The sequence below is a fragment of the Sceloporus occidentalis genome, unplaced genomic scaffold (assembly GCF_023333645.1).
Source record: "Sceloporus occidentalis isolate IW3139 unplaced genomic scaffold, rSceOcc1.0.p SCAF_66, whole genome shotgun sequence".
Classification (NCBI taxonomy): Eukaryota; Metazoa; Chordata; class Lepidosauria; order Squamata; family Phrynosomatidae; genus Sceloporus; species Sceloporus occidentalis.
Genome location: NW_028317046.1, coordinates 4337736 through 4481914, shown reverse-complemented (window position 1 = coordinate 4481914; position 144179 = coordinate 4337736). Strand labels below are relative to the sequence as shown.

Here is a 144179-nt window from a genome sequence, read left to right as displayed (position 1 = left end):
ATATAGATTCACATTGCACTTGCATGCCCTCACCTGTAACTCACAGCATTTAATGTAGCATGCAAGGGGATGTAACTTGAAATTCTTTGCGAAAAGACCCCAAAGAGTGGCGATGACATTTTGCGTCCTCTATTGGCTGCTTTGTAACACAGTTGGCCAATGACAGTGCAGCAACACAACCTCCACCCACTAATATCAGTAACCTGGGTCAAGCTTAGGGCTAAGACTGGCATTAAGAGATTGGCATTAAGAGACTAAGGACTGATGGACTCCTAGAAGTGCTGGCTTTAGACCTAAATTATCCAGAAATCCCTCATCAATGCAGAATGTTAATATTTTATGAAGGAGAATCCATGCGCTAATGTTTGGTGTGTAAAAGCAAGTTTGTAACATAATATTGTAATTTGCTTTCACGTGTGTTGGTTGCACATGGAGCCTCGCCGCCTGCGTCCTTTGCATATAAAAGGAGGCCGCTTCATGCATAGCTAATACTACGAAACTTCACTGCCTGCAGACAAAGCTCACTTTCTAACCTTGATTCAATCAGAAAGAGGTTATCAGAGAACACGAGGGAAAGGCCCCTGGGACTGATTGTTCGAAATTGTTCTACAGACAAAAAGCCGCACACTCAGAAAGTGCCGCAGTTTGAAATGAATATTTTCCACTAAATAAATTATCAGCTCGCGCATGCTAAACAGAGATTTGGAGTTTAAGAATAATATCAGGACTATATGGCCAGGGAGGTGTGCTTTTTTATTTAGTGGTGGGGATAGAGGTGTGGCTAGGGGCAGGGGTTTACGAAAACGCATTTTATTTACCCCGTTTAATTTATAAAGCCGTTCCCTGCTGTTTCTATACACATTATCGGGGCTTTTAGGGCTGTAGAACCCTGCGATCCCCTCATACCCGGCAAACACTTAAGCTTCCTCCCAGTTTAGGCTCAAAAAAGGCTGAATACCATAAATGCTCTCTTAATGGGTGCGTATTATATATTTTTGTAAAATAATGTGGCCTGTGAATACATTTTTCCAGCAATTTTAGTTGTGAATGTAACCTTTTGTAGAAAGTTTTGATAATAGTCGAGGTTTCACTCATCCTGAGCATTTCAAAGGAATCTATAAATGCGTCTCTTAAAAGTGAATATTATATTCTGTATATTTTCCCGCTGATGCTTGTTGTCCTGAACGCGCTCTCTTTGTCCTCCGCTATGCAAGGAATCTTTTCTCATCACATTGTTGCTGAAAGGTATATTCGTCTTTCATCTCCGAAGAAGAAGAGGTTAGATTTCATGAGATGTATCCTGTAATGTTTATTGAGTCCTTCACCTATATCCAGCTCTTTATTTTCTAAGGAAAAAGGGTGTAAGATAAGAACCTTATTGCAAGCACCTAATACATTGTTTCACGCGAAGGAGGGTCTGTAGAACTATTGTAAATTCCATAATGATATTTAATAACAATACTAATAATACAAATTATATTTAATAATAATAATGCAGCTAGTAATATTTAATAATACTAATACAACCAATATTTAATAATAATAATAAACAATAATATTTAAAAAAAAAAAATAATAATAATAATAATTTCAATATAATACTGTGACTATTGTAATACTATAGTATGAATTGTATAAAACCTTTCTGTAAAGTAAAATTTCCTTACATCACATGTACGGCTCCATTATAGATTATGGGGGTAGGATGTGTATAGCCAGGTGGGACGTGGTTGGGAAAGAGATATGGTCCTTATCACTTAATCCAAGCAAGAAGATGTCATTGGGCAAAGTATATTATGACTGCATTTTTTTTTTAAAAAGCTGAAATTTATAAATGGCGTCTGTGTTAAAATATAAAGAAAGTGAGATGTTTGCAAAGCAATAGAATTGTGAGGCGAATGCGCTTCCCGCAGCTGATTTCAAGCAATCCTCTTCAGGCCGTGGCTTAGATTCCACTAAAATAAGGCTGCGTAATGTTTGATGTGTTCTCTACGCAGATATCGCATTAAATGCGGCTTCTCTCATATGACTGAGAGAGATAATTGAGAGATGAGGATCTCGCCGGCTCCGAAACATTTCCTGAAAATATTATATTTGCAGAAATCATTAGGGCTCCGGCTTCTCTCCTGCTGCCGCTGTCATTACTGTGGCTCATAAATAAGGATGATGGGATTTAAAGTCCGAAGTACCAGTGAATGAAGCCATTTGGGTTCTGACACTAAAGTTACTGAGGGGAACAATGTTACTACCTTCATTTCTACATGCCCCAGAGACACTTCCCCACCCATGGCCATATTTCACCCCAACCCGCGTTCCAATATAAAGCGCATGGGGGAGCTACGGCTCTACTGCCGGCTATTAGCGGAACCGAGTGGGGCATTTAGAAGAAGAGTAATGGATTTTATTTACCCCTTTTGCCCATTTCCATAAAAATGATCGGGGCTTTTAGGGCTGTAGAACCCTGCGATACCCTCATACCCAGCAAACATTCTGACCTCCTAGAAAAGAGGGGCATCAGGGGAGGAGAGAGGGGGGCATCAGGGGAGGGGAAAAAAAGGGACACAGGGATTGTTTCACTCAAGGAGGGACATATGGCAAGTATTATAATATCAGACTATGAAAGTGACCATAGATGTTAAAGGTCTGGCTGGGGGATACTCGGTAACGCTGTATGTACTTGGCCGGCCAGCAGATCTGTTTTCTTATGTTTGAATTTGTACGTAACATTTTATATCATTTCTGATTACAAGGAGACGCTGCAGGGTAAGTCTATCGATCTACAAATAAAATACACAGCATTTATAAGATTTTTCCTTAGATCTAGTAAGAAAAAAAAAATTGCTATTTTGATATTTAACCCTTTGCAGTCCACGGGCATCTTTTGGTGTATCAGGTGTTATCGTGCGCATCCAAGCGTGAAACGAAAAATTGGGATTTAATCCAGTTTTGTTTCTTATGACCCGTAAAATTGGTGTTATATGTGTCCTTTTAAAAGAGGAACTCAGCCATGATCACAGCTTTTGGAATCACTAACATCATTTATCAGAAGCACCTAAAAGCCTCAGAATGGCGCGTTCCTGTGGCTTTTGATATTTGGCTTAAATCAGATTTTATCTTGGTTAACAGAGATCTCAAACATGCAAATAAGTGGCATATTTAGTGTAACAATTCGCTTCCTGTCCTGAAGTCACCACTTCCCTTACAAAGGCTGCCTGAACCAACCAATCACAATCAGCAACTTAACGACAGTAGGGAGATAACTGAATGGGGAGGAATAATCATTCAGATGCTGAGAACAGGAAGATGGCTGCTCCTATGCATTTGGCTTCTTATACACATATATACATTGCATATTTAAATCCACAGATACCATTGTATGGGCTAATTTAGTTTATAAAACTGTATAGGGGTTAAGGAAAGTGATACATTTGATACATTGTAAGCTTGTGAGAAATGCCTACTTTGTATCTTTTCATCTGAGTCTGTTCGTTTAACCCTAGTTCTGTCAGACCTTTTGAATGTAGGGACTATAAGAAGCGCTGTGGGAATTGTTAGTGCTATATAAAAGGTCACAATAATAATAATAATAATAATAATAATAATATTACTGATGTTATCTATATGGAAATGATTGGCATTATATAAATAATAATGATAATAATAATAATCACATTAAGAACCCTGATGTTGTGTTGCTGCGAAGTTCCAGACCCTGGAGATGTCCGGAGATTAATATACCGATGGAGTCTTTGCAGCAAAAGAAAAAAACAAATCGATGCCCACATCAAACTGAAGCTCTCACCCACCCACCCGTCCCGGTCCGGCCGCCCAGCCTTCATCCACCGACAAAGATCAGCAGCTTTAGTTTTCAAAAAGTGAGCACTTGAAAAGCAAAGCTGCAGTTTGATCGCTGACTCCCCGGCCTTCTGAAGGACAGCCAAGTGTTTGAGAGTTTACTTAGCCTAATCCGCCCATCTGTTAACACCTTCGCTGACATTAGAAGCCTCAGCCTTGTGAAATCCTTCATTCTGGATGTGTGCCGGCCGCGCGCCCCTTTCTCTGTGTTTTCCACGCCGCGCAGTAACACCTGGATGATGGAAATGCCGCCCTGCCGGGGCTTTCATACTAACGGTACTGCAAACATGCGCAGCTCATACACGGAGGCTTTATACGCGTCCCATATTATGTGACACAGAACCATGGCATTTCATGGCGGATGAGAGATGGCGATCCCATCTTCCAGCTGCTGTAGGACCCCAAGCCCAACTTGGTCCTTGGCCTTGTCTTATATTCCGGATAGCCCCATACCTGCCCCTTCCAGGCTTCAAATACCTAATTGAATCAGCCATCTCATCCAATACTGTGACGCGCTTGTTGTTTTGTCCCAATGTTGTTACTCGATAAACTCCTGTTTCCTCAATCCCTTTTTCATACAGATCGGGATACGTCCATCCCAGCAGCTTGTAGTCATTTAGTTTTATGATCAATGTAAGGACATCCTCTGGAATGGGCTCCCAGCAGAAGTGGTAGAGGGTAAAACAGTAAGGGTATTAAACATGCATGGGATAGACATACGGCTCCTGAATCTAAGACGAGGCCAACGACTGATTAAGGTTTGAGTCTTTACAGCAGGAGAAACGGGCGACTAGACGGGGGCCGCCGGGGGCCGATCTGCTGGCAGGTTCCACGTGACAGCCCGGAATATCACACTTCTTGATTTCACGTTATTATGTTTCATTATTATTTCTTTTTGCAAGACTTTTATAACCGAGAGGCCTTTTTCATGTCCACGCAAATAAATGGACTACGTACCAATTTATTTTAGCTAAAAATACTAAATGGTCTTGCATAATAAGACCCTCATGTCTCAGACATTCTAGAATTTCCCCCAAATAAACCCTCAGCTCTCGAAATGTTATGATGTTGATCCAGATCCTCGTCTGACATTCTCTAAACCTTTTAATCTGTGAATCTCTGGAGTTTCTACATCAAGCGAGGAAAGTTACGTCCAAACAATGTGTCATTTATTGGAATGGTACGAACAGCGGGATTTTGTAGAAGCGGGAGTTCTTTGTGTCATCGACGTCCACGTCTGGCATATCTCTGTGTCTCCCTTCCAAAACAAAGCATGGATTATCCTAATAAAAATGACCTTTTTCAAATCAACAGTTGATTCCAACGATCAATGGGAAGTGCCTGTGCGCATGTTTCCATACTTCTTATACGATCTGAAGAAGTAAACTGCATCTACTGTGAAGTCAGAAATAAGTGCTTTTGGAATACTGAAGGACAATCAGCTTTTTGTATTTTAAGCAGATTTCATGATTGACAAAACGGCAAAATCTAAGAGGAGTCTCAGAGATATAAAGAGAATGGAGAGAAATAACAAATAATACAATCCTGATACATGTTTTAAAATGTAAATGAGTGAGTAAACCTTGTTAATTCCTATTATATTTTAAAGAGCAAAGACAAGTGTTGAATGCCTTACACGTTTGCCCCTCTCAGGCTTCCTGATTATCAGGGACATGACTTTCCCTCTTTGTATCCCAGCTAATATTACAGAAAGAGTAACAAACCAATAAATGGTTAACAGGTTATAAGGACGGGATTAGTTATACTGGGCGGAGAGTATATAATATATAATATGAGGAATATATAGGGATATAACGGGTTATAAGGACGGGGTTAGTTATACGGCCAGAGAGTATATAATATATAATATGAGGAATATACAGGATATAACGGGTTATAAGGACGGGATTAGTTATACGGGGGGAGAGTATATAATATATAATATGAGGAATATACAGGATATAACGGGTTATAAGGACGGGATTAGTTATACGGGTTAGAGCATATATAATAATATATAATATGAGGAATATACAGGGATATAACAGTTTATAAGGACGAGATTCAAGATACGAAGAGTGAGTGGAAAACTCTATTGGCAATCAGCATTCGCCCGCCGAAAATTAGGAGTTGGAAAAATATCAATATTTAAAAACATTTAAATAATGTAATGTTAAAATCGTCACCCATGTTTCCTCTCTAAATTATCTACTAATCGTTGGTTAGGAACCTCCTTTTAATGACTTTATGTCTTTTTCCCCACTTCGCTGGTATTCTGTAACACGGAACCTCCAGCTGATCTCACCTTCAGGTTTTAAAGTCTAGAACCCGGTAATCATGCGTTTTCCAGCACATTAGCCGCTGAATCTCTCAGTAAAGGTCACCCGTTCCTTCTAGTACTTCAGTCATAGCCAAGAAAAAAAAAATGCCGGGATAATTTAGTGGGTGAAATTATAGAAATATATTCCACACGGAAGAAAAAAAAGCCTGTTAACCCCTGGATTTCCAGATGGATGAGTTACACGCTGCTTGTTGCCAGAAAGGGTTAAAATACAAATTGTTACATTGTAGCCATGTAAGGGTTTAGATATGAGGCTTGTGTCAAAAAATCAATGCTTGAGGTTTTGGCTTCCGGGCGCCCTCAATTAATTCCGCTTCAATTTTTTTTTATTCTTTTATATTTTTTTATTTATTTTTGGTGAAGCTTAATAAAGACTCCTGTGCCTTATTTTTAAATGTAGGTTTAGCAGCTTCATGAGAGAATATAAAATAATACTAATAACAATAACTGAACTTTTTCAGAGCGGTAATGGAATACAGTTCAGAGATAAGTTACATAGCATTCACCGGCGGATCGGCCCCCATTCGGCCCCCATCTAGTCGCCCGTTTCTCCTGCTGTAAAGACTCAAACCTTAATCAGTCGTTGGTCTCGTCTTAGATTCAGGAGCTGTATGTCTATCCCATGCGTGTTTAACGTCCCTCACTGTATTACCTTCTACCACTTCTGCTGGTAGGCTGTTCCACTTATCTACCACCCTCTATGCTTAAATACTTAATTTGCTGTGCTTATTTAAGTGCTGGTCTGGGAAGTATCTTGCAATGGTCACGGCTGGATATTTACGGATATTGTAGGTCAGACCCTCCTTGAAAATGCTAATTTTTTAGGCAACTTTTTTTGTCATGACCTTAGGATGTTGAAGATCGGTTTGATGCCGGATATCACCGTTAGACGGGGTTAGGCTGATTGGCCCCAATAATAATAATAATAATAATAACAATAATGTATGTCGTGGTGTGTTGGCGTAACGCTAAGATGCTCGGCATTATTGTGCATTGCTGATCTGCCAGTTCTTTACCAAGGCCTGGCCGTGGCTCCCTCTCCGTGCCGCGATTTAGACAGAGCCGCCAATGCTGTTCTCAAAGGTCAATTAGATTCACCTAAAACTTCTCACTCCTGGCTCATTATCCTTTTACAAACTACATTAGAAGTGGCTCATAGCTCCGGCGTGCGAGCAGCGCTAATACACACACTTCAGAGCGGCCGGCGTTTATGTGGGCAGGAAACGTTTGAGTGAAACAGTAATTGGTGGGAGCTCAGAATTGACCCTTTCTGTTCCGTTAGAGAAATCGGAAACATCTACGATGAAGAGCTACAGAATCCATAGGTGATATGGATAGGGCTGCGTGGGGTCATTACACATACATTGTTGAGCTCAAGAAGACAAAATGATCTAAATGCCCAGAACCATCTTCCTGCCGAGAAAACGTCTGCGGGAACAGCAGCGGGTGTTAAAAATAAGCATTTTCTGTGTGCTCACGGGTTATGGCACCCTGGAATTACATTCATTCCAAATAGTCTTAATAAAAAGGAGGTAGTGATGTCATCTGTAACGTCCCACCATTAAATATCCCTCTCCACCCATCCATCTATCCATCCGTACATCCACAAAAATTCAAGTAACAGTTTGGGGTATGATCACAGGGCATCTAAAAATATCTCCGCTTTGCTGCGGGGTAGTTATGCTTCAGTATCTCCTGCTACCTAATATTTTCAATTGTGTCTGAACCTAAAATATGAATAAACCTATATTACGAAACTAAAATAACATTCAATGGAAGCGTTGAGTATTATTCCAGGAATACCCAACATTGGTTACGTTTGGGATCCAAAGCAGTTGAGATCTACCTTTCTCTTTCCATACCTAATCTCAAGCGCAGACATTACTAATCTCGACTGTCCACCCCCACTTAGTATCGCTGTGGTTAAAAAAGTCTTATTCTACCTTCGAGCCAAAAAGTCAGAGATGCCATCAAGCAAGACCTTAGTGTTGTGCTTCGAGGTGGCTGAGGCAGACTGTTGGCTGTCAGACCCAAAATGTGGATCCTTACGTTTAGAAATGTGATTTAGAATTTGATTTTTTGCCGTACGCGACACATGTGTACATTTAAAGGTTTAGAATGTAAACCATTAGCTTTATGATAGGCTTCCTTTAAATTGCGATATTGGTTAACATACAGGAACACGCCGTAGGGTTGAGGCTCGCACTGTGAATATGATGAAAAGTGTTAAGGAAGACATTCTAATGATGCTTAAAGGAAAATAAAATTGATCTGTAGACGGATATAAGTGGACGAACGTCATCGGATAAACTTATATTATGAAAAGAGGCTTCAAAAAACCAAACAGAACAATATATTTTATCTCCCCGGCTCCATTCATCAGGATTCTAGTTTAACTTCAAACAGTCATGCAGAAGATCCGGACGGTAAAGAGGTTTGACCGCATTTACACAAAGAGCTTTAGAATTCAAGACGACTCTAGAACAGCGGGAGTCGCTGACCACGTTCTCTACCTCAACACCTCTTGAAAGGGAAGATTAACATAAGTTCCTACAGGCCCTCACAAGACATCTTCATAATAGTGAAGCAGCACGTTCCCGCCTCGTCTTCTTCATGTCTTCCGTTACGGAATGATAAGGGATTTTATCTGATAACGGCCCGCGTGGGGCCCTCATAGGCACACAGTCCTGTTTACTAAGCAGTGTTAAGCTGCTGGACCCTTTTGCTTCGTTCTCTTTAAGTGTTTCTCATACACTAATTATTCATACTTTCTTTGGGTTTGTATTATAACGTTTGTAAATCTGCATTCATCACACAGAAGCTCGTGGTCCGTCTTACAAGAGGAAGTTTTGAAGTGTTTGGGGGGCCGAGAGGTAGAACTCTTGGGTTCCTTGATCTCATACAACATATTTTTTTGCTTGCATCAATGATAAATTTTCGCTTCAAGGTAACTGTTTCTCGATAATTGATCTCTTGGTTACCGACTAATTTACAGACGGACCTTGTGACTTCTCAGTAGACCATCCGCAGCTACCTGTCCTCATCGTCCTTACTTCCACCAAACAGACAGGACTCGTTCCCAATAACCGTACCAATTTAGTTAAGGCAAATGCTTCCAACGAGATGGAGACTTGGGCAGGCGATAGATTTTCTTTTTAACCCTTTAATAACCCAAGGGTTTCATATTAAATTGCATCGAAGTGAGTTGAGCGTTCCTCTGGCCTTTAATGTAGTTTAATGTTTGTTACATTTTTAAGTAACATTTTATTAGTTTGTATTTTTATGTCCTGCAATATCAGTGTTGTAAACAGCGAATGACAACACATTAAATAAACACTAATAAGGCCGGTGTGGGAAGAGAGCCGGGTCTGTCCTTGACCTTGCCTTTCTGCCGGAGAGTACGCCGCGTTTCGGAGAGAGGCGCTACCTGACGTGTGAAGATAAACAGTCAGTGTATTACTGCGGCCGCCGTGATTTAATTAAGTGTAAGTGTAATTAAAGAGGCATCTGTATATCTCGTGTAGGCAGGTTATGAGTTTGTTTTGTGTTTTGTTTTCTATAATTGAACATTCTTAGGGTCATTATCCACTAGTGACGGTCTACCGCCGAGCAGCGAGAATTAAAGAGACAGAAACATCGTGTTGCTCAGTTATTGTTAAAAAAAATTACAAATAAACAATTATTAATAACTTACAATTACTATCGTTCTAAATAGGAGTCGTTTTAAAGGGGAAATCCTGCCAGATTTTTTTTTTATTACTATTATCAGGTAAGAAATATTTTGCGGTTTTCTTTTTTATCTCAGTTGTAGTTTTTGCCCCATAATATAAATGTTTTCACGCAGCTGCATATCAGCCATTTGTATGATTCTCGCTCTGTTATCTGATCCCCGATCTACTACACCCCCCCGACTCCTTATCATACTGCCTGTGGCAAACAATTGAATGACTCGGTCTTAATCACCCAGCCAGATCCTCTGACTCCGCTGGGGGTTATTACTGTATGCAGCGCTGGGGGGGTTATATTACCGTATACAGCGCTGGGGTTATATTACTGTATACAGCGCTGGGGTGGTTATATTACGGTATACAGCGCTGGGTTTTTTTTACTGTATACAGCGCTGGGGGGTTATATTACTATATACAGCGCTGGGGGTTATATTACTGTATACAGCGCTGGGGTGGTTATATTACTGTATACAGTGCTGGGGGTTATATTACTGTATACAGCGCTGGGGGGTTATATTACTATATACAGCGCTGGGGGTTATATTACTGTATACAGCGTTGGGGGTTATATTACTGTATACAGCGCTGGGGGTTATTACTGTATACAGCGCTGGGGGTTATTACTGTATACAGCGCTGGGGGGTTATATTACTGTATACAGCGCTGGGGGTTATATTACTGTATACAGCGCTGGGGGGTTATTATTACTGTATACAGCGCTGGGGGTTATTACTGTATACAGCGCTGGGGGTTATATTACTGTATACAGCGCTGGGGGGTTATTACTGTATACAGTGCTGGGGGTTATATTACTGTATACAGCACTGGGGGTTATTACTGTATACAGTGCTGGGGGTTATTACTGTATACAGCGCTGGGGGTTATTACTGTATACAGCACTGGGGGTTATATTACTGTATGCAGCGCTGGGGGGTTATTACTGTATACAGTGCTGGGGGGTTATATTACTGTATACAGCACTGGGGGTTATTACTGTATACAGCGGTGGGGGTTATATTACTGTATACAGTGCTGGGGGGTTATATTACTATATACAGCGCTGGGGTTATTACTGTATACAGTTATATGAACAGATCTATGGGTTCTATGTATCCGCGTTCAGTAATATTGTAGCCGTGGAATATTTTGTATTTGTTTGCTTCCTGGTCGTGTTATTGGGTCAGCCCAGCTCACGTATTCAGCCGATGCTGTCGTCCCCGTCACCTTCTGTATCTCGTTACGGTCGTTGGTGCTTTTCTTACAGATCCCTTTAGACATTGAAGGAAAAAAAAAAAAGGAAAGCGTAGAAGCCTCTCTGGGTAATAAATGATTTAGGGCCACGGCTCTTAATGTACAGGGGCTGGTATAACAGACAAACAAAGGCGGAAAATCTGTGTCTTATTTCTTGCTGAGCTCTGGGACTCCTGAACCCTGGGGAGAGACATTGTAAACTAAGAACAAAATGTTCCATTTGTCTAAACATCTCTCCGGTGGAAACATGCGCAGAGAGGTGGATCTGCTTTCCGGTGCTGACACAGGGTTTTCTGCAAAAGGCAAACATTGCCATTGGGTGCTTAACCCTGTCAGGCCCTGGGGTCTGGGATACATGAATTAAAGGACCCAGTGTGACATGGGGTGATTAAAACATGAGTTTGGTAGTCATACATAAACTATGTATATAATTGGAACAACCTCCCAGCAGAGGTGGTAGAGGCTAATGCAGTAACGGGGAAATAAACATGTATATGAGGCTGGTGCATAGCTTTCATCCACTGGATTCTTCAGTAAAAACCTACACAAGTGTTATTTAAATGACTGTATTGATGTGACTCAGACCGGCGCAGGTCTCCTTGGGGCTCTCAAATGTCTATGGGCCCTTATACATAAATACCTGCTTACTGCCGCATGCCCTGTGTGTGGTGGTAAGTCCCGCCGTGGGCTTGGCCTGACAGCAGACGTATATAATATTATGACATATATAATACTGCAGAGATGCGGCTCTGAGGATACGGAGGGCAGTTGGTATGTAGGCCACCCCCCAATCTGATTGTGTAGTAATGGGAATAGAGGATTAGCTTGTCCGGGTTCTAGAGCAGACCGGGTATCCCTTGTTTTGCATCTTTTCAGTCTAGCACTTGGGGGACTGGTGGGTTCTAGGACCTAGCGATTCACACCCTTGAACCAGATAAGAAGCCGAGGACTATAAGATAATTCTTCATGAAATAAAGGAAAGCAACCATTTTCAATTACAGGTTTGTTTTTAGCTACTCCGGGATATGTTCCATATTAATTCAGTTTTATTATGGACACAAAAGGAGCAATAAAACTCAAACAGCGCTCGCAGTCAGCGCGTAAGAGGAATTTATACCACGCTATAAAATCAGAAGCTCCTTATAGGTTTTTCTTTTTAAATGATTCACTGATGTCCCCCCGGTTAAGGTGGATGTCAGTGGGTGTCACTTGAGGCTTGTCACCAGCAGGTGGCAGCGCGCAGACACACGGCTCAGCATCTTGCATTACGGGATGTTGCAGGCGCATTTGCTGCGTCACCTGCATGGGTCTATCTACATGATCTCGGCTGCTGGGAGGTCACAGGTTAATAAGCAGAAATAAAGAAAAAAATCAGCACTGAGATTCCTTGGCGGGTTTAACGTTTAGGGGAACAGACCAACGAGCACCTGAAAGCTATACCGACGTCTCTGGGACATGTTATTGTTGGGCGATCGATCAATATTTCATTTACCGATAGGTCATTCAGTGATGGTTTATAATAAAACTCATGCAGTTTTTAGGCCTCTGATGACAGACAGAGCTGTAATAAATAATAATAATAATAATAATAATAATAATAATATGAAAATGTGTATCTTAAAAATTGGTAACTGTTTTGGGGACAATAAGAGCAAACATTTTAATTCTTTGATGCTTGTCACGCAATGGGTTAAAATAATTACTGGTTCGTGTTAACTGTGAAAAGTCTGGAAAAAGATTGCAGAATCTCCGGAAACTGTTTATAAATCTCCATAAAATAAAAATTTCAGAAAGAAATAATACAGAAAAAAATATTTTTCCTATTGCACGTCTCACTATTACACTGATGCCCCTTTAATAGATCTCTGTCGCCCATAATGTACATTAAGCTATTCGTTCCCTCGTTTGGGAATAATTCCGGTGGTTGATTATCTGTTGAATACGAGCGGTTTCCAGGTGTCAGCAGCTTTACACAGGAACACGGGGCGTCTGAGGTTCTGATTAACGTAATAAGCGCCAGTTTTGGGTTCTTGAGCTGAGAATATTCTGATTAGGGCTCAAAACAACCGAGTCAATTATTTAAATAGGAATACTAGAGGAAACATGGAGCGCATGTATTTTTTAAACATGTGCATTTTAAATGATGCTGCTACGCGGAATGAGAGACCGCCTGCTACCTGCTCACATCTTTCATTGTGTTTTTGGTATTTTTTTTATATATATATTGTTTTGGAAGCAAACTGAAGGCTGCATTATGTTCACAGTCCACGGGCTATCAGATGGAAATATTTACAAAGAGATGTATTTTAGAAAGTGCTGAAGGGCAGAGAGGCTGGAAGGGGAATCGTGTTGGTAGTTTGGCTCTGGTGCGGGGGGGATACAAATTAACTGATCGAGACTTCGCTGCCTGGTTAGTCTTTGAAATCCTTGAAAGTCTAGGAAAGCAACCTGTCCTTTTTATGCTCTAAATGCCATTAACGTCATTTATCATATTCAATGGCGTTATACAAGTCCCCACCATCCAATGTCTTTTACTGGCTGTTACCCCTAACAAATATCACCAGTGACAGGGTAAATAATAAAAATATATTATATTAATATTAATATATGTTTATGTTTTATTTACATCACAAACAAAACAATTTTATTTTATTAAAGATACATTTCTTTTGCATTCTTTGAGATACAAAGTAGACTTCCTGATCCCTCGCCTGTAACATGTGGGAAATAATGTATAAAAAGTATCCCTATAATATATATATATATATATAAATCTGCATTCAAAGGACCATTAAGACATGGGGCGTCAGGATATGATGTCATATCCTTTCACTCTGTACTGATGATGGCGGTTGGGGGGGGCAGGGGGTGCTGCCCTGGGTCAGGCCAAAGGTACCCTGACCATGGGGGAACTCGGCTCCTTGTAATTCCTCAAGTAAAACAACCCACTTTTGGTGTTTTAAACGTAAAATAAATTAATATAAACCAGGTTTACAGCCAATAAGTGCAGAGGATTTACTGCGGCTCTAACATGTTGACCTAGTAGGCGTTTTGCTGTCGGAGCAGCTGGAGAGCCGCGCGTTTCTTCCTGCGCTTGGTGCTATTTCTGTCCTTGATTTATCCTTTGCGTGTTTACATTTGAAGCGCGGTGTCTGTACATGCGATGCATTAAGGAGTTTCAGGGGGAGCAGACTGGGTGCCGAGCTGCGAAGAGGTTAGCGCGGCCTTCCAGGATTCAGCCCAAGAGAAGAAAGATTTACGGGGGCTTGTAAAACAGAACAGGTTACTGCTTCAGCAATTTCTGTGCGCGTTTTATGAGCAGACCCATAAAGAAAGTTTGTGCACTGCAGGTTTTATCATCTCAACAGCTGGAGCTGATACATTAACATCTCCTGTCTGACCCCAAAAAAAGATTGCAAGGGGCCGAGAGGCCACCCGGTAAAAAATGTTTCTTCTACAAGAGATTAATGCAAAAAGTCTGGCACCCTACTACGGACGTTACGCGGTCCGGTGGTTTTTTGGACAATAACCAGTTTCTGCTTTCTGGATAAAACTGCATATTACAGAGGCTCAGAAGACTACAAATCTAATCAAGCTCGGCTACTTACAGACTAAGCATGACCAAACACTACAGTTGGCGTTCAATGGCCAATCAAATGACTGGGAATTATAAAATGTAAAGTTTTGTATAATGTCTAGATTCAGGGTTTTTTTTACTTTTCTTTTAAAATTCAGATATTAAAACTGACCCTTCTAGCTCCACCGCACAGTTAATGGAGGATAAGATACGGGGAGACAAGGTGTTAGGATATGGTAAGAAAGTTACTACGTGAATGACAGTCAGGAGTGGATCCAACCGCTTGTAGAGATGGTTGCCCTATGGGACCATGGACAAAAATCTTGGGCAGAATTGGGAGAAATATTCATTGTACTTTAATGCAGTGCTTGGACTTTTGGCAAAACTTGAACAATCAAGATGGAAAATATTCATGACCACAGAGACTGTGCTGGAGATGCCACCAAAACCCAAACACTTTAATGAATTTACTATGCGAGTAAGAGAGTCTGCGCTGGAAGATCTGACATTGTCCAGTCATGGGCATCACCCTCAACGCAACGTGTTATATGGTTTTTTTTAAAGTTTCTCTTTAAAGTAAGGAATCACGAATACTGAACATCTCTCCCAAATTTCACATTGAATTTTATGCAAGTTCTGTTTCTAACCCAAAATATATAGTCCCGATTTGGGTTGTTCTCATCCATGAGTTCGCTGAATGATTGTAACATTGTATCCCCAAACTTACCATATTTTAGTATCCCGGGGAGATAGGGGGATTCTGACTTTCAATAATATGGTCTGATCTCATTATAGCATACATTTGTGATTGTTTTAGTTACATAATCCGTGACAAAATTACTTGATAATGAACTTTTTTTTTTGTTTTGACAGAGCCGTCGCGCTGATTCTTTCATAGAGGTAATAGTTTGATACATTTGTGCCGACGCTAATTGCGTGGTGATAGCTCAGGGTTTGTCACAATGGCGTTTTTTGTACATCTCCCCTTCGGATAATTCCTGCCACTGCGCGTAATGGAATGAATTGTGTCAGAAATGATTTTATTTATTATTTTTTTAATAGATACTGGGAAGGAGCAATAATTAACAAATAATTTATGTGTACAGTTTAATGAACCGGAGTGGGGGGGGGATAGTAATTTTCTACAAGAAGCAAATACGGGAAATGTTTACGTTCTATATTAATTAATCTTTCTAAGGAAGCTACCTAAATTAATTTGTCAATAACATAAATAATCCATTTATGTGAATCATGTCCTATCTGAAATATGCTACATTCCCCACTGTGATAACAGAAAACCAGATGCAGAATCTCTATTAATTGGTAAATGTTATTGATTGTCGCCTCTCTCTCGTCAGTCATATTTAGAATATAATTCTGGAGCAAATTTCTATATTTGTAGTGATTAGTGGAACCATAGAAGAGGTCTCCATGGTCAGGGACATCAGCGCGGCCATCAGCTGGATATAGGTGGCCACATGCAATGTTTTTATGCTTCCGCAATATTTGGCCGGGTGTATCCAGTTGGTGGTCCCATGCTGTAGCCATTGGATGTATGTGGAGCGATGTCCACCAGAAGCCCACTAGGCATTTGCCCAATGTACCAGATAGTTAGTCTGGGCCTTTCTATGGTAATTACTGGAGCTTTTCTTCTGAATTCAGCTATTTGCCTAAAAAATATGGCTCCTTGTCTCTAACACCCAACTGGTGCTAAGAGATATGATGTAATGGTGGCTTTAGCCATAGCCTTCTGTGTTCCCAAAACCCCAAATGTCTATAGTGGGGAAAGAAAAGCACGTTGTCTTTTCTAGTTGCTTTGCAGTTCATTCGGTTCTTAAATGATATTCTAATTGCATAACTTGTTCTTGAGAAAGTTTACTGTTCTCAAGCAGGGGAAAAAGTTGTTGTGTGGGATTCTACCGGCCAGTTCTGCAATTCTGGTAATAGAAATAATATGGAAAATATTTCTGCCGACAGAAAACCCATCTGCAGCTCCAGACCAAGCATGACGCGTCCTCTAGAATTTATCGAATTTATTAATCAGATAGAAACCATAATATTTGCAAACATTAGTAAATACTTCAACTCAGAACAATTCTGATGAGCTTGTGGATTCCATTGGGAGTCGTTATATATCCGGTTTAACGCCCTCTGGCCATTTGTTTCCAGAACTAAGTCCCTTCCTATCATTAAGTATCTCCGTTGCTCAATACCAAAAACAAGAGTGTTTACTCTATAGATTAATTGTCAAAAGACACCCAGACTCTTCGTGATCGCATAACGAAAGGGGTATTATCCAGATTGGTTATAGATTTCATTCTATTTGCTAGATAAGCAGAATATGGCGTTGCTGATACCACAGGAACAGTTTGGCCAGATATGTGAGCAAACTATAAGCACACAGAGGGTTAATTCTGCTTTGGCTAGACGCATAGGCCGTGGCATTTATTAGAGGGGTCACTCCAGGCTGAGCCATTAAAGAGAACCCGAGTATGATTCTTCTCTTATTTCCATGTAATATTACAAATTGAACGTTTTAAGCTGTAAACTGGTTCATTTAGCCTTTAAAATGCCTCTCTGTCTCAGGAAAGGTTGAATGATTTAACACGAAAATCTGCTGGGAACATTTACTGCTTCAATGTCATGAAAAACCCAAGTTTAGGCAGAGTTCTCTCCAACACAAAGAGACATAAAATGCAGATGCTCTGCGGATCAGAACCAACCGGAACGTTCAGTCTCATCTTATATTCTGCAAAACCTAATGCCCCTCCTAGAGCGCTTTCATTTATCCCTACCACCTCTGCCAGAAAGCTTTTCAATGCAGATCTTCCACCTATAGCAGAGTTAACCGCAAGACACAGAGTCGCCCTCCCATTTACTGTGAATTAGGTGTAAGGGTCCCTAATGGGTTCTTATGCTCCTAATTATTATTATTATTATTACTTTAATATTTATTAACATTTAGTATCTCGGTCTTGCTATTGCCTGTCCCCTTTTTTTACCATTAGCTTTATTTTAAGTCACTGACATGATCTTTCCCTGGTCTGTTTCCTCTTGGTATCAGTTAAGTGTCATTCGCAGTCTATTCTGCCTTTGGGTTTTTGTGCCCTAAATGCATAATTTTTCACTACTTGGCAACATATTTTATGTTCCCCACTCTTGACAGTTCATCAAGTTGCTTAAGTTATTACCCATTAGGTTTACTCCCTCCGGGATGGCAGGTCTGCCGAGAATCCTTGTATCTTCTGCAGAAAGGCAAAGATCGACTTGTTTTTTTTTTAATATATTGTGGAAATGACCCAAATAAAACATTGCAAATAAATAGATAAAATATATTTCCTGGTGCTTATCCATTAGGTTCTATAGTAGATTTTTTTTTAAAACTACTCTGAAAAATATCCACATATTTGACGTGATTTACCTTTTGTAAATTCAGTTTGTTTTTGGTCCTGTAAGTGAAATATCCGTTCATTACCTTATGCAGATGTCAGACTTACAAGCTCGCAATTACCTGAAAGCTTGCTACTGTAGAACTATAGCTAGCAAATGGTGGGGTGGTTCCTGCCGTGTACGAGGGAATAGTTTGTAAAGTTAGTAACACAGAGACATTTTTACCACCATCCCAACATCCATCACCCTGGCAGAGGCCAAACCTGGACCTCACAAGTTAAGGAATCAGGAGGGTGAGGCTAGCAAGCTTAAAATTCACTGTAATTAGTAAATAGCTAATAGTAACTAATCATTTTATTACAACTGCATTATATACCGGTGTGTGTGTGTGTGTATGTATATATATATATATATATATATATATATATATATATATATATATATATATATATATGTCCTAATTTGCATATTGATTTCCCATAATCCCTCAGCCTTTTGCTGTAAACTTGGTTGGGTAACCTAGCTGGGGTTTCCATTCAGTGTTACTTGGCATATTGAATAAGGACCAGTTCTTTATCTCCTACAGAAGCCTCCTAACTCCCCTTATGGCATGTTAATAAATCTACATGTGATGGAGCTGTCATCTGACAAAGATACATGTTCCCTTCATTTCCCCACTTTTTTATGATTTCAGAGCATCTGTTGCTCTGGATGCTCAAATTGAGATTTTTATCCTTAAATATCATTTGAAATGGACAAAGAGGGGGGGGGTTGCGAGGAAGATAAACCCCGTACACCCCCCCAACACTCCCACCCCCTTCTCGTCTGTATCTCTTCTTGTCTCGGTTTTCTTTTCATAATTCACTCGACTCTCTGCTTCTTTTCGACCCGTCTCTTTACTGTGCTTTCTATTCATATCTAGTTTACATGGTGAAATTAGAATAATAACACAAACGCAGGCAATAAACAGCCAGACATTGGGCTCCGAGCGTAAGACAAGATAAGAGCGGCTGCAAAAAAAGACAATTTTGACAGTTTTTATAGACCTTTCCTGTTACTTCCAGCACTACAATTTTCCTTGACATTTCTGCTTGGCATTTAAAAAATATATCTGTATTTATATATATATATATATATATATATATCTTTTTTTTCTTTTCCCTCTCAACCTCTGTGAAGTTTATTTTTTCAAGTTGTTTCAACTTGTTTGGATATCTATCAAATGTCCCTGTTTAGCTTGGCCAGTCCCTCTCTCAAATTCATGTGCCCCCCCAATACCTCCCTTTTTTCTAGGAGGTCAGAATGTTTGCTGGGTATGAGGGTATCACAGGGTTTGAAGCAAATATAAAGTTAAGTATATTTATCGTCAGTGCTCTAACAGCCTTTTTTTATTACGTTTCAAGCATAATTTCTTTACATTTCTGACTTAATTTATAAGTCTGTGTTTTTCCAAAATCAATAGTCAATTATAGATTACAGAAGCAACCTCAAATCTACATTTAGACCGATTACGGTTCGTGTAAACATTTGGCGGCAGGAAAAGTATTATGTCTGACTTACCAATCGCATTAAATCTTTAGAGCAGAAAAACTCCAAATGGGACAGGAAACCTCATAAGCCAAAACACATAAAAACCTGGGACCCGCCGGCAGATCGGCCCCCGTCTAGACACCCATTTCTCCTGCTGTAAAGACTCAAACCTTAATCAGTCGTTGGTCTCGTCTTAGATTCAGGAGCCGTATGTCTATCCCATGCGTGTTTAAATGTGCGCAGGGGGAGGCATTTGGCTGACATCCCAGAGAGGGTTACTTTGTAGCAACGTGAAACAGGAGAGGAAACGTAAATATTTTTGTTATTTGAAAGCAGATTTTTAGCTGTTTTCTCTTTTTTTTAACACACAGCTTACTGCTCAATATGTAACACTATTAAGATTTTAAAGCCGTTCCATAGATTATTTATGTGTTGTTGCTGCTCTCAGTGTAGGTTGACTTATTATTAGTACAAAAGCTTTACCAAAAAAACTAAAATGACAATGTTCTCCTCAATATCTTCAATTACAGTATGTCTTAAATTACTATGTATATTACTTTGGCTCAGGCATATGGCTCCTGAATCTAAGGCGAGACCAGCGACTGATTAAGGTTTGAGTCTCTACAGCAGGAGAAATGGGAGACTAGATGGGGGCCGAATGGGGCCGATCTGCCGGCAGGTTCTGTTTGTATCCCTGTCTGCAAGAAATGATGCATCAACATGAATGGTTTCAGGGGTTCATACGCCAGCTCTGAGAATGCAGCCACAGGGCATGTTACATGTTCAGAAATTGACCGCATTGGACCATCCCTGAACTGAATGAGTGCAGCCGATGAAATGCATCCCCTCCTCTGGGGAGCCATGCAAAAACCCCGGAATGAAATATACAATCTTTGTCTCCTTTTAAATCTTCCCCGAGCTCCATTTTTCTTCCTTTTAGCCCTTCCAGAATAAATGGAATGTGTAATCAGAGACTGTAAAGTTCTGATTTATAACCCACTCTAGAAGATATTTAATAACTCACATATACTTTATTGCACTTTTCTTTAGTGCTGCGTTGTGGGATCTCAATTCCAGGGCTTTTCTTCTCTGCATTAAACTGCCCCTGAAGTGCTCGGAGGGGTCATTCTGCGAGGACTCGATTCCTCTGGGTTTGTGCTGATTGCAGGACGATGTCAGTCTGGATCCACATTACATGGAAGGATTTCTGTTCTTCACCTTTATTTGCTATATTAGTGAAATCCATAACTGCCGCCTTGTACATTTATTTCATATAGTTCTACACATAGAAAATAAAGCCTATGCATGAAATGTTGACATCATCTTATTCACAATTTTATATAGTTTGGAGGATCATAGCAGCGGAATGGGTTTCATTGACTACACAAAACCCTAAAGTCTACCACTGAGTATCAGGACTGCTTCTGCCCCATAGGAGGACACGGGGTCTGGCTTGTTTCGCCATCTAAACCAAGAGAGAATTTCTTTCCATTCTGGGATTCACCCTCCCCTCCATTGTTATTTGTACAGTTAACATAATGAGCGTGAAAAAAAGGACAAATCAAGTCTGCAATTTTCTGCATTTTGCAAAAATTTTTACTTTTGTGTTAATCCAGACGAAGGCGACGCAGTTACTAAAGTTTTAGGAATGAGTAATAGACACGCAGCATGTAGGATCTATAAAGAACAAAGCAAAGGGTAGAGAAACCACAGAGAACCTGTATAAATAATCCCTGTATAAATAATTAAGGTCCGGGTGCCAATTTAATCTGGATTACCGGACATGATCCCTCTTCTGGCTGCGACCGCGAGGCCGGAACGACTCTGATGAGATGACAGCTTCTTGGCAGCATCTGACTATGGCTCTGTGACGTCGGAGAGACAGACACACAACTCTCGAGACACCGAAAATAGTTATTAGAACCCTCTCTCCATCAGTAATCCGTTCTAAAAATGTTCTCACGCGTTTCCTCTCGGCTGCACCTTTAAATATGCAGAGAAAATACCCCCCTGTTGGGCATAAAAAGCCCAGGAGAATTTCCCACTAATGGTGGCAGCGCGAGGATCCTCGTGACTTCTCCTGGATGGAAAAATCTTTACGTTCCTTTCAAGACCAAAAAGAACAAACTAAGGCTTGAAGCTTGGAAGCATCCGGAAGATCCAGGCAGATCAGAGGGTCTGTCGATGGGTCCCTCATATTCTGCGTTTCCATGGATTCCAGTAACGGCTCCGGAAGGAGAATTTAAGTTCTTTCTTCCAGTATAAAGATAAATGTAACATAAATCAGGTGTAATCCGTGATAATTTGGGATGGGGTATGGAGAGCGTCCAGGCGCATTAGTGAGAGGCGCGGATTTAGTGGATAGGAAGTATTAGACTGTTTTAAAACTCTCGGTTTGATTTAGAGCTCGACTTCCGCCTCATCCAAAACCCCCTCCGCACGCTATTCACCGAGCCTCTTTCTTTGGGAATACTTAAAAAAACATAGAACTTCGAGAAACTTCTTGTGCCGCGGTACATCAGAGCAGGTCCAGCTCATTGCACCGCGCATGCACAATCCAGACTCACCGATGACTAATTGAAACAATATTGCTTATTTAATAAATATTATCACTTATACAATTTATAATGAAATTATAATAAAGGTAGCTTTAAATATGAAACAAAACTAAGACTGTCTTTAAGAATAAAACTCAATTATCTCCCAATATCCAAATCTCAGTCCAGACAAAGGAAGCAGAATTCCTGATATATTTCTGAATACACGATAGCGAGCCCCTGTTATTGTCTCAATACTCCTTACTGTAGCGGAAATTGTCTGGTTGTTATACATTTCAAGTACAGGAGGGGAACGTTACAACAAGAGGCCGGCATATATAACACTAGAGGGTCAGAGGCTGAGATGGAATGGACGGAAGTTTTACTTTACCGAGGAGGTGGGGGATAAATGGAACAGCCTCCCAACAGAAGTGGTAGAGGGTAATACAGTGAGGGTATTAAACATGCATGGGATAGACATACGGCTCCTGAATCTAAGACGAGACCAACGACTGATTAAGGTTTGAGTCTTTACAGCAGGAAAAATTGGGCCGATCTGCTGTCGGGTTCTAGGTTGATTTTAGGATGATGTGCATGTGGAACCTTCTGATACGGAGAGATATTAACTGTTACATCTCCAGCCTGTGATTCATTACCCTGCAGCGACTGCCAGGTATTTAAAGGCACCTCCGCTGCACGGTGTGTTTATTAATTATTTAATTATAATTATTAACGGACCGGCTCGTGGCTGAAACAGAAGGAGGAAGAAATGCAGAAGAATAACCCGTTTACCGCAATCGGCAAAGAATACTTGGCTGTCAGAGGAGCTAACGCACCACCGCTGGCGCAGGAACGATCTCCAAATCACTACCGACTGGAGCATTGTTATTCCGAAGCAGATTAGCTCCCAGTGGGAATTTCCGCGCATGTAGTAATTGTTGCTTTGTTGATGGAGTGAAGCGTCCCATTCAATGGTCTTTTTTATCTTCTGACACTCCGTGAAGTCGCCTAATGCTTTGCGGTTATTGTGATATTAAGATACGGGAGGCAGCCATGTATAAAAGCATCACGACACTAGAATGCATGTCGGAGCAGGTCTGGAAGCCTGTTTATTCACACATTACAATGCGATCACGTAACGTAGAGGAAACATAGACTCTGCCGGCAGATCGGCCCAATACTGCCCCCGTCTAGTCGCCCGTTTCTCCTGCTCAAAACCTTAATCAGTCGTTGGTCTCGTCTTAGATTCAGGAGCCGTATGTCTATCCCATGCATGTTTAATCCCCTCACTGTATTACCCTCTACCACTTCTGCTGGAAGGCTGTTGCATTCATCTACCACCATCTCAGTTAAGTTAGCAAGTATAGGGCCATACCATCACTGTGTGCTTCTGAAATACTGAGATACCGTGAGGGAATCGATGTCTGCGGCCTATGGCTGAATATAAAACAAGAGACCCAGGAACACAGCGCGGGGAGAAATGTAACACATGTTGCTAAGCAACAGCCCAAAATCCAAAGAATTTGGATCAGAAAATCTTCGTCCCATTCGAAGATTACGGCTGCTTCTAAATTCAAACCATGAATCTTCTGGAAGTTTTTTAGTGTAACTTCCGGTTTTAAAGCTGGCGCTTATCTGCTGTTTGCTGGCCAGTCGGGAATATTATGTCGTACGATATTCAGAACATTCTGGCGTTAATATTATTTAAAGCCGTGAGCACTCAGTTCCTGCGCCAATAAATAAAAGACTTTAAACTGCAGATAACATTTTTATAAAGAAGAAGAAAATCTAAATTATTGTTTACATAGAGATGAGTTATTTCTAAACTTAACGATCTTCTGGAAGAATTATAAGAACACGCGGGTCACAAGGGGAGAGGAGACGCCAACATTTTACCCTTTCAATGCTGGTGTCTGAGTGACTTTACGGAGCGCGATGAACATATTTTGGCGTGTTGGGATGCCGTGACCGCATTTTGTGGCTTTTTTGGCAATAAGCCGCTTCTGTACGGGATGCCGAGCGCCGTTTATGACGTCCCTATACACAGAAACACATTGCAAGAGACATCGGCGCTGCCAGGAGGCGAGTACTTGTGTTTAACCTGAAGTAAAAGTTCTATAAGTTTAATTATTAATCAGGGCGGCCGACGGGGATTAAGCTCAGGGTGGCAAGTCCAGGGGCAGCAGTGAAAATATTTGGACATGATTTGCCCTCTCATGCCTGGATCCTTTATGGATAGTTGGTCCTGGAAGGTGCAATCATCTTTCTTTAATAATGAACTGATTCCAAAATCTAAACCCTGAGCTTCCGATAGAATCTTGTAAAAGTGAATAAGATCACATGGAGCGGCCGCTTTATAGAATGTTCTTTTTTTTGTAAATCCCGGATGATCCCAAACACGTGTTTGTTTTACGGTTTTGTATTTACCGTTTCGCGTTTTAATAATTCCTTTATTGAGCGAAGGGTTGTGTCAGCCGCAGTGTGTGGATCTTCCTCTCGGGAACTAAATGTATCACAGTAATTAAAACTGTCTGCCTCACCTGGAAACATGACTGATCTCAGTAACGATGCGAGTTACACGATCCCCGGGGGGCGGTTTGGCCGAAATGCTGTCATTTTATGCCCATACCAGCCAACTCTATGAATAACTTAATAAGTGGCGCCACGTGGATAGGAGCGGCACAAATAATATACACATAGCAGGGACAGCAAGGAGTTAAACCAAGCAGAACTTTGTGTTTGCTCATTTTGAATAATAATCTTAAATATGTTTTATGGAGAGGGTGGTAGATGAGTGGAACAGCCTCCCAGCAGAAGTGGTAGAGGGTAATACAGTGAGGGTATTAAACATGCATGGGATAGACATACGGCTCCTGAATCTAAGACGAGACCAGAGACTGATTAAGGTTTGCAGCAGGAGAAGTGGGCGACTAGACGGGGGCCGAATGGGGCCGATCTGCCGGCAGGGTCTATGTTTCTATGAATAAGAGGGACATCAGGGGAGGAAAAAGGGTTGGCGGATATTTATTTCTGCTTCTGCGCAAATTATTATGACTTTTAGGGCTATAGGAGGGGGGAAAAGGTCGCTTTCAGGATGCCCGCAGGGAGCAAATCTGCTCAGAATTCCCCGACACGATCAGCACCTAAACCGTTGTATTTCCGAGAGCAGCTGGTCTCTGTAAACTGTTTTCAACGCTCGCCTGATAAATTAGACATTTATTACACGTGAAATAATTGTTCGCTGGTTAATTTACTCCCAATGAAAAAGGAACGGAAACGGCTGGCGTTAGAGCTGCTGTCCCAGGAGTGAGAGGGTTAAAAGCGCCAGAGCCACATTTCATTAAGCTTTAAAAAGACAGTTATGGCCCGACGAAGGCATTAGTGAACATTAACAAGGAGTATTAATGGGCGGATAAGCACTGTTGCAGTGTATACAGTGAACTGCAGCCCTGTTTATCCACCATTAATAAGCTTTCAATAATCCGCCACTATTTATGTTCCATAAATAAGCTCTTATATTTTTTTTTCTCCGCTAATTTATTTCCCGTGCTGTCAGTTTGGCAAAGCCAGGGTTTCCGTCTCTTTAAAGTGATAGAAGCGGTAATTATGCACAAAGCGCTTACTGGAGATCTGGGGAGAGGATTTAACCGGAGGTCCGTGAGATGGGTGCCGGGGGGGGGGGGCAATTTTAATAAGGTACCATCACCATTTTGTTGGGGTCACTTTGTCCAACGCCGTGTGTTTGATGCAGCGAAACGGCCTGAATCTGACCACTAAAATATAGAATGAAATCACTAGTACAGTCTAGTGATGTCTGAGAGGCAATATCTGAATCAGCACCTACCAGCACCTTCAAACATCTTTTTGAAGGCCCCTCCATGCATCTATCACTCTTTCACTCTCCTGCTAAATGGGATACACTCAGCAGCCTAAAGAGCCTTTTAGAACGACGAATATTAACTGAATCGTATAGAAAGCAAGGAGACAAATCCCTGCCCCAGACCCCAGAATATGACCCCAGAACTATCATTTCAAGAAGCAAAATGCTGATTGTAGAAGAGGTTCTGCAGCAGCCCGGGCATTCCTTTCACAATGTGTCTTGGTTACTATATTTACTATAATATGTGGGGACTGACTAGCAATGTGCGCAATGTCATTAATGTGATTGTAAATAAAATAATAACAATAACAACAACAATGGTAATAATAATAACAATAATAACATTAATAATAATAGTAACATCAACTATGATAATTACCATAACAACACGACTACTCCTACCTCTAATAATAATAATAATAATAATAATAATAATACAGGCTTTATAATATGTTTAGCCCTTTGAGGTGTTGATGTGTGTTGTTGATCTCTCTGGGCCTTGTTATTCCCCAGTGCTTTTGTATGCAGATTGCAGGGTTCTCTGTGTAGGTTACATTCCCAAACACTACTCCATGAATCTATAGGAGACACAATCTGGGGGTGACAACTCTGCCCCTGGGTATTAACCCTTTGGGAGGTTGGAAGTGTTAATCTATACTTTTGCTAATATATTTGGTACAAAATATCATCCCTGCAATCTGATAGGAGTTGCCCCTAAACCAAAGGGTTAAATCAGTGAGTGACAATGTGCTAGGGCTAATGCATTAACCCATTAATAACAGTAGGGACTAGGACTCGCCTCTGTCACATGTGACACACATTAATACCCCTGTGTGACACTGAAATGTAACTGTTGCACCTTAACCATTTTAATGCCAGGGTCGCACACTCCTTCACAATATGTTGACTTCCCCTCTGGCAGTTAAAGGGTTACCTTACTGTTCCTAGAGGTGACGGGGTGTTAGGGGCAGGTGAGCACCATGGACAGATCATAACAGCCCAAAGAGCCCACTGGCCCTAGAGGCTTCACTGCATGGTACCCTCCACCAGGTCCTAGGGGTAAGAATGGGGCGAGAGCAGGACGCAGAGAAGGGAGGGAAGGAGAGGTAAGATAGAGAGAAAATAGAGAAAGATTGAGAGAAGGAGTGGAGAGAGGGAAGCAGAGAGGGGCAGAGACAAAGTGGGAGTGAAGAGAGAGGGAGGGAGAGAGAGGAGTGAAGAGGAAAAAAACCGAGAGAGAGAAGGGAGTGAGGACAGAAGAGAGAAAGCGAGTGAGGGAGGGGGTGCAGAGAGTGAGAGGAGGGTCCGGGGGAGGAGAGGCAGAGAGAGCTCGGGCAGACGGGCAGCGGGTCCCGGGCAGCTCCGGTTCTGTGGGGATCTCCCGGGGGGCATGTAGCAGAGAGCCCCGGGGTAGTGTGTGAGTGTGTCGGGGGCAGGATGGGGGTCGCCCCCTGGCGGTGGCTACTCGCCCTGGGTCTCAGGCTGCTCTTCCTTGTGCCCGCAGGAGTGCCGGTGCGCAGCGGGGATGCCGGCTTCTCCAAAGCCATGGACAACGTCACGGTTCGGCAGGGGGACAGCGCCATCCTCAGGTAAGAGGGGCTGGGGGCGGGTTCTGGGCATTCCGGGGGTAACTCGCAGCACCGGGGTATCTATGTCATTATATAAGCCTGTGTAAAGGAATGTGTACTCCGAGGGGTACTTTATGTGGGGTATTTGCAGGCTTTCTGCTGGGGGTGGTTTTGGGGGGTTCTGTATTTGTGGGTGGGCAGCAGTTTGTGTTTGGGGAATGTATTATTGGGGGTGTATCCTGGGTCTTCATGCTGTCTTTATCACCAAATGCACATCTTTCTGTTTCGCTTTTTTGTAGATTTATAGATTTTTAAAGCATATTGTATTAACATACGTGTGTCTGAGTGCGGGGCGTGCAATTCCTATATGATTATTGCACATCATGCCCTAATTTTTGACTAAACAACTGCCTTTACTCTGTGGATACCTGAGGATATGCTACATGTTACCGAGCAAGCCACTGGCACCCGAAAGGTTAACACATGTCAACCCCTCGCCAAACACCCATGTTCTAAGGGTGATCCGCTGCACGTGTGTTTTAAGCCGCAGGATCCATCACAATATTTAGACTGTGATTACTGCGGCCTCATCCTTAGCCAGGGCATGAGAGTCAGGATTACCCTATTACACACATTAATTACCCCTACAGCTGAATGAGATCACCTTCTTTCAACTGGATCAATAGCTGAGCTAATCAATGAACGCCATAGAGCCGGCCCCCCCGGGTGGCTGCGAGTGACACAACAGGACTGGTATTGGGGATAAAATAGAACTAACGTCTAAACTCGCCACATTGTATCACTCATTGTGCGCTCGCTGTTCCGTTAACACATGGATGTTATAACGGATGATTCCAAGACTTCAGCATCTTCATTAAGTTTTTGGATTTTGTCTAGTTGTCAAACGCAGTATGATGTACCCTGAATGTATGATCCTTACGTGTCTACACCCATACCTGGGCTCTGTGCACGCGCGTATCCACGCCCATTCACACACCCATTCACAAACACACACACACTCACACACACACGCACTCACACACACTCACAGATGCCGGTTATTTTCAGCCTGAAGTTCACACTTACCGTGACTATAAATACTCTCTGCCGTAGTTCCTGCTCTGCATGCTATGAAGCCGCTGCAAACGTGTAAATCCAGCTGTGGCTTCCATATCTCAGCGATCAGACAGAGCCAGCTCCAGAAACATTACTTATATATTATATCGGCAGCCGGCGCTCTGTTTCTCGTGTTGGATGTAGGATCTTTGTTGCTGTAGAAATTATTTCGACCTCTTCTAACTACCCAAGCTGCAAAGGGGAGAACAGAGGCATGCGATACACGAGCCACCATTCTGCATACATGTAGTGAGGGAGCGTGAGATTCACAATCACAGATACACAGAGCAATACGGGGGGTGCCACACGGGGGTCCGGCTTTACCTGGGCTGCTTTGCTGTTAAGTGGATGTTTCAGGCTCCCTAAGGCTTGCTTTTTAGTAAAAACAAGACATTCTAAAAAGGTAAAAAATGCTAATAGAGTCAGCAGCTTTCAAAGGGTTAAAATGCATATGTATAGAGCAAGTATTTCATATGCAGAACACATTAGATGCTCAAGGTGTGAGCTGGGATTTCGGGGGTTAATAAAGTGGGGTATTGTTTTAAGGGCATCTACGAGCAGCTCCTTCGGATGTCTTACGTGATTGACCCGCGTGCATGCGCTGCAGCGGCCCATAGATCTGTATAATATTCCACGCATTCCCCCTGTTTATGTTGCGTGTTGCAAGCTGGGCATAAACAGATACAAATAACGAGTTTGATTGCCCTAAATCGCAGTAATCTCGCCCAAATTAACAATCTGGAAAGCGAACCCGTCGAGCATAGTCTGCTGTAGAGGCAAACGCGCTCCTTTCTTCCCATGCTGATACTCGAAACCTTTAAGTTCTCGGTCCGCTCAATCTCTTCTCCGAACCCCACAGAAAGAAATGAAAACATTTGTCATCCACGTCGCAGAATGACCTGAAGACTCGGAGACAGTAAATGACGGCGGTTTAGGAGATGTCGTAAACCCGCCATGGAAATGAACGGGTCATTGAAAGGGAAATTTGGATATTCATAAAATTCAAGCTGTTAGTGACCTTTGAGAAGCGAGATTTGTGCATCAATGATCTGAAAGCACAGATCCTCCCACCGCCACCTGTCTGTCTTTAAACAGAGCGCCCGGCCTTTTGCCTTAAAATGCTATTAATGGTATTTTTTTTTATTTAAAAAGGAATCCGAATTAAGGAATATATGCATATCTTTGAGAGCCTTAAATATCCCAGGAAATCATACCTCCCAAATGTCCCTGTTTAGGCGGGCTAGTCTCTCTTTGTGACCCAACTACCCGTGCCCCTCTTTCTTCCCTAGATGTCCCTGTTTTCTAGGTGCTCAAAATACTTGTAGGTATGAGTGGGCCCAGCAAACATTCTATTGGAGGATGGGTCCCAGAGACGGGCTGGCCAAACAAAATAGGGGCAATTGGGAGGTATGAGTCGGGGTAACTTACCCCACAGCCACTCTGTTAAAGGCCCTTCTTACCTACATACCCAGTCCAGTCCCGGGTTCCGCCAAATCCGCTCCTTGAGCCGGAGAAAGAGAAGGTTCTAGGCAGGGGGTTCTCCTTTGGCACAAATCCGCCTGATATATGGGATTCATCCACTCCCCATACCCAGTAAATCCTTTTAGATTCTAGACCTCCACACTACCTATCTCATAATGTTGCTGTGACCCTTTTATACGGGTAATTATACAGCGCGAGCGTGGATTATAGGCTGTGATGGAAGACAGATGATAAATTGACTTGGTCTCACCTTTAACACTAGAAGCTTCTCAAAATGCATGGAGCGGGGTGGTGAGAATGCATGTCCGGGATTTAAAGGAAGGTCTTGTCTGTTGGAAATTAGCCATGGATGTGATATCTCTGAGACTAAAATGAACCCATAAAATTTACGCGGATTCAGGCTCTCTAGACAAGGACTCAGAAGGGAAGTCTGGATCATTATTGCTAGAGCATTGGGGATCAGGTGAAGGCTATAATCATGGCATACGGTTTATGGTCAGGGGATTGTGTGGCTAGCAGGGGGTAGAGTCACTGCTGGGGCTGTTCTTATACACATTATCAGGGCCTAAGAGCAGTAGAACCCTGCGATACCCTTATACCCAGCAAACATTCTGAGCTCCTAGAAAAGAGGGGCATCAGGGGAGGAGAGAGGGAAGAAAAGGTGGCACAGAGATTTGGGGACCAAAGAAGGAGTAGATAAACTAAACAAGGATGCTTGGAAAGATTGATAAAGTAATGCTGCTTTTTGTTATATATTGTATTATATATTAATTGTGGGTTTAATCTTTTGAGAAAGATTCCGTTTATGGCTAATATATTAAACCGAGAGATTAAACAGGTAGCCTTTACCTGTATAACCTGAATGAATGAGCTGCACCGTGTACAGGTAATTTGCAGCCAGCCCAGACCCTCATAGATATATTTTATGGCCACTTGTTATGTTGATGTCCCCCCATAACTCCAGCTCTCCCTTAACCCTTTGTGTGCCAGGTGGCAGAGCCTCGTTGTAAACCTGTGTAGGTCCCGGTGGGGGGATTCTGGGCCGGGTGCAGCGAGCTGTGAAGCTAATTCCCCGGCGCAGTTCAGCCGGGTGACGCAGAAGCCGGCTGGTGAATCGGGTCCCTCGGCGCCAAGACTAACGATTGTGTTTCTGTCCTCTCAGCAGGTCCCCTGCCTGTCCCCACCGACGCTCCACGTTCTCACACCTCCAGCTTCGGCCATTCTTAGGCTTTCTATGCACCTGTCTGTCTCCCCGCAGCACCTTTTGTGTCTCAGTCTGCCTCTTCTCTCTCCTGTCCCCGCCGTTATTGTGATCCTGGGATCTCTCTGTCTCCCCGTCTGTCTGTGTCTGTCTTGTCTGGTCGCTTTGTCTTGGTCCCCCTGTGTCCTCTCTACCTCTTTGCTGTCTTTCTCATTGACAGTTTGCTGCAGTCTTTGTGTCCCTCCGTGGCGCTTCCACGCGAATCCTTCCCTTTGCTTATTTTACAGACCTTGTTTCAGTCGCATGCTGCTGGTCACTTCAATCACCCCAGACTAGTAACCTTACCATGTACCCACCACTTTATAATTCACCTTGCTGACAATTCATTCTAAAAGCCTTCTACTGGGGTAACTGAGCTGAGACTCTCCCCGTTACAGACACCTTTGGCTAAGATGATGAGATTTGCAATTCAACAACACTAGACTTTTATGCCATATTATCTGTACATTTACCAGACTTTGACCACCAAATAAACTGGTGCAGAAATTTATTCATTACATTTGTATTGTGCACCTAAACTTTAATGGAACAAATGTCTGTGCATATTTATTGAGAGACGGACAGATAAATGGAACAGCCTCCCAGCAGAAGTGGTAGAGGGTAATACAGTGAGGGGATTAAACATGCATGGGATAGACATACGGCTCCTGAGTCTAAGACGAGAACAACGACCGACTAAGGTTTGAGTCTTTACAGCAGGAGAAACGGGCGACTAGACAGGGGCCGGATGGGGCCGATCTGCCGGCAGAGTCTGTGTTTCTATGTAAGGATTTGGTCCGGGATGAAATTGTTCCGCGTTTTATCCTCTCAGTTAAAAAAAGGCAATAATAGGAATTCTGTTACAAATCACCTCCATCATTCTTGCTGTTGACGTTTGAATTGTTAGGACTTATGTTTCGTTTTTCTCTACAATTTCTCTCCCCGATGCGCATTTTCTTTGGATTTGGTCTCTAAAACCTTTTTTTTTTCTGTTTTAAACAGATATAAGTCACATAGTTTAGACTTTTACAAAACCCATTTCTGTCAGTGATTTAAAATATCAGGAAAGAAATCAATCTATTGCTGACAAGCGTTCATGCAACTTTGGGAAAAAAATTTAAAAATATATTATTTTTGCAATTGAATTCTAAAATAAAGTCCCCAACGATTTGTTGCCGTGACATGGAGGAGATTGACGCGGTAATTCAGAATGATAGGACCCGGGGCTGCACGGACCATCGACTCAATCACAGTCTGACATATTAATGCCAAGCAGATTAGTATGGCGGAGCCGTCACTATATAGGCGCCCGATACCTTATAGCATTAAATCTGCCTCTTTCCGTGAAGGCGCAACGTTACCCCAGTTTGAAGTCATAGAGGCTCAGATATCAAGTTTTTAATTAAAAACCCAAAACATTTCATATATAACTTTCTTTAACTGGTTCTATGTATCAAGGAAACATAGAAACCTAGAACCTGTCAGCAGATCGGCCCTATTTGGCCCCCGTCTAGTCGCCCGTTTCTCCTGCTGTAAAGACTCAAACCTTAATCAGTCGTTGGTCTCGTCTTAGATTCAGGAGCCGTATGTCTGTCCCATGCATGTTTAATACCCTCACTGTATCACCCTCTACCACCTCTGTTGGGAAGCCGTTCTGTCAGTAAAGTAAAACTTATTTACATTACATCTAATGGAATGGATTCCACTACAGAGAATTGTGCATGTTATGTTTCTACCATTATACCAGTTTAAGATATTGTAAATAAAATATGTTAAAATAATAGAGCTATCAACCAGACTTTTTATGTTTTAAGGGGCATTAGAGAAGCAAGTACCCTTCTTTACTGGTTATAAAAAAAATCAGCAAAGTCATTTTAATAATAATAATAATAAATAAATATATATATATATACAGCATATGTAAGATAGTAACGATTGTTGTATCACAATAGATAAAATCAGACCTTAGCAACCTCTAATATATTTCTGATTCCTAAATAATAAGTCAATTATCCAGAATTATAACAGAAGTGGTAGAGGGTAATACAGTGAGGGTATTAAACATGCATGGGATAGATATACGGCTCCTGAATCTAAGACGAGACCAACTACTGATTAGGGGGAAACGGGCGACTAGACGGGGGCCAAATCGGAATTAACAGAGGTTTCTTAGGTCTGATTCTCTCTGTTGTCATCCAGATACAATCCTCCTGCCGTTATTTGATTGCCCCGCATCCTCAGTCTGGTCCCAGGAGGATAACCTGTAAGCGTTCAGCACCGAGCAGATGGAATAAGACAAATATAGTTTGGGGACATCGGCTTTTGCCAGCAATAACCAATGATTTGTATTAAGTGCATGTGAAATTTCTGCTGCCGACAATCCTCGCTGCACAATCATTTTCCGGCCTAAAGATTGATTGTTCATCATGCGAAGGAGACAGGGGATCGGAGGATAGGAAACGGAGATAATTGCACAAAGGCAGAAAGAAAGGAGACATGCATGGAGATTAAGCACACGGTCAGATGGATGAGTTTCTTAGTATATAAATAATACAAGCGTACACTTCATTATTGGAAGGAAGTTTTACTTTACTGAGAGGATGGTGGATAAGTAAAATAGCCTCCCAGCAGAAGTGGTAGAGGGTAATACAGTGAGGGTATTAAACATGCATGGGATAGACGGCTCCTGAATCTAAGAAGAGACCGACGACTGATTAAGGTTTATTAAGGTCTTTACAGCAAAAGAAACAAGGCGACTAGATGGGGGCCGAATGGGGCCAACCTGCCAGCGGATTCTATGCGGACACTCACATACCTAAATGCAGTTAAATTTCCAGGAACAGGGTTTTAATAATAAAGGACAAAGAATTAAAAGTCAAATTAATGTCATATTTAAAATCCTGAATACATTCCCACACCTGACGTTGATATTAATTGGGGATTGGTTTTCAGCACCGCGGACAGCAGCCCTTCTTCTAAAACCAGAGTCTAAAATATTAATAGATTTTTTGGTCTTTCTTAAATCTGTAGTTTATTTTTTATTATTTTTTATGCTCGTTCCCTGACATCCCCGGGAATTTAACTCTTTTACATTCTATAACGCACTAGGCTAACCAAATTGTCTGAAGTTTTGAATTCTCAGGATACTTCCATCAACGATTAATCTGTTCCCCTCGGCTTCTCCTTGCCCCACGGAGACCTCCCATTTTCATCTTGATGCCCCCTTATCCTGCTCAGGATGTAAAAATATAATTATATAATAACTGATAATAATGGGAAAAATGCTAGAAATGCACAAATACTCAGCTTTATTGCCAATGTCATGGAGACGAAAGCAAAGCTGTCCCTTTAAATCCAGACAATAGTTTTTTAATATAAAAGGGTTTCCTTGTTAAATGTCAGGTGACTTTTAAATGACTTTGCTTCTAGCTCCCTGTATCTTTCAGCGTGATTAATTAGCAGATATCTAACGGGCCTTATATGTTTATTATTGAATAAGAACCGATGTTGCTTCCCTCGCTGTATGTTGTCCAAACTGTGATAATGGCCCGTGTTGAGGCTCCGAGCTATTCCTGGATGATCTTCAGATTTGCAACCACTGCCTAATTAACTCATTTAATGTTAATGGGGGGCTTATTCTGAATCCCTGGCACTCAGGTGGTTAAGACGTAGGTTTCGGGCCCAGAATGAAAGCTTTCCATTGATTTATGAGCAACTTTCTGCAAGCTGGTTACATGGAAATGATATCCTACCTCCTGGGGTTGAGCAGATACTGGCCATATTCATGGCAGACCATGCCAGGGCCCCCTGTGATCAGCTGGTGGCATGAGGTGCCGGCAGTGTGCCCGACGTGGCTCATCTCCTCCAAATTCTTCCAACCCATGGATTTGGAGAGGAAGCGATGGGTCAGCAGATGGTCGAGGCTGGCGCTGTCTTGACCCAGACGTGGCTCTGACATTTGGTTGCGGTTAAATAATGTAGGTGAAGAAGGCTAGGAATGTGTCATGCGCAGACTTCTAACACGTCCAACGCATTCACTACCTTTGTTTTATTTTACAGTAAATGCGCCCGATGAACGTTTCTGTTTTCTTCCATGGTTACTTTCTTACTGGTAACATAGTGATTAAGACTGAATGCAACACAGAAGCCCCACACATTCCACCTCACTGTGATCCATGTTTGGATTATGCAGCTGACTGAGGGGACTCTTTCCTAAATTTGAACCAAAGTTTGGTTAATAAACCTTGATGTATTCATTTAATCTTTTTCACATCCAACCAATTATGCAGAAACATAGAATCTGCCGGCAGATCGGCCCCATTTGGCCCCCGTCTAGTCGCCCGTTTCTCCTGCTCAAACCTTAATCAGTCGTTGGTCTCGTCTTAGATTAAGGAGCCATAAGCCTATCCCTTGCATGTTTAAATCCCCTCACTATTAGCCTCTACCACTTCCGCTGGGAGGCTCTTCCATTATCCACCACCCTCTCTGTTAAGTAAAACTTCCTTACATTACATGCAAGCCCCTGACTCCAGTCAACATACACATGCGCAGCTACAGGCCCAGATAACATACATGTGCTCAAGCATGGACAGACAGCCAAAACCCCCCCGGTAGCTGAGCTCAACCAGTTAGTATATGTACATGCGCAAGCACAGAAGAATATCTCATGTGTCATGTTATATACACCGAGGAGTGTTACCCAATTTCCTTTATGGGCAATTAATTTGAAGAGTTAATACTCTACGCCGAGACTCTCTCAGGGAGGTTTTGCTGGTTTGAGGGATAGAATTGTCGCCCGCTGTGTAATTCATTAGGGGGAGTGAGACTGACGCCCTCCATACAACGTTACCCTCTCCCTGCTATCGATATCTATTAGAGAATAATATCCATCCGCGGCATCTGTGTATTTGTTTGAATTACCGGGAGGATATTATTATATTAGCCGATTACATTGCGGGGATGTCGGCCGCGTGAAGATTGGTTGAGTGCTCTTGTCCTGACCTTTCATTTAACTCCCCGCCACAGAAGACACTTAAACAGATATGATCATGGAAAGCGATAACACAGAAATGTTAGGTAAAGGGTAATACTTTGCCTAGATCGATGCCATTGGCGGTAGGCAGCTGGTTTCAAGATCAGCTGTTTTAATAAGAAGCTTTACTACCGTTTAACCCAATGCACTCAGGATCCTGGCTTTTGTGAGATGATCGTGTGTCCTATAGGCAGCTTCTGGTTCCCATGTCTCTTATCCGCAGCTCTGTATACCATGTGGACAGTCCCTGCCGTCTATCCAGGCTTGAGAGCCGGTCCTCAGCCATACCAGCTGGGGAAATGTAGCCAAGAAGGAACCATTAACAGGATCCATTGAGACTTCACCACACGCACCCTGCAATAAGACCAAGTTGGAGAGCTGGATCCCACAATCTTCATTGGTACCTATTGGGTTCCTTTGATGAGAAGCAACCCCAGAGACACTTCTCAGCCTTCATGGGTTTCATCAGTAGGGTGCAGTTGGTATCCCTCTGGGTGCAAGTGAGCAAGGAGGTCCACGTAAACCCCAAGAGATCCCTGAAGGGAGAAATCACTTACACAAAAAGTTTGAGAACAACTGAGAACAAACCCTGCCCTCCGGTGTGTCCCCATTCAGGAGCACCTCAAGTTTTAGCTCACATTTCAGAGGAAAAATATCAGTCAACATATCAGTCTGATCCTGTCCTCAGGGGCAGCCCAGAAGCAAAGGTCCAAACAACTTTCACCCTTCAGGGATCTCTTGGGTTCACCCCTAGTTTAAAAGTGAGTCCAGACTTGGACCTCCTTGCTCACTTGCACCTAGAGGTATACTGACTACACCCTACTGATGAAACCCATGAAGGCTGAAAAGTATCTCTGGGGTTGTTTCTCATCCTGAAACATACTTATCATTTACCAAAAGGTGCTAATAGGTACCAGTGGAGACTGCTGGACCTGGCTTTATGACAGGCTGTCTGCGGTGAAGAAGAAATGTTGGATCCTGTTAAGCCTCCCATGGTGAGTGAAGTCATATAACTACATTTTCCCAGCTGGGACCACCGCACGCAGCTCCCAAACCTCCATAGATGACAGGGACTGCTGAGCCCCCTATCCTGCTTTGTGTAATAATAAGAAATGTCAAAAATGTCCATCTAAGTATTTGAAAGCTCGGTAGAAATTCATTGCTTCTGAAATGTGTGTCTGGAGTTCTTAGTTCTCTGTTATTCGGAGTAAATTCCCCTCATGCTTTGGTTCTAGACTGTCTTTTTAGAAGGATCAGACCGATATGTCAATGGAGATTTTTCTTCTGTAATGACGCAGGCGAGACCGAGATCGTCTCAAGCTGGGAGGCTATTTAGCAGCTTCTGGTTCTCAGTCAAGTTGTTTTCAAACCTTTTTTATGTATAACTGTGTTTTTGGTCCACATTTATTTTATAAGTTGGTAATATTTCTCTTTAGCCAATGGTTTTGCTCACATGACTTTGTAGACCTCCACTGTCCCTTCTGCAAATGAGCATCTGAGGTTGAAAGCTTATGAGACTTTTCACACTCTGTGAATATGGTGGAACCATAAGGGCTTCGGTCCATTAATGTACAGCCACATGTAAAAGCACGTCACATGCCCAGCTCCCGATCCCAGCGCGGCTGACCAGTGCAGTGGATACAATGTAACTCCGCACTTTTATCCGACAGGCTTCTGAGATGTACCAAGTTAGGGCCGGGGGCTTTCACTATTACAGTTCATGTGGAGTTTGGGGGCCACAGCCTGAATGCACAGTCCTCTCATGCTTAATTGGGCCCCTGACACAGACCCTAAGCAACACTCCAGGCCACCTTTATGTCTGTTTAGGTAACAAAACCTAAATATTATAATGTCCTTTGTGCAATTTGTAAATCGGGCCGAGACGTGAAACTATTTGCATGTATTTGAAAATCGAAGCATTAATTGTAATGTAACGATTTAGCTGAAAACTCTTTTTACTTTAAATCCTGGCATACATCATCAACCAAACATCTCCACGTGGCTTATCTCCTGGCTTCAAGTACGGCAAACATCCGGAGAATTGCCCTGCGTTTGGTGGGGGTGACGAGTTCCCAGAATCGTTTCATTACACTATGTATTTTTTTTTTTATGCCCATTTTACATCCCATTAAATCTTGGCAGTGGGACCCGAGCTGTTACATTGTTCACCCAGAGCCAAATATTCCCAGCGTTCAGCCATTCCCCTCGGAACCGTAAACATGTTCTTTTTAGCTTGGCTCCCGCGTCAGCCAGGAACGCAAAAGACACCTCCTCGCGGGCCAGAAACAGGACGAGAAGGACTGAGCTGCGCTTTTTACATATTCAAGAGATGTCTAATAGAGGACAGCTCACAATAATGTTCTTCCGGGCTGCTGCCAACAAAGTCGTAGTAATAAACGGAGGGCGGACAAAGGAATCAGCATTACAGATGAGTAGCGAGAAGCATGATGATGATTAGATAATTCACCTTATGGACCGCAAGCCCCCTAAGGAAGGATTTTTGTGCAATGGTCACCTGGTGGCTGCAAAGCTTCGTGGCATTAAAAGCTTTGGGTCCGCTCAGGTTCTGTGTAGAATCTGACATTTTGTTGGCTTTTAAAGTGTTAATGGCAAAAAAATCTGTAAGTTTGTATATTCACCCAAATCACTTTAATTACCCGACTGTTACACCGCTCGGTGATCTGATTATCTCCCAACCGCCTGTTGATGGGTTCCCCCCAAAGGCATTTCCTTCTGATAACTCCAGCAACTGCTAGGCGAGATACGTGCGTAAATATTACCGAGACGGGTGAACGGGAGAAAAAGCTTATAAAATCGGAAATCAAAATCAAAACAAAACCCCGAACGGAATTTTATTGAAACAGCTAAAGAATTGGATAGAAAATAAAATTCCCGGCTGGAGATTTCCCACCGGCGGATCCGACACTCTTCAGTGTCTGGCGTATAACGTGACATCGGGTGACATTATCTGAGGACAAGTCCCCTATCGCTAAAATGATTTTACATAGCGTTGGCCGGTAAATTCCAAGTCTGCCCTCGGTAGGCAGCTGCTGAAAATAATAAACAAAATGCAATTAAAAGGGCTTTTGTCTCTGACAAAAATGCAGGTTTTTATCGTGCTGTTTTTGAAATTTCTTTTTGAAGGTCCCTTTTCATGGATCAGATGTTGATGGCTGACCTTGTGACTGCTTTACCCTATTTGACTGGCTGTTTTTGAATTGCTCTGTATTTTTGGATGCTTTCCTGATATTCTTATCGAGTTTATACATCATTTTGGAGGCCGCCACAGGTGTCACCTTGACGGTTTCTGGCGTAGGTCGTACATGTTACGGAGAAAACATGGGCCAGCTCTAATGTGTTGACCTAGGGCTTTGGGAGTTAACCGTGGGGTGTAAAATACCTGCCATGAGGAAGATATTACATGACATTACAGTATGATGTCATAATATGTGTGTCTGCATCACAGCCCACCCCAAAGCACTAAATACTATTTACATCATAATTTTTTTGTATATAGATTTGTTTACTTTATTAGCATAAAAATTGTTAATATTTCCCAGGACCCCGCACTGCCTGACGGCCGGTACCCTTAGATTTACAAAACCCAGATCATTTAAGCTCAGTATTTACTCTTTTCTCTCCTCTTTATACTGTTGGCAATATAATTATGAGCACTTCTGTGGCATTGTTTCCTTTGCTGATCCTTTGGCAAAATAATAAAACCAGTAGAGAAACCGAGTTGGCAGTTTGGTTTGAAACATCAGCATTTTTACTATAAAGCTAAGGCTTTCCTATTAGTGAATTGAGGGATTTCCTATCCAGAAGCATGTTGGAGTAATTTGCTCGCTATTTGATTTACCCCCCCCCCGTTAAATTAACCAAATCCAGTCCAGCGTGCGGTGACATTAGGACATGTAGTGGCTGCACGTGCGTCGCCGCCGGTCGGGATAATTTTACACCTTCCAATCACAGCTCATCCAATCAACATTTATTGATACAATGCGTAAAATGTCTAAATCAATGTATTTATGGCTATATTTCCAAAACTGGATCCAATCCCTGTTTAAAAAATAAAAATATTGGGCAAATACTGTGCTATGTCTTTTTTTCCAGCTCCTTGAGTCTCTTATATATCAATAGGTAAGCAAGGGGTTAATAATTAATGGAAATCTGGCACGTTCATGCTTCAGTGGAATACGTCTCGCAGTCCCAGAGTGCTTTAAACATTTTCAACGCTTTGAGATGATAATGATAATTTAATGCTGTATTTCCCATATGATATATATTAGGAATTCATTAAATAGTTTCTTTCCCAGTGTAACATTATTTGGGGAAAAGTGCAGAGTCTGTAATCTGTGTCATCTGCATTTTGTGCACGCGTGCGGTCCGTGTAGAAATCCGCTCGCTGGCTGTAGATTTAATGTCTTTACTTAATATCCCCCTATTTACACTTATTGGCAGGATAGTGAGTTTGGGGGGGGCATCTGTAACCCATGAATGTACCGGAATGATGTCTGCGATTTGTATAATGTACAGAACTCAAAAGTCCCAAATCTGCTATTAGTATACCTGCCAAGTGTCCCAATTTAGGAGGCCCAGCCTCTGTTTGGAACCAAATCCCTATCGCAGTGTATCACAGGGGTCTACAGCCCCAAAAGCCCAAATAATGTGTATAGAAACAGCGGGAAACGGCTTTATAAACTAAACGGGGCAAATAAACTCCTTCTTCTTAATTCATCGGTTACATGAAGACTTATCAATAGGTTCCATTTTTCTCCAAGACAAGCTTCGTTCTTTGGCTCTATGAAATTGGGAGGAATAGGTTTAGTCCTGAGGGGCTCATGTTTACTGCAGGGCAGGAATAGGGGGCAGAGGGATTCGGGGTCCAAAGATGGACTTTGGGGAAGGTCAGCATAGACGCTCCTTATACATCATTCAGAAAATGTTACTATTATTTATAATTACGGTTTCCCGTACAGGAAGAGGCAGCAAGGCTCCTGGCCCGCAATGAATTTCCTTGGCGAGACATTTTGCGAAAGTCAATATTATATGACTTTATCAGTTTGTTATCCGCTCTGATTGCTGGAGGAATGAATGTGGACAGCAGTGACCCCCCAGAGGGAAAAAAATAACAGCCATCGCTCGCATCTTCATCAAATACCAAACCGTTGGAGATAACCATCAAGAAAAAGGTTGTCCGATTTATTATGTTGCACGAGGTTTCATTTCTGTATATTTTGGTGCTGAAAGACTCTGAAGATCGCATGTGATAATGTGTTTCAGTGCATGCGCTGCCGGGGGCTCCCAAATCTGCTGTTGGGGTTCAGATTGTGTGTGCAGCCGTGTTAAATGAAAGCAAAAGCACGAAGATCCTGTTTGAAGTTATTTGTGTAGCTATGTGGCATCCATAACTCATTAGGAATATACTGGAAGAGGCTTTGAATGGGTTATGGTGGCAATTCCAAGGGCAGCGCTTGCTAAATAACTCTTTTGTTCGGATTGTTTTAAAGAAGTGACATCATAGTGAGTGTCGGCGCTTTTCAGGTACAGCGGACTTTGAGGTCACAGAATCTGGTAATCTCGTAATGTTGCTACAGTCCAGGAGCGCTGCTTGTGGATGAATGTGTTGGTTAATGAATGAAGAAAATAGTTACCTAGAAAATGAAAAACCTACAAAAATGATTCAGATATGAAATGGAATAGATGAAATAATTGGTTTTAATTGGTCTTGATGGGGTCTGTATAAAGTTGGGGGCCGTGCTCATTACTTTCCCCAGATATATCCTCCTTGTTATAAACTGGTTAATCTTCTGGCCGTGTAAGAATGTGGAACATGACATTAGTCCTGAGCGCGAGATCTTGATTATAGGCTCGTGGTAAAGGAAAAATAAAAATAAAAATCAATAGCTAACAATTTAGAACACGGTATAAATCAGTTTATAATCAGCAAATGGCCACCCCTCCCCCTCCCTTTGGTTGCAATGAAAGCGTTTGATTTTATTTTTTTATGATAACAGGATGCGTCTGGTAATTGCAGAAATTCATAATCGTAACTTTATAGCTGACCATGCATGTGGGGAGTCATAAGCCTGTCCGGTCCCTTTTAAACAATGTGACCTTTCTTTTTTTTCCCTTCATTTCTCTCTCCACCATCTGATATTTATCATGGAGAGAGGAGCTGAGCGATGGCGCCTTGGACAGCCGGTAACGATGCTGGGTTTAGCGCATTTACCTTTTATTCAGAAATTATGTGACCCTTCAAAGAGCCTGCAATATCATCTATAAGTTTAGTGAATGAGCAGGGTTAGTGATGAGGGTTATTTCAGACCAGGTTATAGACCACGCCTCCCAGAATTTTAAATGGCCAAATAAGGACACTTTTATATTAAGGGGTGTGGTCAGAAGCATGGCCCAGTGGCGGGGCTTTCCTCAGACTGTGAATTTGTGCCCTATTGCGGGGTATTTGTGTAACCGAGTGGGGCATTTTAGAAGGAGAATAATGGGTTTTATTAACCCTATTTAATTTATAAAGCCATTTCCTGCTGGTCCTTTTTAAGAGGGACACTTGGCAGGTAAACCGTGAATGCCCGCAGGTGCTCCCAGTAGGTGGACGGGTAGTTTCTGTCTTTGAAGCAGGCGTTTAGCACGCGGCTGATGAAGGCTACACTTCACTAGAACGTTGACAGGTCGCCCGCTGTCATCAATAGGCAGATAGTTTGAAGAGCTCCTGGGCTCTGGGCGTATTATAGGTCACCGTCTGCGTTTTTAAGATGCCCGTTCCAAGAGTCCAGTTGAGTGCTGGGGTGGGATACTAGTATTTGGAAAATGCATAAAGGCTATCCACAGTACTTTGCTAGATAAATGACACTTCAAGTTAATAGCACTGCTGTCTTAAACGGCTCCACGCTAGGAGCGCCTTCAGTCTCTCGCCTCCGCGTTCCGAAAGGTTATACCAGTCCATTATTTCAGGTAGAAATACCGCAAATATGCCCGGCCAGTCCATCAAATGGCACTATTTCGTAGAGGCAGTCTGTTAACCCTTTCCGTCACCGAGGCATTTTAAACTGGTAATGGTGAACAAATTCTGAGGTTTTTGGGTCTCTGTAGAGTTTGTATCAGCGTTACTCAAGGGTGAACACCTGCAACCTTCCAGCGAAGTCATTTCTGCATTCGCCTATGTCAAAATATTAAAAGAACAAAATATACCGGCCATCAGCAGTTTTTTATTTACTGTGATGCGTTGGATACGATGTAATAAAATATTTGCAAGCACCCACCAATCATAGAACTATTACCTAAAAACCTCCTTTTAGTTGAATCAGCCACTTTGTAGCGTATCGACTTACTCTCCGAACGGAGGGTTGTGGTATCCATTAGTTAAAAGATGTCTTTGAGAAGAGGCTCATTTATCTGTAATGTAATATAACTGTCAGCACGTGAAGGCTACGATACAATATCAGCGTTACCTGGCATCCTATTACCGCGGGCCCTCCAGAAACAGACAGGAAGGACTCAGAAGGGGAGAGTCTCTGGGAGTCTCAATTTAATGATTGCAAAATATATAAAAAAAAATTATGTATAAAAAGTGATTTTGGTGCAAAGTTTGAAAAAGTGGTCATATCACCATAGCAACCAATGGAATGGTCTTGGAACTACTTAACGCTTCGATAAAGCACCACCGTGAGACACCACCGTGAGATTATGTGGACGTCCTCAAATGTAACATGTCACTCCGAAATGGAGTAAATAATTATAGTAATATTTATTATTATTATTATTATTATTCAAAATACAATTTAAATACCTCAAAATAATAATAATAATCATTTATTTTTTTTTGTATTTTTTTTAGCTATTTTAGTTGTATTTTGTTAACATTTGACCAATAACTAGAGGCATATGAAATTTTTATTAGATGACATTCCAATTATTATGCCACACAGTTTATTCTTTCACTGCAACTCCTAATTGTAGTTGCCATAGTTACATCATTCTTACCATTATATGTAAGTCTTACAGGAATTCTCTTAGTTTTAAATATTGACACATTTTGGACACGTTTATATATATATATATTCTTGTTACAAATAACCCCAACGCTTCAGTTAGGCTGAGCATACCTTAGAAGGGAATTTTTATTCTTGTTTTAATAGGCTGTGGTGATTGACAGATCCAGTAACTCCTGTAGTGCATCTCTGCATAGGGTGCTCTCTCTCTAGTAATTCTGCCTCAATGCGGCTTTTTATGACTTTTATTCTCATCTGAAACCAGAAACCGGCCACAACCGGGACTTTAATTCATTTTTTCCAGAGATTGTCCAGATATGCAGTTTTTTTGTGATTAGATTGTGGTGTTTATTTGAGGCCGACCCGCAAAGCGTGACACCCGGATGATCAATTAGATTGCATGACCGTAAAAGAGATAATATTACTTATGTTCTGTAAAATATAACCGCAAGGTTTTCACCAAAAAGCATTTTTTTTTTATCAGTGGTTGCTAAGTTAGCATTGTCGGCTCGGGAAGCCAGCTTTCTTTTAACCCTTTATTGGACTGGCCTATTCTGCAGTTCCAGCTGTCATGGGAAGGTGGCGGGGGCAGAATGCGGAGGAGAGGCAGGGGTGGCTTCAGCCTACGCCTGATTGCTCCTGTGATAGGTACAAGAGCCTCGGAGAGAGAGGGTTTGATTTAAAGAGCCTTAGCTGTCTTTGTTTGTTTTGCATCCTTTAGCAGAAGACTTGTAAAATTTTTATGAAGTATTAATGGATCAGTGATTTCCTCAAGTGCCTTTTACAAGAGAAGCCGCAGCCTGTGCTTTCAACCGTAGAGACGTGAGGGACGACACAGCTTTGGTCACCATTCAGACAGGGCGTCCCGACCTGTAAAGTGAGGGTAATATGGAATATTAAAAGTCATTTCCAGTACATTTCATTCCAGTGGAACGGGTTTGAATAAAATCAGCTTCAGTGGTAACCCATTGAGACAAACATTTACCTATCCTGGACAGAAGACAAGGACAAATGGGCAGATTAGGTGGGACGGATGGCTCTTATCTCTCAGCAAATTCTAATTTTCTATATATATATATATATATATATATATATATATTCATGATTTGGGACAGAACGAAGTTGGGGGCTACCAGTGGTCGCCAGTGGCTTCTTCCTTGGTTCGTTACATAATGGTTACATGACAGAGCCCTGTGTGGGATAGGTGATGCTTTCCTCATTTAGGATTGGATTGGGAGACATGGAATCCATATTTAATAGACATGACGCAAAGACTGGCTACGGTTTCAAAAGGCTAGAAAAGCCTGATATATGCGGTGTTCCAGAACCAGAGCCATAAAAGAAATCCCTCCTCGGATCCATTTGCCGCTCCTGGTCTTCAGCGTCTACCCGTCAGTAGATTAATTCCGCCCCAGAAAGTGGTGTTTTAAACCTTGGCAGATCCATCCTTATCTTATTTCTGGAAATGTATAATCTAATCACTTAGAAGTAGTAAAACGTTCTATGGCAACAGCCTATCCGTGCCTGCTCTGATGTCATGTGGCAATAAGGCATCCCCCTGAAAACCAAATAACAATGTTAAAGAATCACCTCTGGGAAGGGTGGAGATATTCTGCCGTGATACAAGTAACATTTCTAATAATTCATTTATAAAAGCTGAAGAGGTTGAATAATACATTTAAAGAATTATTTCATGAAAACAGGGAGAAAATAATTCTGTCGACAAACATGTCTTTGTAACAAGATATATTTCTCCCGATAATCCTGATATCCCGCAAATGGAAAGGAACCAGATCCGATGGAGTACGATGCAAAACCTTTACGTTAGTCGTTCTTCTTTCCACGCAAAGCGAGTTTAACCCCCTGCACAACAACGCGCATGAACACAATGACAAACACAACACAAAGTAACGCACAAAGATCAGAATTCTTTCTTTCTTTAAAAACTATGTAACAATTTCTTTCACCGGCTGCAGAATAATCCCAGAATCCCTGTCTGTACAATAACGTGGATTTAAGGTGTTCCTATTCATCGGTTCCCTTCCAGTTGTTTGCGTTTGGCTGAAATATGTCTCTAATTTCCGTATAAAACACCCCGTAAAGGTCGCCGTATTTCTCGAACAACCCCACTTCCTATTAATTTCCCATCTAACAGAAGCGGGGTGACTTTATCTCGTATAATGAGGAGGCGAGATGGAGAAGGAGAATGTGCGATTACAAAGCGCGGGATACGGGATTAAAGCCTGGAAAGGATTGATATTCTCTCCGCGCAGGGAATAGACCGGGGGGGGGGGGAGGAAGCCGGATTGTGACAGTTAGTGAAGTGCTTCTCGCCGAATATAATTGCACTTTGATCAGGTTGTTATTGGTTGTTAGCTCAATATCAAATAATCAGTTAGCGAGTACTTATTAGGGTTTATTAGGAGATAAGCCTGGTTGCGGTGCAATCAGAATCATGCGCGGTGAAGGGCTGCCGGTACAGGAATAATATCTTAATTGTGTCAGAAGTATTTTTTTTTTTCTTTTTAGCTGCTTAATTAATATCAACAGAGCCCTGAGCTCAGGCAGCCGGAGACAATGCCTTCCCTCCCAGATCTTCCGACATGTCGACTGCTTCCTAATGGATGGGAGACCCCAGAGAGCTTTCTGATTAAATGCCAATTAGTTGGTGCAACGTTCGCATTGGAATCATTCTGCTTGCCCCCTTTCTGCTTGCCTGGGGCTGGCTGATGGGTAACCTGTTAATGGCTGGAAACATTTTGTGACGCGCTTGCTTAAGGTGGTTTAGCCGGGGAACTTGGTGGATGAGCGGAGGAAAAAGTCTGCATGTGGCATGGAGGGGCCGGGGGGAGCCCATAAGATCTGCAGCCATTCTTTAGTTACAACCCCTATGGTCCTCAGACAAAGAAACATAGAATTTTGCCTATTCACCCCCCGTCTAGTCGCCCGTTTCTCCTGCTGTAAAGACTCGAACCTTAATCAGCCGTTGGTCTCGTCTTAGATTCAGGAGCCGTATGCCTATCCCACGCATGTTTAAATCCCCTCACTGTATTACTCTTTACCACTTCTGCTGGGAGGCTATTCCACTTATCTACAACCCTGTCAGTAAAGTAAAATTAAGTCTCAGCGCTTTGGTAAGTACTTTAATTGCCACTGAGCATCTGATCTGGTGTGAGTGGGGAGTATAAGGGCTAGCATAGGTACAGATCAAGCACTAGACCAGATGAAGACCTTGCAGCCTGACCGGAGGTGTTAATGTGAGGACATTAAGGGGTAGAGGCACCGGGAAGGGGAGGCAGTGCATCCTATAACTGCCAGACCCTATGGCATAGTAATTATTCAATACACACATGCGCTGCGGTGCCCTTCCTAGCCATGAAGGGGTTAAATGGGAGCAGCGCTGTGAAAATTGCAGTTTTCCCCGGCGGAGGTGTAGTAATTGCTGAGATAAGAGAAGATACAGTACTTTGGTTTTCACGGCTCCGTTGCTTCCCAGCACGCAAAAAGGACACGAAAAGATACATTTTACTCAAACGCAGTAGAAACCGAGAGCAATTTTTTTTCCATTCATTACCAGCGGAGACAGTTCTGCCAGCTGCTTCCCGGCCCGTCAAATTCTGCAAAGGGAGGAAAACTGGCGGAGGGGATGAGGAGGGGCGCGAGACCGCAAGGCCGGGAGGGCTGTCGGGGCTACGGCAGAGACAAAGACGGGGTCAGGGCCAGAACGGCCGAAGTTCCGGAAAGCTCAGACTTTTACCGGATCTTAAAAAAGGGAATTGGAGCCCACTGCCCCCCGGTCATAAATATACTTTCTACTGAAGGGTGTAGATCAGGGCTGTCCAGGGAGGACATCATGTTCACCAGATTGAGTGGAGGTACGAACTTAGAATTTGCCAGCAGATTGGCCCCATTTGGCCCTCGTCTAGTCGCCCGTTCCTGCTGTAAAGACTCAAACCTTAAACAGTCGTTGGTCTCGTTTTAGATTCAGGAGCCATATGCCCAGCAGCGGGTGCACCGAGTGCATGCCACCCAGACCCCGGGCAACAGGGGCACTCGGCAAAACCAACCACGTGATTTATGTGTGTATGTGGAGGAGAGGTGAAAGCAGGAGAGGAGAGACTGAGAGAGATGAAGAGGAGAGGAGGGCGAGTGTGCGTATGTGTACGGATAAGAATGTACAGTATGTATAGGTGTAAGATGTTAGAGTGTGCTAGCGCATGATATGCGTGTATTGTGTGTGTGTATGGTGGTGTGTTAGTGGATGGTGTGACACGTGTGTGTCAGCGTATGGTGTCACTGTATTAGTGCTGCATATAAGACCTGATGGGTGCTTTACAGAACCCAAGGATTATAGTAAGTAGAAGCAAAGAAAAGGGCATGCAAAATAAATGTTAATTTCTGCCTCTTTTACACAATTACTTCCATTTAAACATTATATAAGTCACCGTAAATCAATGAGTAGCCTCAGTAACTCCGATCTCCCCTTAATGATGTCATTTATTTTTTTGCTGATTTTTTATTTTTATTTCCGCTGCTTTCTCTTTTCCTTTTTATTGTCCGCAGAATATGGCTCATAATTCTGATCTGGTTTAATAAAAAATAAAAAAACTGAAAAAACAAGAAATATATATAAGAATTCTTATTAAAGAAATTAATTGTATTATTTCAGAGTAAGATATGGAGATTGAAGTAAAAAAAAAAAGTGCTGTTTCCAGTGTTTTTCATTTAATAAGACAACCTGGGGAATCTTAAGTGTTAACCTTTTAATAACCCATCATAAGGATGTTGGCTAATGATGGAAACCAAATGGCTCCAAGAGTCTACCAATTCATTCGAAGGCCCTTGAGATTGGGCTAGAAATCCAGGAGACCTGGGGTCAAACACCAAAGAAAGCGTTTTATTGAAAAAGGGATTGAAGAGCTGGAGGAAATCATTTTAAATAATGAAAATGGAGCGTGACTGTAAACGTTTATTGAGTTTGTAGCCTTGGCTCCCAGACTGCCCCGGTTAGGAGGAGTCCGCCTGCCTTCTGCCCCCCGTAACCTCGCTGGTCGCTGTAACATGTAACGTGTGTAACGGGTGAGCGCTTTGTCGTGACGCTGACATATTCCCGGGGCAGTAATGAATTTTCCTGCCTTTTTAACGACTTGCCTTGTAAATATTGTTGCTAAACACTTATTGAACCCGGCTGCATTCACGAGGTTGCAATTAGTATAAATAATGTTTACAGTTGTCTGGGCGAGTGGATGAAAATGCCTCGATAATGACATCATGTGTCACCGAGTCCTATCGCCAGCGTCTGTAATACACAATCCAACACACAGAACTGACACGAGGCCATGCGCCGCTGCAGAGGGATTTAATGTGCAGCAAATTAATCTATCCTGCCCAGCTGCTAGCAGTAAAGGGTTAATGGCATGAATACAGAAATTAAGGATCCCCCCAATGTGTGAAGGTGAAAAAGAAACTATATGATAAATACATGCCTGCCAAGTGTCGTAGTTTGGCCAGTCCCTCTTTGTTGCCCAAACCCTTCTGATCCTTTTTCCTCCCCAGATGCCCCTCTTTCCTCTCCAGATGCCCCTCTTTCCTAGGAGGTCAGAATGTTTGCTGGGTATGAGGGTATTGCAGGGTTCTACTGCCCTAAAAGCCCCGATAATGTGTATAGAAACAGCAGGAAACTGTGAACTACCCTAACACCCCTTACATAGCTGGGGTAATTGTTTGGCTGCTGGGTTTCAGCACCGGGAACTTTCCCCTGCAGACGGAGAATCTATTAATGGTAAATACAGAGCATCGCCTCGTTTATATATGAAATATGCCCGTGGAGCTTATAGGAGGGAGAGTAAAGATTTGGCCGCAGCACAGGGGTTACCGAGGCCCATTTCTACGGGTAATGGGGTGAATCAAATTAGAAATCTGCCTTGTTTTTATTGTCTGGCAAAAGCCGTCCGTATTCCTTCCATAACCATTTTCCGCTCCCTCGCTCTGCTGGGAAAGCCGCTTCTTGGATCTCCCGGAGGGAGTGCGCAGGCAGGAGGAGCGGGAGACGCCGCGGACGGGGTTACGAGTTATTAAAAGCTTTAAATTCTGATATAATTATTCTGACTTGGAATGACCAACCGCTGACTGCGCCGCTCAACCGGATGCCGATGTCGTTAATTATGGTTCAGCAGGTGCAGAGCCTTAGATCTAATGGCCGCTGGGCCACAAATAGCCACAAAGCCGAGAGCCCACCTGGCAAGGGAAGCGTTAAATTGTACCGTTTCATGCAGTTAAAACGAACCTTTGGCACATTAACTGTAACAAGAGTAAAATATCACATAATGACTTCCGAATATTTGAATAGCGATTTTCTAGTTAACGGAAACTGGATGAGAAAACCGCAATTGAAATAAATTTGAATAAAAAAAATTGCAGCGAGTCGAGTAAAACAGCAGGTGGGGGACTCTAGTGACGCGATCAGGAAAGGCATCCACGGCACACATTTAATATTACAGACCCTGCGATGCCCACCAGACTGAAGGTAGGGGTAAGCAATTAGAAGGGGTAGGGTTAATACCCCAGTAGTATGGATGAATGATTTACCCCCACGCTGGGTGGTACTGTGCCACCCGGCAGCATGCGGTGTCTAGGTCACCAATAACCCTTCCCTTACTGCTTAATACACCATTGATAACAATGTATCCAGTTTTTCGGTAACCTCCGAGTGGCCCCTCCCAGGGTTAAAGGGCCCGGACCGGTATTGGTACGGATAGAAGTGTACGGGGTCGGCTCTTCCTTCCAATGCTGGTTGGGATGCGCCCCTGGGCTGAGCAATTATTGCAGGCAGCTCTCGGAGGATGCAAAGCTTTAAAGGGTCGTAAAGCCCGGCCACGAGTCATAAAGCTCTCCGCAGGCTAACGCCCTGCAGTCTATTTTAGCTGCCCAGGAGCTTGCATTTTGCGGGTTTTTATGTGACCTCGTAAAAACGCCGCCAGCGCCGCACGCCGATTGGCTCTGTGGGACGGCTGCAGTTAGAGTTACAGCCTCTGACAAATTGTTCCGTCCTGAAGTCGATAGTAATTCGACAAGCGCCTGCTTCCTCGGCGCTCCCCCTCCCTTCCCCGGCCTCTTCTGCATCCTCTCCTTCACTTATCTCTTTTTATGTGCCCCCTTTTCTCTCTCTCCTCTCCGTGTCCTTTGCTAGAGTTTTCCTCCATACTGTCTCTCTCTTTGTCTTCTGCCGTCCGCATCGTTCCCCTTCTCGTGCCGCCTCCGTAGCTCTGCACTCTCGCTTTGTTCTCGGTTTCCCTCTCCCGTCACTGGCGGATTTCAGCATGCGTTCCATCACCCCGCTTTTATTTATAGTCGTCTTCATTTGCGTCCCTTAAGACATTTTTCCTCTTTCCTCCCCCCGTCTCTGCGCGCACCTGCTTCAAACACAAGGGGACGGACAACGTTTCAGAGCAGTAAAGTCACGCCGTGGTCTTCTCGCCTCTTGATGACCAATAAACTCATAAAACGTAAACCATCGGGCTAAAAACATGGACATATGAGATAACATCATTCATTATTGGGGCAAAAAAAGGCCATTTTAGGGCAAGTAAGTCTCATAAGCTTGACAGTGAGGTGTAAGGAACCCCAACCCGACATGTTCCGTGACATCTAACGTATCGACGGCTGAATCCCAATGACTGGAAGCCAACATCCTCCGGGCTTTGTGGGCATTTTTAATAACGTGGCTGATGTTTCCTGGCGGCTTTTATTCTCCTGCCGGAGAGGGATTGTTTATTTGTAAGAATTTAAGGTATGATATAAGCTCCCGGCGTCTGGCGGTTGGGACGGAGGAACTTCCTCCAGGGAGGCCGGAGGTTTTACTTTCCTGCCGCCGGTGGCCTCTCATCCTGCAGCGGCGAACGCGAGACCGAAGTGCGTAAAACGACCGGGAAAAGAGCTTTTCTCTCCTTTTATCTTTTGTGGATTTTTAACCAACAAAAAGTTAGCCGACCCACAAACTTTTTTCTTTTTTTTGGCATTTTTTGATACATTTTTAGTGTTTTTATTTCTCCGATGCTCGGAATTTCGTGTCTACCTCCTCGATCCTCAAGGTTCTGTAAATAATAAGTCTTCTGGATTTAATTTATAGAAAATAAATCTGCATTGTGATGACGCTGGGCCACCCGGGGCAAACAGAGACCAGTGTTATATGACGGGGTTGGTTAGGGGGCATTTCAGAAACACATTGTTATTCCTCCCCAACCATTCCTTTATGCCCTGTTTTCTTTATCTAACTTTTATGGCTGAAACTATAATAATAATTAAAAGAAATTCCACCCTCTCGTTCTTATTTTGGGTAAGATTCTCACCCCCGTTAGCGCAATCATTTCATATTCTGAGAAATGGCATATAAACTTTCATTATTTATAGAGAAGTGTAAATTCCTGTTAATTTGGCGCCCTTTTTTCCTGTTTTTTTCAACTAATTCGCACATTCGATATAGAATTTCTTCCTCAGAGGGAAATTTGCAATTGTAACTATCGTCATACATTATGGGAAAAATATTTTAAAATCATCTTTTTTTTTTTTTTTGGCAAGATCGCTAAAAACAGGTATTTGTCCTAAGAATTTTTTTTTGTGCTCTCCTCCGTATTTTGTAAAAGGAAAAAGGAGAGTGACAAGCCGGATATCACAAATACCGCGCGTCCTTTAGACACGGGAAGCGCCACGCGGATGACAGACAGGTCGGGAGATTGTAATTTAAATGAACATTACCTCTCGCCTTGTGTGAGGAGGAAAAACTGCAACGGCATCAGCTTCAAAAGTAACACTAAATCACACGAGACTTTACAACTCTTATCTGTTGTTATAATCCTCTTATGTGAAAGATGATTGAGAGAGATGTCTGATTTTTCCACTTTATTTCAAAAATAATAAAGTGTAGAGCTCTTTCTTTATTTTTTCCGCACGCGTGTGAGAGATGCCGTGTAATGGAGAATGTATTGGACCGCAGCGGAGGATATGACGAGAAAACAAAACAATTTCCAGCAGAAGAAAACTCCCTTAACCCCCAAGAGTGTTTTTTGTTGTTTATTCTTTGGGGTGGGGGGGTAGATTTAATTTGTATTGTGCTTGGCTGGTAGATACATTGGGAGATATTTGCGCGGGGGGAACATTATATTGGTTACTGCCCCCCCCTGCAACGACCAGTCCCATGCGGGGAGTCACAACACCGGAGGTGGCTCTTCATGTCACATAGGCTCCACCTCTAATCCCACCCCTGGCTGCCTCTAGCCACACCCCCAAACAAAAAAGGTGTCCCATTTTGTTCAACTAATGTATATGAGGTATGCTATATATATAATTTAGAATTTTTTTTTCCCCAAAATGGTCCAGGCTTCCTGAAGAAGGACACTCGGCAGGTATGGACGCTGACATTAAAGCTAAAGCTGTTTTTACGTTTTTTTATTTTTTTATTTCTGAATTATAGCTCCCATAAGTGTCCTCTGACCGTAAAACGCCATCGCTGTCATCGCGTGCATAAATCGAGCTGTAGTTGAAGAAAAAAGATTTGATTTTTGTTATATTTATCGGCTCCTCTCCTATTGGCCAAAAACAACTCGGTTAACTTTTTTGGGGACTGAAATGATGGATTGACATATTCTTCACACAAAATTGATTTTAACATGTACGTCCATCATTCTGTCAAAAGCTTGTAAAATGAATTCTTCTGTTCTATTTTTACAATATTTCCACGCGCGTCATTAAATTAGCGCCGGGAAAAGAGTCTGCGGACCAAATAACAGCATTTTTGCTTAAAATAATTTTTTTAATTTCATTTTCTTATCATAATTTCACTATTTGTTAATGTTTTACCTTTAGTCAGACAAATTTAATAGGGGGACTTTACCATTTTTTTGTTAACAAGATAAATTCCGTGGTTTTCATCAGGTAGAGGATCAATGCAATCCCGATTATCTCTGCTAACCGACTCAGGGCAAGTTGCCATAAAACAAGAGAAAAGCTGAATCGGCGCCATCTTCACCGACCAACTCGCACATAATAAACATGACGCTCTCGCGTTCCTCAGCGTGTAATTCACTCTCATCTATTTGTTCTCCTTACAAAATCATAAAATGAGTATTTATTCCTACCCTCCCGGCCATTACCTTTAGAAGAAGAATCAGCAGCCATTGTTTTTTTTCCAAAGCTTAAATCTCCAGACGTCGGTTTGAAAAGAAAGAAACAATAATGATCATTGTTGGAACATAAAGAGACTCACGATTGCATAAAACTGTCTTTTTCCTTTACCTCTAGAGCGGCTTTGTCTGCGTTTCCTAATGTTCATGGCAGGTTCCGGATGGTTTGAGGCTGGACATCATTACAATAAATACCTATGGGGTTCTTTGTTCAGGCGTTGGGGAGGGGCGCATCTTACCTTCGGGTTATAAGTTGGTCAACGACCAACAATTCACTGGATTGGCACATCTAACACATTTATGTTTATTTTATTGCATTGGACTTGGAAGTGATGTTTTCAGGTTTGTTCTCCAGGGATGCCTTTGATATAGCTTGGTTTATAACCGGCGCAGGAATCAGAGGGAGGGGTTTGGATCTTAGGGTACGACCCATTCGGCCCCCGTCTAATCGACTGTATTTCCTGCTGAAAAGATTTAAACCTAAATCAGTCGTTGCTCTCGTCTTAGATTCAGGAGCCGTATGTCTATCCCATGCATGTTTAATCCCCTCACTGTATTACCCTCTACCACTTCTGCTGGGAGGCTGTTCCAATCGTGTACCATCCTCTCTGAAAAGGGAACATATTGTTTTCTTGCTGGACTTCATATGGATCCTTACTGATAAAGGGCTCTTCATACCTCCATTGGACCATTCCCCAGCAGTAGAATCCCACCATAAGTAATACGTTGCATTCCATACACGTGCTCCCATTATGGGTCCTAGTTTCTATGTTCTCATGTAATGAGTGTCCCTGTTTAGTTTAAGTCCAAATGTGTTACCCAAATGCCTTTTGGCCCTTTTTCCTCCCCTTATGCCCCATCTCTCCTTCCCTGATGCCCCTCTTTTGTAGGAGGCCAGAATGTTTGCTGGGTATGAGGGTATCGCAGGGTTCTACAGCCCTAAAAACCCCAATAATGTGTATAGAACCAGCTTTATAAATTAACTGGGGTAAACTCCTTATTCTTAAATGCCTCGCTCAGTTACACAAACTCCTCCCCCAGCCACGCCTATAACCACACCCCCTAAAACAAACATGTCCCACTTTGGGCATTTTTGGAGGGACTAATAGCTTCTTAGATGTCCTTCTCAGTTTCTTACGCCCCAAACCAACCCCTCACCCTGAAAATAACCTCTAAAGAGTCCCCGATCCTCCTAATTCACACTTTTCATATATCTGCATTAAACGTCAGACCTAGTGAAGTAATTTACTCTTCCTCAGCGGGGTTTTGTTTGTATACGCGGCAGAGACGATCCATCTCAATATACAACCCCCGCAGACATATTTATACGCATATCAGTTGACATTTTCATTGTGATTTTATTTTGTGTTCCGTTGTTTGCCTCTAAATTTGCAAACCGATTTTAATTTTGAATTATTACTTTTGTTTCTTAGTAAGAGAGGAAATGTTATGGGCTGAACTAGGAACGTTTTTCTTCTATTTTTCTTTTTCATTCTATTGTACAACTTAAATGTGAAATGATGCTAAGAGGCAACATTAAAATATATATTTTCAATAAACATTTCCTTTATTATAGCCGGTGTTTGCGCAAGTTCATTTTTCATATATATTCTTTTCTTCCAATGTTAAAAAAAACCCCACAAATTCATTAAACAACCCTAATCTCTTTGTATGCGGCAAGAAGGGATGTTTGTCAAGGAGACATAATTTGCTTCTTGAAGACGTGCAAGGATTTTTTTAAGCCCCTTGCATCTGCTCTCTTAGAGAGAGATAGAGCCCTTAATGGCGAACAGATTAAAGCGTAAGTTTATGTGCTAGACCAGGACCATCGTTGGAAGAAGTCCCTATCAGTGTTATTAGTTATTACCGGAAAGCAGGCCCCGACTGGCCATCTGACACACCGAGCAAATGCCTGACGGGCCGCTGCCGACATCTCTCCATACTCGCCATCGCTCCGTGCAGCACCGGCTGGATATGCCCTTCCCCAAGCTGTGTGAATATAAAGACTTATGCTTATATCCAGCTGTCGGCCACACTTACATCACGGGCGGACGCTGGACTTCTTCCCACAGCTCCACTTCTTCTCTTGACTCTTTTTGTTGTTGTTCTTCTTTCTTCATCGGCTTCTCCCCATGTCTTCTTTCATCATTCACTTCTCCATGGACACGGCCTCCAGGCGCACTCTCTCCCCCGATTGGAGGTAGAGGCTGTCCCCATGGCTCCGCCCATTTGCAGAAGCGCGCCGAAAGACAGGAATAATGCAGATACACTTCTCTTTCTCCAAGAATCTGTTTTCATTTAGCACAATAATGAAAAAAGTATTTACTAAGGTATAAACCAGGCACTTGGGGTATTTAAACCAATGGAGCAAAGCAGACAATCTGTAGATTTATATCTGATGCCCAAAGCTAATTTCAACAGATAAAAGTAACCCTTTCCTCTTCATTTCTCTCTGCTTTCCTCTGACCATCTGCCAAATCTGACTTTGATAGAACCAAGATAAAGACCTTTGTATTGTAAGTGGACTCTGTGATTCAGTTTGACATCCGCAGCCCTGATAATTAAACACCAAACACTCGTTTTCTTTGTATTAATATATTTATATCATTATTTCTAATGGCACAAGGAAACCTTGTGGTTGTATTTAAACTTGATATTTTTAATTTCTGCCATCTGGGACAAAATATTATTACACAAATTGCTTCTGGCATCTAATATGTGTATACTATGTATCATCTTCATTAAAACAGCTTCAGAGATTTCCAAGGCTGTATCCGGATGTCAGATTAATGCATTTAGAAGCCATGAATTCCAAGCAAAGCATTTTTAATTCTGCACAAATATGATTAAAAAAAACAGCTATTTGACATTTTTTATTGGTTAAAACTAAAATCAAGATGTAAACCTTGCATGTTTTTTTTCCTCCTAGATTTACATGTTTTAATATAATTTGCTTATTCCAGTAACCTTTAGGAGGTATGGAACAAAATGTCAATCATTAGAAACTCCATACTGCGTACCATATGTTCAAAATATCGATCCAACCAGCCAACCAATTTAAAAGCATGTTTTTTTTTAATGACAGATTTTTTTCCCCCTTATTTAACATAAATGCGATTTCAGGATATCATCATAATATCCAAATTGAGTTAATAATGGGGAATGTCTCTATAATGATGCTTTGGAGCAGAATTCTTTTTAGGAGGAGGACTTTTTATGTTTTTTAAATGTAGTTTTTCATGTGTTTTTACGTTTACTTGCCTGAGCGAGCGAGTGTTTAAAACAGACCATCTTATCTGTAGAGATTCACTTATTTTCTTATTAAATTGTGTTTTTGTCCTGTGAGTCCTTTTCTCTCATGCCTTAGATAGTGTTGCTTTGTGCCTTGGTTTGGTAGAAGGGTTGAACTTGATGGAGTTAGGTCTTTTTTCACTACTATGTAACTATATTGACAGCTGTCTGCGCTGGGTGCATTTTTCGGCAGCAGTAAAGTGCCGCTGTTTAATGCTAGAAAAGTGGGTACCAGGTCACATTTAAATAATGTCTCTAAAATTGGTTCACACTCAGATTATTAAGCAAAACCATGTATTTAGAGTAACCTTCGGATTAACCCCTGAGGACCTCAGGGCAGGATTAACACCGTGTCATATTTGTCTAACATAAATCGGAATAAAGTGATAATTTCTCTTTAAGCAGTTTCTGTAGTGCGGGATGATGATGAAGGCAATCACATTAAACTCACTTCACTTTTGATTAAGTCTCAAATTTAATATCACTGTATATCAAATCTGATCCATGGCTAAAAGCCGGATTTTCCTTTTGCTCCAATGAACAGCTCAGGAAAGAGATCCATTGAACAGAGGTCGTCTTTGAAAGCTAATACTGAGTGTCTAGTGAATGTATTTATTTAGTAGATGGGGTTCTTATTTTACTCATTTATAGGGTGAGCTGCCCTGTCTCCATTTTTTTCTTTAGCCCCTTTGTGACAATGAAGCATTCAGCAACGCCAACAAAAAATATTCCAGGGCGCCATGTGATCGCTCTCTGGAGCCATAGTGAAAGGCAGCATGCCTCTAGCAAGATGGTGGTCCCCTTCTGCTGGCCGAAAACAATCAAAGTAAAATGTTTCCAAGAGGGTCTATCAGACCATCCTGAGACCTCTGAGCTCCCCCTGCAGGCTGATCATAGGTACTGCGATCAGAATGCAGGGCAATAAAGCCCTGCTTGCTGATCACTCTTTGATCAGTAAAATATAAAAATCAGATATATAATAAAAAAATATTAAACATTGATAAGTGGAACAGTGATAAGTGGAGCAGCCTCCCAGCAGAAGTGGTAGAGGGTAATACAGTGAGGGAATTTAAACATGTATGGGATAGACATACGGCTCCTGAATCTAAGACGAGACCAACGACTGATTAAGGTTTGAGTCTTTACAGCAGGAGAAACGGGCAGACTAGACGGGGGCCGGATGGGGGCCGATCTGCCGACAGGCTCTATGATTCCCTCCCTGAGTCATATGCATTGTGATGGATTCTGTTCCTCAAGTAATATTCCTTCTTTAATTTTAGCTGCTGGAAAAATAAAAGTGATAAAGTCTATCAGTCGCAGCTGAGCAGGGAATACACAAACACAATTTGTACTTGAGCAGCTGTGAAATTAACCAGAGAAGACACAGCTGGGGCTGGAGGGGGAACGTGTTAAAGGCTAGCAACGAAGCAAGGGGCTTTCACAATATTATAAGATAAATATGTCTGCTCCCTCACCTTCTCATTTTTGCATTAACTTCACATTTCATGGTGAGTGCCATCTTGTTGGCCAAGCTCCGTCGTCCTCGCCGCATGTCATTGATGGTCTGCAGTACCGACAGGAGATTCTGCCGGGACACAATCCAATCCTGTAGAGATGGGCGCTTATTTTTAGATGTAATGAGAAGTGGCAAATCCTGAAGGGCTGAATTATTTTGACCATGAAAACACTAGAAGGGTTTGGAAAAACGTGAACACAAAGATTAAAGAGGCAGTAAAGGTTTTAGGAACGTAATCACTGAACCGCTAAATATGAGGTAGAATAACTGTCTAGAATGTATTTTTAAAGTTGCAATTTTATATCTATTCTTGCTGACCGGATCAACAGTAGCTGAACTTGATGGATTTGTGTTTTAATTCTTAATTAACATTAACATTTTTAACATCTTAACATTTTAAAAATAATTTACTTGCGTTTTTTGGATAGAGAGGAGGAACTTGATGGACACAGGTGTTTTTTCCAACCAAAGTTACTATTGTTACTATGTTACTATGATGGCCAAGTGTTGCGGTCCTGTTAAGTTTAATGGAGTTCCAGGTCAACTTGTGTTCTTTCCAACCTCAACTGGCTACTTGATTTGAAAGAGCTTTCTGTGAATACACAGGTCGATGCGCTTCTCATGAGAACCTGCCCCTGGTTTAGAGTCAAATTGAGACAACTTGAACTGTGGTTAGGTTAAATTATTACAATCAGATTGAGCCGGCTGTGGTTGTGTTGAACGTTTATTGTCAATCAAGCCAACTCAAAACGTGATTGAGTCGAACGTTATGCTCACTTTAGTGAATAGACCAGTCACTTACTGTCAGCTAACTCAGTTGAGTTCACCTGAGAAACCCAACTGTCCAAATAATTCAAACCTTTATCAACAGACCCTAGAATGTAATGATATAAATAAATATTGTGTTTCATCATATTTTAATATTTGCCTCTGCTCTGTGTGTCGTTTTAATGTGAATTTGGCTGATAAGACAAGTTTAACTAAGTAACGGAAACGTCTCCTTTGATTTTGCAGCATTTTCCATTTTTTTATAGACGATATTAATAGGAAGCAATGCCAAATCCATGTAATTGCCTTGTTCTAAATATAAACTTTATTAGTTCTGAGCATCTCAATCACAATTTACTTTCCTTCAAACATATAACATTTTTTATACATTGCAGGGTTGGAGGGCCAGGCTTTGCTAAGGGAAGTACTTACTACCACTGAGATACATTACAGAATCAATGTCCCCCCCAAGGGAATTTAATGTAAAATGTTCTTTTTCCAGTCAAAGTGAGGGCTGCAATTATACAGTAATGGTGAATAATTTCTTTAATTATATTTTTTTATATTCGCGCACAGAGCTGCACGTCTGGCTCATTCAAAAATAGCCTCGTTCTTCCAATTTAAAATTGAAATAGCTGTAGAGGTTGTGAGCGAATGCAAGGACACAATATCTTCCCGTATAACACGCTGACGGTTGCCAATGGATGTGCACAATAGCCCCTCGACAGCCACACTTGAAACATTGTTACTAATGGATGAGACTTTGGTTTTGTAGCATTTTGAAAGCGGGGTCTCTTGTGGCTTTTGCAGCTCCGTATAACTCACCTCCCAACGCGTCGCAAGGACAAAGAGGGACCATTTTTTATGGACTGGAGTAAGTCAAGTTACTCTGCCACCTATTTGTGTAACAGAGTGGGGCATTTAGAAGAAGAAGAAAAATGGGGTTTATTTCCCCGTTTAATTTATAAAGCCGTTTCCTGCTGTTTCTATACACATTATCGGGGCTTTTAGGGCTGTAGAACCCTGCGATCCCCTCATACCCAGCAAACATTCTGACCTCCTAGAAAAGAGGGGCATCAGGGGAAGAGAGAGGGGCATCAGGGGAGGAAAGGAGGGCAGAAGTGTTTAAGTCCCACAAAAGGACTTGAAAACTGTGGTTCCATTAGGACATCATTTAGATATAATGGGTATATTTTACCGAGCAGACTGAGCTCACAACGTCCCTGGCTCTGGTATATTTTGCAGGTCTGCTGGGTAAACAAGGCAAGCATTTTGTGTATATTTAATTTAGCCCTTTATATAATATATTACTTGTGTATATATATATATATCGGGCATTCACAGCTGGCTGTTATATGATGTGCATAAAAGCAAGACCAGAATGACTCCATATCTGAAACCATTATTCTGCCTTCTCAATCCACGGCGGATGACTTAATGTTAGATGAACTCTCCGTCCTAGTGGAACGCTAAAATTCTTACCACTCAACAAGCTTTTAACAAAAGGGTTTCAATGAAACAAATAACTCGCCAAAGAATTTTCAAACCGCATACGAAGGCATCAGCCCAAGCGTGCAGATGACTTATTCATAAGGTTTTTGAAGAAAGCAACCTGTCAAGGAAAGCCTCTCGGGAAAGTTGGACATAAAACGTATAGGAAAAACTCTGGAAGCCGACCCCAGGTAAATAAATACACATTATTCTCCTTCCCGATGTCTCGTCCAGCTATATAAATAGCTAATAGATTACATAGTATTGCTAAAACCCCATCCCCTAGCCATGCCTCGAATCATATCCCCTAAAACAAAGGTGCCGCCATTCAGTCATTGGCCAGTTGGCAGGTATGATTTCATTTGTGTGCACCAGGAGTTCCGGGGCTCAGTTCATCCATACTGGGGTACAACATTTTTCTATGATAACCTGGCATCTTCCACAAACGAGGACCCCGCACTTGACGAGTCGTCAGCTACCCCTAGGGCCACATTAATGGCGCAGAATACGGAGCAATTGCTCCAGGGCCCTGAGGATTTAACTGGTCGGTACCTCTCACCTGTCCCACAAAGTAATGACCCCTGACATGTGGCAATCGTCACTCAATGAGTTAGCTGCAAGTCACGAGGAACATACAAGAGGGAAGAGGAGGATGCTGTAAGTAGTGTGTTTATGTGTATATGGATATGTGTGTGTATATGGATATGTGTGTGTATGTGTGTGTATATGTATGTGTGTGTGTATGTATGTGCGTGTGTGTGTCTATGTGTGTTTATGTGTGGGGAGCAGAATATAAGTTAGAAAGAGAATTCAAAATGTAAAAGGCAGGAAAGCGAGATAAAAGAAAAGCAAGTGAAGTGCAAGAAAAGAAACAACCAAAAAAAAGAATAGAACAGAAAGAGAAAAAAAAGACCACAAGAGGCAGAAAGAAGAGAAAGAAAGGGAAAAAGTTCTCGCTAAAGGCAGGAAATCCAGAGAAGGGGCCCTTTCTTTGTAATTACTCCAGGGCCCGAAGCACTTTAATCCAGACCCTGCCTGCCCGCTCCCCTCGGCCCTTCTCATCTTTTATCCTCTTCCTCTCATCCCATCATTCTCCCAAACCGCTTGTTTTTTCCCTCATTCTCCGTTTATTTTTCTCTTGCTGTCATTTTGATGAACTAATCCACTTGTTTTATCACAATATGAAAGAACAGCTAAATTGGTTCAGCGATTATAATAAAGTTAGAACAGAAACCCAAGTCTGAAACACTCAGGGGTAATCTGAGAAATGACTTACTTAATGAAAAGTTAGGCTGCATTGAACAGTCTAAATTAATTGTAACATTACACGTTGACAAATTACAAGGCGCTTGCGTGTTTATGAAATCATTTTGCACACGAGTTTTAGTGGCTAATGGGGGAATAATCCTAAGGGTTATATCTGTTTCAAAGTTTTGTGTATTTGTGGGAATGTGGTGACTCTAGAAGACAAATATCAGATTAAATCCAGTTCATCAGGAAAGGGGTTACATTACCCCCAATTGTGCAAGACCTATGGCTTTAAAGGGATTTAAATCCCCTGAAGAAGGTTACGCCCCCTGCCACCTACTCTCTGTCCATTCCCCTACTCTCCACCCACTTCCAACCCCTATAAGGCTAGTCCAGTCCCCTATTTATTGGGGTGCCCAACACCCTCATTTTAGCCACACCCACAGGAGAGGCGGAGCTTCAGACAGCCAACCCTGTGATGTTTTCAGATCTTTAGTTGTCAATGTGTTTATAGTTTGTTTGCATAGTTCCCTGTCTATGACATCATGAGACATCATATACAAATGAAGATTAATTTATTTGCATACGGGACTAGCGATGATGTCACAGGAAACAGACCTTTTTTAATCTCGGTATACAAGGTGCTATATGTTTGTTGACCGATCCGCTGCAGCAGTGGGCAAGAGGACGTTTATGTGTCTCCCAGATATATAAAAATGAAGAATATTTTATAGGTTTAAGGTTTGAGATCCAACTGCCAAGTTTACGTTTAACGGGATAATAAGAGGCACCTTTTCAGGGATAGGGGCGTTAAACATTCAAGTGTTTTCTGACTACGAGCGGCTCGGTTAAAGGGACCATTTGTAAGAGACGGCAAAGTCCTTCCTCGGTCTGCGTTCGTTTGGGTGAATTTGGGAGTCTAAGTGTGGGTTATGGGCCATTTGCATCCGTCTGCGGTACTTTGTTTCATGGAAGTGGACAGTCTGCCGGCATTTTTCTCCCAGCGAAAGCCTATTAAAGCCTGTAATGGTTTCTCTGTCTCTGTGAGAACAGTATATGGGGTGATTAGAGGAGGATATTGTGGTCATTATTTGGAGTTTTGTACTGCAGGGGTTGATGTGCGTTAGACGACAGATTGTGCGATTAGAATACAAACCGCCCCCCATCCAGATTAGTGAATACAGTGAAGATACAGTTCTTGAAAGCACAATTCTGCTAAATATTTAGATATTTTTTCTGATACCTCCCAATTTTCCCTCTTTAGTAGAGATAGTCCTGCATTCATATTTGCCAACAAGCCTGACTTTACTAAGCCGGTCCAGATTCTATCCAGGGCTGCTAACTGCGTGGAGGTTCAGGACTGATCCCTTATGAAAAAATTACTGCAGTTTTTTGGACATGAAAAAACTGCAATACTGCACTTTTACTGCATTTGTACTTCACTGTACTGCAGTTTTACTGCACATTTACTGCACTTTTTTTTTAATATTGCAAACCTACAGTTGTACTTCAAAGTACCGCAGCTTTATTGCATTTGTGCTTCCGTACAAAAATAACTGCAGTAAAACTGCAGTACAGTGAAGCACAAATGCAGTAAAACTGCAGTAAATGTGCAGTATTACAGTTTTTTCATGTCCAAAAAACTGCAGTATTACTTCAGAAAAGGCCCCAAATCTCTCTATACCTACACTTGACCTTCTCATCCTAACTGCTTAATGCACACCCCTTTAAACAAGTTCATTGTCATCACTGGTGCAGGAATCAGGGTTATGGAGGATGGTAAGGTGTGTGTTCAGATTGAAAATGGGTGGAAATATTCTGAATAAAATGTAAAATATATCACTTTAAGAGTCTCCAATAAAGCTGACGCACCACAATTCACCTTCCTCAAGAGCGACGTTCTCGCTCTCGGATAATTCCTTCTCCCTGAGGTCATATAGTACATTGCTTTTCACCGCGCCTTAATAGGCAACTTTATTTTGCAATGTGTTACAGCACTGCGTAAAATAGTTTATTTTGCACAGCAATGTGTCTTAATGCCTAAAATACTTCATTTTACATCGCAATGTGCCAGCGCACCAGATAAAGCCGCTCACTTTACATCGTAATGTTTATTAACGCTGAGAGAATTCGAGCGAGATGTCGTCATTAAGCTAACGTTCGTGCGCCGATCAGTTAAGTATTGTACTTGATTAGGTGATTCGATTCTGGAAGACCACGTGGCAAATGAACCCACCGCTATTTCCACAAATCGGGCTAAACAGAAAAATAAATAGTCTCTTTATGTGCTGTTTCTCCAAATGGTTCACTTTAGGATTCACTGCACCCTAATTCCGGATAAAGTGATGTACATTACAATGCAATATGTTCTAACAGTCGCGAAATTCTCTTTATACTGCCGCGTACATTATGGAGAGATGATAACACCGCAAACAGTTTGCACCCCAGACTTCTCCGAGCTCTTTGCGCCGATCCTTTCTGCCGCCGTATTTAAAAAGAAATTCTACATGTCTGGTTTAGGTAAATAGCGTTGCTGCTTCACCTGCGGACCTCGTATAAAAATAGCATTCAAATAATTGAGATCACGGACTGATTTTCGGTTTGCTGGGGGAAGAAGATGCAGCGCACACTCCTCGCTTCCTGTTGTTTCTTTCAGCAGCTTCCTCCTTAGAATGCTCAAAAGCCAATGCAGAGGCCATTAATATCTGCCGCCTGTCTCGTTTTAGAAGGGTCAGTACCTTTTTCAGACGACCTCAATGCCTCTCGCCCCCCACCGATGTCCTTCTCTTGATGAGTTGGAGTGGGCAAGGCTACAAAGAAAGCCCCTCTAGCCCTCCGGTAGCGGGGTCGCATCAGATTACATCAGCCTGCGCTCACAGAAATGAAGGAACCTGGTATGATGTCATTTTCCGCGCAGCCTCTTGGATGAACAGTCAGGAATTGCGATTCATGGCACGATGGGTGGCTGGACCTCTCGTGGTGACCCTTGTTGCTGTTCTAGAAGAGTACCGAGTATCACTGCATAGAATGTAACACAATGACAGAATAAAAAGTACCCGGGAACCAGCGGGAGGAGAAAAGGTGCCTCCAGCACTGAAACAGAGAGCGTTATCAGCCTGCGTCGCCCGCAGCATCTGCCGTTTCCCCGATAACAGGAGGGCGGCTTTTCCTAAAACCGGGCGCTTTATGGCCTGAGATTCTCTTGATACGGCTGTTGTCTATGGAGGTTAGTAAGTTATTATACGCCGACTAAATCCCGTGTCTTGTGCACTTACCTGCACACCGTTTGAAATCTCAGTCTAAGAAGGAAAAGATATTTAACTCCCGGGAACGCTTCCCTTGGGACCGCTGCGTTTGACTGTACTAATCACACCGAACCCCGTCTCGCGCTGAAGGACCCTGTGATGTGTGACTGACAGCTGTCGGGTTTGATGTGTGATTATGTTACTGATGGAGTGAATAATTCAGCAGGGGGATTCACTCCTGTGAGCAGAGAGAAACAAAACGGCACTAAATCCCCTTTAGAGCGATACAACGCAGCCACCCAAGAAGCTCTCTGCGTATCCTGCAGCTCCGTCTGTAAATAAACTCATGCAGCTCGACTTTCTGCTACACGTTCCAACAAAAACAGCTCCGTGTGATGACACGAGGCAAGCCGGCTTTCCAAAGAAAAGTCATTATCAATTATGTGATAAATCAATGATTTATGTGGCTGTTTGGGGGCTGCAGGAACGTGGTCCCTCCATGCGCTGTTCTGAGAGTAAGCTCTGTGGTCCAAATCCCTTTTCCTGTCTCAATCTTCCTTTTCACAAATCTCTTTCAAGTTGAAATTTGTATTTAAAAGAATATTCACGTGTAAAGTGGACATGACAGATCTAGACATACATGCACGGAGAGGCCGGTCTGTTCACTAAATTTGCCACCGGAGTTGACTTTACCGAACGTCCGAGCTGCTTCCATGAAGGGCACTCCGGGAGCCGTGTAACTCCGATAATATTGCGCAACAATAAAGGCATTTATGTTTGGCAGAAGCTGCAGTTCCCGACCCCCTCCGCCGTCCCTTTTTCATGCCATGGATCGGCTGCTTTAAATCAATTGGAATCTTTTTCTGTGTCTGTCAGGGAAAAGCCCTCCACGGGTTCCATGCCATTCTTTGGGGTATTAAACGGGTTGTGTTTATACAACAAGAGAAAAGCGATAGATTCAGTTATTCGAGTATAAACACAGTGACATCACCATCTCTTTTCTCCCTGGACCTGCTTAGTCTTTAAAGCCTGGCCGGCTTCTTTATACGGTTGAAATTCTTTTTCCGCCCCGTCTATGCTCTCCATCCGCAGAGTGAGCCATTAACCAGTCCTCGCTTTTTTCCTCTAATGGCAGCTACTTCGAGTTCATATCCACTCAAACAGAACAATTTAAGCAACATATAAAGCAGGTGAAAATTGTCAGCAGGAGGAAGTGAATTGCTCCATAGCGTTATCATAACTTTTGTTTATCCTCAGTACCTTTGGCCATATAGCCGAGGCGGACAGAGTGCCGACATCAGTCGCACCTCGCAGACATATTCAGAGTACTTCTATTAAAGTCATTTTACATCCAAAAACTTCTGGCTTCAGGGCTTGAGAAAAAGAACCAAGGTCGGAGAAAAGTCAAGCATCTCGGCACTGGATGGAGGCTTCTGGTACTCGAACGCTTAAAGTCATTCATTCCTTTTGGTCCGATACAAGCTTCTTCTTAGAAAGTGTGCTTTACGTAAGAATCCAGTTCAACCAAAATGTGTCGGGTTTTATTTCTACCTCCTCCACTATCAGTAAACGGGTTCCTTATTGTATGAAGAGGTCTAGATATTCGGGTGAAGCTGTAATCACTATTATGACTTTAATAACTGGTAATTTTATATTAAACATATTAACTACAAAATCACAACATTCGAATTGAGAGGGTGGTAGGTAAGTGGAACAGCCTCCCAGCAGAGGTGGTAGGGGCTAATACAGTGAGTCTAATACTCCTGAATCTAAGACGAGACCAACGACTGATTAAGGTTTGAGTCTTGATGCCCACGGGGGGGGCCAGCATGGGCTATAGTGGGCCCTGACTGTTGTGCGGAGGAGGGGTAGGTTTTTTAGCGGGAATTTCGGGGGTGGAGTTGGGGGAAGATTATATAAGTGGCTGCTTTCCCGGCTTAGGAACCATTCTTGTGGTTAGCTTACCTGCCTCCCTTTTTGTTTTGTTTGAAGGTTTGTGTCGTTTGTCACAGTCTGTGGGGCGGCAGCTTGCCAGGTATCCAGGGGGTTAATGTGGTGGTAAGTGAATGGTTGGTAACATCTGGTGGGAGGTTCTTGGCTGTCAGTGCTGGGAACCTCAGGTCAGGGTGGGGGCATCCGGGTCCCTTCCTTAAGTGGCATTTGGTTCTGGTACCTGGATTACTCGGCAGGCTTGGTGTGTTTATTGTGTTTATTGTATATATTTACATGTTGGTGTTTGAGTCGTTGTCGTTGTTAACGCACCGATGTTTATTGTTTCAGGTTTTGGCGCGACTATGACTCTAATAAATAAAATTGTCTGTGGCCTTTTTCTTATCCATATTTATGGTGTGCGGGGTGATTATTGGGGGGTTTTTTAATGGGGAGTTAAGCCTAGCCCGGAGAATCGAAGCTACAACAGTCATTACAGCAGGAGAAATATGCGACGGGGCCGAATGGGGCCAATCTGATGACAGATTCTATGCTTAAAATGTTTTTGTATCATTTAGTGGAACCTCATGGACGGGATAAAAGGGGAACAGAATTATTATTATTATTATTACTATTATTATTACTATTATTACTATTATTACTATTATTATTATGCCTTAGCTTATCTCCATCCTTGAGTCACTTTGGATATCTGGGAAGAACCTCCAGCTCCTTGAAGTAATTCCACAGCGGAAGCAGCAGTCAGAATGTAGAACTCCAGTATTTATATACAATAATTATTCCGAGTCTTAATTTAACGAATGGATTTAATGCAAGTGTTTTTTTCAGAAAATAAATCCATTTTAATTTTACTAAAGCACAGAAGAAGGAGGCTTTCATACAAGCGTTTGGAGCGTCTCCTGCAACGAGGGATGCGCTGGCCCCGTATAATGTATAGTTAAATTATTGAGAGATATCTCCGTACATCCAATACTCAATCTACAAATTCACAGTTTAATGAATAATGGGGTACATTTATTTCTCCAGTTTTTTGTCTTTGGGGTGCTGTCCCCCTACTTTATCACCCTCCGTACGCCCTGCCTCTGCATTGCTGGATTATTCTGTAAAATACATGATTCGTGGCTCGTTATTCAGCCGGAACGTTCGAAGCCTGAGCGTGCTACGGACGGGCCAAGACGTCGCTGGGAGCGCTAAGTGAAATCTCCTCCGATCCTCCGCTGTTGTCTGTTGAGCCGAGAACCGCATCCTCCTCGCTATTAATCAGAAGGTTAGGGAGGCTTTTCTCTGCTCTCTCTCTATATTAGTCCTTTAATATCAGACAAACAGGTCATGTTACCGGTCAGCCAGGACCTGGGAAATAAGAAATTTATTAAAAGGAGGTGTTGATGTCAGCTGTTAGCACAGGAAAGGTTACGGGGGCAATAAGTCGGGCTTAATAAAGAGGTTGCTCCTTCTCTGAGCCAGAGGCGGCTGGAGGAACGAGCTTCGGCATTGAAAGGGTTCCACGCATCTGCATTCCTTCTCTCTCTGTCTCCTGCTCCTTTCTTTTCTTCCTGTTTCCATGGAGACGGCAGATAGGAGGAAAAAAGTATAAATAGAAGGGAAAAAAATATATAAAATCGAGCTTGTGGCAGATTCTTCGCATAGAGCTTCAGCCGTATAGGGCCAGGAAAATGGAGGCAAAAGCGCCCCCCAAAATGAACACATAAAAAGGGGGTTCTAAACATACCCTGCGCAGAAAAACATTTGTACCTAGCTGTCTTGTGAGACATCAGTATGTTTGGCCCGAGACATGCTGGCTTCTGACTACCTCTATTCTAGTCTATCTCTAGTCCACTGGGGTAGCTGGTAGGGGGTATTTCTAATGGGGGTAACCAGCACAGGGCAGAGAGCGGCATCTGCAATCGGTGGGGTATAAAGCAGCTCCATCCATATTCTCAGATAGATAAGGATGTGGGGGACGATGTTTTTGGTTACTCCACCGGGCTTGCGTATCTTCAAACAGGATCCCCCATTTCTGTGTGATTTAAATGCCTCAGAATTGTGTTTTTCTTTATTTTTGAGACTCGGCTGGAATTTGGTGTAAAAGGAACGTTGTTTGGGATTACATCGGAAGTCAACAGGTAGACCTGAGAATCTGGGTGGTGGGTACAGTATTAGGTGCAAAGTGTGGGTGGGGCATAGGAAGTGGGAGTGGCATGCTCACTATTGGTGCAGTGTTCTGGAAGAGGGGGAGCATTTTCAAAAATATGTGGCCATAAATGGTAGTGGGAGGAACTAGTGAGAACCACTCCCCTTCAAACAAACAGTTTCTGTGTGATATTAACTGCAAAGTGTGAAAAAAGCACCAAATCTCCTGATTCCCGTGTCTGATACTCGCAGCGCGTCATTGTGTGCAGACCCTCCCAGGATATGATGTCATATCACAACAATTTGTTTCCATACATCAGATCCCCAACTAACTGCACGTTTATTCCTCCCCATAAGTTGTCTCTGCCCTCTTCTTTTGTTAAGCTGCTGAAATATCTTGATTGTGAAAAGCGCCCCCTCTTTTACTATGCGCTGTACACGTTCTCACCCCGCGCAGCTTCATCGGGGAATATTCCCCGTGGGGGGGGGGTTATATTGTTCCAATTAAGTTATAAAAAGGAATTTGGAGCCCAAATAGGTAAATTTACATGAATTAACAATTAGAGACATTTCTTCCCAATCTGCCTCTCGCACGCTAAAGGGGACACCCGGGGGCCGACGGGGGGACGTGACGTTAGAGGGTCACATAAAGATTAATAAATAGAGAAAAGACTGCCACTTCTTTCTCTGCAGCAGCATCTCTGCGGCCTTTCTTTTCATCCGTAATTATACCTCCTTGTTCCGGAACCTTCTTCTTCTTCATGGCCTCTCCTCCTCCTTCAGCCTTTTCTCCCCTTTCTTTCGCACCTCGACCCGTCAGACTTTTCACATCTCTCTTATTTTGTCTTTTTAGTCTTTTTCTCTACATTTAAATTTTTCCTTTTTTTTAAACTTTTACTCAGCGCCATAATTTTTTTTACATTTAGAATTTAATTTGCGCTGGCACCGGGTTATCCATTTAACAAGCTGTATATATGAAATTATATATGTATATCTACTCTGTTCAGAAGAGCTGACAATCTATTTTTCGCTGTGGATATTAACCTTCTCTGTGCCGGACGGTTGAGGAATTTTGGGGAAAGCCTGGTCCCAATGGGTAAGAATAAATAAATAATAGATGAATGAATAAATAAATATTGACGTTATTGATGATAAAGTGAAATCTGCTGAGCTCTCGGTTTCCGGGAGATGATGTAACGCGATCTGACACCGATGCTGCAGGGAGACTAGTGAACCGCAAGCACCGGCCCGACAGAATATGATGTCATAGCCTGATGTTCACCGATAAAAGATGGTGGCCGCAGAGGTGGGTCCTGGGGGCTGCCTGGTTTGCCCTGGGTCAGGCCTACCCAACACTAAATAAAAGTTTGTCGCTGACGCCGGGGTTACTTTTGGGGACAGTTTTCTGATGCACGTTAAAGTGATTTTCCCCACCTGTAGAAAGCGGAAATCACTTACAAGTTCATGCTTTTCCCCTCCGCCATCTGATGTCACAGGCGAACGTGGAGTCAGAATTGAGTTTGCAGCAATATGGCAGAATAATTAGAGATCCGTCTCGGTTAAAAGACGCGGCTGTTGGGTTCCAGGACGGCACAAAGTATCAGCGCAATCTGCTTGATTCCTCCGTGAAGCGCAGATCGTCCGGACGCAATTAGTGCGCCGGCCGACGAAGCATAAAATACTGGCCTGTCTTCACCGAGCTGCTCAAAACACAAACTTGGTCCTAGAAATTGCCTTTTAACCCTTTAATACACAGAGTGTAGGCATTCTTGCATCAACTCCATGCATGCTGCGGTTATCCATGCCAACGAGCATCGACATTGCAGCCGACAACCAGAGGGGGCGTAATCCCTTACGGGGGCATATAGATAAAGCCCTGACTCTTAACGCTCTTTAATTATATTCTACCTTGTAGTGTCTCTTTCTTAACCCCTTGTTTGCCATAGGGATCCCCAAAGCGTAATTCTGCCAGCAGCTCCGCAGCGAACGGTTAACAGGAGCTGTAATAACCGGGGTTAGCGGCTCTGCTGTCGTGTGTCAGAAGGCAGCCCTGTCCAATGAATAGCGCTATTGAATTCAATCTGTTCAGTTTGACTGGCGATGAACGTCTGAATTCAGCGGTCGTGTGTGTGATTGTGAATACGGCTGCGTCAATAACCCGCGCGCCATCACTCAGTCTCTCTCGCTCTCCGCTGCTGCCAGGGCTCCTGCTCATTCCTCCACAATCATATTTCTCGTTATCTGACGCCGTTGTCAGGTCATGCAAGCGATGGGGGTCGCCAAAATATTTGCATCAACTCCTAGCCATTCGCTGTTACAGGAAAGTGAGCGTTTGTCCTCGTTGTAACACGCGATGAGATACATTGTATATGGAAGCCGTGTTGGCAGAACATTCTCTCGCTCCTCTTCCACTCATCACTCATAGTACTCATAGCGGTCTGTTCTTCAACACAACGTTACATGCATTAACCATCGTCAGGATCCTTTTCTGCTCCTACTACCTCTGTGGATGCGTGGCATCTACCCCAATTTATATAAAATAATGATTTGGTAAACTACCCCTGTATTTTCTGTACGTTACGGAATACACGGTCAGATCAGGAGAAACTCTCTGGGATTGCCTCGTCGGAAGGCACGGTGAGATTTAAAATGTTCAACTCACCCGCAAACTCTCAGTTTAGTGAATAAGCCCCCAAATCATATACAAGCAGACGGCGTCTTAACCTGGTCTCCTGGAGGTGAAGGGGTTAACTCCGTGTTCCACCGGAGCCAGACGATTTCTTAAAATATTCCGTGAAGGTGGGAGCCGCTATTGGTATGCATTAGGCGCGTTTCAATGGAAATTAACATATAATTGCTTCAAATGAAGTAAGTGAGAGGGAGGTAATCTGTTCTTAAATTGGATTCACAGAGTTTTTGCGGACACCATAATGCAGCTGGGACATGACAAAAATATCTGAACCCCTTCACTGCCGGACTCTTCATAATAACGCCTTCTCAGGAGCTCGCCATTGACCGTAATGACGCTATTTGGACCGACGCTGTATAATCTGCATTCTGTGCGTTTCAGAGATTTTGTTCCTGAATTGTGTATTTCAAACAGAGATTGGCTTTTGCATAACTCCTAGCACCCTCAGGCAGCCTGGTTATTGGATGAACCAAGCTCAGGCGCTAGCCAAATGTTTCTTTTTCTATTAGCCGGCATATGGCGTGAATATGGAATTTAAATGTATTTACTTTTTATGGTCATTTCATTACTACCCCAAATTCTTTCTTTCATGAAAGCTTGGCCCATGGACAATCTTCTGGATCTCATTTGGATCTCCCATGTTTAATGCATGAACCCCAGTACAGGATCGGATACATCTCATCACGTTAGCACCCTGCTTGAGTCTGTGACTGTTTTAGTGAATACCGTGTGTGTGTTGTGGCTTTGCACTTGCTCCTGTAGTTTTAGATTTATCTCGAGCGGATGCTGAGATGCTGGTAGCCATCGGACAATCTGTCAAACTCATTCCAGAACCTGCATGGACGCCGCTTGCTGTCACTCGCTTGGGGAGGGTTGCATCAACTCATCCACGGCTCGAGACGGCTCTCTGGATCCACCGATCTCCGGCTCCTCTCCGGTGCGTTGGAAGAGAGATCACATGCATTGCGGTTGTAGTCTGAGGGTCCTGTGATGCTTTGCTGGTGCTATGTGCTATGGCAGCAGGAGTTCCAGAGCCTGCGCGTCTCTCTGTCTGTGTCCCCGCTTTACTGTTTGTCCGCACAATAAATCCCGTCGCATTCTATGAAAGCGTCTTCTTCATCTTACTTGACCCCCCATTTCCTTTCAATTTCCCCCGCTGAGTCCTTCCTTTCTTAGTTACAGGCTCCATCTCTCGCACACCAGTTATTTCCCAGTTAGATCTCTTTTACGTTTATGGTGGCGGCATCGGGATACATCGCACCCTCCTTTACAGTTCCTTTAGAAATTCTTTTTCCGCTGCCATTTCTGTTATTTCTAATAATAACAAAAAGATTTGGAGCGGCAAAAAAAAAATTCCAACTCGCTGACTGTTAATATTTGGAGAGGGGTACAAACACTCGCCCTAGTAATTTAGTGGGAGGTCACAGCCTCCAAATTGTGCCCTTTGCCTCTCTCCATGTGCCGTGTCTGTGAAAACATCACAGATGCAGACGTCTTTGATAAGCCATTGTTTCAGGGCTTAATACTTATGCAAATGAGAGAGAGACAGAGAAAGCTGGCGGAGAACCCGGCGAGAGGGACTCCATATTCCCTTCGCTTATTTTTTTTGTGACAAATACAAGCAGAGGCTGTTTTGTTTACCGACGTCTTTCCAGAAGGGGAGATTATCTGCAGCTTTCAGTCGGGGTCTCAGGGGGTGCAGAAAGGAGGTGATACCGGTATTTAGGATCTGGAAGGCTTTAGCAGAGAAATCGAAAAGCAGTTCTTTGGTAATCTTAATATTAAACAAGTGTAGAGGCCAAGCGCGAAAGTTCTCGAAGCACGAGTGAAGACCATTGTTTGCCTCAAAGAAGGGATGAGTCTGCCCTGCTGGGTGCGGGAGAATTGGATCATCGGCTTGTTACTTTGTGAACTAAAAAGACTCGACACAGAAAGAGAAAACTCTAACCTGGTTTAGATTGATTGGACTGGTTGGGCACCGTGAGATTCATCTTCATCTACTAATTTCTGTGAACATCCAATATCTGGATGAATAATCAGCAATGAGTTTGTGATTTGATTGTTAAATAGAGGACCCATTTATTGGGTTGTCTGGTGGATTTCTGGCGTTAGGGAGTATAGTTACCTCCCATCTATGTGACAAGTAACGTAGATCCGGGAATTGTCATTTTTGCCACCTTCTGAATCATCCTACGGTAGATTTATCTTCATAGTTGTATATCCACCCAAGGCGAAAGTATTTGTATCATTCAGAGGTAGTCGATCTGTATTTACTGGGAATATCTGAACGCAGGGAGGCGATGGGGGGATGAGTAGGGAGCAGCGCAGAACTCCTTGCAGGAGAATGAACCCCACTGAGAATGGATGTATTGGATGAAATATGGGTGATAGAGCGAGAATGAGTGAGAAGATGGAATGTAGTAGGAATAAAAGGACAAGATGTAAAAGAAGGATAGTTCTGAAGATTTAGAATGAGGAGGTCACGCTGCATCCCATATGTGTAGTGAAGCAGTCGCTCTCTATTTGTGATACATGGATCCGGCGCAGGAGAACCATCCGTTCCAATGGAGCAAAGCGTGCCCAGTTTATCTTTGCTTTGACCAAAATGAATTGGCAATGTCTGTGTTAGACATACCTACAGCGTGACTTCTCCAGCCTTAACAATACAGCGGCCCAAAACGATGCATACAAAGTAGAGAAACATCTAGCGAATTGTGCCACCTGTTGCGCGAGAGGTTTAAGAGCCTTCGATCCCGACCAGGTTGCAAACTAAAAGTCCCCTCAATTATTTAAGAATTTGCCTACATTGCATTCAAAAAACGCTTACTGTGGAGAATTTCCCAGCAGAAGCCAAATGGAATATGAATTTTATTTAGTAGTGTTTGGGTAGGAGATAAGGGTCTGTTTAATGTACTAAGAGGCTAGAGCTTTTTCTCCACCTGGAAATTAGATGCGCACGTACTTGTTGAAGCTTAGAGATTTAACCCGCTCAGAGTAAAAGAAGCTGAGGCTTGGACCAAAATTCTTTAAGCACTCTTTGTAACTTTTTGGTAAATGAGATTTAATCACAAACAGCTTAGATTCCGCTTTCTCCCGCGATGTCTCGGCTCCCCCGTTCTAATCCCTTTAGTTGTCGCTCGTGTCGAACAGACTGGAGATGAGAGAACCTCATGTATTTACCTGACTCGGTCTCTAAGAGTCTCCTCTATTTTAAATCCCTTACTTTGGAGCATCTTTGTTCCCAGATGAGTTACTGTTTAGCAATAAATGACCCAAAGATTGTAAAGACAATGAGATGCTCGTTTCTTCCGGTTTTCTATTTGCTGTTTAAGGTGCTTTCTCTACAGGGACCCCGACTCCTCCAGTTTATCAAAAGTTTGCAACATTGTAATTTATCCAGAAAAACCACAAACGGCAAAATCAGCATCCGAATGTTCCATTTTATTTAAATGTAAAGCCTTATTTGTATTGCTGTAGGTGCCCCTGAACCCCCCAGCCCAGGGGGGCTTCTTAATTCTACCTCCCCAATTTCAAGTCATTTTCATATTCAGCTATCCTTAAATCTATCTCTAAGGAACCATCACCATGTCTGGTTCAGGTCAGTGCTAACAGAAGTTTGGTCTTTATCTTCAACCTGGTGGGCTCACTTTCTTAAAAGTAGTATCACCAATTCATGCCCTTCACTAGACGATCTTCTATGAAGGAACTCTTCCGGTTCTACCAGTGGGCAAGTGGCACGTAGACTAATGGGGATCAATAAGATGGAACACGATGTCCATGTTATACTTTCCTTTTGGATCAGCAATGCTGACCTTCAGAAAAGGGTTTGTCCATTACATCAATGAACTCCTCTCGATGCCCTTTTATATGTTAACTCTTCCTACACTTTCTCTGTCTCCGCAGATGCACAGTGGACAGCAGAGTGACGCGGGTGGCTTGGCTGAACCGCAGCACCATATTGTACACCGGCAACGACAAGTGGTCAATAGACCCTCGCGTGGTGCTTCTGGCCAACACACAGAGCCAGTACAGCATCGAGATCCAGAACGTGGACAGTTACGACGAGGGACCTTATACCTGCTCTGTGCAGACGGACAATCAGCCGAAAACATCCCGCGTACATCTCATCGTACAAGGTAAGCGATCTATCAACTTTACGATGGAAACAAAGTAACAACGATTGTGGGGGAATACAGTTTATTAGAAGAGTGACCAACATGGTCATCTTCAAACTCTTCACTAATCCGAGATCTCCAATAGCCAATCCTTTTTTTTATTAAATGGCATCCACTTCCTATAAAGTGTTTTTTTTTCTTTGTTTTTAAGAGAATTTTGTAGGGGAAAAAAGTAAAATTGGCATCGCCAAGCAGGGTACGTTCTATTTATCAGTTCTGTTATTCTGCTCAACGTATTCTGAAGAATTATTTTGGACGTCTTTTTTTCTGTCGATCTCTAGGGTGTATTTAGTGGAGTCATGCATGAAAAGGCATTCTATTCTGCTTGTAAAGGCAGAGCATACAAACACTTAAATACATGGCGTTTTTTCTGTGTTCCCGCAGTATATCAGCCCTGATTGGACCTGTCATATTGTCCACGTGTATTGTTCCGTGTAAGGCTCTAGAGGTGTTTAAACTCATTCTTCCTTTGGCAAAAGGTTTATTTTGGGTACTTGTCGATTTGCATGTTTCTGCAAGAAAACATCTTTAGGCAAGTCTGTGAAATTACTCTTTTCTGCAGCGTGGAATTTTATATGAACCTGACGAGGAAAGTAGGTTATTAATGAAGTCAGGAATTTGCAGTTCTGTTTGCAGCAAAAAGCGCAGCGGAACGTTATTCATAATGAAATATAATTTACCAGCCAGTCAACCGAACACACAGGGCTGCAGTTTCATGCGTAGAGCTCGTTCATACAAGAGGCTCGCCATATGATCTGTTTCACGGGGCGGCCAGTGGATCTTTTGGGACCAGACCGTATGGAAGCCTTTGGCAGCTACCGAGAGACGCTGGTTACTCGTTGGGAACGGGAATCTAGTTGGCAAAACTTTTTCTGTAAGTGTGATTGGCTGGAAGGGACCCTGGTTGCCCAATGGACCATAACAACCCTTATTCCGGATTCTTGGTTTAAAGTCTCGAGTAGGCTGTAAGCCGGCCTTCTGTACCCGTATATCATAACATATGTTCCCTTAGGAGAGGTTGTAATTTGAAGCCCATGTGATGAGCGACTATACGTGAATACCGTCATGTTGGTGCCGTGGAAGTTCCCGGGGTTGGCTTCCATGAGCTCTCTCTGGTGGCCCATCTCCCGGGGGCTCTGGGGTATGTACAGGAGGCACTTTACGCATCACTATAGATCCAGATATTCTCACACGTCGGTTTTTACGTTCATCACAGCAGGATTCTAAAATAAATGCTTCCATTCCGTGTATTTGTTGTGTATCCGGATGCTCAAACATCGTCTCCTCCGTTGCGTTGGCGGCGACGTGGGTCGTTCGGGGAGTAAGGCTCCGCATGTTTTGCTAGCAGACCAAGGCTGTGTTTTAATCTCTTTAATAGACAAGATCTGAAAGGAATGCGAGGCATTGTAAAGTATTCAGCTTCCAGGGACATCACACAGAGAAATCACCGAAGAAAGTGTCCTGCGTGTTTATCATAACGCGGCCCCCCGTTCTGCCCCACTGAATTGTCCTTGTTATTACAATCAGACGCGGCTTTGTTAGCTGGAAATAACTTCCCACTTCATCCATAGAGGCGTTAATCTTCCATTCCACTGCTATTGTTTGCGGCTTAATTACCTGGTCATGGTAGCCGTACATCTGAGCCGCGGAGCCGGAGCGAGGGGGGCCGGGAGGGAGAGATACACGCGGGGTATTTGGGGAGACGGCGAAAGCCGCATTGATCCGAGCCGCAGCGTGTCCCAAGCAGATAAGGAAAGGTTCTGGGGGGATTGCGGAAATTCTATTCTATTCCGGAAACATTCTAAAGCTTTAATCTGAAAGATTCTTTTACAAACAGAGCTAATGGGTTGGAGAAATCTAACCAAATCACCCACGATCTAAATGAAGCTGAGGGGCTGTCAGATCGTGACAGGAGAACATACATTTTGAACTTATTGGTTTCTTATTAATGGCCGGAGCACCAAATACATCCAAGGAATCGTAGAACATCATTCAAAGGATCCCCCATACACGACCACGTGAGATTAATGTGATCATCATCAAGGCGGACAATTAACCCCAGCGTGCCACAGATTCATATAACGACGCAGGCATAACCCCTAGAGTGACCCAAGCAATATGGTACCAGGCGATTAACCCTTTGGTGTCTTAGCGATGGGCAAAGTATAAACAAAAAGCTCCTCAAGAAGCAATTGTAAGAAGGCAAAAGACCCAGAAACGGCCCCCCGCGTTCACCTGATTTCATGGTGGAGACCCTTTCCCTTCTCCCAGTTTTCTGTTATCCCCTTTCCGTAGTTTTTATATTTGAAGGGCTCGGCGTTGGCTTCGCCGTTAGGCGGATGAAGCAGGAAAGAGAAGGAACACGAGGGGACAGGGCAGGTTTGTAACAAGAACCTCCAGATTTTGGAGACTCTGTTGATGACGGAAGGGACGCGTTTTTTTCTCATCTCTTAATGATGGAGTTTTGATAAGAAACATTTTGCTAAACCTGGCCCCGTCTCCTCGTGTTTACTGACTGACTCCTGCAAAGCCTTTTTATTTATCACGATCATATATGTCGGAAACGATAACCCGGAGCAGTTTGTCTCCAGCTGAATGCTGCATTTTAATTATGGACAAAGTAAAGATTCTGAAATGTTATCTTCCCCGCGTCTCATAACGCCCCCGTCTAGTCGCCCGTTTCTCCCGCTGTAAAGACTCAAACCTTAATCAGCCGTTGGTCTCGTCTTAGATTCAGGAGCCGTATGTCTATCCCATGCATGTTTAATACCCCCGCTGTATTACCCTCTACCACTTCTGCTGGGAGGCTGTTCCATTGATCTACCACTATATCACTAAACTAAAACCTCCTTACACTACATGTCATGTTGCCCTACAACAGCCCACAGAATACAGTTTTTCCCCCCTAGATTGCAAGTAAAGGCACAGAGTATTCTGAGCAGCTCTTTGAATCCATGGTTGTGTGTTTTTTTGCGTATCCGTTTGTCGCTGTTACTTTATACCAACAAAGAGCAGTTGGGGAGGAAGAAGGACGTCTCTGCGCCGGGGCCAGGTCTGTGCGAATGTGCAGATGTATTGAGCAAGGCCAGTCTTTAAAGGGATTGTTGGAGAAGCAGCATCTCCATAGGCAGATCCGAGCCTCGGGTTGCTTTTCATCATTCTTTCTGTACTCTGGGTTCCTTTATCCCTTTCCTCTGTTGGACATCGTCCTTCATTCTTCGCTTTTTGCAACCGAACAAGGCTGAGAAGTCTGACTTCGCAGCACCCGGCGAACGCCGTTAATCTTTATGCATCGCTTTCTATAATACTTCATGGTTTTACTAATGATTGCCACGTATTAATGAGATGCCAGCGCGCCGACAAACATTAACACAGAGAGACGCAAGGAACCCGGCCGCCAGCGCGATGCCGCATGATGCCAGGCGTTCAGAGCAACGTATACACAAACAATATAGGGGAAAAAACCCCGTAACATGTAATAGAATTGGACACGAAACAAGTATTGGATGGACCTGGGATTATTAATGTGGATTTTTCGTTTTTATGTATATATATATACCTGACTGCGCATTATGAAGCTGCTGAGCTTCTCTAGCAGGAAGGGCTGAGCCGGCCCTGTGTAATGTATAGTAAATTTAAGGTCTCTTCGCTGGTTGAACTGTTCATTATACAGAGCAAACCCAGCCTTTGAAGAAGAAACTTTTCGGAGCTGACTTTTCGATATGCATATGGTGCCCGTCAGCCTCAAGGAGCCATTAAAACGGAAAAGCAGCAGATAAGTCGTCGTAGGGGCTCAACGGCAGAAGAAAAGTAATCGCTAAGAAACACAGAACCTGCCAGCAGATCGGCCCCATTCGGCCCACGTCTCCTGCTGTAAAGACTCAAACGTTAATCAGTAGTTGGTCTCGTCTTAGATTCAGGAGCCGGATGTCTATCCCGCGCATGTTTACTCTCTCGACGCCAAACCATGTCTTATGTATATGGCTAATTGTGGCATTCTAACCATACTTTGGCCAATGTCACCAAGTTACTGGCCAACAGTAGAAGGCGCTTTGAAGCCGGTTTCATGAAAGGAGTCCCATACAATCAATAGCTCCTTGTTTGCTCGTTCCATTGTAAAAGTTTTTGTTTTGTGCTTTTAACTTCTTACACTTTTGACAAAGACACTAACTTTGTTGCATCTGGTTCTGATGAGTATTATGCGCTTTCAATGCGATTTGAGGATCTGGCCCCCGCCGCCGAGAAAGAAACAGCTGCGCTCAGCAGCTGACGAAGAAGACGATGTGGTTTTAGATTAAAAAAACTGTTTAAATTCACATTTTGATTGCTCTAAATGTGGTCTTTAATATAAGACACGCTTGTTTTAATGTCTTACAATCCTTATAAGATGGATTCTGGGAGCCAAATCTCTAATAATAGAGAGAAGTTGCCAAAGCGATGTGATACAAGAAGGACCTCAATCTGTGGATTTTGGAACGGCGGCAGTGGAAGAGAATATCGGTAGAAGGATTATTATGACACATTCGGCGAGTCGCCGGGGTCAACAATAACCTGTTTGTCAGATAAATTCTTCAAAAACAATTTCAAAGCAGATCTTTCGCTTTCCGCAAATCCTTTATTTTACAGTCAAATACAATAATTTATCCGATGGATATTTCCAGATTAAAGAAAGCATTAAAGCGAAGATGATTGCCTTACCCAGAATATTATCTATCATTAGGACCATTCCACAATGTCTAAAGATATAGAAAGTTTATAAAACAGTCAGGATGAATAGAAAGATAACACTTTATTATTCCAGCAGCAACCCCCGAATCTGAATGTTGAAGACTTTTATGCTTTTATAGGGTTTGTGCTCCCCGTTCTGTTTATTTTTTTAGATAATGTTCCTAATCTCTATCTCCGTAATCAGAAAGCAAACAATCCTCTCCCTCACGGTCAGATAATCGCCGGGATATCGGGATATCTCTGTCCGAGTAGATACTTTGTTCCCACTCCGTAAGACGCCAAGTAACCAACACGTGGGGGAAAATGTCTACTCGGTTATTGTTTAGCAAAATGTCCAAAATATCTCCAACTGAGACGTATTATTGGGTAATTTTAATATATATTCGGATACTTTTAAAGCTGGAAAATAAAAGTAGAAACACGGCGGGGACGTTTGCACCTTTTGCGGGGAAACGGCGAGTCACATGTGGTGGTTGTGTGAGAGCATTTGGGAAATATTCTCCATTTGGCCGTCCCCGTGAACCCCGCCGCGGTCCAGTTCTGCCGACGCATCTTCCTCACACATTCATAAAACTAATCGGTCATCTTTTATTATCAGTAAGGGTTTTGTTTTTGGTCCCGAAGAAAACCTTTTGGTCAAAACGTTGGCATTCAAGTTATATAGTGCAAGGTCTGTTCAAGGTCTCCGAGTTTAAGATGATGGAGCCCATTTACTGACCTCTCACGGCGTTAGTTGAAACCCCAACACCCTTTGTTTGTTACCCCAAACAATGATGAGCCGTATGCTTATCCACGCAATGTACCCCTCGCCCCCCCCTCGCTGTTTTTTTGGTTTTTTCAGTCTGGCCGAAGCGATCTGGGTATTTAAATCCTCCCGACGACCTAAAAACAGCTGCCGTGTCAGGTATATGTCAGGTATATTAGCTAAAGTCTAATTGTCGTTATCGATCGTTAATGGCCATTCAAGAAAACTAGAATGAAGCATTTGTGATTAAACGCTAATTTTATGAGTTCTAATGAAAAGCGTAGAGGGATGAGAACGGCGCAGTGCAGCATAATAAGCGTTTCTTGGCCGCTGCAGCCGCGCATGCTTTCTGTAACCTAGGGAAGCAGTGGAATAAAGCCGTGGAAAACGCCTCTTTACGCCATCAATTCTTTCACATTTCAACTTATTTGTAATTCTCATTAATATTTGTATGGAATGTTTGAAGAAACATTTTACTGAAAAGCAGCCTGATGAATTAACTCTTTAATCGCTTAGTGATCCGAGCCATTGAGTCGTGATAAAATTAGCTATTAATGAGTTTGCCTTTAATCACCTGTAAAGATACATTTTTTGTGGAGAAATGTTGCCTTTCAATCGTTTGACCCAAACCTGCTGCTGACCTTCCTGACCTTGAGATGTTTACGGCGAACCCGTTGCCCGTATCGCCCTTTCCATTTGTCGACACAAACAGGTCTCTCGGAGAATGACAGCGATCAGGTGATGCGTTGCTTCGTCAGACCGCTTTCTGCAGCGTGTCGAATAATGCAATCAAAGCAGACCTGCCACTAAAAACACAATTTCTAGTAATAATTAACGCAGACGGAATTGTTTGGATTTCAGGTTTACATTTATTTAAATTTCATAATAACACAAATGTCTCCCCCGTCTAGTCGCCCGTTTCTCCCGCTGTAAAGACTCGAACCTTAATCAGTCGTTGGTCTCGTCTTAGATTCAGGAGCCGGATGCCTATCCCATGCATGTTTAATGCGCTCACTGTATTACCCTCTACCACTTCTCCCGGGAGGCTGTTCCACTTATCTACTACCCTCTCGGTAAAGTCAATCTTTTTTCCATTCCATCTCATCCTCTGACCCGCTAGTTTTTGATCATGGCTTCTTGTTCTAACATTTCTCCTCCTTTGAAGTAAGTGATTATAACGCCAGAACATGTCGTAGAGCGTGTACGGGAAATAAAAGAAAAAATGTCTACATTTTTGTCCAAAATGCTCAGTAATGATTATGCGTCGAATTCAGAAACACTTAAAAATATTTTTTAAAAAAACTAAAATCTGAGGACCTGTTCAAAAATTGGCAACATTCATTATTTTATCGAATAGGAATCCTTTATCTGACTGCCGAGGAACTTAATGAATTGACTGCAGTCAGCACCACGGACAGCAACTGTGTATCAAACCCCAGCGCTGTATACAGTAATATAACCCCTAGTGCTGTATACAGTAATATAACCCCCAGCGCTGTATACAGTAATATAACCCCCAGCGCTGTATACAGTAATATAACCCCCCAGCGCTGTATACAGTAATATAACCCCCAGCGCTGTATACAGTAATATAACCCCCAGCGCTGTATACAGTAATATAACCCCTAGTGCTGTATACAGTAATATAACCCCCCAGCGCTGTATACAGTAATATAACCCCCAGCGCTGTATACAGTAATATAACCCCCCAGCGCTGTATACAGTAATATAACCCCCCAGCGCTGTATACAGTAATATAACCCCCAGCGCTGTATACAGTAATATAACCCCCCAGCGCTGTATACAGTAATATAACCCCCAGCACTGTATACAGTAATATAACCCCCAGCGCTGTATACAGTAATATAACCCCCAGCGCTGTATACAGTAATATAACCCCCAGCACTGTATACAGTAATATAACCCCCAGCACTGTATACAGTAATATAACCCCCAGTGCTGTATACAGTAATATAACCCCCAGCGCTGTATACAGTAATAACCCCCCAGTGCTGTATAATATATAATAATATAACGTATAATGTTTCTGCTGACTTGTCCATTCAATTGGTAGTCATGGCGATAAGACCACTTTCCAAGCTTTGCACCTGATTTTTTTTTTATACATGACTCCCAATGTTACAGAATTTTATGGACGAGCCCCGCCTGGCGTTTTTGTTTTCCTTCTATTAACGTGCAATAAATCAAAAGGGCGAGGTGATTGCAGGTTACCGTAGTTCTCTGATATACGCTGGATATTGGATTCATTTATACATGTTGCCCGGATAATCGCGCCGTTGAGTTGGCGGACGGAGTTTATTTTTAGAATTTGCTCCGATGCGTTTTTTCCGTTCTATATTTAAGACGCGCGGCGCACGCAGCTCCTCGGCGGCCGTTTATCATCGCGCGGGGAACGAGTCCGGTCCGCAGCGAAGGTGAAGCACGACGTACCTCCGTGTAGCGTTAATAATGCCGATGAAAGCGCGACATTTGGGGCCGCGGCGCCCGGAAAACATGGAGAAGGGCGGAATGTTTCGCTGTAGGTGATTGGAAGGGATCTGGCTGGAGTTTGCGTTGTGTGCCGCTCTCGGCCCTTTTACCGGCTCCAGCTGCTTCTGCTGCATCTCTTTCCCGTCAGTAAACTGGCGAGCAGATGGCCGGCCATTGATTATCTCGGTTGTATGTCTTTGTTTGCCGGTAATGGCAATAAGGCACCCCCCGGATGAGACACCTGATGGTTAACGCATCTGAAGGTGACCTGACTTTGTCTCTCTTTAGTTTCTTAAACTTTAAAGACACTCCGTCACCTGAACAGTACTTACAGTCTGTCGTCCTGTCCTCGCTGTGCTAACTTTCACCACTTCTGCTGGGAGGCTGTTCTACTTCTCTACCACCCATTCTGTGCAGTAAAACTTCCTTCCATTCCAACTCTTCCCTCCAGTCCTTTCATTAAATCTCTTTTCTCTCTCCTCGTCTCTCTCTCCCATCCCCTCTATCTCTTCTCTCTTTTCTCTCCCCGTCTCTCTCCCATCCCCTCTATCTCTTCTCTCTTTTCTCTCCCCGTCTCTCTCCCATCCCCTCTATCTCTTCTCTCTCCTCGTCTCTCTCTCCCATCCCCTCTCTCTCACTTCTCTCCTCCAAGCTGGGAGAACGGCAGTAACATGTATAGATCACTATTTCCAGCAGGAGACGGGGGCGACTAGACGGGGACCGGATGGGGCCGATCTGCCGGCAGATATTATGTTTCTAATGCTACAGTTCCACTTAAAAATCTGTGTTGCAAATAAAGCTGCAGAAGCGTAAAGTGTATTTTTCTATTAATTAGGACGATATTGCGGCAGGAATGGATATAACGAGGCTGAGAGAGACATCGGCTTTCCCTCTGACTGCCCCCCCCCCCCGGTATAAAGTCTCTTCTGCTGCTCTCAGCCGGCCGAGAAAGTCTTTTACAATCACCCCGCGCCGTATCTGTGGAATCATCACACAGCGGCGTCACGGCAGATCCTCCTCAACTCACCGCGGCCGACAGACCGGAATCTCACAGCAGCCTCACATTTCTGTAAAGAAACCCAGAACCCGCCGGCAGATCAGCCCCATCCGGCCCCCGTCTAGTTGCCCGTTTCCCCTGCTGTAAAGACTCAAACCTTAATCAGTCGTCGGTCTCGTCTTAGGTTCAGGAGCTGTATGTCTATCCCGCGCATGTTTAATCCCCTCACTGTATTACTCTCTACCACTTCTGCTGGGAGGCTGTTCCACTTAACTACCACTCTCTTGATAACATAAAGCCTCCTTACTAAGCCTCAGACCCTCTAGTGTTAGATTCGGGTCACTTCTATCGTCACAGACACATGTCTGGAGTTTTCTGCATTGCTTTTTGGTTCATTTTGTCCCCATCGCTGCCTCCCGAACCCTCCATCGTTTTTTATATATTTCTGCCTTTTTAGACGTTTTTATCCTTTTTTCGGAGGGGGGAGGCGGCTCTGGAAGTCGGATTCTGACACTGAAACAATCGCTGTGAGACGTACGAGAAAAGCTTTCAAATTTCAATTTAAAGTGGATCTGTCAGTGTTGACATTTTTTTTCTCATTAAGTTTTCTTTCTTTGGGTTTTTTCTTCTCTTCGATGTCTTCTGGAAATCTTAGATTTTAGTATTTTAAATACTTTTTTTTATTTTTGCAGATCGGTGCCTTTTGTGGCAATTCCTTTTTTTTAAGTCCCTTTTTCCTCACTCCTACTTTTGAAGTTTTCAGGACATGATCAGCTTCCATGAAACGGGGCGGAATAAATGAATAAAGTTGGATAATCATGCGTTACACCGGCACTTACTCTTTCCATGTATGTGGGTGTTTGGGGTATAAATTAAATTCCACTTTTTTGATAAACCTGATTAAATTTTAATATTGATACAAAAATCAGACGCTAAGAATTATATGTCTATCGGAAAATCTGTATTTCATCGATAAACGGACGTGACTGTACAGCCACTGGGTCAGGGTGCAACATCTAGAACACAGAACCTCCCAGCAGATCGGCCCCCATCTGGCCCCCGTCTAGTCACCCGTTTCTGCTGCTGTTTCGGCATATTGTAGAGGATATACTTTTCCTGTGTATAAATATACATTTATAATATAATCATATTCCGAGGAAGCACAGCAAACATTCTGAGCTCCTAGAGAAGAGGGGGCATCAGAGGAGGAAAGAAGGACATCAGGGGAGGAAAGAGGTGGAAAGAGGAACATCAGAGGAAGAAAGAGGGGCCTCAAGCGAGGAAAGAAGGACATCAGAGGAAGAAAGAGGGGCATCAGGGACTTTGGGCCAAAAGAGAGTTTGGTCAGACAAGGACGCTGGGTATGCGGTGCTGTAGATATACCGTGCACTTTGTAGATGTATTGCAGGCCTTATTAAGCAGGACAGGGTTAACACGGCTGTGGATTTGCCGTTACACATCGTTCCGTGAACATTCTGCTGAGTTTGTGCTTCAGAACCCACGAGGGAGAGACGGCCCATAAAAATATCCCAGAACTTCTCCGCGAAACGCTGACGCCGTCTAATCCAGCCCAGACTTACGTTCCCCACATGACCTTCTTCCCCTCGTCCCTCATCCCAAACACTCCGGAGGAGCCGAGGACAGAACACGCTGTATCGTTTCTTCCATCTGCCGCGGACTCCAGGGAGTATGGGCTCAGCGGCGGTCACAAGACACGGAGGGTCCACACGTGGCCTTCAAACAGAACCGCGGATCCCTCACACCTTTCCCGCGTTCTCTTCAGAGACATTCATTCCCTCCGTCCTCTGGGGGAGATCCGATGATAAATTGTCGGGGTGTTTGCTTTGACCTCTCTGAAAATGCCCTTTTCTATAAATTGCAGAAATAAAGCCGGTGCCGCCAGCCTCGTCGTCTTTATCCTGTAAGGAGTTTGAAGTTTATGCCGATTATGAGCGTTTACGTCGGAAACGAGTGACTTTAATGAGCAGTCGCCCGGCGGAATTAACTTCCGTTAAGTTATCTTATGTTGGGGAACATTCCTGATTGGCCGTTACATTATATATGTTTTCTATATACGGTATATGCTGTTTATATAATATATATAATGTGTTTAATAATTTACGCAGGACCTTGACACCTCTGACACCTTTGTACTCAACTTGACCAACTCGGCATTTAGTGAGCCGTTGCTTTTCTGTTGGGTGCGTCGGGTTCTGATTCGTGGTTTCGAATGAAGTCAGACGAGTTTCCTCTTTAAGACAACTCCCATGACTCTCAGTTATCGGGAGAATAATAATTACCAATTGATTTGGTTATTGCTGCGACCACCACTTTATATGTTGGTGTTTAAGACTCACAATGTCATTGGTTTTGATATTTTAATAGATTTTTGGTATTTATTATAAATAATAATGTTATATTTAAGTAAAATAAACATGTCTAGATCCAGGTTTTCTGTAACCCCCCCCCCCCCGACAAGTTGCTTGTAAAGTGATGGAATTAGTCGCTGTTTCCAATAGTTTCTAAAGCGACGCAGGCGCTTCTGTTTTACTAGTTTTGGGATATATTCCGTCTTCTGCCGCTTTTATTAAGGACACAAAGCGATCAATAAAAAGCTGACAGAGCATCCATTCTGCGCTGATTTGAGGAATTTATATTGTGCTGTAAAAACCGGTCAGAGATTTCTCACCGGCTCCTAAATGATTTAGGGGAATTCTAACATCGCCTGATTCACCGTGATGAGACATTGTGGGGACGATTTGAGGGGAAATGAGAAATACTTACCATGAAATTATATGATAATTCGCATTCGTAGCGTTAGAGCCGGCGGATGCAGCGAATGTTTCAATACTTTCTGCCGCATTTGATTCCCTCCACCCGGCAGCGGATCGTATACACGGAGACCCACGTCCAGTCCAACGTAACACGCGTGGAAGGAGCCCACGGGGGGCTGGATTTAGAGGGAACTCAACTGCGGAAGCCCAAAGTATCCTCGCTTGGCTGAGATTACTGAGGATTTTAATGTTACTTTGTGCCTTATTGTTGTCTGTTTGCGGAACTGAGTGTAACGACTCAAACCTTAATCAGTCGTTGGTCTCGTCTTAGATTCAGGAGCCGTGTGTCTGTCCCATGCATGTTTAATACCCTCACTGTATTACCTTCTACCACTTCTGCTGGGAGGCTGCTTTATACATCTACTTCCTTCCATTCAGCCTCTTTTATAGATATTGTCCTCTTGTTGTAACTTTTCTCCTCCTTTGAATAAACTTCTCTCCTGTACTCTGTTAAATCCCTCTGTATGTAATTAAATGTTTTTTCCGTCCCCTCTCCCGGTTCTCTCCTCCGAGCCGCGCACGTTGAGGAGGTGTCATTGGGGCTGCGATGCGGTTCTTTCGCGGTATTGTTGGGTTTGTGTTTTTTGTTACAATGTGTTTGTATGTGTGAGTTTCTCAGCCTGACAGACGCTGTTCACCGGCTGTCACGAGCTAAGCTGTAATTATACAGCGGGCGCCGCTAATTGCAGTGTACCTGCATTAAAACAGCCGCTTTAAAACAAAGACTAGTTATGTAGAAGAATTACACGCGTGTGCGAAGGCAGGCAGCGGGGAGACGCTAATTGATGGATGTGCAACAGAAAAGTTGTTTTATTTGAATGCGTTGCACCTTTGGAAGAATGTTTTCCATGCGCGATGTGATGCCGGCGGGAGGCCCGGTCCCTGCAGCTCCCAGCATGCGATCGCAGCCAGTGGTTCAGCAACAAGAAGTCCCTCTAAACCCAAACCCTCGGCTTTGCTGCCATTATTATTATTTGGCTGAAGACCTGTTGGATAAGGATTATGGGAGTTGTAAGCGAGGAGCTGACGGTCAGCTACCCCTCATCTATATCATCTTAGTGCAGTCAGTTCCGACGCTACGAGTTACAAACAAACGGGGGTAAAACTGGAAAAGTAGTCTTATCACCATGGCAACACACGCTCCTGATGATTGGAACATTCCATTGCATGCTGGGAAGAAGCCTTGAGACTTTGCGCCAGCGTCTCTGTGCTCACTGATTGTGATTGGATAGATTGTGGACCATTTAGAAGAAGTGGAATGGGGTAAAATCACTTGATCTTGTTGGTTGTTATTGTGGTTACTACTTTATGGAATTTACCGAGAGGGGGGGGGTAGATAAATGGAACAGCCTCTCAGGGTAATACTAGAGGGTAATACGGGGAGACAGAAGTTGGATATGGTGACTTTTCCTGCCAAGTCCTGCTGAAACAAACAGAAGGAGCAAACTTTCACTCCCACGATTGGATGTCCAAAGGTTGGCTGTGAGTCTTCAGAGTTGTAGCACAGCAGATCTGGGGAACTACTTAGCAGCTATCCCTGCCGCAGCCACCATACATCTCGTTAAGGTTGCCAATATCCCTGATATTAAGTGATGTCATTCTTGAATTAAGAATAAAAGATACAATATGCCGGCTTCCTAAGAGAAAGCTTCTCATGCCGTCTTTAGCTGCCATTGTACTGATATATTTCTGTCCTCTGTTCTCTATTATATCACCGTTTCAATCGGCCACATTGTATCCGTTTCATCCCTAAATCATAAAGACTTTCTGCGAGTCCAATAAAAAAAATTAAACTTCAAAGTAACGTGTCATTTGTGTTCCCTTCAGCAAAGGGTGAGCGGAATCCGAGTAACAATGAAACGGTTTCAATGCAGGGAACTGAGAATTATTCTGCTCTTAATTAAACCTTTGTAGGTTTGGGCTTTAAAAACAGAAATTGTTTACAGTTCTAAAGGAGTAGGAAATAAGCATCTCTTCCTTTAAGAAGATGGCGTCTAACATAATAAGGTACTTAGACACTCATGGTGTAAAAGCCAAAGGAGGCACTTCCACCTTGCCCGATCCATGTTTTGCTCCATTCATGCGTTACTACTGGATACTGCGTATTATAAGTGATACTACGTATTGTGTTTTTGGGGGATACTGCTGGGTGGCCCATTTGACTCTAGAGCCACCAACCCTATCCATTTTGCCCAATTCAGATCAAAGTACCATCAAAGTGAAGCAAAAAAAGCCAACTAGTCTTTATGGGCCATACACAACTACCCCATGCAGAGGACGAGGGGCTGATTTATTTTTAACCTTCAGCCATGATAAATGCCCAAGATGTTCATGATGGGTACCAGGAATGGGAGAAGGCATCTCAGCTACTTAAGGGACAAGTCTTAATGGGCCACATGTAGCTACCTATTCCAGAAGACCAGAGGAGCAGGTTTTTTAACCTCAATCAATGATAAATACCCAAGATGTTCATGATGGGTACCAGAAGGGGAGAAGGCATCTCAGCCATGGAGATGTCGAAGGTGGGAAGAAGAACAAAGAAGATTAGCAGACCTGCGCATGGTGTATTTAATGAGTGATGAAGGCTCTCTCTTTGTTAAGTGTAGGGGGTTCCCCTGTATCTTTATCAGGACCCCATTAACATGGAGGCAGCTCAGCCCATAATGTTATATACCTTGAAACCTATCTCTTGGAATCCCTCATCGCCTTCTCTCCTTTCCTGCCAACATTTCCTATTATGCATTTAGAAAACCACCTTAAAAATCCATATTTGTTAAAAAAAAGACAAGATAAAAGAAAGAGGGCTTTTAAGCAGGCCAGTTACCCTTTTAACCCTCTTCGTATAGTGCAGAATCGGTGGCGTTCAGTAAACCATTTATTTTCCAAGCAATTTGGGACAAAGTCTAATCTCATTGCACCGATTCCTTCCATATGATGCTGTATATAATTTATATCCGCATTAGCTGCCGCTTTATATAAATTTGTTTAAAGCAGCTGCTGTCTTGTAGGGTTTTTGTAAAAATTATTTTATTCATGTTTGTTTAGCTAATTGTTCAGGTTCTTCCTCTCTTGCCGCTTAACAATACCCCGTTTGCTGCGATGTTATCCTTGTAATTAAAAAAATGGTCAGCAATTTTCTGTACCATCACCCATTCAAAATGTTTAATAATTAATTTCCGTTCAGTGACCCTTCTAACCTTTCTATGTCGCATGAGAGGGAGCGGGGCTTTCTTCAGGAGGGAAGGAGAGCGAATGCCGGCTTAAAGGAGACACTTCGGATATAATGTTGCAATTACTTGATGAGGACATTATTATAAGGAGGGACTACACAACTGTCTAAAATGTAACAATTGTGACAATTGTCCATATTTGTAAACATCTTTGAGCAAAGTTTTAATTGTGGAGCAATCGTCATGGAAACTGGTGCAATGTTCCTATTGTTTGACCCATATTTGCCCCAGAATTGCTTGTGTATAAATATGGCGTGTCGTCTTTTATTCTGTATGTTCTTTATAGAATTGTGCTGCCTATAAAGTCTAGAATCAATGTATTATTATTAGCCAACACGAGGAGCCATCTCCCGTTTTCCTGCAGAGCGTCCGTAAGAAGTCTCTGAGATCTTGTTGAATGTAAAGGGGTAGTGAAGGCCACTGTAGGTAAAAATGCCATCTTCGACCTGCAGGAAGGTTTTAACGAAATTCACGATGTTTAGGCTGCTCTATCCGGTATTCGGTATCACAACCGGTTTGTCTTAACTGTGGAGGGAACTTTATGGCTGCCGTCCCAAAGAGTAGTCACAATGTCCGGGGAGAAGATACTTTGTCTCGGCCGCCTGCCTCTCAGACTAAAGTGTTGGTTTCAGATACTAGCCCATTACTGCAAAAATTGTACGTTTGAATAAAAATCCCACCAATAAAAAATGTGTTCTCGTTATGTGTGTAACAATTAATATGATTGTTAGTTTTTTGTGTCATTTGTAATGTTTACCTGTAAAAATAACATAAAGATACTCTGCATATCATAGTTTTATGATATCGTTTTTTAGATGTATTATATACGAACACATTTTTATACATGTTGATTTTTCTTCTTTTTTCTCCCCTAATTTTTCCAGTTCCCCCTCGGATCACAGAGATCTCCTCAAATATTGCAGTAAATGAGGGAAGCAACGTCAGCTTGGTCTGTATGGCCACCGGAAAGCCGGATCCTGTAATAAGTTGGAGGCATCTGTCTCCAAGAGGTGAGTGGTCTGGATGTTTTCTGTAGGACGGTATATATTACAATGTATATGTATATATGGGGAATAACCTGCGTATTCCCAAACGAGGCGATACTTCAGAATATTGTTCTGTCCTAGTTGTAACGAAGCATTGCTCCATGATATTGCTCTGAAGGTGTTAGAATCCCAGCAAAGATTCTATATGGAACCTCATCAAATTATTATGTCAACATTAGACTACAGGACGCTTAAATTGACCTCATCACCCTGAGAATCTGCCTCATCACCCTGAGAATCTCTCTCATCACCCTGAGAATCTGCCTCATCACCCTGAGAATCTCCCTCATCACCCTGAGAATCTGCCCCATCACTTTGAGAATCTGTCACTTTATCCTGAGAATTTACCCCTTCAACATCTGGATCTGACCCATCACCCTGAAAATCTGAATCCCTGAATCCATGTAATTCATCCATTAATTGGGCCGGTGTCCTAAGACTCAGGACAAGTCCCAGGGAGCTCCCCGGCGTGGCTGTAACATCAGATGAAAGACATATAGCCCTCCCCATACACAGCATGTTCCTCACCCATGTTTGCAGTATGTTGGAGGTTGTAGTACCACCTCAGACTCTGGCTGAGAGTGATGGTAGTCCACATACCCATGTGGTTGCTGGGACTTGTGTTAGTTGCCCTACTTTCTGGTTATAACGTCTCTTTAGTCGTCATTCCTTCATATGGTTCAAGTCAGCAGGTTGGCAGCAGGTCATCAAATGGCTTATTATCTAAATATAGCAAAATAAATAGAACATGGAACTCCATGTATCTCCTGTTGTTTCGAATTTGTAGCTGTTTGCTGGGGAATTGCGAGCCGATGGTAACAGTCCGTTCTCGCAGCATGGCCTTTGTTTCACACCTGCTGGTTTTGTCGCTCTCCGGTTTCATTACAGACTGAAAACCCAGAGCGTGTTCCTATGTGTCCCCTCACCTCTCTATGGGGCGGTTGTATCTCTCAGTCGCCGTGCCTTTGTTTTTTCCTTCATGGCGCGATACCTTCTCCTCCTGTGGGTGTTTTTTTCCTTCTCACTGATCCTGTGACACCATTTTTCCTCTTCAGTAGTCATGCATCATCACGGTTGACCAAGCAATCTTGCTATGAACTCAAGATCCACCAAAACTGTGTCAGGATCTTATCATCTGAGTCCAAATGGATCAGCCAAGGATTTTCATATTGGTTCTGATCATAATAATAAAGCTGAACCGTTTTGGTGGGTCCTTCTGGTGAGTTATATATATATATAAGTGGGAAGAATACTCAGATAACTGAGACTGTCTCTTTAATCATCTGCCAGACTTTTAATTTCAACCTCAGTACCAACTAAAGCCTTGTTTGCGCAATCCCTTCCCCTTTTTGAATCCGGGCGTCTGCATCACATGACTGATGGTGACATCATGATGGACGTAAAGTATCTCATGTGTCATAATGTGACAGCGTCCAGGTCCATGCAGTCACGTATTGTAGTGATCGTTCCCCGTGTATTCCCAGCCTGTCTCTATCCTCCCCCATGCCAGAGCGGCCATTTCTTTCTGGTATCTTGTCTTTTTGTGGCGTCTGTCACCTCTTGCTCAGACATATTTGGATTTTCCACCCTCTTCTCACTTGTTCAGTTTGATTTCTCATCTGCGTCTCTCTCGCTCCCTCTCGCTGGTCTATTTTCATTCATAGTGATAAGTCTCGAGCGTATTCCCCACTTTTTGACATCGACAAAAAAAAATGACATCTTCTCTCCCTCCTGCTGTGAGAACGCATTGTAAGACAGAATGTTATTTCAAACCCGGTGACTGTGAAAAGCGCTACTGGACTTCGAAATATATTTAATATTTAATTTAATTAATATTGGTATTATACAAGCCCAGAACTCTTACTACATCAGCTTTCCATCTGAAGAAGAGACCGCTGAGGTCCTCAAAGTGTATGTAACTTCACATTTTCTTTTATGTTGCCCAAAGAAAATTTATCATCCTCAAATAAAGACTCAATAATAGATTTGAAAAAGGATTTGCTCAGAATGGATTCTCTCTAGTTTAATTTCTCTTCCCCGTTCATCGGATATTTTCTTCACTTTGGGGGTCGCCTCTTTCCTGACCTCTCTTCATATGGATGCCGCCTGCCTCTCTGTCTCTCTCGTTCTGAAGAAAGAGGATTTTTTGGGGGCCACTCCGTCTATTTCCTCATCTCTTCATGACTCCCAAGAACAATTAGCCACATCTTGGGTCCAATAAAGCCCATTTTCCTCCATCTACACCCCGTACAGCCTGTTATTGTGAGATTACACAATGATGTCTCTTTTAAACAAACACGGTGCTAACCGATTACCGTTCAGACCGGCCGCTAATTTCACGCACAGAAAAATAAATCGGTTAAATAAATAGGTTTATAACTCTTAACACCATACTCGTTCCATTAGTACCGCGTTTCTAAGGTTTCTGCGGTGAAACTGTATTGAAGGTTAAATAAAAATGTATCTAAGCGTGAAATGCAGAGTATTCTTTGGAGAGCGAGTATCTCTGTCCTCGCACACGATGCCCATCTATCTCAGACAGAATGTCTGTATTTATATCCAGAAGTGATACTTAGTATCATCTATAAAGAAATACTTTCGGAGTGTGATTATTTGATAACTCTTACAGTCACTATCTGGGTCGAAGCCGATTCCAAATTGTTTGACTATTGTACAGTCCTCAGTCCTATTGAAATGATGATGGGGATTAGGTGGCCCATGTGGCCCAAACTACAGGTGTTTCCAAAGCCAATTTCACATCTGCTGGACTAGGAGTATCTTCAGCTGATTCAATGGGTGTACAAGAATGGAAAGGCATATTGTTCCAGCAGCGTGAGTATTAGAGGTTACCTCCATCCTAACCATGTGCTTGGTTTTGAGACGATGCCCTGATGGAATATCTGGGGACCTGCACTCAAACTTCTGAAGGTCGTCCAGACGCAACAGAGGGCAGGTGATGGGTTGGAGAGGGTGAAACTAACCCTTGGTCTGGGGGGTTAGCTCATGTTTGAAGGGCCAGTCTGTTAATGTAGTTAGAAGAGCCCAAAGTCAAGATGCTTGTTCAGAACCTGTAGACTTTCTTGAGACTTTCTTAGTATCTTCATCAACCTCCCAACCCTCCGCGTCTTAACGCCATCAAAAGACAGATCCAGGAGTTGATTGTTTTCTCTTTAATCCTTCCTAGAATAAGAAAACCTTTAATTATTCCATTAAACCGTGCCCGTGTAACCTCTCCGCATGCATCGCGCTTTCTGCCTGGTCAACTGGGTTATTTTTTTGTGTTTTTCGCTTGGTTGTACAAACACGTGAGCAGATGGGATCTTGGAAGTCCCCGCGCACTCAACTCATTTGGAAATTTGTCACCGGAAATTGCTGGCATCCACTAGACTTGGCTATTGTTCTGGAAAACAAAACGACATGGGACTTCGGCGTACATTTGGAGATATTTTGATTCTCCATCATTGCACATTTTTAATTGAACGGGGCACATGTGATTAACCTTGTGTAGCTGTTGTAATAAATAAGAAAACCACATTTCCATCAAGCCGGAAAAAAATGATATTTTCCTCTTATGTTTTACAACGACTGGTATATTATACTTTTTAAAAACGAAACACTTTATTTGCGTTGGCTTTTCCTATTCTAGGGCGAGTATCTCTTATTAATTTACATGGAATCAGGCGCAGGTATCGGTGCTATACCCGTAAGTTTAACGCAAGCCATACGATTCTTAAAATTAGGGGATTTACTCATGGAAATTGTGATAAAAACACCATAATAATTAGAGGAGTATATTTAATGAGGGATGGGGCTAAAATTAGGTCTATCTCTTTTTTAATTGGTTCCCTTCCATGTTGGACCATTAGGCTCCCTGTAGCGACTCCATGTGCCGGTTAAAAGGGAGATCACCGATTTCCCAAACAGTGTGGAGACTTTGCGGAGTCAGAACAGCGTCCATAGTTATCATCTCTCGTCATAATATCTCATCACTGGGCAGTAAGAACGGCGGCGCGGAGGTGGCAGCTGGTGCTGCCCTGGTATAGTCATAGGGCAATGCCGAAGGTAAATACCCCGCTGTATTTGCCCGTGCTGTCATTTCTAATTGTGTATCGTCACAGATACAGCTAGTTGGAGACTATTGTCCATTAAAAAAAAAGGGAAAAAGTCTAGGTTACTCGTACAGGAGTATTTTTCCACTTTCCCCCAGTTCTAGTCCTGGCAGGTAAGATAATGTGAATTATGTGGTTGTTTGAAGAGTGGCCCCACGTGAGGTTTAAAGCACCGGGTACAGATCAACAACACCGTCAACTTCTAAAACTTTCAAAATCAGTTGAGAAAACCCGTCTTTGAACAACGTTAGTGCTTTACGTGCTTTCACATCCGATAACTTGGCTTTAAAATGTAGTTTGAACTTGTATCACTTGCACATAAGCGTGGTCTCTGGGAGGTCCCGAGGGTCTCACATCTTCTGTTCCGCACCTGAATGTGGCATTATCTGAAGATAGCTACTAATCGTAATGCACAGCGTTCAGCCCCGGGGTGCTGAGCACAGAGGACAAAGCTTGTTTCTATACTTATAACCCAATGAATTTCTTACTAAAACTGCTTCTCGGGGGACAAAGGAGTTAAGAATTCCGGTTGATCCCCTGAAACGTCAGTGCGGAGAGTTGCCCTATTTACGTCCGATATTTCGAGGAGGTGTCAGCCGTCTTTGCGCCTTACATGCTATAAAAGACGTTCTTTCTGCAGGCTGTTCTTAAGGGTTTAAATCCAGCAAGGAAAGCAAGACTGATCCCTCGGGCTTCCCACCCAGAGAAATGTGAAGAAGTGAATAGTAAAACAGGCCGAAATCCGAATTAACCCTTTGTGTAATATTTCTACAAGAAACATTTACCCGGGGCCTCTGAGTTCTGGGAATTAAGATGAAAGGAACGCGTCTTGTAACGTGCAGAGGGATAGAAACAACCTGTGTTTCCTTGTAATTCATTTTACTTTCAAATGCATGATAAAGCCGCGGAGGCATCGCTCGGGTAAAACTGCTACCGGCCTTTCTTGTAGCCACTTTTTTTGCATATTGCTCATTTTCACAGATATTGGCTAATTTTCAATCTTTGTGAATTCCTCTTTATTGTATTTAATTTAATTGCCTCCCCACCCCCGCTGTATGCTTTTTGAATTGTTCTGATTATATTCTATGAAAAAAATGCATTTTCAATATAATCTGATGGTGCTGGTACATAAAAATGACAGGTATAGTGAGGGTTAATAGAAGCTTTATATTGTCAAATAGCAGTCAATGAGCAGCGTCGCCTTTGCCCTGTGGGTCTCTCATTGGCTGAATGGTGTTCTCATTTGGGACCTTACTGTTTAAACCAATTGGTTCCTCGAGATTAGGAGACACCGGACAGCAGATACCATTCTGTGCCATTCGATATAGTCAGACAATTATATGCATATTTACGATATCTTATCCCTTTATATATTACATTGTAGCGATATTTGGTTAACCGAGTCGCTGTATAATTGCAAAAAAGTATCAGTACTGATAAATAAAAAATCAGGAACAATGTAACAGTTACCTGCCAATCTGACACGCCGTGTCTTCCATTGTATGAGAATCCTGCCTTTATCTGCCCTCGCGTACACAGAGCCCGCGCCTCGGGGCTTCTTCATCACCTACCTTAGAATAGACGCGGGTAGGGATTGCGAGTGTATCCGAGATGATAATGTGCGAGCTGAAGGATACGGCTGCTAAAAACTGCCTCTCCCATAGGAGGTTTCCTTTTTTAAATACAACGAGATCTCTTTGGGGATCTGCGCATCTCAGAGACGAAACTTTTTAATGGGTTTATCTTCGGTATGAGATAGCAGAGGTGGCATCAGGTTCCTGCGGAACTGAACTTTTGGGGTTACTTTTCCAACGTGGAGTTTGTTTTGTTCTAGTTTGGGGTCGTCGGCCACGAGTGCCTTCTGACTCTCATCTGAAGGAGCAGGTTGTCTGCTCGAGCTACCTGCTTACAGCCCCGCCATGAGTAAGTCATGGAGATTCACACAATCCCTTCTCTCGCCCTCTTCTACAGGGAAACTGTGATCATTCCTGTGTGTCGCTTGCATGTGTTGTGTGCAGTTACATTGTAACATGTCTCTACACTCATGTGTACTGAGCCTACAGCCGGACGGATGGTCCAGGAGGTGTGAGACCTCTGTGATGAGTGGTGAGTCGGGAGTAGGCAGGAGATGCCCATCAGTGGAGACCTCTGAGCAACTCATAAAGCTGCCATGATAGACACCATAGCAGTCATTGCTCACAGAGATACTAAATATGTGAACGAGAAATTAGCGGCCTTTATGGAGACTTTTGTTGCAGCTGCGAGAATGCGACCATGGACCTTGGTGGCTAACTTATTTATGTATTGGGCGAGATGGCTGTTTTTTTTCATTTGCTTTTCACCTTTTTTCTTTTTTTTTATGCATGACTGCCGTGTTCTCAAAGATTTGGGGATTACCGCAGCTGCAGAAGGTTTTATCCCCGTTTTGGCGCCCGTCCCGGTTTTTTTTTGTGTGTAAATCGCACTCTTTTTAGCTCTGGACCGCTGTAGTGCGCTGGACCGTTCCTCGGTTTCTGGCACCGGTGATTTTCAGGGTCTCTTAAAATATATCAGGCTTTTCTATTTCTAGTCTCAGGAACTTCATTAATTCTCAGAATGATCTTAATAACTCAGATCTTTTTGGCTGGGTCATGGTTGGATGAGCCGATCCTCGAGCATTTATATGCTGCATGTATATATATCTATATATATAGAGAGAGAGGGGGGGGTGTCGGAGTCGGACCCTGTGACCCACCATTAAAACCCCCTCAAATCGTCATCTCTCCGCATGTAGGAATAAACCCAGGATAATTCAGTCTATAATTTGAAGGAAGCTCCAAACTTTTCCCTAATTCCTCAAATTATAAATTGTGGCAAGTGGCCTGGTGTCTGCGGCTACCGCATCTTGGTTCATTATGGCTGCCAGGCGGACAGGCGTGGGGGGCTTGTAAACATCTATCATTCCTACCGATACAGCCAATTCCAGAGGAGGCAGAATTAACCCTTTAGTTTGTGTGTTTCTCTGTCTATATGAGCCGTGTTCCTTTTCATTCTTATTACATGCCTAAAATTAAAGAGGTACTTGACGCGTACCCTCGAGTGTTTTTCACATTAATTTATGGTTTCTCATAAAGCATATAAAAAAATGGAAAGTTTAATGCACGACTGAGGGCATTTTCTTTATTGCACTTCTGCTGAAAGCCGTTAAACGTTTCTCGCATGACATGCAGATTATTTCCCCGTTTAGCAAATTTCCATCAAACTGGCTGGAGGTTTTTACGGATGTCTGTGGCCTGCAAGGGTTAAAAGAGCTTAATGCTCAATTGTCATGGTTACTGGGGCCTATAACTGGTCAGTCAAGTTGCCATGGCGACATGTCTCTTAGCACTGCACATTTAGTCCCATAGTGTTGTCATGGTTACAGTTGGCCAGTGTGACAAAGTAACAGGTAATTACTTCATAGGGGTAACAAAAAAATTTAAAGAAAGAGGACAAATATAAATGAACGGCGCGCGGCAGCGGGGGGTCTCAGACGCACCGCAACGGGGGGGGGGGGATATCAATTAACGGACGGAGGGACGGAGTTATTTGGGGACTCTGGCTGCAGATTTCAGTTATAAATTAGAAATGTTCAATATCAAATCCCAGAAAGAGCCACACGAGACTTTCTTTAATGCGGTGCTAAGAAACGTTCCGTTACGAGGGCAGATTTGGGATGTTGGATATTATTCGGGGCAAGTGGAGTTTTAAGTCATTGCCTGACTGACTTTCTAAAGGCTGGAAATTATTCTACAAAGAACCCCTTTACTTAGATGATCATGCGATGTCCTACTTGTTCTGTCTTGTTTACCCGTTGTACAGCGCTGCGGAATATGATGGCGCTATAGGGAAGATGCTTGTTATGGGCATACAGCTTTCAGATCTCTGTCTCCGGCCAGGAAAGCCTGTCCTGATCTCCTCTTCTTAATTTAATATCGAACAGTAGAAGGACTCTGCTGATAAATAGATGGATGGATACGGTTTAGACGTCACTAAGTGTCATAATATTTGACCATTACGTCTAAAGCAGACCGCCGAGGCCTCCGCTTCCCCCGACTTCTCAGAAATATATTCAGTACTTTTAGGCTGTTGGTTTTGATTTGAGATATTCTGTCTACGATGGACCTGGGGACGTTGGGATCCTTAGGTTAGACGTTCTGCGCTGCCTGATGTTTTTTGGGGTGATAACATAAAATTGTATGTTTGGGGATCTTCAGTCTTTGAAGTTAATCGGTTAGAATTGTTAATTATAATCACAGCAATTGGAACAAAATTGTAGTTTACCTCGAGCAAACCAATCTTTCTCCCGCTGTAAAGAGTCAAACCTTAATCAGTCGTTGGTCTCATCTTAGATTCAGGAGCCGGATGTCTATCCCATGCATGTTTAATCCCCTCGCTGTATTACCCTCTACCACTTCTGCTGGGAGGCTGCTCCACTTATCTACCACCCTCCCAGTAAAATAAAACCTCATTCCATTTTAGTTTTAGATTACAGCCTCATGCATGATGTCGGCCTTGGGTTGTGGCCGATGATCCTTGTTCACGTTTGTATCGGGGCATCTCATTGTTGAGTAAGTGTCTGCGCTGAGTGCCTGACTCGCGTTATCTGAGTGGGGCCGCTCTGCTCAGCGTGGAATATGCAGCATCTCTCTGGGTTGTTTCATTGATATCGTTAGACTATTGACCTGTTTTGCACGCATTCCATCAATAAACCGGTAAACGGATCGTCCATTTACTATTCTGATATTAATGGCATTTGCTCGGCGGTGAAATTAGATCTAGTGATCTCTGCTCACACGTAACACGGGTGTTTGCAGAACATAAAGAAAAAAATATTTCTCAACACGTTAAAGGGACTCTGTTGCCTAAACGGTGCTTATAGTGTAAGGACTGTATACAAACGCCAACGGAAATGCAGACAAATATATGGATGAAGAGGTCAATGGAATTTGTGTTTGTTTCTACTGTTCCTTATTTATGACATCATCATGACACACTTTATGCAAATGAGAAAATAATCACATGTTTTATCTGCACGGAAGTGAATAGATTGTTAGCGTAAAGCATTCCCAGATATTAATGTGAAGCAGACCCCCCCACACCTTTTAATACTCGGGGAAAAAGAGCAACGACTGATTAAGATTTGGGTCTTTACAGCAGGAGAGACGGGAGACTAGAGGGGGGCCGGATGGGGCCGATCTGCCGGCAGATACAATGTTTTTTATTATGTTTTTTCCTTTGGGAAGAAGAATCCGCTTTTACCTGCACTGGACTCTACAGCATCCCATTCTGGGAGTAGATTTGTCCATCTGCATTCTATAGCCTATAGATAGAAGCTGCAAACTCGAGCTACAAATGATCATTTTTTATATAGTGCCATCATATACCGCAGCGCTGTACATTCTTCACATTGCATCTGATATCGGTTTTGTTAGCGCAGGGAGGTAGTAGAGAGATAGGACTTTGCTCCCTTTAATCTGCACCAACCCGATGTCAGAGGGACGCGCGGTAGGACAGACTATAACGCGGCATCTCACGCTCACTCTGTATGATGTCAGAGGGACGCGCGGTAGGACAGACTATAACGCGGCATCTCACGCTCGTTCTGTATGATGTCAGAGGGACGCGCGGTAGGACAGACTATAACGCGGCATCTCACGCTCGTTCTGTATGATGTCAGAGGGACGCGCGGTAGGACAGACTATAACGCGGCATCTCACGCTCGTTCTGTATGATGTCAGAGGGACGCGCGGTAGGACAGACTATAACGCGGCATCTCACGCTCATTCTGTATGATGTCAGAGGGACGCGCGGTAGGACAGACTATAACGCGGCATCTCACGCTCGTTCTGTATGATGTCAGAGGGATGAGCGGTAGGACAGACTATAACGCGGGATCTCACGCTCATTCTGTATGATGTCAGAGGGACGCGCGGTAGGACAGACTATAATGCGGCATCTCACGCTCATTCTGTATGATGTCAGAGGGACGCGCGGTAGGACAGACTATAACGCGGGATCTCACGCTCGTTCTGTATGATGTCAGAGGGACGCGCGGTAGGATAAACTATAACGCGGCATCTCACGCTCGTTCTGTATGATGTCAGAGGGACGCGCGGTAGGACAGACTATAACGCGGCATCTCACGCTCGTTCTGTATGATGTCAGAGGGACGCGCGGTAGGACAGACTATAACGCGGCATCTCACGCTCATTCTGTATGATGTCAGAGGGACGCGCGGTAGGACAGACTATAACGCGGCATCTCACGCTCGTTCTGTATGATGTCAGAGGGACGAGCGGTAGGACAGACTATAACGCGGGATCTCACGCTCATTCTGTATGATGTCAGAGGGACGCGCGGTAGGACAGACTATAATGCGGCATCTCACGCTCATTCTGTATGATGTCAGAGGGACGCGCGGTAGGACAGACTATAACGCGGGATCTCACGCTCGTTCTGTATGATGTCAGAGGGACGCGCGGTAGGATAAACTATAATGCGGCATCTCACGCTCATTCTGTATGATGTCAGAGGGACGCGCGGTAGGACAGACTATAACGCGGGATCTCACGCTCGTTCTGTATGATGTCAGAGGGACAGACCAGGTTTAATAAACAAAACAAAGCCCCTAAGAAGGGCTGTAATGAGACCCCCCCCGCCCGCCATGCCTAATTCTAATATCCTTATCATCTCCCAAACAGAAAGCAAATAAAATAAAAAAGAAAGGAAGAAGACGAAGAAACGACTCTCCTGTCGGGTATTAATGCTCTTTTAACAGCCCATTCAAAGCCTCCAGCAGCAAGGACAGGGCGCTCTGCCGCCGGTGCGCTCTCCGCGGAGCTCGGCTATTAGAACATGCGCAGAGCTTCGCGAGCCGTATGCAATTATCCACGCTAATAACGGATCTCCGCTGGGACAGAACACAATGCCATCGCTTTTTGTTCCATTGCATATAAACGCGTTCTGCGGCACTTAGAGGGTTACTTCCGACTGAAATTATACAAACCCGGTTTTAACAAGATTTAACCAGCGTCGTTATTTATTGAGAATTTATTAACAGACAAATTATAGGGTTTTACACCTTTTTCCGAACATTTCAACCAACATCCCCAGATGCAATTAGGATGGTGAGTGGCATTTAGGATTTCCAGTAATTTCAGCTGAGAAGTAATAAAATAATGTTTATTATTTCCTCCGACACCCCGTCGCTGTGGCACAAACTTCTACTGGCTCTGTCAAGAGGTTGGCTGAGCGTAATGTGAGGTGAAATGCCACAACATGTGCACTGCAGCAGTGACTATTCTAAAGGGAACTGCTTGAACTTCTGTGAGATTTGTCTAGGATTCTGCTTTTGTGTACTAGATCCTTTAGGCGATTATTGTTATTCAGACCCCAAAGTAGATGTCCTGGGCCCTCTGACCCTGGGGGGTGCCTGGAGTCGGGTACCCCACAAATACAAGCTCTGTATACCCCGCGCGGTGGTCCTTCCTGCCGAGGTTTGCCATCCTCAACCCAAGAATCGCAGATCCAGGACTACGGGGCAGCCATTCCAAAAGACCAACATAAGTCCCTTCTTCAGATATAATGGCTGAAAGCATCCAGCAAAGAAGCGCGCTTGATCTTTGCGCACATTAGAGAACGCGTTCCCGTAACATGTGCCAATCACTGATGTATTAAGGACTATGTACGCAGGAACAATGGGATGTAATTACAGCTCATTAACGTTAGAATGGGGTCTCTTGGCTGCGTGTGAGGGGCTGCCGTGTCTCATCCTCTTCTCCTTGACTGCTCCGCCAGGCTGACTGCTCCAGCTGATGGATGCTCACCTTGTTTACTGGACTTTTAATTACTCCTCTGCCATAATATTATCTCTGAGCTGTGGCTGTATCGCGGATATTATCCATCTATTATCTCCTCCAAGACGGAGAACACAACGGCACACAGGAGCCAGCTTAATGAACTAAACGACACTTCGGCTCACGATAATCCCGCTCCCCAGATCCTCCCTAAATCACCCGCGCCCTTTCAAGCTGTCCCTGCTGTGGGATCGCCACTTCATCAAAGTGCCACCGGGACCCGTTAAACCGCAAGCCGAGAGCCGCAGCCCGGGGACAGACTCATCCCGATCGCATTGACTGAGTTATATCTGGTCTCCATAAACGCTCATTCTCCACGTGGCGGCTGCGCTAGCAAAAAAAGAAAAAGCAAAGGGTGTGAAAATCTCCGCTTTGTCTAATTTAGTAAAGGGAAGGAGGAATTAGCCTTTCTCTCAATGTGAATTTCCATAATAATCAACATCATTAAATCTGAACATTATGTAATGAAACGCTTATGGAAAGAAAGAGACTCGGCGTCTAAGGAGAACGTACATCGAATGTAGAGCTTATGAGGTCATCTCCACGTCGCTCCAACAGCATTGAAAGCGGTTGTGTAAATTAATAAAAAATGGCTTTTCAAGTTGTTTCCAACAATATTGATTATATCAGCGTGATGCCTCATATGCAGATGAGCTTCTGCTACTGGCAATACCTGATTTGCATATGAGGGCCACATTTTTTAGGCAATGTATTGGTTTCATGTGTTTTACGCATCTTAAAAACCTTGTTGTGGCGACAAAATCCATTAACTACAAATTATAGGATTATAATTATATAATTCCTTTATATTCTCCATCCATTTAAAAAACGGATGAAATCCCACCACAGCCAACCTACTTGGTCGTTTCACGTCGTGTCGCCATCGCGCCGTTCTTGGCTTTCTTCTTCTAGTCACCTCCCTGGGTTTATAGAATATGGTTCCGTGCGAAGCAAAGTGTTGATTTCAGCAGCAGTAAAGCATCGCTGCTCCCTTATCAAAGTCATAAAGCTTTATTAATATGTCAGAATGAAGGATCATATTCAAGAAGTAGATATTTGATCCCCCGCACCACCGCAGGAATTTCACGGCATGCGAAGTTTATTAAAATAACCTTTAGGCTAGAAACCAAATATGCTTAAAAAAAACAAAACAGCAATTTTCTTTTATCTTAATAAAATTTTGAATGTTGGGAAGTTCTGGACTTGTTCTATACCGGCTCCAGGAGCTGACGCTTTGCCTGCCAGTAAACCTGCCTAATGATGTCATTGTCATGGTGTATTTTAAGCATCGATACGCAGAACCCGCTCACCTTTTGTTTCAGCGTGGATTTGTTTTGTTTTTTTTTGATTTGTTTTGTTCCCATTCTGAAGGCACGTACAATATATACATTTTAATGGTTTAAAAATAGATTCTAAGCATTCTGAAATCCTGGATTTCTGTAAAGTGTTCTGGAAATTGCAATCACCCTGCAGCCCTGATTGCCCTAAAGACAGGAACCAACTGCCCCATAAACAGTGAGACGAGGAAGTTGCAGGTTAAATGCTTGCCCTGGATACTCTTTGGAAACTGGTCCTCGTGATGAGGTCACTGGGGTCATTATTTTGGAGTCATGACCTCAACCCAACAGGGTGTTACCCAATGGACCCAATGGATGCTATGGTCCTAAATGAACTCAATGTCTGCCCAGAAGCCTCACTTTATGACAGTCCTCCTGTCTTTCCACTGGAGTTGAGAAGGGAGGTTGTTGGGCAGATGAGAAAGGAGGATGGAGGCAGAACACTTTGCAAAGGTGTATTCCAGAAGGTGTCATCTCCATTGGGACAAAAGAGACAGTATAAGACAACCCGTGATAAGGGCGGCAGGGTATTTAGAGAGAATAAAGGCAGGGAAGCAAACAAGCAGCTGAGACAGAGGGCTGAAGATGCCCGGGGAGGGACAACCAGGCTCATGGATCCTCTCTGGCGCTGTTTTCAGTCCTCTGCTGGACTTAATTCTTAGGACAAACATTGAACTTTCGATCAGTCACCAATGAAATTGCCCGAAGATAATGAATGGTTTTCATTTCCCGAGTAGAAACCCTTCCATGAAGTAATATAAAGTATTGATTTTCAGTATTGGTCATGGAGTAGAGAAAAGTTGTGTGTCTGATGATACCTTCTAATAAACCCAAATGATAGTTTAGACAGATAGAGGAGAGACATTTCCAAATCTCACAGGTCCCTTTAACCGCAGAACGGATGTTCACTTAGATGCCTGTAGCCAGGTTTTTTTCCTAGATGATTATAGAGGCGGTTTTGCAATTGCTAGTTTAGGGGGACAGACGCATGTTTGGGGGGCGAGCGTTAAAGAGATTGTACGATGCATCAAGAGAAAAAGTTACAGAGTAACAAAGTTTCAAATACATGGCACAGGCAATATTGCCCCACGAATCTGAAGGGGACAGCGCGCGTTGCGTGTACGCTAGTGACTGTTACCCCAAAAAACAGCCATCTCTGGATATATTTTATTAGGGCAGATCCGTGCTTTGCATGTCACATTCTACTAAACTCTGTCTAATAATTCTGCAATTAGCTCCTGAAATGAAGTCCCCGTGGCCGAGGGGTGTCATGGACAGAAGAAGCAAAGACCACCAGTTTGGGATTTTATGCCACTGGCACAGAGCATGTACATAGGAAACAATACATGACAATAAACATTGGGACATTATTATTATTATTATTGTTATTATTATTTAATTATTATTAATAATAATAATATATGAAGGATATATTGTTGTATATGTTGTGTCCTATGTTTTCTGGGGTGGATGGTGAGGCCCCCGCATGCACAGCGATATAAGAGGCGTACCTCTGTATTATAACTTCATCTAAAGATTGTTGTGTTGCTTTTGGTCTTTTTTTTATCCTATTTTACTATGTGGCAATAATTATTACTGCTATTCCGTCAAACTCACGTCTCTATTAAAGATCATTTTTACAAACAGGCACATTACTCGTGTCATCTCTCTATTTATTATGATCAGACGCTGCGTTACTGGATGTGCCACTCGCTGAATTACTTAATGAATGGAGGATAAGATCGTAAATCCTCTCCGTCCCGACACGCACAGATACGTCGGGTTCCATTTTCTCACGATTATATTTTTATTTACTGGCTTCAAAAAGGGATGCAGATTAATTTGTCCAAATCACTTTTCTTTTGGCGATCTGCATTTCATGAAGTTCAAGGGTCTCCGAGGCTTTTTCTGCTTATGATATATAAATACAGTTTCTTGCAAAACATATATATTTTTGTCTTGTGTGAATAGAATTTATATTGAGGAACATTAATCTCTGATTAACGAAAGTCTATGGAGGAACGGACTTCATTAGCATTGCCGTAAAGCATCAGCTCAGTGTGGTGTTTCAGCAGGGAAAGTCACCCAAAATATCACAGGACTGACAGCGATGGTGGCTCCAGATCTGCAGCAGAAAAAGAAGGGGGTTTATTGGAAGAAAATGAGTTGGAATACAGAAAAAGCCCTGGTTAATTGACCCCACGTTGGATTACTGACCCTGCTGTATCAGTCAGTGCAGGGCACCCAGCCAGCCGCTTGGAACAACCCCCATAAAACACATCATTTAAAGTATTTACCGTCAAGAATAGATTCTCAAGCAGTTTACATTAAATATACATCGTAATGAATCAGTAAAATCATGTTAATGATTAACATAAAACGCGTCCACATTCGTATTGAAATACGCACTTTAGAAAAGATAACTTTAAATACACAGAGAAACATTGTTACAGTAAACGGGATTCCATTGTTTTTTAGACATAATGAACATTTACTACGACATACTTTTATTTTACAGTCAGTTATCCCCACTCGCCGTCCCAGATCCCGATGTATTTCTACGTTACAGACGCATGTAAATGTGCAGATAATTCACATAATTGTTCCGTCATAACTTCCCGAAACTGATTGTTTTTATCAACGAAGAAGGGGGGGAGGGGCAGCACTGGTTGGCGTGAAGTCAGGCGCAATGTATTCGCCAAGCTTTATAAATATCCAAAAATGGGGACTTTTGTTTTGGTGGGTGGGGTTAGGGTGTGGCTGGGGGTGGGGCTTCACTCAGACTTTTTATTGTGTGACTGGGTGGGGGGCATTTAGAAGAATAATTGGTTTTATTTATCCCATTTAATTTATAAAACCATTCCCTGCTGTAGAACCCTGCGATCCCCTCATACCCAGCAAACATTCTGACCTCCTAGAAAAGAGGGGCTTTGGGGGAGGAGAGAGGGGCATCTACCTGTCTGTCTGTCTATCTATCTATCATCTGTCTGTCTATCTATCTATCTATCTAATCTATCTTTCCATATATCTATCCGTCCCTCCGTCTGTCTGTCTGTCTGTCTGTCTATCTATCTCTCCATCTATCTATCGATCTTCTCTTGCCTGGAAGATAACAATCTATTTTTTGAGCCCGAGCAGCACCAGACGTCCCCGTTCTGTACCGTTAATAGTTCTTTATGAGTTTTTATGGCTAATACTTGGCCTCAGCTGCCACATGAAGAAAGCAAACTTACTCTGAAATATTAACATTTTTCCGTTATCGCCGAGTCCTCTCCGTCTGCATTCCTTCCCATTTTCCTCCATTACGTTGTTTAGCGAGTTTGTCCGGGTTCCTGAGACGTTTTTTATGGAGCCGCTAAAACATTGTATCCGATCTTAAGAGCAGAAGAGCACAACGTGATGTGACAATAATCTTATTAGTAAATGTGGAGAGGATGGCGGGAGAAAACATACTATCATTACCGGTAATGCCGGGCAGGAATGTGGGGGGCCGATCGCATGCCCCCCACCAATTACCTTCTCTCGATTACAGCTTTCCCAGGACAATTTAAACATATTTTTCACATCAATTTTACCTTCAGACACTTTATTTCTCCTTGTATTGTATTATTTTTCCATTTTCCGTGGACTGTATATGGACAGAGTTGTCTCTGTGAGTTTTAGCCCCCAATAACGCTGTAAATTTGCTCCTGCTCCAGACTGTTGGGGCAGATGTAGCTTCCGGGAATCAAGCTTCAAGTTGGAAATGATGTTAAAATCCACAAAGGGCCAGTACTAAATTCTAGCACATCTCCTAGTTAGTTCTTCAACATTTTCAATGAATACCCCCCCCAAAAAAACTTGACTCCAAAGACAAAAGACTCTAAAGAGGGGGGTAGGGTGGTAGATAAACTGAACAGCCTCCCAGCAGAAGTGGTAGAGGGTAATACAGTGCGGGTATTAAACATGCATGGGATAGACATACGGATCCTGAATCTAAGACGAGACCAACGACTGATTAAGGTTTGAGTCTTTACAGGAAAAACTAAAAAAATGTAAAATTCTATGATTCTATGTTACTAAATTCCACCAAATAATCCGCTTCTTTAGCCTATTGGGGAAAATATGATATTTGGGGAAAAATTATATTTTAGATATTTCTCCTTCAAAGAGATAGTCTTATCTGGTTTTAATCTATTATATATTGTGCTGCCGTGTGATATATCCACCGACTCCCGACATTAAGAATGGTCACGATTACCATGATTTAATTAAATTAAATTAAATCTGAGATTTTAATTATTTATTATTTATATGGGGGGGGGGTATAAGGAGCTACCAAAATAAAATCCATATTTATTCAATAAATAGTTAATAATTTTAGCCGCATCAAAAACCCTCCGGCTGGAGCAGATATATTTTTCCCGTCCGTGCTGTGCGGGATTATGGGGCTTTTTGATGTTTCTCGAAGAGTTTTTAACTATTTATGAATATATAAATGCATTTCTAATGAGCTTGGCTTTGGCTGAGCTGGACAGATGCTTAATACCCTGTCCTCCGGTGAGTCCCCACTCAGGGGCATCTCAAGTTTTACTCGCTTACAGAGGAAGAACCCCCCCCCAGCGTATCGGTCTATTCCTACCCACAAGGGCAGAACCGAAATGCGGGCCAAAGGGAACCAACACCCCCAGACGTACGTTTCAGCCGACATGGGCGGGCCGGTGGAAATAGGGCAACGTTTTTGGTTTTGTAGCCAATCAACGCAGAGCCTGGAGATTGCGATCGAATGTCTTTTCCCAGAATCCTTTGCTATTGTGACGCTGATGAATGTTGCTGGCGACGCACTATTAGTTATTGGGATTACCAACATCACCGTCTGCAGTTAATGCATTTTTCATATATGCAGATCAGCCCCATATTATAAGCCATTTACGAGTCGATAATTTTTAGAGTATAGTATAATAAATTAAAATAAACTTAGATTTTAGTATAATAAAATAAAGGGACTTGAGAATTGTAAACCAAACTTTGTTTATTGAGTATATAGTTCATAAAAATAAGTATAATGCTTGCCAATAAAGATAATAATTTGCAACATACCCGTGGGATACGCGCCGTACTCCACCCCCAAATCTTACAATCTCGCTATCTTATATACTTTTGTCTTAGCCAAAAGTTGCCACTCAAAGTTGTTTACCACAAACGGACGCCTGCAAACTTGGATATCTCACTCAAAGTTGTTTACCAAGAAACCCACCTATAAGATCGAGACGCCTAATATGTAAGTTTTACAAAAACAAAGCACAAAGCTCAAACGGAGACAGCTGACCATCGTAGGTTACGACTGCCCGATATCTACCAGTATACTTACAATATTATAAATGAAAGTGCGAGTGCACGAAATCTTAATAGATAATTCTATATTGCATTAATCATGAAGAAATTAAAAAGTAAATATTTTATCATACGCCTATAACACACTTAGATAAGGCATTCATCGCACTCTCTAGAATCTAAAGCCGATAAATCATAGAGTTCTGCGATCACATTAGGTTAAGTCCTTAAAAAAAAAAGCCTGTTCGGTTTCTATGGCAACATCCTACCACTGCCTGGTTTTGCTTCACTTTACAATAAAGTTTTCCTGGCAAAAATAACAAAAGTGGCAAAAAACTAACAAAAAAATATTTATTTGAATGTTTCGGGCATTTGTCGGTAACAACATTGATGTTCATAAATGTGCATTTGTTCTGTAAGTAGAAAAGCAATTTGCTTTGGATGTGCTTTGTTCCATGTAAAACCTTTCCACCCCAGCCGGGGCGCGGGGCACGAGTGTCCGCTCCAGACGACTTCTATCGGAGATGAATATTCATGCGTTAAGCAGAATTAGAATTCACCGACTCCCAACACAATTGAGATTTCTCACCGGTGAGATTTATCGGCTGAGGTTTATAGAGTTGACACAAAGGAAGCCGACAATCTGAGAACTATTGATGACTCTGAAATTGTATTTGGCTTTTTAAATGGCCGCCAATACCGGGCACTTAGAGGGAAATTAAAAGTTCGGCTTTATGACATGCAGCGGCTCCTGACAGCAGCCGTTCCCCTGGGCGCAGAATCATCCATTACTATGAATAAAAGCAGGAAAATAATGCCTTTCTAGCCCCCACATCATAGGCAAATGGAACGAAACGCTGTTACTGCAAGATACAGGTTTATGGTAACATTTCTGGCAAAATACTGTATAATTAGTATTATTTATTCATTTATATAGCGCCATCGTATTCTGCGGCACTGTACAGTTTGAGCATTTTTTATTTAACCAAACGGGTGCTGAAAGGGATTTATGGAATGGTTACTGATGTGATTGCCAGGTTGCCCCCACTGCATCTAGCAAATCACCTTAACGCATTTAATATATGAAACGTCCCCTTAAATCTCCATGGTGCCCCCACCCCGCACCCCTTCAAATACATGGAAGGGGTTCTACAGAATTCCTTATCGAATGATGTACCACCGCTTCCAACGCTGGCCCGGTACATCCTAAGGGGCACAAGTTTTAACGACGTACCAGTACGTCCTAATGGGCACCAATGGGTTAATATGCATTATTTCCCTTTAAAACCTCAAATGCTGGGCTAATCTATAGAATCTATAGTTCAGGGACACTGGTTCGTAAGGTGACATTGATTTTGGTTAAAATTACTACATCTGATAATTGAGCAGATACAGACTTTGCGAAGCGATGGTGCATAATCCCCGATATCGTTAAACTTGCCTTTCAGGAGCTGACCTTGTGAGCGAGAAAGGAGAAGGGACGGAACTTCCTATTATTCTTTAGTACATTCATTGTAATCATTGATCAGAAATCTCCGTTCTGTGTTTCAGACAGTCTGCCACGTCGGCGCGATGACATTTTTACGGGTTTGGTTATAATAGGATGTTTGGTTTTCACATTTCTTCCGATGGTTCGAATGAATTCATTTCTATGCTGGTTAATTGTCCAAATTGGGGTTAATTGAATTGAAATATTGGTCTTTTTATGACTTGGCATCGCTGAATTTTCTCTTTCTTACATATGATAAAAGGTGATTCTCGTCTCTCCGCTTTACAAAAGGAAATTTTGCAAATGTGTTTTTCCTCAAACTAATCACTTGACGTTCGAATGGATGTAGAAAGTTTAGAATTGGATTTGGAAAGTTTGCTATGGCAACAGAGCTTTCCGATTTTCTTTCAGCTCTCGCTGCAATCGACACTCAGACAGGAATCAGATGGATTCAGATACATTGACACGTTGTATCCAAGGACCTGAATAGACACATTAGGCTTGTGCCGTGGGCATCACTCATCACCACCGAAGATCCATATTTCTGGCCTGTTTTCTGCTCATTTTGCCCCAAACCAACCCATATACCCCTCCTATAAAATCATTGATTTTATGTCTGGGGGACCTTTGGCTGCCGGAGTGTAAGCCATACCCTTTATCAGTTATAAACCTTAACAAATCCTAAAAAGGAAGTGAGCAATATGTATATTTTTAGTTTTTTTGTGATGTCATAGAAAGACATGCAGTATATAAAGCACTGGTTATTACTGTATACAGCGCTGGGGGTTATATTACTGTATACAGCACCGGGGGTTATTATTACTGTATACAGCGCTGGGGGTTATATTACTGTATACAGCGCTGGGGGTTATATTACTGTATACAGCGCTGGGGGTTATATTACTGTATACAGCGCTGGGGGTTAAATTACTGTATACAGCGCCGGGGGTTATATTACTGTATACAGCGCTGGGGGTTATATTACTGTATACAGCGCCGGGGGTTATTATTACTGTATACAGCGCCGGGTGTTATATTACTGTATACAGCGCTGGGGGTTATATTACTGTATACAGTGCTGGGGGTTATATTACTGTATATTATTAAAGCAAATAAACAAGGCAGCTAATCACAATGAGGTGGTTATTATGGGGGACTTTAACTATCCCGACATAAACTGGGAAAGCGAGACCTGTGAATCTCATAAAGGAAACCGGTTTCTGACTATAAGTAAGGATAATTATCTGTCCCAAATGGTGCAGGACCCGACCAGAGGGGGCGCCCTACTGGACTTAATATTAACCAACAGACCTGACAGAGTAACTAATGTGCAGGTCAGGGGGCATCTAGGAAATAGTGATCACAATATGATACATTATAACTTGTCCTTCAATAAGGGAACTCTTAGAGGAGCCACAAGAACTATGAACTTTAGGAGGGCAAAGTTTGATCAACTAAGAGAAGCCCTTAACACTGTAAATTGGGAAAATGTCCTCAAAAACAAGAGTACAGACACTCAATGGGAGATTTTTAAGAATATCTTAAATTCTCACTGTGAAAGGTACATACCGTATGGGAATAAAAGAGTCAGGAACAAGAGAAAACCAATGTGGATAAATAAAAATGTAAAGGGGGCAATAAATGGCAAAAAAAAGGCATTTAAGCTACTAAAACAGGAAGGCAGTGAGGAAGCACTAAAAAGCTATCGGGAAAAAAATAAAATATGTAAAAATCAGATAAAAGCAGCAAAATTGGAGACAGAAAGACTCATTGCCAAAGAGAGTAAAACAAACCCCAAAATGTTCTTTAACTATATAAATAGTAAAAAGGTTAAAAATGAAAGCGTTGGCCCCTTAAAAAGTAATGAGGGAGAAGTTATAGATGGGGATCAGGAAAAAGCTAATCTATTAAATATATTCTTCTCTGCTGTATTCACAGAGGAAAATGAAATGCCAGGTAATATACAGCAGGATGAGATAAATGCCTCAGTACATGTCGCCTGTCTAACCCAGGAAGAAGTGCAGTGCCGCCTAAAAAAAATCAAAATAGACAAATCACCAGGTCCAGATGGCATTCACCCCCGTGTTCTAAGGGAGTTAAGTAATGTAATAGACAGACCCCTATTTCTAATATTCAAGGACTCTATAGTGACAGGGTCTGTTCCCCAGGACTGGCGCATAGCAAATGTTGTGCCAATATTCAAAAAGGGGACAAAAAGTGACCCGGGGAATTATAGGCCTGTTAGTTTAACTTCTGTTGTGTGTAAACTGTTTGAGGGTTTCCTAAGAGATGCTATTTTGGAGAATCTCAATGAAAATAAGTGTATGACTCCATATCAGCATTGGGTTTACAAGGGATCGGTCCTGTCAAACTAACCTGATCAGCTTTTATGAGGAGGTGAGCTCAAGACTGGATCGGGGTGAATCGCTGGATGTCGTATATCTTGATTTTTCCAAAGCATTTGATACGGTGCCACATAAAAGGCTGGTACATAAAATGAGAATGCTTGGGCTGGGGGAGAATGTGTGTATGTGGGTAAGTAACTGGCTCAGTGATAGGAAACAGAGGGTGGTTATTAATGGTACATACTCTGAGTGGGTGACTGTTGCTAGTGGGGTACCACAGGGGTCAGTTTTGGGCCCTATTCTTTTTAATATATTTATTAATGACCTTGTAGAGGGATTGCATAGTAAAGTATCAATCTTTGCAGACGATACTAAGCTCTGTAACGTGGTTAACACAATAGAGGACAGCGCACGATTACAAATGGATCTGCATAGGTTGGAGGCTTGGGCTGGGATGTGGCAGATGAGGTTCAACACAGATAAATGTAAGGTTATGCACATGGGGAAGAAAAATCCAGGCTGGGAATATGTATTAAACGGGAAAACACTGGGGACGACTGACATGGAAAAGGACTTAGGAGTTTTAGTTAACAGTAAATTTACCTGTAGCGACCAGTGTCAGGCAGCTGCTGCTAAGGCAAATAAAATCATGGGGTGCATCAAAAGGGGCATAGATGCCCACGACAAGGAAATAATTCTACCACTGTACAAGTCACTAGTCAGACCACACATGGAATACTGTGTACAGTACTGGGCACCAGTGTACAAGAAAGATATAGTGGAGCTGGAGAGGGTTCAAAGACGGGCAACCAGAGTAATAAGGGGAATGGGAGGATTACAGTACCCAGAAAGATTATCAGAATTGGGGTTATTTAGTTTGGAAAAAAGACGGCTTAGGGGGGACTTAATAACTATGTATAAATATATAAGGGGGCAGTACAGAGATCACTCCCAGGACCTATTTATACCCAGGACTGTATCTATAACAAGGGGACATCCTCTACGGCTGGAGGAAAGAAGGTTTCTACACCAGCACAGACGGGGGTTCTTTACAGTAAGAGCGGTGAGATTATGGAACTCTCTGCCAGAGGAAGTGGTGATGGTAAACTCAATAAAAGAGTTCAAAAGGAGCCTGGACGTGTTTCTTGAAAGCAATAATATTACAAGTTATGGATATTAGATTAATAGGGACAGAACGTTGATCCAGGGATTTATTCTGATTGCCATATTTGGAGTCGGGAAGGAATTTTCCCCCTGGTATGGGGCAATTAGCATCTGCTTCATAAGGGTTTTTTGCCTTCCTCTGGATCAACACAGTAGGGACACAATATGTATATAGGTTGAACTTGATGGACTTTGGTCTTTTTTCAACCTTATGAACTATGTTACTATGTTACTATGTTACTATGTATACAGCGCTGGGGGTTATATTACTGTATACAGCGCTGGGGGTTATATTACTGTATACAGCGCTGGGGGTTATATTACTGTAGATAGCGCTGGGGGTTATATTACTGTATACAGCGCTGGGGGTTATATTACTGTATACAGCGCTGGGGGTTATATTACTGTATACAGCGCTGGGGGTTATATTACTGTATACAGCACTGGGGGTTATATTACTGTATACAGCGCTGGGGGTTATATTACTGTATACAGCGCTGGGGGTTATATTACTGTATACAGTGCTGGGAGTTATATTACTGTATACAGCGCCGGGGGTTATATTACTGTAGATAGCGTTGGGGGTTATATTACTGTATACAGCGCTGGGGGTTATATTACTGTATACAGCGCTGGGGGTTATATTACTGTATACAGCGCTGGGGGTTATATTACTGTATACAGCACTGGGGGTTATATTACTGTATACAGCGCTGGGGGCAGGGCCGGCCCGACAATGGAGCCGAGTGGGGCACTTTGCCGCCCCAAGCCCTTTTTTTTTTTTTTAAAGCGAAAGAGAGAGAAAGGGGCGCCGAGTGGTTTTCGGTCACCAAGCTGTCAGTACCGCTCGGCGCCCCTCGCTCTCTCCTCTGCGGCGAGTCTCCCTGTTCGGTCTCGGTGCCGGCTTGTAATGCTGAGTGCCGGAAGGTTTCCTCATAGCCGGCACCGAGACCGAACAGGGAGACTCGCCGCAGGACTGCTGAAAGGTAAGTACAAGGTGGGGGGGGCGGCAGGGACGGAGGGAGAGGAAGGGTAGATAAGGGGGGGGCAGCATTTTAAAATTCGCCCCAGGCGGCATTTTGCCTTGGGCCGGCCGTGGCCGGGGGTTATTATTACTGTACAAAGTGCTGGGGGGGGTATTATTGTATCTCATAATACTGCGTCTCATAATTGGCCAGATACAAAGGAAGTAAAATGAACCCCCATACATCACATTAATTGAACGTTTAGCTTTTACCTGCCGTTGCCGGCAGACGGTGATCCTGCAAGCAGTCATTACTGCGGACTGATGGCTCTGGCCGGATAGAAAACGCGTCTTTGATCAAACAGAATGAAGAGCCGTCCCGTCATGAAACGCTCTCCCCGCTCTTCCAGGGCTAATTGTGATGAATACGGCCGTCTTAATTCTATTGTTACCACTAGTAACTAGCATAGAGGAATCTGGTGTGACAGGTATCGGTATGTCCTGGTCTTGTGCGCATGCACAAGAGTGTGTAATATATGTGTGTATCCACAAGCCCATTATCATTATCAGTATGTGCCCCCCCCATATACCCCCAGCGCTATATACCGTAATAACCCCCAGCGCTGTATAAAGTAATATAACCCCCAGCGCTGTATACAGTAATATAACCCCCAGTGCTGTATACAGTAATATAACCCCAGCGCTGTATGCAGTAATATAACCCCCAGCGCTGCATACAGTAATATAACCCCCCAGTGCTGTATACAGTAATATAACCCCCAGCGCTGTATACAGTAATATAACCCCCAGCGCTATATACCGTAATAACCCCCAGCGCTGTATGAAGTAATATAACCCCCAGCGCTGTATACAGTAATATAACCCCCAGCGCTGTATACAGAAATATAACCCCCAGCGCTGTATACATTAATATAACCCCCAGCGCTGTATACAGTAATAACCCCCAGCGCTGTATACAGTAATATAACCCCAGCACTGTATACAGTAATATAACACCCAGCGCTGTATACAGTAATATACTCCCCCAGTGCTGTATACAGTAATATAACCCCCCAGCGCTGTATACAGTAATATAACCCCAGTGCTGTATACAGTAATATAACCCCAGCACTGTATACAGTAATATAACCCCCCAGCACTGTATACAGTAATATAACCCCCAGCGCTGTATACAGTAATAACCCCCCAGCACTGTATACAGTAATATAACCCCCAGCACTGTATACAGTAATAACCCCCAGCGCTGTATACAGTAATATAACCCCCCAGCGCTGTATACAGTAATATAACCCCCAGCGCTGTATAAAGTAATATAACCCCCCAGCACTGTATACAGTAATATAACCCCCCAGCGCTGTATACAGTAATATAACCCCAGCACTGTATACAGTAATATAACCCCCAGCGCTGTATACAGTAATATACTCCCCCAGTGCTGTATACAGTAATATAACCCCCAGCGCTGTATACAGTAATATACTCCCCCAGTGCTGTATACAGTAATATAACCCCAGCGCTGTATACAGTAATATAACCCCCAGCACTGTATACAGAAATATAACCCCCAGCGCTGTATACAGTAATATACCCCCCAGCACTGTATACAGTAATATAACCCCCAGTGCTGTATACAGTAATATAACCCCCAGCGCTGTATACAGTAATATAACCCCCAGCGCTGTATACAGTAAAGTCGGTCAGCACTGACATAATCCTGGTTTTATCTCATTTTCCCGCAATAAGCTCCATTGTAATGTTTTGGGTGACTTTCCCTGATTGAGCATCGCTTGCTGATGCTTTATGGCGATGCTAATGAAGTCCGTTCCTCCATAGACTTCCATTAGTCAGAGTGTCTGGCTGGGTGATTAAGACTGAGCCTTTCTATTGTTCCCCACAGGCAGTATGATAAGGAGACGGGGTGTTTAGTAGATCGGGGATCAGATAACAGAATGAGAATCATACAAATGGCTGATATGCAGCTGCCTGAAAACATTTATATTATGGGGCAAACAGATAGCAGAAATAAAACTTTTAAGACTCAGTTATGCTCTTATTTCCTTATTTGCAGAAACAATAATGAGATTATTATCCAAATGTATAGAATGTGCTTTTATTTTAAACAGCGCTATTTTTTAAAGAGGAATCACATATTCTTTATTAAAAGATTTATTATTATTATTATTATTATTATTAATATTATTATTATTATTATTATTATTATTATTATATGCAGCCCCAAGAAATAAAATTATAAAACAGAAGAGAAAATCCCTTTGCAGCTTCCCTTAAATTTTACTTTCCTGCAGCGCGTTCTGAAACCCTTCGTTTTCTCAATGAATCCATAAGTTGCTGATCCAAACCTGAACGTATCGCAAGTCAGGGAAACGGAGATGTCATTTAACATCGCGGCTGATAGATAATCGACGACGTTACCGACAGACCTCTATAGAAAGAGCGACAATTCTATGCAGGGTTACATTACATTCGTCGCTGCAACGAAATCCCCTTCTAGTGCAAACAAACCGGCTGATTATCTTGGCAAATTATTTTAAGGATTTTCCTAAATAGAGATTTCACATTTTTTTAAACAATTATGTAAATTGCAGCTTCTTTGAGGTTCTTAAAGGTTAATGACCAATGACATCACATCGAAACACAACTGCTGTAAAGACTCAAACCTTAATCAGTCGTTGGTCTCGTCTTAGATTCAGGAGCCGTATGCCTATCCCATGCATGTTTAATCCCCTCAATGTATTACCCTCTACCACCTCTGCTGGGAGGCTGTTACACTTATCTACCACCCTCTCAGTAAAGTAAAACTACATAGCCGCAATTGGTTAATTCCATTAAAATATGCGTTTATACGTACATATGTCATTGCTTTCCTGATAGATACTTAATTGTAATAGTTATAGAAATGAATGAAAGTGCACGGAGCGAGATGTCAGGTAATCAGAAAGTACGGGTATCAGCGCTCCGCGCCGGGTTTCCGGAGACAAACAATGTGTAATTTGTCTGAGTTGCTTACAGGAAGATTACAGTTATCATAGTTTGATCAGTGATGTCTCGGATCCTCCAAATGTCTCTCGTAGTGAAGGTTATATATACCCTCCGAGCCGACAAGGATAAACAGCAAGCTGTGTTTTGCATATTTAATCTAAAAAAAATAAATGCATTCTGCGCGTCAGACCGCGACGAATTTTTCCTTGTTTTTCTTAAAATCTGTGTTTACAAATAAGACTTTCAAGAAAACGATGTGTTGTCTTCCGTGCTCTCACGTACTCCTGAGTTTCCATCATAATACAATACAAAAGCATCAGCGATGATTTTGGGCGGAAACATTTTACTTTACTGAGAGGGTGGTAGATAAGTGGCCTCCCAGCAGAAGTGGTAGAGGGTAATACAGTGGGGGTATTAAACACGCATGGGATAGACATACGGCTCCTGAATCTAAGACGAGACCAACGACTGATTAAGGTTTGAGTCTTTACAGCAGGAGAAACGGGCGACTAGACGGGGGCCGATCCTAATCTATAAGGATAGTTCTGTGCTTTGTATAATTTTGTTTAACTGGAATGTTCCGGGGGCCGCACGACGCTCCACTTTCCAGCTTGTGCTTAATGAGTTAATTAAAACTTCGCTGCATCCAGACTGTAAAATTCCCGGTGATTTATGAGACATTAATGGCCTCGTCTCACCCGTCTCTCCCGCGATAAGCGATGGCGGCGCTCGGATCGGAGGTGAACGGAACACAAAGCCGTATAGGAGCCGTCACGGGATCCCCGCGGGGAGCGCCATATCTGATCGGACGGAGACAAGTCTCCCTGTTCATTATTGTCTTCCGAAATATTCTGTTAATTTGAAGCTAAAATCTTATACATCGCCCGTCTCCGAGTCTTTCCTTGGCGCCTAATAAAGGAAAAAAACTGTCTTTATTGGAAGAAAGGGGTGGGGGGGGGCAGCCGCAGTTTAACATTGATAAATAGAAAGCAATGCATTTGGGACATAAAAATCCCAAGGCATAATAAAACGTCAGGGACCCTGCTCTGTCAGCAACAACACAAGAAAGGGGATTTAGGAATAATTATTTCTGCGATAGAAAGTTTAGTAGGCAACACAAGAAAAGAGCACTTTACAGATCCCTGGTCAGACATCGCCTAGAGTAGTGGGTACAGCTCTGGGGACCCCAGTTTCTGAAGGATGTTGACATTTTTAGTGTTCAGTGGTGGACGATCAAAATGGTTTGCAGGATAAAAATGATCAGGAAAGACAGAGAGATCTCCATCCGGCTTGGGGGAAAGAAGAGAGAGAGAGGGGATGGGAGAGAAAGAGAGGGATGGAGGTAAAGGAGAGAGAGAGGGGGGATGGGAGAGACATTTAAATACATAACGAGGTTTAACAAAGGTCAGGAGGGAATTCATTTCAAAGGAGGAGAAAAAAGAGACCGGAATCTAACACTAGAAGGTCGGAGGCTGAGATGGAACGGAATAATTGTAGATAATTAGAAAATATATGTAAATAATGTGAAACTACATGCCCTGGAAGAAGGCATTCTTAACCCCCCTCCCCCCCCATAGCCCTCGATGGGTTTTTTTGCATGGTTTTAAAACAGTTTTGAAATGTTTGGAACAGGAAGAGGCGATTGATATTATGATGTAAGCCAGTGATGTAACTTCAGACGGGTTATTAAAACCCAGAACTGGCTGCCTGAATCGAGCGGTTGGTTTTATGAATCTGTGGACCATGGATTTGATTGAATGCGGCAATAATCAGGAAAATCAGCTTCTCTCTGCATTGGATAATTAGCAAGATCTCCGATTTAAATTAGCAATAAAAGTTGATTATATCTGAAATAACACAGATGTGCAAAATACATTAAAATTCAATATAACATTGGGAGAAATGATTGCTCGTCTCAAAGTGCCGGCTAATCAATATGTGGTGGGGCCGAGGCGAGCGGCGCGGCTGGGGTTGGGAGTCGGGATCGGCTTTTGTTATGGGAACTAAATGAAATCCACTTTGCTGTCTAAAGGAAGTTAATAGCATTGATTCCTCCAGAACGAGAACCGAGACACCCAAACAATAGTTACCTGGATTTGTGTCCAGCGGTTATCAGATTGTCACGAAAATAGGAAAAAAATTCACAGCGTAACTAAATTCATCTCTCAGATCTACCTAAAACATGATATTTTTGTGTTTCTCAAACTGTGTATATTATATTATATATTACTGTGTATATTATATATATTATATGTATGATACGTAATGTATTGCTTCATTCCCCTAAGTATTGAATGTATATTAAAATACCTTGAAACACCTTTGGGAGAAGCTGCAGCTCCAGATCCCTGACCATACAGTTCATGGGGGGTAAGTCTACCCGTGTCATGGAAGGTAGCCGAGGGGCCGGGGTAAATGCATACGGGAGCTCCACACAGTCACCCCATATGTTTGCAAGAGGAACACCCTATACATACAAGGGGCCGCTCAGCTTGGTGCATGTGACGCCGGGGCGTTCTCTTAATCTGTAAACCATTATTTCGGGTTATTTAGAGTATGGAACTCCAGCTAAAGCATTCTTGCCTCATCCTCTCCGTGAGATCATTGTTCAGGATACTTTGTTAAAAAAGACCTTGAATGCATGCGCATCGACAGCCTTTTCTGTATTTGTAAAGCATGACACAATCGATGTTTGTGGAGTAGCAGAGATGTTACAGATACATTGTTGGGAGAAAAGCTTTAGTTACAATAAACCCCTCTGTTTCGTCGCATCCTTCATCTCACAGAACGCCGCTGGCTTCCATCGCTGATTGTGATTGGCGTATGAGGTTGTGTTGATGATGTCACCAAGATGTCCCAGCGATGTTTTGATTCGCCCAAGATGATGTCAAACAGATTGCCGTTTTCCTTCTAGTTATTTTAGGGAGATGGCGCCCTCCACGCTGTTTGCCCGTAATCTACAATTTCCCCCTGAAATTGCCCCCATTCCCAATTTTCTCCCCCAACCCCCTTCTCCTTGTGTTTTAATGATCAGGATGGGAGTAAAAGAATAGGGGGTCTTCACGTTTTCTTATGTCTGCATAGAACTGATCCCTGATTGTTGATTCTTAGAGGAAGGCGGTGGTTTGGAGGATTTTCTGCTCACCGAAGCCACACTTTTGCTCTGGCTGCGCTTGGTTAATGCATCGTCCGGGACCCCTCACTCATCCGGCCCCCCATGGATTTGTCTGAAATCAGTACCTGAAATAAATACCAATTTTCTGGCGAACAAATATATATGAATGATGAGAATCACCTTGTGCCCCCCCCCCCCAGTAACGGTTACATTGTTAGCAGTGGATGTCAATCGTGTCGGCTTCACAGACTCTCTTTAAGCCTTTCGGGGCTGGGGGGAGGCTACTGATAAACGGGGGTCTTGCTTGGAGCCGCGCAGCGCCGTATATTAATGTCGCATGACCTGAAGTGTACGGGGGTCCTCTGATCCATAACCCCCCGTGTGTCGCTCATTATTTTCCTCCCTCGCTCCCGTCTTTTCCTCTGATTCATTATCTCTCCTCCATTATTTTATCTCTGTTTTGACAATTTCACTGCAAACCTTCTATTCTTTTCCTAATTTTCCTGAGTCTTCTGCACGTTCCTGACTCCCACTCCTCATCTCTGATCCTTTGTCTGTTCCTCCTCCTTACGCCCTGTTACTTTTTATCTGTTTGCAGACAGCACGGGGGCTTCTGTTTAATCAGCAGCGGCGAGGATGACATTACAATCCAAAATTATATTTTAATCAGCAAAAACAATCTGTTGTGCTGCGTTCACTTCATGTTTTGAGGGGTTATGTGACCTCTATCTGTTATCTGAAGGTCAGATCTGCCAAGACGATTCCCAGCTCATTATAAATGTCATGATGTTTAATGACCTGTAACACCCGAAAGATTCAGACCGTGGCGACTGAGCCCGTCTCTTATATATATACAGTATATATATATATATATATATATATATATATATATATATACTCCATATATATAAGGACCGGGCTGGGGATTATGTGGCGGCGCTTTAAGGCCAGGTGCCACCTAATGACATCACCAATGACGTGTAAGTGAAGGACGTTGTCCCTGGTGTTTTGCTTTCCACCCCCCGAGCGTGGCCGCGTGTGAACTGTAATTTGGACGGCTTTAGGGGTTACGTTGCCGTCGGTCCCGTAATAACATAACTCTGCAGAATGGCGCCGTAATCATAGCCCGGGGTGCCCGTTGCGTGAGTGTAAACATGCGCCGGGAGAAGCCTGTATATTGTATACTCTGCACCTGTTCTGTATAACAATATGACGGGAGTCCGAGCCGCGGATGATCAGCGTTTGGAACATGGTTATTTCTCTATTGCAATGTGATTGCCGGGCGCTTCAATGCAACGCGTCGCCCTCGCAAACGTTTTAAATAGGAGTCGTCCGCCGCGGCCGCTCTGCACACAAAGGAGCCGATTGGCAGCTCGTACGCATTTATGGCCTTTTGTTTCCAAGCGCCAGGTCAGACGAGCTTTTATAACATTCACCGGCACACCTGTACCCGCAGAAAGCAATAAAACGAAGTACCACTCCCATCACGCACAGCCAACCCTGCAGTGATTTCTCTGTATCGTTCTGAATTCAATGAAACACGATTCACATTCTCTTGATGCTTTCGAGTTCTCTATAAGTGTAACAAAGGGTTAAATGCGGATGCGCTGCGGGGGAGAAATACCTGATATTTACCGGAAAGGAGTGAATTCTAGCGGAAAACCAGTGCTAGTCATATCTTTGGCTAACTCGAGTGGGTTCCAGGTGGGGAGGAATAAATAATAACATTATTAATGATAATAATATTAATAGACTGCAGTTGGATTAATAATTGGGAATGCTGTCCCTGCTGTTGGGGGGGGGGCTCTAATAATGTGAAGAAGGAAGAGATGTTTTCGGAGCTGCGAATCCGCGATGTTTCTTCCCGACTGCTCTTTTGCGCGTAGAATTTGCTGAAGGATGAGTCACAAGCTTTGTTTTGTTTTCTGAGTCTGATTAAAATATTGTATTTGACAGCAGAAAATAAGCGTCTGGCGAACCAAAAATGTCTGATTTCATATTAAAATAACAACAATAAAAACACAACATTTGTCATTAGAATCACGGAATGCCCCTTAAATGACTTTAACCGCCATGTTTGCGTCCAATGATCCCTAACAGAAGTGCCTAGCGGCCCCCTATTTAGGGGCCGGGGGATATCCGTTGGAGTTCACAGAAGTTCTGTAACCCAAATATAAAGTAAAGGGCCGTCTTCACGTCACGTTTACCGAGGAAAGACTGCGTTCCACCGAAAATAATCTGAATAAACCCAAAGAGAGACTTTTGTTTCCTTCCCTCCGTTCCTTTAATAGCTAAAGATCTGCTGCTTCTCCGCTCCGAGTGCCCAACCTAGAATTACCCCGTCTGCGGGTGACAGTGGCAAAAGGCAAATGGAATAAGGAAGATTAACCTCTTCCCTCCCAGTGAGAGCAAAACCTATCTTACCCTGACAAGTGCAGATAGGGATTCAGTCCACTCTGTTACCCTCTGCCCAGTGTGCCCAATTCGGTGCCAGAGAAGTATTGCGAAGCTGCTGCCCACGCACGGGGTAAACCTCCATTTTCTTTCTGTTTCCGCAGCGCACAACTCCATGAGCGAGGACGAGTATCTGCAAATCATCGGTATCACCAAGGAACAGTCGGGGGTGTATGAATGCAGCGCAAGTAATGACGTGGCCGCACCAGACGTCCGCAGAGTCAAAGTAACCGTCAACTGTAAGTCTCAGAGCACAGGAATTTGGGCCGTCTTCCTAAAAATCAAATGTTTTCTCTATGATGTCATTATACAAATACATACGGGGACATTACCAGCAAAAAGTTTTTTTTTTTACAGAAAAAGTCGTAAAGATGTGGAATCCACTAAACATAGAAGCTGCACCATCAAATCCAATAGATGCCTTTAAATACAGGCCGGAGAGTATATAATATATAATATGAGGAATATACAGGATATACCGGGTTATAAGGACGGGATTAGTTATACGGCCGGAGAGTATATAATATATAATATGAGGAATATACAGGATATAACGGGTTATAAGGACGGGATTAGTTATACGGCCGGAGTGTATATAATATATAATATGAGGAATATACAGGATATAACGGGTTATAAGGATGGGATTAGTTATACGGCCGGAGAGTATATAATATATAATATGAGGAATATACAGGGATATAACGGGTTATAAGGACGGGATTAGTTATACGGGGGGGAGAGTATATAATATATAATATATAATATGAGGAATATACAGGATATAACGGGTTATAAGGACGGGATTAGTTATACGGCCGGAGAGTATATAATAAATAAAATGAGGAATATACAGGGATATAACGGGTTATAAGGACGGGATTAGTTATATACGGGTGGAGAGTATATAATATATAATATGAGGAATATACAGGATATAACAGGTTATAAGGACGGGATTAGTTATACGGCCGGAGAGTATATAATATATAATATGAGGAATATACAGGGATATAACGGGTTATAAGGACGGGATTAGTTATATACGGGGGGAGAGTATATAATATATAATATGAGGAATATACAGGATATAACAGGTTATAAGGACGGGATTAGTTATACGGCCGGAGAGTATATAATATATAATATGAGGAATATACAGGGATATAACGGGTTATAAGGACGGGATTAGTTATACAGCCGGAGAGTATATAATATATAATATGAGGAATATACAGGATATAACGGGTTATAAGGACGGGATTAGTTATACGGGCCGGAGAGTATATAATATATAATATGAGAAATATACAGGGATATAACGGGTTATAAGGACGGGATTAGTTATACGGCCGGAGAGTATATAATATATAATATGAGGAATATACAGGATATAACGGGTTATAAGGACGGGATTAGTTATACGGCCGGAGTGTATATAATATATAATATGAGGAATATACAGGATATAACGGGTTATAAGGATGGGATTAGTTATACGGCCGGAGAGTATATAATATATAATATGAGGAATATACAGGGATATAACGGGTTATAAGGACGGGATTAGTTATACGGGGGGGAGAGTATATAATATATAATATATAATATGAGGAATATACAGGATATAACGGGTTATAAGGACGGGATTAGTTATACGGCCGGAGAGTATATAATAAATAAAATGAGGAATATACAGGGATATAACGGGTTATAAGGACGGGATTAGTTATATACGGGTGGAGAGTATATAATATATAATATGAGGAATATACAGGATATAACAGGTTATAAGGACGGGATTAGTTATACGGCCGGAGAGTATATAATATATAATATGAGGAATATACAGGGATATAACGGGTTATAAGGACGGGATTAGTTATATACGGGGGGAGAGTATATAATATATAATATGAGGAATATACAGGATATAACAGGTTATAAGGACGGGATTAGTTATACGGCCGGAGAGTATATAATATATAATATGAGGAATATACAGGGATATAACGGGTTATAAGGACGGGATTAGTTATACAGCCGGAGAGTATATAATATATAATATGAGGAATATACAGGATATAACGGGTTATAAGGACGGGATTAGTTATACGGGCCGGAGAGTATATAATATATAATATGAGAAATATACAGGGATATAACGGGTTATAAGGACGGGATTAGTTATACGGCCGGAGAGTATATAATATATAATATGAGGAATATACAGGGATATAACGGGTTATAAGGACGGGATTAGTTATAGGGGGGGTATATAATATATAATATGAGGAATATACAGGGATATAACGGGTTATAAGGACGGGATTAGTTATACGGCCGGAGAGTATATAATATATAATATGAGGAATATACAGGGATATAACGGGTTATAAGGACGGGATTAGTTATACGGGGGGGAGAGTATATAATATATAATATATAATATGAGGAATATACAGGATATAACGGGTTATAAGGACGGGATTAGTTATATACAGGCCGGAGAGTATATAATATATAATATGAGGAATATACGGGGATATAACGGGTTATATGGACGGGATTAGTTATATACGGGTGGAGAGTATATAATATATAATATGAGGAATATACGGGGATATAACGGGTTATAAGGACGGGATTAGTTATACGGCCGGAGAGTATATAATATATAATATGAGGAATATACAGGGATATAACGGGTTATAAGGACGGGATTAGTTATACGGCCGGAGAGTATATAATATATAATATGAGGAATATACAGGGATATAACGGGTTATAAGGACGGGATTAGTTATACAGCCGGAGAGTATATAATATATAATATGAGGAATATACAGGGATATAACGGGTTATAAGGACGGGATTAGTTATACGGCCGGAGAGTATATAATATATAATATGAGGAATATACAGGATATAACGGGTTATAAGGACGGGATTAGTTATACAGGCCGGAGAGTATATAATATGAGGAATATACAGGATATAACGGGTTATAAGGACGGGATTAGTTATATACGGTTGGAGAGTATATAATATATAATATGAGGAATATACAGGATATAACGGGTTATAAGGACGGGATTAGTTATATACGGGTGGAGAGTATATAATGTGTGTCCGGGGGGTATTTGCACGGCTGCAGGTAATACGTGGGGTAAAATTTCCAATAATAGATTTTGATGCGCACCAGGGCAGGTAATATGGTGAGGGGTAATAATTTCCATGTGCATCAGTTCAGATAATAAATGAAGGGTAACTATCAGGCCCCCGTAACTAAAATGAACAGTGAAGCACAGAAACGCGAGGCAGCCTCACCGCATCGCAGGTCACCTTGAGGATCTCTCCTGGTTTGGGCTCCCACGGTGCTGCGCTGCTGGCATCCAACTCCTGCCCAAAAATAACACAAACTGGAGGAAAGGAGCGCGCAGTCCGAGGCAGATGGGGCTAATAATTATAGTTAAAGAAGATGATAAATAGTGTAAATCTGCAAAAATATATAAATCATTTTAACTATGAGACAGAGAGGAAAGAGACCCGAAAAACATCAAAACGGTAAAGTCCTGTACATTTCATCGGATTTGTCTGCGCCCGGAGTGAAGCTCTTTACTTTCTTTATTAGACTATTGGGGCAAATCGATGTACCCTGCTGTAGGTAACGTGGGGTAACGATACGGTGACATCTTGTGACCTACATATTTTAATTGGATTTGTTTCTGTGATAATGCCCCGGCTCCTGTGTGAGGGATTTAACCAGATGGAGCCTCGGCACTACCAGAGAACAACGTGTCAGATGGAGAACGTTACCTGATCCGTGACATCACAGACCCTTTCATCACTGGATACAATGTAACCGTGGATTCAGCAGCCATTTAACCTCACAATGGGTCTAATTTTGTAACCGCGTAGCTGAATTAAGACCCCATAGGGCTCCAGATACCTTAAACAATCACAATTTACCCCATCCCTACACAGCAGATCAAGTATTTGCCCGATTACATCACTGGCCAGGTGGCTAATCCAGTCCTTTATGCGCAACCTCACCAATAACTCATAAAATAAACATAAGAGAACTAATATGATTGGCTTTAATATTCAGTGTGTTTTTAGTACGTAATTCTACAAATATGGCCGCAATTCAAATTGCTAAATTGTTTCACAATAGAAGTTCTTCTCCAGTGAACCCCAAATCCCCTTCAGGATATTTAGAGAAGTTAGATGCCCACCCGGGATGAAACATGGGGGCAGCTTCTACCATATAATGCAAAACCTCGAAATTATATTTATTTAAAGAATGTTCATCAATAGGAAGGGGGTTTGACTGACGTTTAATTGTTGGCTTGTCGGAGCTTTTGGACGGTTAGCATGAGGCTGAACGCTGTGCCGGGGTAAATCCGCAAATAATTAAAAGGCATTGATCTGCGCAAGACGGCCGATAATCCGCCCCACACTCAGGACCACGAGCAGAGAGACGTCCAGCCCGAGTATACTGACAGCGTCAGGCTTGTTGGTACATGTAGACAGTATAATGATACAGATACATGTCGCTGGCTCGGTGTTATTTCGGCTAACTCACCCCGCGTTCTCTTCTTATGTCTCTGCAGATCCCCCGTATATCTTCGATACGCTGAATATCGGAGCCCCCCTGGGGCATCAGGGTGTATTGAGATGTGAGGCCTCGGCAGTCCCCTCAGCTGAGTTCAAGTGGTTCAAGGAAGATAAGAGGTCAGTCGCTACTCCAAGTCCCTCGCAGCTTAACGGAGCCGGCGGGACACGAGAATTTAAGAAAGACATATTTTGTTAGAATTGTGCCTGCTGTCCTGGGGGCCACCAATTCGGGCTCCTGTTGTTGTGTTTATCCACCCCATTCTTCCAAACGCCCTCCGCATCTCGCTTTATGGCGTCCTGTGGAGTCCTCGTTATAAGCTTCCTCATCTTACGACAGTCTGGTCCCACTGTGGGTTTTGAGCCTAATCATGTGCCAAGGAACAGCAAGATAAGACCTGTGTATAAAAATATCTATTCTGAGCAGATCGGCCCCCGTCTAGTCCTTAATCAGTCGTTGGTCTCGTCTTAGATTCAGGAGCCGTAGGTCTATCTCATGCATGTTTAATACCCTCACTGTATTACCCTCTACCGCTTCTGCTGTGAGGCTGTTCCACTTATCTACTAGTAAAGTAAAAATCTTTTGCATTCCCTTGAAGTGTGTGTAACCAGCGTCTTGTGTTTTATCTCAGGCTGAGCGATTCACGGCGCGGGGTGAAGGTGGAAAACAGCGAGAGCTTTTCTCGGGTTACGTTCTTTAATGTTTCCGAACAAGACTACGGGAACTACACGTGTGTAGCAACAAATAAATTGGGCCAAACCAACGCCAGCATCATCCTATTCGGTAAGAAACTCTTCTTTTACGACTCGGTCCATGTGAGCGCATGCCCGGCCTGCCAGATCCAGCTGCTGAAACAATGTAACCGTTTCCCGCGTTTCTTTCTTTTCATGTCCTGCTTTATTAAACGTCACCGAGTGGTTACAGCGGCTGGCGGTAGAAACGTCCCCAGGCGGAACCAACCGGCGCATTTCACGCCATCCGCCATCTTGTGCCATTTCCATTATATCCTCGTTGAATAGAGCGCTCGGCAAGCGTTGCGGAGTCTGAATGAGACTCCCCTCGAGAGACTCCCCTCGCAGAGACTCCCCTCGCAGAGACTCCCCTCGCAGAGACTCGTCAGGGTTCACTGAGTTGCAATTTAAGTGAAAAAAAAACAGAGCAGACGGAAGGTTTTTCAGGCCAAACCTTTTATAAAGAAGAATCGTTTGTTTCCGGGACTCTTATCTCAGATTGGGTTTTTCTGGATACCGGCCGGTTCCTCCTACCCATTAAAAAGGTCGGGATTCTATTCTCTTTTATAAGGGACTCATACTGGGTCTGCCATTAACCCCTAAAGTGCTAGGATTTGGTGCTAACATAGAAACATGGAATTTGATGGCAGGTGGGAACCGTCCGACACATGTAGCCCGCTCGTGATCCGGCGTTCAGATGGCTAACCTTTGGTCTGCGCATGCTGACGTATCTATTAAGAATACCAGGGAATAGGTTGTGAATATGGAGCAATCACCACAGCAACCCGTTAAATGCTCCCAAAATATTTAGCCCCCTGGCAGCCAGGAAAAGAAAACAGGGATACATTTAGAACATTCCATGGGTTGTTACGGAGATTCCATCACATTTACCCGTTTGCAGCAGAATCGCTCATTATCCGTAACCCTCGTTGTGCGTTGCGTTATCGGACGAGCGTCGGTGCCGGTTAAATCTTCAGCACATGCGTAGGTCAAAAACCAGCCCTCCCTGGGGCTTTACTCCCATTTATTCTGTAGTTTGGGGTAGCCGTATTAGTCCAGTGTATAAGAATGCAAAAAACCAGAGTGTTGCAGAATCTTGTAATACCTTTTTTATTGGACTAACAGTATTTAAAATAATAGACGAGCTTTCGGGAGTCCTCCCTTTATCAAGTCAAAAGCATTTCTGACCAAGCAAGTGAAAAACACAGTTTAAAACTGACCAGTACATGTTCTGATACAGGGTTAAAACAGGGGTTAAAACAACATGGTAGAGAATTTGCAGACAAAAAACTAAGAGGGTCGTAAATAGTAAATAGTGGCATATACTGCACAGATAAGGCTAGAGGGGGAGCAGGGGTGAGCATGTAGGAGAGAGAGAAGAAGAGAGAAAAAAAAAAAAAAAAAAAAAAAAAAAAAGCACAGGTTATAGGAAGTTTTGATAGTGTGTTAAGAAGCTCAAATCCACATTAAGTCCTCTGTTTTTACAATCATAAAAATGTATCATTTTGGCTTCAAATGTCTTTCTTTCTTGGGTGTTTAGTCCAATAAAAAAGGTATTACAAGATTCTGCAACACTCTGGTTTTTTGCATTCTCCCATTTATTCGATAACCCTAACTGGGAAGCCGTTGGTTTCCATGTAATTGTATCTATACATCTGCTAGCAGTTTCGGTATGGGTTAAATCCGGGAATGACTATATTATCTGTTTTAGACTTTGTATTTCATGCAGTCATGGTTATTATTAACCTTTTAAACAATGAAAAGGTCAGCAGTAAAACAATAAAATAAAGCAATTTCAGACAGAAGTTATAAAATCTATTATAATCCACCCTGTGGACTACAAGTCCCATTATCACTGGTGGGTAATATAGATGGATGTTGTAGCCTTGTGCTAATTAAAAAGACACAACATTGTCCTGCAGCCCCTCTTCTCAATCATCATCTTCAAAATTCAGCATAAAACAATAAAATATGATTACAAAAGCTTTTGCAACGACTGGCAGTGGATCTCTCAATGTTACTGTTGATGGCGTAAAACTACCGGCGCGCGCATGCATCAGCCTGATAGATCATATATCCAACACCCACCACTGCTTTCTAGTCCATTATGAGTGTGAGTGGTCCTTGAGTTCCTCCTGATTAGCCTGTGATCAGCCAGCAATTATAAACAAAGACTCTGCCGGCAGATCGGCCCCATCCGGCCCCCGTCTAGTCGCCCGTTTCTCCTGCTGTAAAAACTCAAACCTTAATCAGTCGTCGTTCTCGTCTTAGATTATATGCTTTATAGTAATCCCTCCAAAGATCCATTGACAAAAAAATCATCATAATATTAATAATAATTAATAATAATAATAATTTATGTATTAAATCGTCTGTCGGATCGCCATCTGCCCCCCCCCCCCCGCGTTTAGCATGTTCCCGGCGTGTTCTTCAGACGCATCTCATTCCCTTTTAGAACCGGCTACAGACCGCCGTTTTCTTTGATCCCGGGGTATCTGAAAGCGTGTGACGCGTTTTATTTACTTACATTTTGAAGAATTGTTTTGTTTTTATTTTTGTCTGTTTTGCATTTGATTTATTTGGAAATTCTGTTGTGTAAAAGCATACCCTTTTATTCCTCCCCACCCCATATCTCCTTCCCGACTTGTAGAAATATTCCAGTCCACCCGGTCACCCTTAATGCAAGGTCAGTACAGCCTCACCCCGCGGCCGTCTCTGTTGTCCGTTCTTGTGCCAGTCCGTGTCTGTACCGAGGTCCGCTATGTGGTTTAACCCCGTAACTCCCCGTTATCTCTCTTTTAACCCCTTTGTGTTTGTTTGTTGACCTGATATGGGCTTTTGGGAACTGATGGATATACCGGTATTAATCAGCATCAAGCAGTTTAATCTCAGTGCCTTTCCTTTATTAATGAGCCCGTATTAATGTATACATGTTCCACCCCGTCATATAACCAGCTAGGTGTCCGTGTTGCTTTGACTGCGATGAATGTTACTTTATCTTCATTAGACACAAAGTATCTCCTCCGCTGTCTGATTGTCTTTATTATTATTTTTATTATTATTATTATTATTCTTTAGCTTCATGACGTCTTTGCTATGCCGGTCTTGCCTGATCACCTAAATGGCGCTCCAGCCTTATGTCCTCTGGGTTCTTTGTGAAGCGTATATATATATATATATATATATATATATATATATATATAGTTAGAAGAGGTTTGTAGGCGCGATGCGGCCGGCGAACACCGAGCGTCCTTAACATCTAATCTATTCTGTGCGCCTAAATCGAAACATTAAGATACTTTAAGATATTGGTGATTGGCAGATTCCATTCCTTCTGACCCTCCTGTGTTAGATTATGGCGTCTTGTATTAACATTTCTGAGAGCTCATCTGATGTTCACCAAGCTCTCTGTGTGTATTAGAAACCCGCCAAGTGCGTGTTCCACGGGAGCAGCCATCTTTACTTCGAGTTCTCGTGAGCTGCAGGATTTTTCCTCCCCATTAAGTCACCTCTCCCTTATTGTTAAGTGGGGCAGTTTTTCCTTAAAGAGGCCAGAGTTGCCCCCTCGTGTGTGGCGTTAGCAGAGAAAAGCAGGGGCAGCTAGCCGTCATTAACCCTTCGATGGGACAGACCTCGGCCCTGAACTGGTTAATATGATGATGCTGTTGTGCTGCCTCCTTCCTAATCTCCCGCTGTTTTTGATTTTTAGAAGAGATCACAGCTGCCTTGACCCCCTTTAAAGGTTAGTAGTGCTGAACGCTTTATACCCCCCGGCCCCCCACGCCAGGCTGCCTGCTAGTTTAATTACATCTAACTGGGGGCCACACTTTTTCCTGATCTCCCCCTTGTATGCCCCCGTACTCATTAAATGAACTGCTTTTTGCCCTGGCCGATCTGCCCCTTGTGTCCCTGTGCCGGTGTTCCTTGCTGTGTTTGAGGGACGTCGAGCGGATGTTGTCCTTCTCTCCTTGTCGTAGTGAACCCTCCATATAATCCCCTTCTCCGTCTCGTATTCTCTTTGTCCTCTTTCCTTCCTTCTTCCTCTGTCCCTACCCCCTTTCCGTTTTTGCCCCTGTCCTCCTCCCATGTCTACACTCTTTTCTCTCTCACGTTGATGTTGCCCCAGTACCTCCCCCCCGTCCATCAGCTCGGAGTGCGCCTCTGGGTGGGCAGCTGTTTCCTTGCTCTAATTAAATGCCCTTAGCTTTCCGCTCCCTTCTTTCTTTTTACCCCATGCAGTTTCTGTCTATAAAAATTCCCTAAATCTCTTGCCGTCCGCCTGGTTCCCTCCCTGCAATTTCCTCTCACGAGGCGCTTTAGGATTTTAGGAATCCTTTTGCTCAGAACCCCACCGATAGAATCTCCCCGTAACGCGTCTTAACCCGCGCTAAGCACACTTCAGCCCTGCTACTGCTGACTCTCGCACGTTCGGTCTGGGATGCAAACAGTTAATCCACCCCCCCCCGTCTCACAGATTAATCAAACTAATGATTATTAATAATTATTTCTTTCCTAAATGTTAGAATTTTTTGTGGCATAAAGTAATTAATCACTAATAATGTATCCTTCGTTATATACAAAAATGAAGTGTTCCAAGTACGCGGCGCGTCACCTGATTCATTGCCTGGCGGCCCCCTGGCATTCAAATTATTAATTGGGGGACAATATTGGCTCGTTAAATGTAGCTCCCCTGCATGAAATGTAATTAGTCTTTTTAGAGATTGTTTTAATAAATAAGCTAAAAAAGAAAGAAAAAAAAGAGAAATCATTCCTGAGCGTTACGTGTTACGTGTTACGTGTCTCATACATGACTGGCGGGTTTCACTGATCGCCGGAGGTTATATCTCAGAAATGGGTTATGGTGTTAGAGTGTCTGTGGATGACATTAGTGTGTGTGGTGTTAGCATGCGTGCGAGTGTGTGGTGTTAACGTGTGTGTTATGATATAATATGTGAGTGTATGTTATATACCTGTATGAACGAACGCTCGGTGTATGTTATATACCTGTATGTACGAACGCTCAGTGTATGTTATATACCTGTATGTACGAACGCTCAGTGTATGTTATATACCTGTATGAACGAACGCGGTGTATGTTATATACCTGTATGTACGAACGCTCGGTGTATGTTATATACCTGTATGAACGAACGCTCAGTGTATGTTATATACCTGTATGTACGAACGCAGTGTATGTTATATACCTGTATGTACGAACGCAGTGTATGTTATATACCTGTATGCACGAACGCTCAGTGTATGTTATATACCTGTATGTACGAACGCTCGGTGTATGTTATATACCTGTATGTATGAACGCTCAGTGTATGTTATATACCTGTATGTACGAACGCTCAGTGTGTGTTATATACCTGTATGTACGAACGCTCAGTGTGTGTTATATACCTGTATGTACGAACGCTCAGTGTATGTTATATACCTGTATGTACGAACGCTCAGTGTATGTTATATACCTGTATGTACGAACGCGGTGTATGTTATATACCTGTATGAACGAACGCGGTGTATGTTATATACCTGTATGTACGAACGCGGTGTATGTTATATACCTGTATGAACGAACGCTCAGTGTATGTTATATACCTGTATGTACGAACGCGGTGTATGTTATATACCTGTATGCACGAACGCTCAGTGTATGTTATATACCTGTATGTACGAACGCTCAGTGTATGTTATATACCTGTATGTACGAACGCGGTGTATGTTATATACCTGTACGAACGCGGTGTATGTTATATACCTGTATGTACGAACGCTCAGTGTATGTTATATACCTGTATGAACGAACGCTCGGTGTATGTTATATACCTGTATGAACGAACGCTCGGTGTATGTTATATACCTGTATGAACGAACGCTCAGTGTATGTTATATACCTGTATGAACGAACGCTCAGTGTATGTTATATACCTGTATGTACGAACGCTCAGTGTATGTTATATACCTGTATGAACGAACGCTCAGTGTATGTTATATACCTGTATGTACGAACGCTCAGTGTATGTTATATACCTGTATGAACGAACGCTCGGTGTATGTTATATACCTGTATGAACGAACGCTCGGTGTATGTTATATACCTGTATGTACGAACGCGGTGTATGTTATATACCTGTATGTACGAACGCGGTGTATGTTATATACCTGTATGAACGAACGCGGTGTATGTTATATACCTGTATGAACGAACGCGGGTTTGTAATAAATCATACAGCCCATGTTTCTCTAGATGGACCAGAAGAACTAATAAGAAATGTTTTTGGTAACTTTTGACCCTTTTGATAAATTAGCCTCCTCGCTGGTTTTCTGTATTCCGGTAACTTTTGCATGGAAGTCGATATTATTATTATTTTGTTTCTTTTTTTTAATAAGGTTTATATTAAGATTTTGCAAATAGCACCAGATATTAAAATGTTGTTTCCTGCTGGGATTTTGGCAAAGTAATGATAGAATTGGCAGGGTTCGGGAGGAAATAAAGTCGAATGTTTTTAGCGGCAGTAATAATGCCGCTCGGAGAAGACGCAAGTCCATCAACCTTACCCTCCGTGAGAAGTTAATCCGCTCCGCACACATCCCGTAACAACGTTTCTATTTCTGCATTCGGAGTTTTATTGATTCAGAGGAAGTCAAATACGAAAACTCCAGCGAAGCCGTCGCCAGCCGTGTATCCTGTGACATATAGTTATACCCATCAGCTTCTCGGTTATTCCGCTCCATCTGGTTTCGTTCTTTCAGTATATGAAGCCTCGCGGGTCTCCAGGTCGAGCTCCTTTTTATTTATTTATTTTAGTCTTTTGCATTTAGTCCCAATTTAGTGCCTTTTTTACATTAATGGATAATCCTTTATTCTCGTCCTTTGAGGATGGTGCCAGAAAATAACCAGTAATTCGGTTGAAGGGAAATTATTTTGGGGTAATAAATGAGAATTTAATGAGTTTAAGGTGCGTCTTTTCTCGCTTAGTTTTCATTCCACAAAGCGGATTTGGCAGCCACTCAGATCTTTACCGCAACCATCGCGTGCGGCGCGCATCAAAAGGAATCATATGGGGAAGGATACATGTTTACAAAGGTCAATAAATGAATTTCATTCACAGACATTAATGAAAAACCTGATTCTGCCACCGTTAATGAATTCTTGTCTATCTGATCCCGAGGAGCTGATGTTATTCCGGTTATTTATTATTATGTTTGTTATTATTTAATTGTTTATCAAGCATGGCATTATTACGGAGATAAATCCAGCGAATCTGCGCTCTAAGAATTTGCTTGTGTCAGCAGATCGGCTGCATGTTATCGGCTGCGGTATCTCACGCACCGAGGCATCTCCAGGGTTAATGATCTTACCCCCTCGTGTTACCCCACCAGCCCCCTGTGCCCCTGAATATCCCGTGTAGCCCCTGTCCTGATTATCACATCCAGAGCAGCAGGGTCTTCGTGGGATAAAATGAATTAATATTAAAATGCATTGATTGGAGCTTCAATGTAAAATAAACACCAGAAATATCCCTCCTGACCGGATGTTAGGGGACTGGGGGTCCGCAGGGTGACTCGAATCATTGGCCGTCGCTGACCTCGACTTCTGTCTGCTTAAAATGGAGTTTTCTGGGTTAGACCCGGAGAGGACGCGGTGTGCGGGGTTCTGGGCCCTCGACGCGTTTCCTCTGACACGTCACGATGTATCTGTTTCTCAGTAATGCTCATCCCAGGATCCTTCCGGCTTTCTGCCATGCGCTGCCTCGAGGATTGATTATTAGGGTAACCTGGTGGCTTTGACTAAAGGACCGGCCATGATAATGAGTTTGATGCCCACGATGGCCCACAATGAATTCAATGACTATGTAATTGACTTGTGCTCTTCCATTGTGATATTTGGATCTATATATTTCCTCCTCCAGGCGTCCTGTTTGTGTTGTTGTCTTCATTTCATTTTTTCCGCCCCCCCCCTATTTCTCACCCCCCCCACACACTGTGTTTCTTGTTCTCTTTCTATCCTAGTTTTTTAAACTTTTTGATCTGTCTCTTTTCTCAGGCCCTGGAGCCGTTCACGACGGAAACAGCAGTTCACCTCCGTGCCCCGTCTGCGCGCCGCTGTCTCTTCTCTTCTTCCTGCTTCCTCTCTCTCTCCTCTTCCCTCCTGCCCAGTTTTGACCGTTGCGAAGTAGCATCAAGGATTCCTCGGGGGAGGGAACAAGGAAGTAAAAAAAAAAAAACAACAACAAATTTAAAATAAAACAGATGTAATAAATAAGAAGAAAAGAATTTATAAAATCTGATGTCTTGAAATATAGAGAAAAAAAAGCAAAAAAAAAAAAAAAAAATTTAAAAAGACCACAAAACGAGAAAAAGGTTGTTTAAACACGGAGATCGTTGAAACACCAAACTGCGCCTTCTCCTCGAAGGGACTCTTGCAGGAAACGCCTAGAAGCGTAAAGAGGCGGAGCCAAGGACCGCCGGTGCGCGCCAGACCACTTGCCAGAAACTGGTTAACGTGACAAAATAACGTGACTTTGTTCTACATTCTCAGCAGAACACGCGACTCTCTGTCCGATCCAACAACCCACGCGCTGTACAGCTCCATCGATTCCCCCGGCTTTACGGCCCTCTCACTGAGGGCTCTCCCCGCACAGCATTAAGAAGCTCTTTCCACGGAGAAGATGTCTGCAGAAAATATCTCGACCCCCCCCCCCCCAAAAAAATCTCTGAAAATAAAATGAAAAGAAAGCAAAGAACAAGCAGAGCAATACTTTCCCCGTCGATTCCTTCCCGCGGGGTGGATGGAGCTGTACTCGGCAGGTTCCTTCCGGGGTGGAAAGGGATTTCTGTTATTTTTCCTTTTTTCGCTGGATTGTGTTGTTAGCGTTGAACGCGTGCTGTCATGTGATAGGATGCTGTATATGAAGTAATCTGTTTAACATGGGTGGGCATGATCTTCATACCTGGGTTGGAAGCGTCAGAATACGTGAAATTTCAGTTATTAATATGTACTCTTATTTGGGATGAATATAGACGAATTTGGGTCCTTTTCCGGTCTGTAGAACTGAACGGCTAACGATAAGGTCCATGAAGGTACCGGCAGGAGAACGGTCAATGATTAGCATATTACTTTACTCGATGTGTGGTTATAGAGGGGAAGGGCGACCTCGGAAAACTCTTCATCTGCTTCTCAGTTACTCTCCGAAGCCCATGTGTGGATCGAGTGAGGGTTCCCGGCTTGGTAAATAGGCTCTGTAGACTGGAGAGGTATCTCACATAGGAGGATAGCCTGCTCTACGTGTCCCAAAGTCAGGTTAAGAGAAGGGTGGTTCGTTAGATGAAGGGCAGAGAAAAAGTTCTCTTTTAGCTGCTCTCAGAAGCAAATCCTAGCGCGGCCGTCACTCGGCTGAACGAACGTTCTGGGATTTTTAGTTTTAGACCCCGTACAAAGGCGTGAAATGTCCTCAGTTACACCCCAAAATTTCAACGTAACATCAGGAGACCATGTCCGGAATCCAGAGAATTTTAGTAACGATATTCCGTACGGAATATTTGACTAAATTATGCAACTTTCCTTACGGTGCGTCAGACGGGGAGTCTGTGGAGACGGAGCTGCTAAACGTATTGTAACGGGGGGCCGTGCCGGTCATGAATGTGTTAACAACACAAATCTGCTGTTTGATAATCTTATAGCGTCTTTTTAACATCATATGTAGCAGGTTTGGGGGAAAAACCATCTTGTCGAATAATTCTGTGAACGTTAAACCCTGTGTGAGTGAAAGAGGCCACTAAAAAAGCACACCTGATATAAAAAAAAAACACAGCGGCCAAGAAGAGTAATGAACCAATAACGGAAAAAATGGCCAAACACTCTTTGATCTAGAAAGGGTTAACACGCCTTTACACTATGATCTCTGGGGTCGTTTTACTGCTAAAGTAGCTGATTTTATTACTTTGTTACATTAGAAATTGATACAGGGTTTCCATGGCTGTGTGTGGAGTCCCGATGTGACCGGACTGCGGTGCTTTCTCCGGGGGTATAATATTATTTCCTTCTTCTGAATAAACGCAGGATAATAATTACTGGGGAGATCGGTGAAAAGCCCCCATTCAGCAGATAGTGATATAATTAACACCCAGTGATGGTAGAATGGATCGGGCTGCTGGAAATAAGAAAATATATGGTGTTTAGGGGACACCTAGAGGGTCACCAATGCATTTGGGGGCTTGAATTAAAAATTTGCATTTAAACCCTTATAAACCCAATCGCCCCCCGTCTAGTCTCCCGATTTTCCTGCTGTAAAAACCTTAATCAGTCGTTGGTCTCGTCTTAGATTCAGCGGCCGTATGTCTATCCCGCGCATGTTTAATACCCTCACTGTATTACCCTCTACCACTTCAGCTGGGAAGCTGTTCCACTTATCTACCACCCTCTCAGTAAAGTAAAAGTAATGTGAAATTTAGCTTTTTTGGATACACGGTATGTGGATTGCATCGCGTGTTTGTCCGGGTAATAGGGGCATCCATATCTGCATGCATTGACCAGCATATTAGCTGGAAAGCGAAGTCTTTTGGTGGAGAACAATAAGTAGAATGTGTATCTAATGACATTAGTTAACGGACGAGCCCCTGTGCATATCTTACTGAAATTACCACTTCCAGGCAGCTTCCAACTTTGATATTCTGGAATCTTTATCATCCCCTTCACTGCTAAAGGTCCCTGTGAGAGAAAGTAATTTGTATATGTGTATAAAAATTTATAATTATTCATGCAAATGTATAAGAATTCCGACCATTCGAGTGCCGGGGGGGGCGAGGGACCCGTTGCGTTTCACAACTATCTGCCGTGTAAATGATAAGAGGTGTTCTGTTTGCTCAACAGTTGAGGGTTTTTATATAAAGTATCGCGAGTGGATGAAGAGATCTCTCGCACGTCTTTCAAAATCTTGGCTCGCGATAGTCAATGAGCACATTATGAAAGAGCACATTATCTGTCTCTGTGGCATTGGATGGGTAACGGTGTTTAAATAGCATAGTTATTGTGTAGTTTACCAGTAATTTAAACATTTTGTGACTGTCCCCAATCCCCAGGCCCATAAGTCTAGTAACATCATAATTTGGTTCACCAAAAGAAGTCTTCTAAGAGGTCCATGGAGCGGCTCGCAAAATATTGGAGTCTAAGTAGGCAGCGCGCAGTTTGGGTGACAGAATTTGGCCCAATAACCACCAAGAAGACTTACTTTGCCCAAATCCCACAAGCTGCCGGTCCCACCGACTCCGAGCTGACCATTCATCATCCATCACCAAAGCCACCCAATGTCAACTGCATTGTTTAGTAGGAGGTCATATAGAATGCATCAGTTTCTATGAATGAACGTTGATAAATTGTTGCCCTGGGTTACATAAACAGTTAAAGCGACAGGCCACCCAATAAGGATAAGTTATCGCGGCCGTGGACAGAATCAACGTTGAACAGTTGTTGATATCTTCAACATTCAAGTTACTTTGGCTTCCCGTCGTACGATCTAATGCTGCGCCTTCGATAAGAGGCTACGGCTTCAAACCACATCACCACCTCGTCTGTGTTGCTAACATCACAATTAATGTGTATGCTGTGTTGCCTAGAAATAATAATGTAACAAAAATACAACAACGTTTAACTTTTGTAGAATCCCTGGACTGTTATCACAGCCGCCGTGTCTTTATGTTGCGAGTCGTGTGTAATTATTATTCATGTCTATGGTATTTCATTAAGATTAATTTATTTTTATTACTGCCAGACACAGATTTGTATTTGCATTGAACGTGAGCGTCAGACTCTTACAATCATGTTTTACTAAACGCTTTCACGGAATTGACCAAATCCGGATGTTATCGCTTATGAAGTCCCATGAACAGAGACAAAGTATCACGATGCTCTGCGGGGGTAACGTCTGCAATCTTGCCCCGCGTAAAATGACTCTCCTGTTGACTCTGCAATCGTACGAGTGACCCCGTCTGTTTAATTGTTGCTATGTATATGAATCACATTTGCATTGATTACTAATGACTATAAAGAGAATAATTGAACATGCAGTAAATGTTAATTTGGAATATTTCCTGCCTCCTCAGGAGTTCATTTGCACACACGAGCTCACAATTCTCTACGTTCTCCCATTTCTGAACCTTAATGGAAGAATGAATACAAAGTTTCTTCCCGAAGCGTCTAACCCAATAAACCATACGGAGTGTCTACCATCCCCAGGACTCGTGGACCTCTAGCAGGTGTTTCCCCCGTAAGCAAAGTCTGTCCGTTAGCGGGATTTACAGGAGTCACTGTAAATAAAACAGATATAATGAAACATACAAACACAAGGCTTTA

The 144179-nt window shown here is 42.8% G+C and overlaps 1 protein-coding gene across 1 annotated transcript; it reads left to right on the top strand.

Moving 5' to 3' along the window:
• Positions 1-27526: 27526 nt before the first annotated feature.
• Positions 27527-139993, top strand: LOC149286927 (neurotrimin-like). The gene is made up of 7 exons (XM_089493614.1): positions 27527-27678; positions 76943-77175; positions 93123-93248; positions 126577-126711; positions 131089-131209; positions 131722-131873; positions 139875-139993. The coding sequence occupies exons 1-7, from the start codon at positions 27527-27529 to the stop codon at positions 139991-139993; spliced, it is 1038 nt and encodes a 345-aa protein (XP_089349740.1).
• The last annotated feature ends 4186 nt before the right edge of the window (positions 139994-144179 follow it).

What these genes read in the sequence shown, in the direction of transcription:
- LOC149286927 (XM_089493614.1), top strand. Translation starts at nt 27,527, where the DNA reads ATGGGGGTCGCCCCCTGGCGGTGGCTACTCGCCCTGGGTCTCAGGCTG. An exon ending in CGTACATCTCATCGTACAAG is followed by an intron (nt 77,176 to 93,122) that starts GTAAGCGATCTA and finishes TAATTTTTCCAG; the next exon opens with TTCCCCCTCGGATCACAGAG. An exon ending in CGCCAGCATCATCCTATTCG is followed by an intron (nt 131,874 to 139,874) that starts GTAAGAAACTCT and finishes CTCTTTTCTCAG; the next exon opens with GCCCTGGAGCCGTTCACGAC.